Consider the following 125,586-nt stretch of genomic DNA (forward strand, 5'->3'; position numbering starts at 1 on the left):
ATATATATATATATATTAGAAGAAGAATAAATAAATAGTATAATTTCTTAAATGTGTGATTTGTTGAACAATAAATATATATGAACATTAACGTTATTTATTTGGAATAAATTAATAAAATAAATTTTATTTGGAATATTATTTTTTAAGAATCTTTAATATAATATTGAATCTTTAATATAATATTGAACAAGTAAAGTGGTAAGTAATACTTTTAGTCATATTCCTTCTGAAGTAATTACGATTTAATTTTAAAAATCTTATCAACTTATATATGCTTAGTTGTCAATAATTTTTATTTTAAAATGAGTTTTTATTTATGTTGTGTTTGCAACAAATAAAAACATATGTAATGTGTCATTGGCTGATTAAGTTTTCTAATTTTTCTTGTTATGAAAAATAAGGTACAAGCATTGATGAAAATAAAAAATAAAAAAACTTTTAGTTTACCGGAAAAAAGTAAAAACTATCATTTTGAATAGACTAAATATACGAGCATCATTATGGGTAAGTTGTGCTAAAAAATTGCAATAAGAAAAAAAGTTTTGAAATATCATAATAACTGTAGTAAATGACTTCTATATCGGAACCAAAATTTATGTTTCAGAATAATAAAAACTAATTTAAACAAGTAAAAAATAGGAATGACTTGTGAACCATTTTACCTAACTCAACTTCTTTCCCTCAATGTTTGCTGCATCTCCCTATTCGACCATTCCGTTTGCGTAAACACCCCTCTACGTTCCAATCCAGACATGTAATTCCACACTTCCACTCGTATCATATCTTGCATCACCTTCAACAACTCTTCGCTCAAAAACTGCTCCGAATCAACACTCCTGGGCTCCTCCTTTGCCACAGGCCCAGGCCCACGCCCAGGCCCATTGTTGGATCCTGGTAGAGACAGACTCAATGACGTCGCGATATCAGTTGCGGAAAAAGACGCAGATTTCGCAACCAGGATAGAGGGCACCAGGTTCACGCTTACGCTCCCTGCTACAGCTTCGTAAAGTGGGATCGGAGGCGTAGCGGGTAAACCCGAATCGCTCAAATCGGATCCGGATGGGCTATCCGAACCAGCGGCGACTCTTTTCAGAGGCCGAGGGTTGGAGGGAGGTTCGGAGCATTTCCTCTTTAGTGTGGAATTCCAATGGTTCTTGATGGCGTTGTCGGTGCGGCCGTTGAGGAGGCGAGCGATGGTGGCCCACTTGTTCCCGAACCTGGCGTGTGCCTTCATGATCATTTCGTCTTCCTCCGCCGTAAAAGGCCGGCGCTCAACCTCGGGCGAGAGCTGATTGCACCACCGCAACCGGCACGATTTCCCAGATCGACCCGGAATGGATTTGCTCACGAGGGACCAATTTCTGGGACCGTGAGTCTGAACCAACCTCCGCAGGGCTTCGTCCTCTTCGGGACTCCATGGCCCTTTTATCCGATCCATGTCCTTCGCCGAAGCCATGGAGTTAATAATTTTTGAGCTCTAACTATAATAATGAATAGGTACAAAAGTTATGGGAAGGGGACAAATGAGTTTGGTAGAGCGAGGGGAAGGGAATTTATATATAGAGAGAGACGGGGAAAAGAAAAAATTGCGAAAGTGATAAGGATGAGTTGTGGAACCGGTGGAGATAACCCGTTACAGCAGTTAGGAGCGGTGTGTTTATCCTGACGAGGTAGTTACTAGCATACAGCTGTCAAACTGACACCTGTCCAATGAGAAATTGTCGTTGTTACACGTATGTATGTGTCCCTCACTCACGCTCTGGGTGCGCCCATTGTGGCTGCGGTTGAGTCCCCCCAACAGATTTACAAATCAAACACTCCCATCTCTCTCTCGTTGCTTTGTGCCAACCCTAATTTTTTTGTGATGCGTGTTTGGGACCAAATCCTAGCCAACTCAACTAACGGATAACTTCCCTGCCTCCTAAATGTTAGCGGTTTTCAAGGTTTCACCTACCTGTCTACAATTCAAATAAATATCTAACTTGTTCCATGGAAATAAGTATGATTTATAAGTATGAAATGTTGTTTTTAAACGGGACTCATTAAATTATTAATTTCTTTTAGATAAGTTCTTCTATCAATTAGACTCTTAATATCCTCTTGGCAGATTAAGTTTCATATAAATACGTTTTTCATTCTTACATAACTCCTCTGAATATAAAATCTTCATTGTCATCGTATTCTAGACGTGATTCTACTACTTTGATCTTTAAATATTGTTAGAAAACTATAAATATCATAAAACTAGTTTAACAACAAAACTATATTTACTTCAAATCCACTAAAACCAAAGATATACCAAAATATAGGCATCATAAGATGAATTTAGAGGCAAAATAATCTTTCCTATATTATTGATGACAAAATAAGAAAATAAGAAATATTATCTTTTCCGAGTATTGACAAAAGCTTGTTTACCTTTCAAAATGTACCGTACTTCTACTACTAAAAAATACATATTTTTTGTTAATGTTGTTTTAAAAAAATTTTCATAAGAAAATATTTATAAATTTTTATTATGAAAAAAAAATGTAAGATATTGCTACAAATATTTGGTATAAAACAATTTTCACATAAAAATTAGTAAAAAATATTTACAAATTTTATAATTTTGTAAAAAATAATTATTCACGAAAAAATTATTTATCAATTAAAATTTTAAGAAAAAATGATAAAAAGAAAATTGTAAATTATTTTAACAAATTTGTAATAAAAATTTCCTAAAATATGATTCTTGTTTAGTAAACCTATCATTTTTATTACGAACACTAAACTTTTTTCCCCACCCTTTACTAAATCTTCTCAATCTGAATTCTTATTCCTCTTTCTTGCTCTAAAATCTTACACACACACACACACACACATATATATATATATATATATATATATATATATATATATATATAAATAAAAGACTATAATGATTTCATTAAATTCAATTAAATAAAAAACAAATATAAAAACCAAAAGAAATAAAAAACGTAAATTTAATAACCAAATTACTAATTAAACATTTAATCTTTTATTTCATCATTCACATCATTGTTTGAAACTTTGATTTTTGGTCTTTAAACTTTAAAAGTAAATAGACATAGTCATTTTAAACCAATCACGTTAAATTTTTTTATGTGTTAAATTTTTTCTTGCTATCATTTGATATGTTTATACTATTTAACACATTATTACTTCAATGTCAATTGTTTGACACGTAAGAAAAATCAAGATTATTAGATTAGAAGGATTACATCTCTTTATTTTTTAAATTTAGATATTAAAATATATCAAAACTTTTAACATAAATGAATTTCAATTTTACGTTAAAATTCAGAGATTAAAAATATATTTAATTATCTTTTTATATTTCGCCTTTTTCTTTTCTCATGTTTCTATTAAGGCAACCAGGCCTAGGTTTATTGATTTATGTTAGAGTTAAATATTTTTTTATTTTTTGAATTTCGACATGAAATTGGAATTCGTCTATTTTTGAAACTTTGATATATGTTGATTTACAAACTTTAAAAATAAATAAATATAGTTATTTTAAATTAATTATGTTAAATTTATTTAATGTGTCAAACGTGTTTCATATTAACACTTGAGTTATTTATACCATTTAAAATATTTTCACTTCGATATAAATTGAAAAACATATTTCACACATTAGTAATTTGATTAAAATATCTATTTACATTAATTTCACTTTAAAATTAGAAACTAAAATCATATAGTTCTTTCTTTTATATATATATATATATATATATATATATATATATATATATATATATATTTCATATTTCTAACGCGACTAAGGCCGCTGGGTCCCCTGGTCCTGGAAAAGAATTTTGCTAACCTCGTATAGTGATGATTAGATTCTTGTGTCTGCTAGAATTATAGCTAAACGCATAATCCATGTTTAAGGGGTGCGTTTCACGTGGTAATGAAAGTATCTATATAACTAATTAAATAGTGATAATATAAATTTTAAAAGAATAAGGAGTGACAAATGAGGTGTGAAGAGCAAGTGGGAAACATTCTAAATATATATTGTAAAGTTTGGAGAAAGAGTTCCTCCATCAGACAACATGCCTTCCTTGCCAATGTTGCTACTGTGGCTGTTCCTCATTCAACCACGCCCAGTGAAGCCACAAGCCTCCGATAGGAACATATTCATATTAGCGGGTCAAAGCAACATGGCGGGTCGCGGCGGCGTAGTCAACGACACGGCCACGGGGGTCACAACATGGGACGGCGTCGTTCCACCCCAGTCCCGACCCAACCCCTCCATTCTGAAGCTCGACGCGCACCTAACGTGGGTGGAGGCGCGTGAGCCGCTCCACGCGGACATCGATTATAAGAAGACCAACGGAGTGGGTCCAGGATTGGCATTCGCGAACTCGGTGTTGGAAAAACACCCAGAATTTGGTGTAATCGGTTTGGTTCCTTGCGCGATTGGAGGCACCAGCATAAGCGAGTGGGAGCGTGGAAAAGAGCTTTACAGTGAGATGATTAAGCGTGCGAAGGCGTCGGTGCGTGACGGTGGCACCATTCGTGCCTTGCTTTGGTACCAAGGGGAAACCGATACGGTGAACCTACACGATGCACAGTTGTACCAACGACGACTCCACAACTTCTTCTTGGGTGTTCGTGATGATCTGCAGTCTCCATTGCTTCCTATTATCCAGGTTTTTTTTTTTTCGATTATTTCCACAAAACCATTACTTATTCATTAATTTGTTTTGGTAGATTTGGTTTGGTTTCGCCTTCTGTTAGTTGATTACATGCTTTCAAGACAAAGTAGTTGCTTGCTGGTCATATAAATTTTTGTTCAACTCTTTTAATTCGGAGTGAAGTAATATCCAGCATCATTTACGTATGTCCGGACAAATACAAAAGACTGAGCCCGCCTCAGATAATATTATATTTTTATCTGCTGATTGCGATAGAGGAATCTCCCCTTTCTAGGTAACTTTGGATACCAACTGTATGCTCTATTAGATTTCAAATCTCGGATATCCCATATATAATTAAATTCTTTTCATATATTTTTTATTTTTATCTTCCTTGTTTTTAAAAAAGTTTTATAAATATTGATGTTTAATTATAGTCTTTGTAATCTATGCTGAACATTTATTTTGGCAATGTATAAATTTAGAAATCCAACCTTTTTAGGTATTTTAGTAGCTCAAATAAATTGGATTATAAATTGTTAGGCATATTAATCTTTTTTAATTATAGCAAATAAGAATCAATAATATGATTTTGCGTGGAGCAACCTATGGTCATTGGTGAAGCAAGTATACTTAAAATATGTAGACTTTGGGGTCATTGTAAGGGAAAATATAGGCATTCAGCATTAATGATGTGGACTTCCTCCGACCAAGATGACCAGTCAACTAACCCATTCACCAACCAAAATTTAGGTCTTTGGTTTTTGGTCTTGCTATTTTTAATCTTTACAATCATTTTTTAATGTGAAACATATATAAAATACGTTTTAATTACGTTTAACATTTGAAAATTAATCTTATAGAAATTAGTTTTTCCTGTTTTTGAAATAAACACACACTCACACACACTTGACTTTGCTAATATACGCCTATATTATGCGGTTACATTTTAGAAAAAATAATCATAACCCTTGACTGAGAAATTAAAAATTTAAATTTGAAGAATAACATAATTCATATATACAATCATAAATTTAATTCTTGACATCTTTTAAAGTACGAACTTTACTTTGAAAAATAAAATCATGTAAACACGTTGACCTTGTTCACCGTTTAATAGAGGGAGAGATGTGTGTCTCCCTTTTTAAGCCTTGAGCAATCGTAGAACATCCGCAAATTTCGTACAGTTTCATAATTTAATTTTATGCCTCTTTAGTATAAATTGTTTGAATAATTTTGTGCCAATACATCATTAAACTGTTTTACACATTAAAATTAAAATCCGATTTGATTCAAAATGTATTTATGGCTTTTCTATATTTAAAATTTCATCATCCCTGTTGAACCAGAATAAGGTTGTGTTTGCAATATAATAAATGGTTTCCTATTGGAAGATTGGTGTCAATTCAAAATGTAATTACTGCTCTATCAAAAACAGGTATCAGTCTCTATTTAAAATATTGTGTCCAAATTCAAGAAACACGTGAATGTGATAGTTCTTCCGTTTATGTTTGGTTCAAATTTTTTGTGTGATTTTGTAGGTAGCTTTGGCATCTGGATCAGGCCCTTACATAGAGATAGTAAGACAGGCTCAACTGGGCACTGACCTCCTCAACCTGAGGACTGTGGACGCTCATGGTTTGCCTCTTCAGCCCGATGGGCTACACCTCTCCACTCCGGCCCAGGCCCATCTCGGACACACGATGGCTGATGCGTTCCTTCAGTTCGTACCCTCTTCAAACATAAATTACAATCTGAGCCCAATCCGTAACGAGGCCATAAGGCTTTACAACTGTGCCTTTTGTGTTTACATGCTCCACCTGTTCATAACACTTCACACAATTTTGCACAAATCTTTCCTATAGCAGCATTCTTTTGGCATTACCATTTTCACCCATAATAGTCATAACACAATCATGTAATTAGACTTCAAACTCGGCAAGAAAATTGGAGCAGTGTACGAATCATTCAAATTCAAATTAAAGTATGAGTTCTTAGTTTACTCTATAAAATTGCCGTTACTATTATGACAAATCATCTATTCACAACGCAATTAATTACTAAAATTTTGATTTAAAGTATACTCGAACAACATCAATTTTATAGAAAACAAGCTAACAATTTTTGAATTAAGATACCACCAAACCCCTTAATCAACTCAAAATTTAAAATCTAACCAAGAAAGCTTACCCACTAATTCACTCTTAAAAAAAATTTGATAATTTATCCTGTATTATGTTGTCTATTTGTACTGTGCGGAGAATGGCCAACCTCAACATTCTCATTTTGATTCTGATTCGATAAATATTTATCATAACACGACGATTTGGGTCAAGCAAGAATTTGGTCAATCAGGATTTGGGCCAAACAGGAATTAGGTCGAGCAGGATTTTGGCAAAACAGTAACTGGGCCGAACAAGATTTGGGCCAAGTAGGAATTAGGTCAAGCAAGATTTGGGCCAAGTAGAAATTAGGCCGACCAGGATTTGGGCCGATGTGGTTAGTTGGTTGTTAAAAAGAAGAGATTTAATATCTAGCGAAAAATCGAATTCAGTTGCTTATATAAAGGAGAAGAGAGGAAGGGATGGACAGACTTTTTTGGAACCAGAACAACTAAATTCCAAAAAATAAAAAACGCATATCTATCAGTGTAAGAGCTAGAAAGGTAGTTTATTATTGATTTTCGTCTCCCTAAAATTCGAGACCGAAACACTATCATATATAGAAAACGAATAATGAAGACTTATTTAAATTAAGTGAATTAGCTTGATATAAAAAATGGTAGTATATGTGGCAGTTGAGTGGTGATGAAAGAAAAAGAAATCTCGGATGGCTTTGAAGCGATAACTATAAAAGGGAAAAGTGGGCAAAAAGCAACACGACATCAACGGTCAAAGATATTATATATTCATACATTTTGAATTTGAAATTGAATTTGAAGTTATGTGAAATAAAATATAGACAGCTGGATTTATTGTGAGGAGTACCCAAGTTTGGCTTTAGACATTGTGAAATCATGATAAACATTTGAAACATTATCTTTAATAGAAGATAATGCCGCTGCAAATTTATAATCTCACTGTAGTGTTAGCTTAGCTAAGGAGTCCGATTGGATATGGACCAATCAAATATTAAATTAAATTTAACATTTTAGACAACCACATTAGACCTACGAAATTCAATTATATTTGGTTGACAAATTTTTGTGATTCAAAACTTTATAATTTATTACTCCGTGGATCCACAAATAGAAAGACGTGTGTGAATATATAAACAATGCAACTTCATTTCAGTGAAAAAAATATTATTAGAATTCACCATTCGAGCCTTCTTTAAAAAAAATCGCATAAACTAAAAATTAACAAAACACAATTTTCTCCTGAAAAAAAAATTGTACTCGCCACATAGGATTTAGAACATTTTTTAACTTAACAATTTAATGTAAAAACATATAATTTTATTTTTAAAATATTTTATTCTGAATGTTGTCACTATATCCATTAATTCTACCTCTTAACATAATTTACCTGTGTTAGTTCTATTTAAAGTGAGACCAAAGTTCTTTAAAACTTGATATCAGAATAAATAATTATGAATAAAATTATTCGAAGAAAATGACATAATTAATTGCTGCCTGTATTTACCAAACTCCTCAGATACAAGATATTTATCATAAAAGTAAGGGTTGATTTTCACAAACTAAGAAGTCTAATCGAACCCATAAAAAAATAGTTAATGCAGTAAATTGTATCGAGAGAGTCTTCTGATAAAAGTACTGGTCAAAGAATTAATAATATTTGTTTATAGAAATTTAGGGGACGACACGGAAAATTATGGAGACTGCATTATTATTATGTATATCAATAATATCTTTTAATTTTCAATTAGTATCCTGAGATTGGTTAGTATTTACCTGGTTAATTCCTTCAAAAAATTACAATTGATTTAAAATTATACATAATATTAAATGATTTAAGTAATAACAATATAAGCATTTTTTTTCGAAGCAGTATTCACTTGGACATAATGAGTGGGCATTCCATATACAAATTAAGAATATAAAAGATAATTTATAATAATTGCATCCGAAATTTATTTAATGTTCCTCTAAGTGGTGAATAAACAAAATGACTCATTTATTTTTTATACCAAAAAACATTGTAGTGTTCACGATTTTTCTTAACATATCTTTAAACTTTGAATATAATTGGTCTCCTTTCATTCATATACCTTATTGTTTACTCTACAATAGTATTATAGAAAATGTATTACTTTAACGAAATGATATACATACTCTCTTTTGTTGTTGTATTTCACAAAGTCCTTGAAATAAACAAAAAAATTATTATGACCTGAATATGTTTTCATAATTATCTTTTCAATAACATTTTTTTTTCTCAGCAACGAATATTATATATATATATATATATATATATATATATATATAATTTAATTCATAATTATTATAATTCACACCTTGAAATAAAATACACATAAAAAAAATCCTTAGAGGTTTCAATTTGACAAATATTCTTAATTTTCAATGGCATGTTAATTTTTATTTGCTTGGTTTGTATTGGCTGACACGAACGGCACCAAATTAGCGGTTGTTGAATATGTGAACAAAAAATCAATCACGTACTAACATGGCATCTTTGTCACACCCAAATGAAATACAAAACAGTTAATTCTAATTTCTACCGGAAAGAGAACCAGAACATTGATTTAAAAGATAAAAAGAAACAAGAGTGTGGCAGTGACAAGTCCAACTGCAGAACCAAAATGAAGCAATTACTTTTACTATTTTCTAGTCCCAGATTCCGACCTCCATGAATCCGTCCTCGGTGGCGCAGCCCCTGAACATGGCGTTACAGTTGAAGCCATAAGCGACTTCACCGGTATTTGAGACGGCGATCAGCCCTGCTTTCCCTTCGTCCAGGCGCTGCTTGATGACAAAGTCCACAGCCTGCTGCAGTGGCAGTCCTTTGTATTCCATCACTGCCGCCACCTCACGTGCCAGCGTGCCACGTATGATAGCCTCCCCTTCCCCGGTGCACGAAACCCCACACACTCCACAAGCGTAAGTCCCTGCACCTATCAGAGGCGAGTCACCGATCCTTCCACTCATCTTGTTCATCAAACCCCCTGTTGACGTTGCAGCCGCACACCTCCCCTCCTTGTCCACCACCACACACCCCACCGTCTCCGGCGCATACACGCTTATTGGCAGTCCATTCATCTGCAACGGACTCTCAGCCCCCACACCGCAACTATCGTAACCACCAGTTGGAATCCGATAATCAAACTGCATGTAAATCAAACAAAACATTTCTTAATTTATTTATTTTTTATTCGATAAAACAAAAATGTGTTCGTTCGTACCAGGATTGTGTTTGCCTCCTTTGCTAGTTTCAACATTCCTACATTTTCAGGAGTGATGAAGTATTCATTCTCCACTACCTCCACACCCTATTAAACAGCCAACAATTTTTGTGTTATTTATTATATTACAATATATAATTTTTCTCCAAAATAGAATGAATAAGCGTGATAAACCATGGTGAGATGATGAGGTGGCGCCTGTGAGGCTGTCACCGTTTGCAGAAACAAAAAAGAGGAACAGTAAATAGAAGAACCTGTTGTCTGGCGAATTCTTCAGCGCCGTTAAAGGCGAGGTAGGAATGTGGAGACTTGTCCATGACAAGGCGAGCGAGTGAGATGGGGTTTTTGACGGTGGTGAGTCCCGAAACGGCGCCGCATCGTCTCTTGGAACCATCCATGATGCTTGCCTCCATTTCCACTGTTCCCTTTTCTGTCAGGGCAGATCCTCGACCTGAGTTAAACAGGGGATCTGTTTCCAGTTCCCGTACCTGCACCCACACCCCAAAATCACTCCCACGTCATTAAATAAACACCGATTCATAGAATAAATAAATATATTTATCATTATCAAGGTTTTGATATAAAAGGTTCCCAGAAAGCAACTTTGATTGAAACTTAAAAGTTTGGAGACTGCACAATGACAGTGACTGTGATCCCTACGACATTTCTTGAGTTTGATTATTACTGCTATTCATTCGACGGGTTCTGCATTTCTTGTACTCAGTTAAAAAATACATGCATGGAGAACTAGACATGCAGGAAGACATCTTCTGTTAAATTAAAATCTTTCGGCGTTTTCCATAGCAGGAATGGTTATAGTCTATAGATTCGTTTTGAAAATGGTAAGGGGAAATAAAGGACATGCAAGAGGGAGAGATAAAAGAATCACGTACCACAAGTTCAACCACGTCGACGGCAGAAGCATTAGAACGAAGGGCGGAGATTCCAAGATTGAGACAGCGAGTAAGGAGTTGTTTGGCTTGCTCCTGACGAAGCGGTGGGAGATTAGGATCCACACCAGCGCCGCCATGCACGGCTATTGCCCAAGCCCCCATGATATTATTTCTCTTTATTGTATGTAGGCAGTTGTTTATTGTTTTGTGGTGTGTGTAGTGGGAAGAAGTTGGTTGGTGTTTTTATAGGAAAGTTCGGACTTGAAAGTGATTATGTGGTGTAGCTAAATCTGGGTTAGGGTTGAGGGAGGGGAAGTGGTACGCGGTCGTTTCGGATGCATGAGAGTTGTTGTCCCTGACTTGGACAACTCAGATTCCTTATCAACTACTAAGGAAGGAAACAGGTGGGTGCACTATTCCAAATTTGCCCCTTTCCCTGTTTGTGCAGAATGAGTCAGACCTCGGTATCGGCTCTGATACCACTTGTTAGGTTTTACAGAGGGGGTTTCACTAGGGAGAACAAACACCAATGAGACTTGAGCCTAACCACATAAGATATTGACACCACTCTCAACCCAAAACCTTAAGGCAATGGGTTTATGGGTCTTTATTCTTATATAGTGCTCTACTTTCTCATTTCTAGCCAATGTGGGACTTAGAATCACACATTCCTAACACCAAGGCTGCTGCTCTCTTCTGTCTCTGATTTCCTCTCACCATTGGATACATGAGGGGGCAAGATTCAACTTATTCTTTTCATGCTTTAAATTTAACATTGTTTATTTAATACAACCACTTCGATTATACCTTTACCTTTATTATATTAAATAAATCACATTTTAGAGATAGTTTCATTAATATTTAAACTTTGAAGACATACAAAATATATATTTCATTTTATTCGACTTATATTAGTGTAAGCCATTTGTCAAGCAAATTGCATTTCACTGAGCAGATGCGATCAACCAAAATTAATAATTGTTTTAGAATTTAAATTCACTACACAAAAATCTCATTTGTTTGAAAAATTTACATAATTCATTTGGTGAAATATCTCTTGTGATAACCCATTGTAACCCTTGTATATCAAGTTTTAAACATAAATTTTAATTTATTTTATATTCTAATAGGCATGTATGTCAACTCAAACAATTTATGACTATTTTAAATTCGACAACTACACAAAAAGACTCTGAGATTATTTATATCAATCCATTTTTAAAAGTCAATGTTTTCCAACAAATTTAAGTTATCAAAGTTCAAATTTGTTCACATATAACATTTTCATCCAGTCATCCATTCTCAATTTGATTATTCAAAACCCAACTTTATATTTGAGATACAAAACATATTTTAAACAAAGTACAAGTCCAAAGACATCAAAATAAATCCTCAATAACTTGTGATTACCTATACTAGAAAAATCAATTAATCTGACAAATAATTTTAATTTCTCTTATCTGAAATGCTTTTGTTTTTTCAAACAAAAACAAAAATCTTAGAGTATGAAGGGAGTTAAAAATATACTAGAGACCTTGGTAATCTCAGAAAACCTTCAAACCACGAAGTCAAACCAATTGAGATGTGACAATAAAAAAAATCATGTAAAATTATAAACCATTATTGTAAAAGTTCAAAAAATACAAAATAAGAAAAAGTTATGAAATAAAAAAAGCTTACACTAAAAGTGATTTTATACTTATAAATGATTTTTTAAATAAAGTCATATATATATATATATATATATATATATTAGTATGAACTTTGACATATATTATACTCTATTTTTACAAAGTCATATTATCTTATTATTGTAATCTAATAAAAAAAAACTTTTTAAAACCATAGTAACAGAAGGATAAAACCTTAAATGAAGAAAAAAAAATTATGAAGTAACGAGATAATAATATTGTGAATTTATTTTTATAAATAACAAATATATTATTGTGACAGTTATCTGTGGTAGAGATTTATAAGTATATCTTAATAAAAAGATATTAAAATTGAATAATTTGTTCAATCTGTCACTGCATGAATACAGTATTTTGTCAGAAGAATCTTGCAGTACCGATGGTTTTATCTAAACGAGGGAATCTGGAATCCCGTGTTTCACCCAGAACAGTGGCACCTGAATCGTTATTTAATTTATTTTTTCAGTACATTTTAATTAATATTAAAAAAAATAATAGAATTAAAAGTTCAATAAAATGATTATTACAGTTTCACCTTAAAATTTGATATTACTTTTAGTAATGATTTTAATTTAAGTACTTTGAGAAAAAAATTTATATTTCAACGATTTAATGTAGATTATTATTGCGGATTAAAAATTTATACAACCAGGCTCTTTAAAAAAAGGACAAAAAAGCCGAGTAATATTTCCGCAGGGTCCTGAAAACTGTGAGGGACTGTTAATGTTTGACTTTTTCTGTCTAATTTTTAAGTTTTACTCATATATTTAATATATTTAGAAAAAGAAAATTAGTAATATTTTTTTTCATTTTTTTATAAGATATTCATAATTTTTTATTTTACTTTATATTTTATATATATGAAAACTAATTAAAAGTTAAATAAAATAATAATAATAATAATATCATCGTTGATTCACAAGTAATAATTTTAGCCAGTTTTTAAATTTTATAATATATACTTTAAGTCTTGTTTAATAATTAAATATGATATATTACTAAAAGAACATAAAGACACGAAAAATGATTTGATTGGTTCGGTACAAGGAATCAAATATTAATAAAATATTACTTAAATTATGTTTTAAATAAAAATTTAAATAGTATTTATAAGAATTGAAATGAATTTTATAAAAAATTACGATTTTATTGTTTTTCTAAATGAATACAGGTGAAATGGGTTCCAGTAGAAAGATGAGGCGGCGATAGAAAATCGGGTAAGATCGGTGACTAATTAACACGATAGGTCACAGGTTATGCATTATGCACGTGCTTACTTATTAACTGGCTCAACACTAAACTAAATAAACAAATCTCAATTTGGATTATGAAATTATTTAGAAATTTTATGATTATAATTTTGACTAATGGAAAAGATAAAGTTGTGATTGGCTGCATAAGATGACTAATGATCGTCACAGATATGAGATAATGCGATATACATGTGTGGACCCAACCAATCTACCTCTCACCAATACAAACCCAAACTAAGATATCTTATCTTCTTTACTTTTTAATCTCCAATTATAAAAAAAATACTCTATGCCATAAAATTATCAAATAATGGTTTTAGTTCACTTTATTTATAAAAAATTATAACGTTCATTCAATGGTAAATGTTTTAAAAATGCCAAATAATGTTAATTTGAATTGATTTCTTCCCTCAATATCTGTCAATTTGAAAAATACTCATAATCCTGTTTTCCTGCTAAAGGTTTTTATTACAGATTATATTTTTCATGATTGTTTGAGAAAATATAGTGACATAAAATTAGTAAATATTCCTAAAAAACTGATATAGGGTTGAATCTATAAAATAGCCCAAAGTGCTGGTAGGAAATTGACTACCACTTCCCAACTTTTGGGGTAGGCTACTTTTCTGGGTAGGCCATTAACACAAGGGTGACAGCGATTAACGATTTTTTTTTTTTTTTTCATGATTCATTTAGTGTATGTATCAAGTGAAGAAAGTTCAAAAATATATTTACTTGTTGGAAATATATATATTGAGTAGCGATAAGACAATTTCATAATATATAATCTCACATTTCAAATATATTATGTGGAGTTGAATTAAGCTTAAAGTTTATTTCTAACATGATATCAAAGCTATTATCTAAAAAAAATTTATCCTAACAAAATTTTTTGAACATTATGTTTCATCCGCTAACAAATCATCCGGAATGTATTGGTAGTTCCACTTAGAGATAATATATATATATATATATATATATATATATATATATATATATATATATATATATATATATATATATATATATGCAAGTTTGGTGAATAATAATCATACAATATTTTGAAGTGTTTGATGCTTAACTTCAACAAAAACTAGGATTTATATAAAAAAAATGAACTTCGTATCATATAAAAATTACCAATGTGCCTAACTATTGTATCAAAGGCACATTCTTTCCTCATTTCCAAAACTCCATTATGCCTTAATTAATTTAATGTTTTAATGAAGAAATCTCAATTCAGCCAGCCTCTAACACTCATTTTTTTGCTTTCATAATTACACAAATAATCATACTTCAAATAATTTTTAAAATAAAATCGGCACACTTTATTGAAAACTCAAATAATATTTAAAATACTTTCAGTTTTCCTTGAAAAAATTCTGCGGTGTTCAATCTCTAAACAAATAAAAAGCTATAGATTTTAGTTTTTTTTTATCACCATTCCAACTTATGATGAAACTTCTACCATGGAAATCAAGTTATTTCCCATAAAAATATTAACTAAAGAATCAATTTAGACATATTATATTCATAAAGTCTAATTCAATTTGTACATCTTATAAATACTTTATCTCTTAAATAATCAGATAATCCATTTAATACCTTTTTAATAGTCAACTTAAGAAACATTGCTTAGTAAAAAATATTAAGGTTCATAAGATTCTTTTATGAAAATAGAAAAAGAATAAATGAATTTATATATATATATATATATATATATATATATATATTAAATAATAATTTATTATCGTATTTTTTAAATTAAGATTGATTAATATTTTATTATGATTTATGTATGTTAAATTTATGATTCTTTTATAATTTATATGTTTTTTACGAATTAAGTTTTTTTCCAAATTAATATGATCTCTAATTGTAATTGTAAAGATTTTTTTTATGGTATTGATATGATTTTTAATTTTTTCTCCAAATTACTCTAATTTTAAATTATAAAATTTAAAGATTTTATATTTTGTGTAATAGTAAAATTTGTAAAATTTTACAAATACTGCTCGTATAATAAATTTGTTGAATAATTTTGAATTTGAATAAAAATTATAATAACCAACTGTTAGAAATAAAAGACTGTATACTCGAATTACGGTATGAAAATGGTTTAAGAAAGATAATAAAAAACTTTTTTATTTAATTAAAAATAATAATTTACATATAAAATTTCTAATTTACATCTCTTGTGTGAAGTTTCCCGATTGAAGGTAAATGTTATAATATGTGTTCACCTTCCCCACTTTACTTTTATTTTCTTGTTATATGAAAGAAGAGAAAAAAAAAGGTGAGTACAGAGAGAATAAACAGAAAGATAAAGCAAAAACATAAAAGATGTAAGATTTATGAGAATATAAATCTGGCAGAGCCGGTTAGATATTCTCTCATAAACTTTCATCTCAAGAACAAGAAAGATAAATAGAAAATATAAAATGTTTTTAAGCCTTTAAATGATTATCGCATCTTTTAATAAATATTACTCAAGGCATCCGTAGATGCCTAGAAAGAAACTACTCCATAAAAACTTACTTCGCTTCCAGAGGGAGGAGAGAGAGATCTGAAATTCCTCGTTTATTTATGTTTGCAAGTATACAGGAGAAGAAAGGTGTGAAGAGACAAGCGGGATACAAGTAGAGAGAAGGCAAAGGTAGAGAGAAAAGGGTTATTAGAGAGAGAGGGGTTCAAAGTTCTTGCCCAGCATAAGGGACTTAAAGACTCTTTTATAGAAAAATCTTGAAACCTGTAACTTGTTGAACCGGTTTTCAAGTGACCGGTTACCTAGAGTCCAAGTCATCTGGTGACGTGGTTTGTATTTGACCGTTGTGTGTTTTTACCCTTCAGTCTATTACCCAGTTATGAGTAAAATTACTGTGTCACAGGTAAGAACATTTTACTGTCCTCTTTTGGAGACTACCGTAGAAATCATGTCTTCTGGGTCTTCCTCAAGTATTTGGTCTGAGTCTTCATTGTCAGAAGGGAAAGAAGATCCAGGAGTTCCTTGTCCGTGGCTTCCTGTTTCTTCAAAAATTTCTCTGTATATTCTTTCTTTTTCAAATCTTTTAACCAATATGGGACTAGCTTCTGTAGGGAATGGATGAAATTTGTTTCCCATAAACTTCTTCCAATATATTTTGGTGTTTGTGGTTTCTTTTAAAAGGATATATTCTGTATTATCCTTTCTAGAGAAATTCCAATTTGACCCTTCAACATAAGCTTTCCAGAGTTGGTACTGGTATAGCTTTTCTTTGTTGAGTGACAACCCTTTCAAGAAGTCGTGTTCTAATCTGACATGGGCCTCTGGATTTGACTCTGTGAATAGTTTTATGACATGTGTTGCCACGCTATCAGGAGTAGAGGCGCTTTTTGGAAAAGAAGTGATTTGTAGGCAGATATTGATCATATATTCTGCTTGTATTTCATTTACTATTGAGTTTATTTCCTGGGTTAAGGAGTTGAATTTTTCAGTTGGTGGGATTAGAAGCGTTTGGAGGCAACCTGCTTCTAATAATAGTGATGGACATATGACTATGTCTCTATATAGTTGATTTTTGAAGGTTTTTAAATCAATTTGAGCCTTTCTAAAAATGAATTTTATTTGGCATGTACATTTTGTGGTAACCGTTTTGCAATAGTCTGAAGACTCTTGGCATGGTGTTTTTGTGTCGAAATAAGTCTGGGGTTTTACAAATAATCCGTTGTAATTTTGTGTTTCTGAATGGACTTCAAACAAGAATTCTTGTATGACTTCAAATTTTGCAAGGAAAATGTTTGGGTTTATTTGTGGTGAGAAGCTACAAGAGGCAACATACGTATGTGTTTGGGTTCTTGGTTCAAATGTTAACCCTGCTTTTATTTTCTCTTCATCTATAGTTTCCAGCTTTAGAGCCATTTGGGCTTCTTCTAAAGAATTAAAGCCTTTGTAAGTAGACCAGAATTGGTCTTGTTTTGCCTCAGAAAGGTCTTTGAAGGAAGTATAAACTCCTTTATTTGGCTCTGTAATTAGGGCATAATGTGTAAATCCTTTCCCAAAGGGAGAGGCTGGTGAAGTTAACAAAACTCCTTTGTTATCTGTATTGCAGAAATTGTATAGTACACTAATGATGCTTTGTTTCACCTTAGTGACTTGGTGTTCATTTTGAACTGTGTATTTTGGAATATTCCATATGTTTTCAATTAAAACATTTAATTTGACATTTGTATTTTCTCTACCAGGAATAGGTATTTGTGAGTATTGGCAATTCTTGTTTGTCATACTTTGTGTATTGTTCCACCACAAAAGGGGATTTGACTTGTTTAAGACCTAAAGATCCTTTCTTTGTATGTTGTATATATTCCATTTTGGAATATTTGTACCTGCAACATAGAAGTAAATGGGTTAAGCAACAAAATGTCTGAGCCTCTGTAGCTGATATTCCAAAACTCGAACGGTAGATTTATAGGCCATAAGCCTAGCATAATAGTGAGATGGACTGTGTTGGCATAATTCTGTTTTTTGTAATCTATGGCTTGATATCAGTCTTTTAATTATTTTTATTTGTTTAGTAATTCTAATAGCCGAATTGGGGCTATGAATCGGAGTTCTCCACATAGGCTGTATTTGTATTTTGACCAGAAATCCAGGAGGGATTTCAGGATCTTGAATTTGGTGATGCAAGTAATTCATGTATTATGACTGTATAGTATTACTTTTGTATAATGTACCTGGAAAGGATATCAGCAAACATATTGTCAGTTCCTTTGATATGTTCGAAATTTATCATTTTTCCAGAATTTATGTAGTCTCTAAAAAGTAACCATCGTCTATGAGGTTTTTTGTCATTATTTATTTGGTTTTTTCCGTAGGAAACGATTGCTTCACAATCAGTTCTAATGGTTATTTCTGGTTTATTTATCAAAAATAATTTAAATGCTTCTAAGGCGTGTATAATTGCATTGACCTCATAATCAGTGCTGGTCTGATAAACTTGTGGTTTCACAGTATATTTTCCAGAAGCATATCTGCATATTTGTTCATTATCTTTTGACAGATATTTATTTTTCTTCCTTTTTAGGATAGCTCCCCATCCTGATTCACATCCATCACATTGAAGTACTAAATAATCTGAATCTAATGGTAATTGTAGGGTAGGTAATTTATTTACCTTTTGTTTTATGTTTTGAACCAATTTTATATCTTCAGAATTAAACTTTCTTTCTCCTTTTAGAGAAGTTTTATTGTATAAAGGGGCAGTGTATTTTCCCAAATCTGGGATAAAATTCCTGGCATAATTTAAAAGTCCTAAAAAAGATCTTAGGGTTTTTATGTCTTCCATTTTATCAGGAAAGTCTTGAATTTTCTTAGAAATGTGAGGTTGGAGTTTTATGGTTCCATTACCTATTTCTGTTCCAAGGAATTCTATGAAATTTTTACAAATTTCCATTTTTCCTTTTGATATAATTAAGCCATATTTTTCAAGTTTGTATAATACTTGTTTCAGGTGGAGATAATGATCTTCTTTTGTTTTGGAAAAAACTAGTATATCGTCTATATAAACACATGTAAAAGTTTTTAAGTCATTGAAAATGTTATCCATTTTTCTTTGGAAAATTGCAGGAGCATTTTTAAGACCAAAAGGCATCACATGCCATTCGTATAATCCTTCAGAACAGGAGAAGGCTGTCCATTTTATAGATTCTGGTTTCATTTTTACTTGATGGAATCCACTTTTGAGATCAAATTTTGAAAACCATTTTGCATTTTGGATACGATTTATAAGAATTTCTTTAGATGGAATTGTATATCCATCTTCAACTGTATTATCGTTTAAACATTTATAATTGTAAACCATTCTAGATTTACCTCTTTTTTGTTCAGAAGATTTATTTACTATGAAAGCAGGACTCCTGTGAGGACTTTCACTTGGAGCTATTACTTTTAGTTTCAGAAGGTGGTCAATATGCATTCGACATTCTTCCTGTTCCCAATTATTGAACTGTATATCTTTAGTTTTTATAATTAAATCAGGGTTGATTATGTTTAGTTTACAAGTAACAGGATCACGATCCCAAAATTTGGTGGGATCTTCTCCTATTATGCTAGTTTTATTTAACCTATCCAGAATCTGTTGGATATTATCAAAAGTGATTTTTTTTAGATATTTTTATGGATGAAAAAGAGTCCATAATGTCATCTGGACAGTAATCTATGGATTCTAAATCTTCTTTCATACAATCACATTTTTCTGAGGATTTAGTGTTTGTACATGAACATTCATCAGAGGATGGTTTTGTATAGCTGTCTCCACTAATTATGGGTGACATTTGTGTTTTATCACTGATAATGACATAATCCTTGTTTATAGTGATAGTTCTATTATGGCCTAAAATAAAATCTAAACCAATAATCATGCTTTGTTTTGAAGGGACTAAATTTTCTACATGCATGGTTTTAAGATGTATTTTTTGACCAAATAGGTCACAATTTGTACTGAATTAAAGAGAAATATTGTTTATTTCTTCGTCGTTTATCATTACTACTCCAGACATAGTTCTTGTTTTTTGTATATGTTTACTTTTAGTAATCATATATGAAGGTACTTTTGTTTTGCAGACGACTGTCTCAGAACATCCTGTGTCTAAGAGGGCCTGTATAATTTCTTCTTTAGCAGGGTTTTTATTTTGTTTTGGAAAATTTAATTTTACTAACACTTTAACAGATATTAGTTGTTTTTCATTGCAAACTAATGGGATACATTCTGTGGTTCCCATCATGTTATTTTGTATGTTTTTTGAGATGATACTTGTTCCAGAATCTTGGATTATTTGTTCTAGACGAAGAATTTTTTCTTCAAGGTTATTTATTCTGGTTTCTAAGATTGAAGTCCTAGTATCAATTATGTTTTTATCTTTTATGTTTTCTTTTTGTTCTAAAAATTTTGGTATTTCTTGTATTTTTAGATGTGTTGTAATACATTTTATACAAAAAATTTTGTAGCATAAAGGACAATGAGCCCTTTGTGATTTATGAAAATATCTATCACAATACTGGCAGGGAATAGATGTTGATCCTGAAAAGTATTGTAATGTATGAGGACATATATTTGTTTCAGTTATATTCATTAGATAATATCCAGAATCATCTAATATTTCGCCCAATTCATTATATTTTTCATTTAATTCGAAATTGTATTCTTTAGGGTAGATTTGAATAAATTCATTATTTGTAAAATCATTTATTAAGTCATAATTTTTGGGTTGTTTTTCCAGATTAATTTCATCATTGAATTCTGTTATACTAACTACTGATAATATTTCAGAGTCAGTAGATACATCTTCATCGATTGGAAGAAGATTTATGTGGCAAGATTTGATGAGCTCCGCTTCTTTTGTATAAAGATTTGCTATGTTTGGACAATCTCTTGAGAAATGTCCAGTTTGGCTACAAGCATAACATTTTAGTGTTTGTTTGTAATTTTTATTTTCTCTAAATTTTCTAACGTGCCTGTCAGGATTTAGAGTTGGTTTCCTAGAATTTGAGGATCTTATAGTATAAGTTTTTTTAGAATTAGTTGGTCTTTGTACTGTCGATTGAGACTTATAACTATAAGGTTGGCTATGTCTAGGTTTTCTTCTGGACATATATTTTTTAGTTTGATTGTATTGTTGTGGAGTGTATATTTGTTTACAAATTCCAGAATCAGAATTTTTTAATTGTTTTTGTATTGCAATATGTGTACAAGTGTCTTCCATTACTTTCATAATATGTTGTATTCTTATTGAGAGGTTATTTAACATAGGAGTTACCTCATCATTTTTCCAAGATTCTCTGATTTTCTGGCCTAATTTTCCTAGAAGTTTAAGAAACATTTTTTCTCCAACACTTATATCATGAAAACATCCGGCTATGGAGGCATACATGAGATAATCTTGTAAAAATTCTTTAATTTTTCCAAAATATGTTATAGATAACCTTTCTAGATGTCCTAAATAAATTTGTTGTCTGAGTGTATTCCCGTCATTTGCAGATTGAGAAGTGAGTAGTCTTTGTATTAGGGAGCAAAAATTATAAATGTTAGGACCTGGTTCGATCACTAATGTATTTAATTCTGTTGGGTAATTTTTTTTAAAAGATTCCCAACATGCTCTGGCTATATCGCCTAAGTAGGTTTCTCCTTTGGCAATCATGTCTTGTGAGGACTGAACTTCTTTTTCGTAATGGATACCATAATCACGGATTACAGTAGCAGTCCATTGTTCAATGTATGTTGGTAATAATTGAGGGTCAATTCCTCCTATGTTTAATAAAAGATTTGGCAATGGGAAATTTGGTTCTATTGGGAGCCTCTTTCCCTGTGTTGTATATTGATTATCTGTAAAAGTAACATTTGTTGGGGATTCTCTGGGTATGAATCCAGTAGAATAGCTTTGTGTACCAACATGTTCTAACTGATAACTGTTGGGGTTTACTGATCCTACACTTGTATTGACGAAACCTATTGTAGATAAAGGTTCTGATATTACTGAAGAGTTGTCTTCTTTGTCTAAGTACAGGCTATCAAGGAAGATATTTATGATATTGTCTGTTTCATCATAAATATCTTCAATATTTGTGTTTGTAGAGAGATCTAAAGATCCTTGTCTATACATGGCTATAATTGTTTGATGATGATTCCATTCTTCATCAGTCATTTCATCATTTTCATCTTCTTCGTATTGTATGATATTCATCATGGAAATGTGTTCGTTATCAGGAATGGCTGAAGTGCTATGCCTATTTTCAGCTAACCTATCTTGTTCTAAGTCAAGTCGTGGTATATTTGTATAATCTACAAAACTTAGACTAAGTCCTCTAGACCTGTTATGTAAAATGGCAGATGAAGGGGCTGTAATTGGATTATTTTCTTCTCTGGGTAAATGTGTTTGCCATAAATGTCCTTCATTTCTTCTTGTGAAGGCTTGAGCTGGTAAGAATTGTGTACCATAAGAGCTAATGGCTTCTTCTAATGGTCTAGTGTTTATTCTATACATAGAAGAAATATGGTTACTTATTCTTCCTATGAAGGTTATGTCTAAATGTAGATTTTCACCCATCCAATTGGGTCCAAAACCTATCGTTTGTACTTCTAGGTTTATATGATTTATAAAATCTTGTAGAGTTAATGTGAAATTTGGAGCAAGATAAATAAGGGAAAAGGGTTGATTTAGATCTACTTCTAAAATCCCTATTACACTTTGTGAATCATTATTCTGAAATCTTGAATCGTGTAGAACTATCAAAGCTCTAGCTCCAATCATATGTCTGGCTAAGGATCTGACTCCAATGGTAATTAACCCCATATGAACATATCTTCCTTGTTGGTTTTGTAATTGTCTTCCTGTTTGTGGAGATATTAGAGGGATTATCTCATAGGTGTTGTCAGGGAGATGAAAATCTTCTATTCTTCTATATCGATAAAGGCTTGTTCGTTCAGAACTTAGCCACCCTATGTTGTATAATTGTCTAGGGTTTAGAGAATCTATCCTTGAGTTAGATCCTATATCTGTATTTTGTTGTATATCTACTAAATCTTCTAATCTTCTAATGTTAGTAGTTCTTTGCCTATTTAAGAATCTATCTAAGATTCCTGGATGTTGTATTAGATTTTGGCTTCTAGTATGATGTTCTCTTAATCTTCTGGGGGTTCCGGGGAACCTTTGTGTGCTACTATTCATATTAATATTATCAGTTTGTGTTTGTGTAGCCGTATTGGGTTGTGTCATCATTATAAACTATCATCATTGTTTGTGGGAGGTGCTGCGTTGGTACTTGCAGCTTTTGAATCTTTTTTAGTTGTGACTTTGATAAATTTCTGTGAATTTTTAGAAGTTGTTTTTGTATTAGTGTATGTTCCTAAAGATAGTTTAGATACTTGCTTTATAAGGCCATCTATGTCTTTGGACAAGTTCGTCCCTTTAGTAGAATCAATTAGATGATTCAATTTTCTAGAAACTTCTTCTAGAAGAGCTATTATAGTATTATTTTGTCCTATAATAACTGTGTGTACAGGGTCTACTTCTGAAGTAGGTTTTTTATAACCTACAGGAGGAGAGTTTGTGATTTTTTCAACCGCAGTTAGGGCTGATTTGTAGTCAGTGCGTAAGAATGGCTGTATGTTATCCATTAAAGAAAATTTTAAACAGATAAACAATAAGGCAGTGTAGTGGCAGGAAAACAATAGAAAGTAGGCAAAGTGGAAAAGCAGTAGTAGGAGATAAAAAGCAGGAATCTACGGAATACACTGTAGAGTAATACTTATAAAAGAATATAAATAATCATAAGGCTCAAAAACTCTTCTTCTTTTTTTTTTTAAAAAACATATTAACAAGAAAATATGTATGTAAAGAGTGTCGCAATATGCAAAGTATTCCTCAACCCTCAGAAGCAGATCAGATGGGACTTATGGCTCTGTTGGCTCTTCTGACTGTAATCTGCCCGATCTACAAAGGGTATCCTAGCGAATACAAGCCACTTCAATCACATAAATATTCAAAAGGTATCCAAGGATTTCTCGCTCTGATACCATATGAAAGAAGAGAAAAAAAAAGGTGAGTACAGAGAAAATAAACAGAAAGATAAAACAAAAACATAAAAATGTACACAATGATTCTTCTTGGATGAAAGTTTGTTTTGCTTTGGGCATACTTAGAAAGGAAGGTGAAGTTGGTTTGTGTAATATAAGAAATAACAAAATTCATATTTGAGTAGCGCAGTAAATGGAACATAGTCACTTTCCAAAGTTGGTTGGTGTGTGTGTGTCATGCTTGGTCCAAATAGCTCATGAAAACAAACTAGGAAAGTTACAGAGCTAAGCTACACTTATTTGTAAAACTAATCGATCAAATGAAAATACAAATCATCCCTAATTAATAAACTAAATAAAAAAGAAAATATGATCTAATATAATCTAACCCCACTCTATATTTCATCTACCTATTTTATGTGGTGTCAATTTGATGCTTCTTTCGTAAGAATGTGACCTTAGAATATAGTTCTCACTGCACATTTTCCACGTTATGTGAAGCCCATGTGAAACACCCCGAGTATTATTTTCCACTTACTATTATCATTATGAATAAATGAGTTGAAGGTTTTCACTTGCTGTTTATGGTATGGTTTTCACCTTCTTCTTTTCTTTTTCCCAACACGTATCGTAAGTTGAAAATTTTATTGAAGATACCAATAAGTATTATACGTAGAAATCTTTCCTTCTAGAAATTCAAATCTTAATTGGCTACATGATTGTAAGTATATATAGCATCATTTATTTGGTAATTCTTGGTGTTAACCAACCAACCAATTTGTAACTTTGGGAGCTCATAAATTGTACATAATTGTCTTCAAAAATGGTTTTATTATTGTATCAGCCCTAGCTAGCTAGAGTACGAATCCTCCACATTGCTTACATGAGCCTCATATTCAACTTAAATTTTGAGCAAATTACTTAGAATCTTGGTGCCTCCATCTTTCAAGTCTTTTGATAGAGATACAAATATACTAAATAATAGAATACTTACAACTTCACCTTCAAATTTTTTTTTCGAATTTAATATTTATTGTTAGATGTTCTGAAAAAAAAATTATAGATATAAGTGAAACTCATAAAAAATTGACAATATTTTTAATTAAAAATCTTTAGACAATGATTTTGTGAGTTTATTTCCTCTCATTAAACTTTTTCACTTTTATTTAATATATAACTTGAACTCACACTTAAATTCTTTTATATTATGAAATAATTTCTAACTTTTAGCATAAAGTTTTATTCTATTTTAAGTGAATATTATCATGTTATATGTTTTTAAGTTTTTAGGCAAATGAAAGAAATCTTGACTTTCTTCATTTTTGATTTAAAATTCAATTTTTTTTTATAACTTTAAAAAAATCAATTTATTACATTATATTTAAATTAAAAAATATTTTTTATTTAAAACTGATGGTGTATATTACATAACTCCGAAGATATTTTATATAAGATCAAGTTCTTAAACCTAAAAATTCTAGCGATAACCCCAATAGATATGTTTGCAGTAGTACAATGGAGAGTTTAATTTTTGTCTCAGAAACGTATGACATGTGTGGTTGTTGTAAATTCATGCTAAACGAAAATATTTTTGTTCTGTTAATTTTAAATTTGAAGGAAAAGTAGTTGAATAGGAATAGTGTGTAGTAAGCTAAGAAGAATAGGAATAAATTAGTAACGTGAAACTCGCACCTTAACAGAGTTAGGCAGTGTCAATTGATGGAACATTGACATTGAGTTATGCATTTCAACGAAAGCAACCATTGAAAACGAAGATGTTTTACGTTGAAGTTGACAAGGTACGAAAGGAAAAGAACGTGAACGGTAATGCAATTTCTATACGATCACATATTTTTTCTGAAACTTTATTACTTTGTTTTTTAAGTTCCATCAAAATATAAAAATTGATTCTATTTAATAATTTTGTCAAGAAATCATTTTTTATTTGCTTTGCACCTCTCAGACTTTTCTTGCCGTTTAATGCCCAATAAAACTGATTCTGAGGGGAACTTCCGCGTATGCTGAAATCTCTTTTCATGTTTCAATGTCGCATCACTTTAATTTGATAAGAACCAAGTGTTGTTGCTTTGTTTGGTATTCCTTTGAATTTCCCTTTAGATCATTATTTTAGATAAATAAGACTAACATTCAAAATGTTTTACATGTTCCTTGTTCAAAGAACACCTATTGTTTATTTTTATCAACATTTATCTCAATCTCAACTATATTTCAAATACATCATTATATGTGATATAATAATAGCACACTATAATAATAATAACTTTAAACAATTATCAATTTTGGTGACAAATACTAACTGACCAATTTATAAATCAAGAATTATTGATAATTAAAATAGTTTTAAAATATATATAATTAGTCTTTAAATTGGTCAATAACATTAATTACTAAAATTTTAACTATCAAATAAATTGATTTTTAAATTTGTCTCAAATTAGAAAATTAATCTCTAATTAAAAAATTAGTCTTAGATCTCTATATTTTTTTTTCTAAAATTGATTATTATTTAAAAAAAATTTGTAATAATATTTATTTATATACATTATTACATGAAAATGATTTACAAACTTGTGAAAAAAAAGTTACATTATTAACACAATTCAATTAGGATGGCAAAAGAGACCCGCCCCCATTTTTAAAAACATTATTAAACACATTTTATATTATTTTTAAATTTTATTTCTATTTAATAAAAATAAATTAATGAACCATTTATTCCGCTCCGTCTCCAACCCACCAATTTTACAGGATCAGTAAGATAAGTCAAAAGGATATTAAAAATGAGTTTAAAATGTGTTTAATGCTTATTGATTTTATAAAAGGAACTTCTTTTAAGGAATAATAAAAGTTTCTGAACTGTCCCTTATATAGGGATGGTGAATATTATGTCAATAAATCTAAGTCTCGGGAATAAATATGTCAATTTTCAAAGTGATTTAGTAGTTTTTAAGGTAAATAAATCAAACAAACAAATAGTATTTTGTAAACAAATTTAACTCAAATTTACTTGATTTGTTAGAGCTTAACCTAATTAATAGTTTATATATATATATATATATATATATATATATATATATTAGAACTTAAATTCATAACAAATAAATATTTTATTTTATATAAATTGAAATTTGGATTTACAATAAATAATTTAAATTATGATATGCTAATTTTAACAATCCATTTAGGAAGCTGTGAAGATAACGAGAGAAAGACAGCCAGTATTTAATTGAGAGAGTGAGAATCTTGCTTTTTAGACTGTATTCTTCATTAATAAATTATGTGAATTAAAGATGGTAAATTGCCTTTTCAATTCAATTAATTAAAATATAAACATTAATTTAGATAAAACCAATTTTACATCCATTTTATACTAACTTCAAGTACCCGTGCTTTGATAAATTAATAAAATAGAAACATATTTATTTTAAAAGTTAGCTTGTGTATTGTATGGAATAATTTGTTTATATAATTAATTCACAACAATCATGATAATTTATTTAAATATTTCGATTTGTATTTACAATGAAGAATTCAAATTTTTATGAGGATATTTATTTTAAATTATAATATAAGATTGTTAACAAATATTTTAAAAGCTATTGCAATATAATTTAAATGTGAATAGATTGAGATAAACATACAGTCAATAAGATCAAATATAAATATAAGAATAGTAATTAAAGGAGGATTTTTCACTCATTACAGGTAGTGTACATCTATTACACACACAAACTTATATTACATCTCTTTTATTTAGCCGCAACTAATTAAAACTATTATTATCTCATGTACCTGGCCAAAGCTTATATTATAATTTAAATTACTCTTTTTTAATTTAAAATAATGTATTATAAATGTAATTATTGTATAATTTAAATATTTAAACTTATTTAGGTCTTACGATTTGAATTATGTAAAAACATTTATAATAATGTGGACTAAAATACTGTTAATTATTAAAAGCATACATAACCACCACCTTGAAATTATTTTCCCAACTCCAATCCGAAGCAGACCATGTTTATTGGGCTACGGTGGGCCTCAGTCCAACTCAATTGCACAATGCAATGTCCAGAACCAACTCAGTAAGGATTCATGCAAACAAGGACAAAATACCTCGGGCCCAGGTAATTAGTAGCATTAACAACAAAAGGCTCAGTTTCATCTCTGTTACTCATTTCATTAACTTTATTTATATACTTAATAATGTTTTGTTCTTATAATCTATAAAAGATTTATTTTAGTCTCTTACACTTCAAATTTGAGTGTTTTTCCTTAAAATTAATATTTTCTTTTTCATTTTAAAACATGATTTTAAATCTTCTTTTTACTTATTCAAAGCATGAAATCATTTTATCAATTTAAACCAAAAAAAGTTACAAATAAAGCTGTAATAGTAAATCCTACCTGTCATACTATCTCCAAGATGTATATAGTCCTTTTATTTTCAAATGTTTATTGAATCTCATAATTTGATGTGTTGAATAGGTTAAAAGAGAGTTCAAAATTGTATCCCACAAATAAAAGCAGTCACTGTTTCAAGAGACAACATCGATCCAATTAAACAAAGACTAATAAATAAATTCTTTAAAGAAATCAAAGGTGAAAATGAAAATTTAAGAAAAAATAAAATAAAATATAGGAAGTATATGTTTTTAACATTTTAGTATTTCATATTAATTTATAAATAACATGTGTTTAAAGATGTATGGGATTGCTGATTTGGCATTGTCTGTAAGTGCAGATTTTGAAAAGGAGGTGGGGTTGGAATATTGTGTGATAAATGTATTGGGAAAAGTGTGTGAAGGTTGAGAATGGGGTGACGAGGAGTGATGAGTGTGGTTTGAGATAGAGCCAAAGAGCAATGAATATTGATTCACATTTCTTCATCTTTCTCTGCAGAAAGATGTATAGAGAGTATAGTTAGTTGCTGGCAAAGGCCAATTTTTCATGATTATGGTGACGGTGGCCAAATTCATGGCTACGCCTGTGACGTTTTCGTTTTCAACAAGACAAAACTTTGTTTAGGAAATAGACAATGTCACTGACCCAACCTTGTCCTTGATGTTAACTCTTTAACTAGCACTCTCTCTTCACTCCTGCATGGATCTTTCTTAAATTCAACTCAATTTTTTCAAATATTTCATTCTCAAAACACTTCATCTAATAACGTTTCAAGATGTCCATAAATGATTTCAAATTATTTAAGTACTGTATAATGAATTCCAAATCATTCTGAGAAATTTCTCAATACAGCCTATAAATTAGGGTTTGATTGCTCAAGTCCTTCAAAAAAATTTAATTGAACCACAATTTCCTGATATATATTATGCAACTGTCACGGATTTTTTTTGCATTTCTGACATATGAAAGTGGGAGTGTGTACTACTTCTTTCTTAGAAGGTTATGGAAATATATTTTTATGTATGTTTTATTCCAAAAAAGAGTTACATATTAATTTATTGTTATGCTATGGGGTGGATAAGTTATACTTGCATAAGAATGAATGAAGGATGTTACTTCAGAACCTTCTTTATAACTTTCATTTTTTTTTTATTTAATTAATTTAAAGTTTAAAAAATATTCACACAAAAAAAAAACTTTTAAACATATTTACAAATAATTTTCAATCATATGAACCACATTGAACAAATATAAAATCCTGACTTAACAAATGTACCTTAAGTATACTTACAATTAATCTATCAAATCACGTAATATAAGCAACAAATGAATTAATAAAACAAATATATCCTTAATGTGTAATGACCAATTTTTTTCTGTTTTGGTGTCAAATTTTCTTTTTATATTCTTCTGTTCATTGTTCATAGATGTATCTACCGCTCATTTTCTAGTTTTGTATTTAAAAAAGAAAATTGCAAAGACTTAAACAAAAGGAGGGATTTGTCCGTTTGTTGTATGCAATTTGAAGAAAAATACAAAATTTTCTCATCACCCTATTAATTATGTTTTAAGGAATAGATTTAAAAGGGGACCATGTCTATTTAAATTAGTTTGTGTAAAATGGAAAATGAATGGATAAGCAGAGTGAAGCAGTTATTCATTGTAACTATATTTTATAACTCTCGTATATAAATTTATTGGTAACTAGATAAGGTATTGGTAGAAGAGATAAAGACAATAGGAAAAGATGGGAGATGTAGTTAATGCAGAAGTGTACTGAGTAGCCTGGTTGAGACAGTGACAGGAGGATGCAGCCCAAGCCCAGAAGCCCATTCCATTCCTATCCCGTGCCCCATGTGAAGGGGTCCTTCCTTCACCATTATAACACTCACGCACGGAATGTGTAGCTTCTGCTACCTTCTCAATCCCAATTGTCTCGCCCTTTCAATTCTCCTCCAAAACCACATTCTACAACTCCTACTATAACTATACAGGGCCCCCTCCTCTCTCATTTATAATAATCATATTTCACACACTTCTCAATTAAAACCATCTTCTACGATTCCTCGGATAAGATCAATTATTTCTCCCCACTTCAATCATATACAATTTACATTCTGTGTTTTAATGCATTCACGCGGTGAAATCCCAAATCCCAAATCCCGCACTTTTGACTGCACCATCCTATTTAAAGTGTGGGTCCAAATTCTGTGGACCCCTCTTTATCTTTCAGACAACAAATTCAAACACAGAACAAAAAAAATTGTGTGTGGAAAACAGTTGAATAAGTAGCAGAGTAGAATAGAACCGGCTATTTGCGTTTAGGTGTATGCACACCCTGTTTTACTAATGTTTAGATTCAAATTCATTTGGTCCAGTTTATTTAATGTGTTACACGGAATAATTAAATTTTAAAATATTGTGTGTTGTTATTTAATCAATACTTATCTTTATATTTTTATAAAAATTGTTTTACCTTTTAATTGTTTTGAAAGCTATCTACTACTTTTTCAATACCTCTCAGCTCTTGCCTTGTCCCATTACCATTAGAAAACGTGAGATACTGTCTGACCCAAAGTCAAACGTAATTTTTTGGTAATACTAAAATTTGTTGATCTACTTAAGATGACATATTTTAGATAGGTAAAAAAATTGTCTCTCATTCTGTCACTTCACTTCTACTGTCTAGTCTTTGAGTGATCAGTTAATAGTATCTTTTAGATCTATCTTTCTATCGTTTAATTAATCCAATCATACCTAATTTTGTTTACATATGTTATGGTTTGTTAATTTTTAAAAAATGTCTTAAGTGATTTTTAAACAAAAGTTTTTGCGTTCATGATATTGATAACTTTTATTATTAAATTTTAATATAAATATTAATACTTAATTTTAAATTTTGTAAGTTATTTTAAATATTAATATCAGTTAATGGTGTTAATATTTTTTTAGAATAAATCTAAGATATATTTTTAATAATTGGGACTCAATTGACACATTTTTAGAAAATAGATATCAAACTAACACATTCAAACAAAAATGAATATCATTGGACCGATTAAACCTAGTTCATAAATATTTTATTCTATTATTATTATTATTTTGGATTTTTTTTGTTTTATTAATTCATTTTTATAACTTTTCTGACTTTTACTAGCAAATTTTTAATTTCTAGACTTCCAATGTTAAAAATTTTCTCAGCTCCCTCTGTAGATTAGATAGGCGGGTGTACCTGCTATTAGAAACCAGGTTCAGTTCTCAAAGTTTAAAGAAACAAAAATGTTTAATGTCATAATTTTATCTTAAATGTTAAAAAAAATCTGCTTGAACTCAACTCTTACATGAAGTAGCAGATTTAGACAAATTGAATTATTTATGAAAAAAAAACCTTAGGATAATTAGTTATCTACAGAGAATTAATCTTCAACATAAACTGATGAATTATTGACACTATATTAATAAAAAGAAAAGGCTTGTAATAGCACTCCATTCACAGTAGGAGTAAAGAACTGCACAGGTCAAATGGTGTCACTGCTCCCTACCATCTCTTTGCCTATTTCAAACATTGAAATATACAAAAATAATTGAGTAAAAAAAGGTGTACTTAAATAAATTATACCAAGAAAGAAGCAACATGTTCCTCTTTTCACCAATAGTGTATACTATTTTATAGTTGTCTTTTTCTTCCTTTTTCTTTTTAATTGATATACACTTTACATCATTACAAAATAATTTATACAATTTTTCTATTTGATCTAGATATGGACGATATATAAATTCTTTTATTTTACATCAATTTTAATTGAATTGATGCAGTCTTAGATAACAATCACATATTACAAACTGTCCTCATCCAGATTTGAGTGAAGGGTGGAAGAAAGTGCTTGAAAGGGGAAAAAAAATACATTTTCGTTTATAACCATTAGAAACACATATCATGATGCAGTATCTACACATTATATGACTTCATTATTAAAAAAAAAAAAAAAAGATGTTGTCTTGTTAGTGGTAACATAATATATGAAATGTGGAAGCATTGGCGTGTTTGTCTTGGTGGAATTGAAAAGTTTTTGTTTCTTCTCAATGTCATTTCATGAACAACAACACTCAATCTCCCTTAAAAAAACTGAAAGCAGCACGTATATAGAGAAAGGGAATAAAGTCAAGCAATGGTCCCCTTTAATAAGGTAGGGAAAGCACATGCAGGGGCTTTCATGGCTGTCTTTGGCGTGCTATGAACAAGACAGAAACAAGATCCACTTCAAAAGAAAATTGTTAAACTCAAATCATTTCTTAATTAATCACATTTCATTATCTACTTAAATATCATGCTACTGTATTATTATTATTTTTTTAATTCAAGATGCTGCTCTGCTGCAACTAGCATACGTTATCTTTTACCACTGAATTGTAAAGGAATGCTGCAAAAGCTCTGTAGAAGTTATTACGAGGAGTTAATGCAGTAAAAATATCACACTTTTGTTCTTGAAAATATGTCACAGGCATGAGGGCTGAGATCTGAGAAAACAACTGTTTGTTTTGCCCTCATTTTGACTTGGTCTTGTTTTATTTTATTCGATCTGCGCGGTGCTTCCGAGAAAGGATCGATATCGAAGACGAATTTTGCACTTCAGAGCTTCAAAAATCGAAAATCCACTGCCATACCTACCAACAAACGCTTTCTTTTTTACGTAGGGAAAGTAAAAGATTATTGGCACGCCTTTTTTTTTTCCCTCTGGTTTCTTTTGCTTGTCAAAAAAATAAATGCACAATGGTAATTGACCTTTTTTCAGTTCAAGAAAAAAATAGACAAACAATAATTCATGCAAGTGCAACACTTCCCGCGGATGTCACAAACGTCTCTATAGTATCTTTGAAATTGATGTCGTGATGTTTAACCTAACCTAACTGAAATCCTATTTAAAATGTGAAGATGATTTGATTTTAGTTTTCAAGAACACAATTAAAGAAGATCCACGTCTATATATACAAGAAATGTTTTTTTTATTTAATAATGAGATTTTGGTTTGAATTGGGGAGCAGAAGAAGCACGAAGATACTGAAATACTAGAACGGGGAAGACAAGGGTCCGCTTTGGCTTTTTGCGATGACAAAAAGACAGAAGAAAAGGAGAAAATTTTGAAAATTGAGAAGAAATGAAGAAGCATGAAAAAACTAAAAAAGAAAGTGACAGAAACATAAAAGGATGGTGTTACAGCTGGATGGCTCATTGTATGATTACTTTTTACCATAATTGCTATACAAACGGAAACTGAACTCAACCCAAAGAGGTCAACACAACACCCCAACAACAAATAAATAATAATCACTCACTCCCTCATATATGCCTCTGGCCGACACTGTGTTTCTCCCTTCACAAGCAAAAACAAAATTTCATTCACCTAAATCTTTCAACAACTGCTTTTTTATTGCCGATTCCAATTCCTGGATTGAACATGAAATTAATAATTGTAATATCTCATCGCATTGAAAGGAAAAGATAATAGAATACATACACTTGTGTTGTATTTGTTGACATATATATACTATTAGTATATTATTAATTATATAAAATTGTTCTTCATAAAATGCCAACAATATCTGGTTGCAGAGTCCTAGAGGAAGAGGAAGGTCTAAATCTAATTCCATTAATAAATGAGGGATGAATGGAAGTAGTGCGAGGCAGAGATGGTTGGCAATTTAACTTGGTGGTCAAAAAGAGAAAGAGAAAGATACGCAGTTATTAAAGCAGGGAAAGACTATATATGTTTCCATTAGGAGTGAGAGAGAGGGTGGTTGAAATTAATGCCTGCCCACAACATTTTCCTTTATCGCTTTACTTCACTTCTACTCTTCTTCCACAAACCTTCCGCCGAACAACACACTGAACCAGAAGCAGAAGCAGCAGCAGCAGCAGCAGCTACTCCCCACGCCTCGTTCGAGCTATCACAGCTAAACGACATTTCCATCACGCCGTTTGGACTTCCCGGAACGCTTCCAAGCTTTCGTTTCATGCATTGCTTCCCCTGCTTCTCGTACCCTGACCACAATTCCAACACCTTCCCACACTCGTTCACCTTCTCCTGTACGCATACATTCCACATTTTTATTTCTCATTACTACCAACGTATAAATCAAACACAACAACAAAATCAATAACAAACCTTGTCGAATCCCAGAATACCCAAGAGTTGTCTCTGGTATTCGCCTTCTAGACAAGGCTCCACGCTTTTCACAACGTGTATCATCGTAGCACTTGCCAATTCAGACGGTAGATAACCCATTAACCTCCAATCTGCAATGTTGGAAAATAAAACTTAATTATAAACATAATCGAGACAGACAACTCACGTTACAAGTCTCTTAATTATGAACTTTTAGACATGAAAATTGTCTTTCAGCTTGCTTGCTGATTCAATGTTTCTTCTAAACCACGAAATTACCTCCGAGGACAGAAACAAGAACGCCTTCGCACTTCCTGAGGAAGTCCCAGCAGTGATGATCCTTCAATCCAAGTCTTCTTGTGATGTAATCAAGAAAGGAGAGAGGGGTTGGCGGGTTCATCTTCCATCCAAGGGTGGAAAGGACCAAAATCTCCATCCTTTTAATCGTTTTGGCTTCGAACAAGTATCTACCCTCTTCCACCTGCACAATTCAGAGAACAATCACAATCAAGACATGTACGAATAGCTAGAAAATATAACAAGTAAATGGAGGCAAGAAAATGTTAGAGAAGAACAAAAGAGTTTGTATTGTGTTGGTAATGTGAGAGAGTGGAGAAAGAAAGATACCTGAAGGTCTAGGAGAAGGGGGACTTGTGTCTCCTCCACTTTGGCAGCGAGGGAGAGACAAGCGACGGCGGCGAGATGTGTCATCCATGGCTTGGCATCCTGAAAGTGGATGGTGGAGAGGAAGCGGTCAAAGTAGTTGACGGCAAGAAGGGATGTGAGAGCAGAGAAGGAGTAGTGAGCGTTCACTCTGAGCATCCACTCCACGGCTTCTCTGTGAGCACACTGGAGCGCAGGGTTGGTTTGGAGGCAAGTGGTTAGAGGGTTGTGTTGTTCTTTCCCCAGCAGCGATGTCAACTCCTGTTCGTCACAAAACATGTCGCTTTCGAACAACACATGAGGGTAGTGAAGGGAGTTTATTAGGGTGCTTCTGCTACTGGTAGCGTTATTATTAGTAGTATTATTATTCTCTGCTTCGTCTAATTCATCTTCCCCAACATCTTCCTCCCAATGCTCTTCGGAGCAGTATAGGGTGTCGAGAAGGGATTTGAGGTTGGTGTCGTGCGCATGATGATGGTGGTGGTGATTAGCCATGTTGGATGAGGGAAGTTCTATAAGATGCAGAGAAGTGGAAGAGAAAGGAGGATTTCCTCCATTGTGTTTGAGAAAGAAAGAAAGAGAAGAGAAGAGAAGTGTGTGTGCGTGAGCACTGGCAGTGAGCAGTGACAATAAAGAAGAGCGTGTTATTGTTATTTATTCCCCAAACGGAAGCAGTATTATTTTTTTTTTTTGTTGGGAGCGTCTGGCGGTAGCTCCAGAGGCGGATGAAAGATGGGCCATGCACCACAATTACTCGACACGTGACAAATGTACCCTACAAATTAATGGATCCCTCTTCTCCCTCTTTCATCCCTTCGTCCTAAACATCGTGTTGTGTTATGTTATGTTGTGTGTTACTATTACTGGTTACCAATTTATTTATAGAATGTTTAAACCGTAGTAGAGGTACACTGTACAATTCAATCAGAACTAACAGTACTTTTTTACTTCTAATGCCCATCCATAGCTGACACCCCCTCTTCTAAACATCCATCTTAGTCTCATATAAAAACAAAATAACCATAGTAAAAATAAAAAATAAAAACCCTAATTTACAACACAGTTTTCTGTTTCGCATATCAGAAACAAATCAGTTAAATAAAAAATTATCAATTCGTCTATTACTTCATAAAAAAAATTTAAGTAATTTATATATCATTTTCTCTTCCATCCTCTATGCCGCAGATGCAACTTGCATCAGAGAAATTTTTCCTTTCCGTGTTTTTCATCTCTAGGCAAGTGATTCAATTGGCGTTTGAACGTTATTTTAATCCTTTTTAATAAGATGAGAGATAATTGTTTTTTAATATATGATCAATTGAAAATGCAAAAACATATTGCTTAATTAATGGAACATGTTTTACATTAAAATATAAAAACATTTTTAATTGTTTAATTTTTAAAATAACTCAAGTTTTGGTTTGCTTGCATTGAAATTTTTTAATTAACCTGCTAATATCTCATTATATTTAGCGTTTACTTTCATGTAACTATACTTTTAAATTACTTAACATTTTATATTTTTTATAATAACATTGGTATGAAATAGTTATTATAAAAAATTTATATCACTAATGATTTCAAACTTTAAAGTACTTTGTCACAAGAAGACAACGACTGACGTTGATAAATTATATTTTACATTTATGTTGCTGATACAAAAATTTACATTTAATTTTATTATAATAATTCATTAAGTGTTAATTTAATATTAGAGAAAAAAGTAAATTGAAAGTTATCAGAAGAGGAACAACGAAAAACCAAATACATTACAGAGCAAAACTAAAGTTATGATATTGGATTTGGAAAATGATTTTAGACCGAACGATTGAATGTATTTGAGGTAACGAAGAAGAGATCGTGAAGTTATTTAGATTTTTAGATAAAAATGATTGTATTTTGAATGAATTTTAGATTAAAGTTTATATTTCATATGCGATGAGTATGATAAATTAAAAAAATATTTTGATAAATAAAATTAGTTAATTATCATTTCATTTTAGAAGATAAAAGTAATATAAATTTAAATATAAATAGTTCATTATTATAGATTTTCTTCAAAAAGTAGTTTTTTTTATCTAGGTTCAGGTTTTGTTTTCTCAACCCAAGGACATTTGTTTTTCCATTCAAGAGAGTTTATTTTCATTTGTGTCAAAGATGGATAATATCTTTTTACAAATTTTATGTATATATGTGATGTGAATTATATACCCATTTAAAAAATATTTACATACTATTTTTAAATTTGTAGTTATCTGTAAATACTCATATACTCGTAAATATTTAAGAGATACATGTTTTATAATTTTTTTAGATAAAATTATAAAAAAATAAAATTTTAATTAAATTTTAATTAAATTAAATATAATAAAATATAAATTAAATTAAAATTTTTTAATAAAATATAGATTTTATTTTATTTTATATTTTTTATAAATAATAAATACTTATGAATACAAATAATATAGTATCTGTATCTGATTAGTAAACGGATATTAAAATATTTAATAGCCTTCAATATTTATAATTATCCATATATACTAGTTATCCATCGTTAATATCATCACCTTCAAAACAGTACAAAAGTTCTGAAGCAAACCCTTAAAATTATTGACAAATTCACTCTCACATTGATCTTTCCATGGTCCATACCTAAAAACAAAGAATGCTTAAAGGATAAACACAAGGTATTCAAAATATTCAGGTAAATTGCATCAACTTAAACAAGTAGTACAAATTCTTATTGTATTAATTATTTTTGGTTCTTAAAATATAATTCATGTCTCTAACAGATGTATTAACAATATGTGGAGTCTTAAAATAAATTACACAAAAATCTTGTAAAGCCCATTTAAAATGTATTTATTAATGACCATAGATAAATTAGTTAATATAAATAACAAGAAACTTTATTTAATTAGAAGGAATCAACCCTGTATAAACTCAAAATTTATGTCAATTAAATATACTGAACATTAAACAAAAGAAGTATTAATATCAAAATTAAAAAATATTATATCAAGAAACATTCTTATCACTTGTACCCAAAACTCTCAATATATAATTTTTATGTAAAAAAAATAAGACTTAAACTTATTTAATCAAATTCCTTACCGATGAATTGAAATTGAAATTTTATGAACTATTTATCGTATAACTTTTGTAAACTGAATCATTCATTCTCACCATAATGCTTGAAAATTAAAAACACATTTATTTATATAACGCCTGTATATAAAAAGTTTAATTAGTTTGATGGTAACAATTTCGTTCGAATGTGTTAGTTTACTACTCGATTTTTAAAAGGTGTCAATTAAGTCTCAACTTTTAAAAATATACATCAATTAAGTCTCTTTCAGAATAAAGATTATTAATATAGTTAACGGTATTGATATCTAAAATGATTTACTAAATTAAGTATTGATTTTTATATTAAAGTTTAGTAGTAAAAGTCATGAATAAAGTCAACAACGTTAAAAAAATTTCTCTAAATCAGGACATTTTTTTTAGTAATAAAAATCATGACATAATTAGGACATTTTTTTAAAATTTAGAACTTGATTGATATATTTCTAAAAGTGAATATTAAAATTAGGTAACATCTGATTAATTAAAATTATATATGACATATTAAAGGAGTTGAATATAATATTGAAATAATAATATGCGATTTTATTGTAACGTGGTAAAAAAGAGAGAAATGAAAGAAGTGGCGCCCGCGGGAATTAAAAGAAACACAGTGGCCTACACGTGAAAAGAACATGTTCAAACATCTCTCTCCCTATCTCATATCTGATATCCTTTCATTTCACAATACATACATATACGTATACGTATACATACAAATATATAAACCTTGTATTCTTTTTTGACATTAATTAAAGTATGTTTGCAAAATGAGCTGTCATCTGTTTTTGTGGTGTATTTATTTGCTGAAACTCAACTCTTTCATGTGCTTATCGCTTCAGAAGTGACGGTTGGGAACAAGGTTGGGATAGATGCTCTTCATTCACACTCATACAAATCGTAATTAGTAATAAACTAATCAGATGTTAAACTAACTTTACCTAATTTCGTTGAAGCACTTGTTTATCCACCACTCACCTTGCCAATTACATAGTAAAGGGATTGAGTTATGTAACCCCACTCGTTTTAATTTTCTTATTTAATGTTCGTACTTTGATTTTAGAAAATAAAATAATGATATTTTAATTATTAAATTTTAACAACTTTTTTTTATAATTTAAAATGACATTTTTAAAGTGATTTTAAAATATTTAAAATAGAAAAATGAAAAAAATAAAAAAATATTAAAAAATATCACTTAAAATTATAAAAAAATTATCAAAATTTAATAATAAAGAAACGATTTTTCTATAAAATAATTGAATATGAGAAAGTTAGTTGCTCTTTTCAAAAAATGGGTTTGGTTGGGTGTCTTTTATTTGTTATGTGTCTTTTGTGATGTCTCTCAAAAATGTAAACAACACATTGGAATTATGAAAATGTGAGTTTCACTTAAGAAAAACGATAGGTTATGCTTCATTTCTTTAGATAAATATAATTAGAAACTTGAGTTTCAGTTGCAAAAGTATGTCTCAGCTTGAGTTGTTTTGTTTGTTTGTAATTTTTTTTCTTTGATCTCTTTAAAAGTAATCAATTTAACTGTTAATATTTAATAATTATATTCTAATAAAAAATGTGTATAAGATATGATAGGCGAGATCTTAAAATTTTAAAGTGCAATGTTTATAATCTATAACAATATACGAAGAAGATTCTCCTTTTTGTGTCCACTTTTCAAAATACCGATTTTACCCTTTAAATATAACAATTTATTAAATTTTTAAAAGTTGATCGTTACTTTTACAAACTTTTTATAAAATCAGATATCTCTGTTTCTACTTTTCTTCTTTATTTATCAATGGTTATTCTTTTATCTGTTCTGATATATTTCACCTTATTTTTAATAAATATAATTTTAATTTATATATTCAATTAATAACATTACAATATTATCACCTACTAATATAATATCACACATATTTAAAAAATGCATACACACAGGCGCGATAGCGCCTCTGTTTACGCTAGTATAAAGAAAATTTATATCTATATTTCATTTTTCTGTTTTATAACCTATATATAATAGTTTTTTTAATTAAATTAACCGTTTCACTATTTTTATCCTTTAACACAACTTTTAAAATTTAAATATTTTTCTTTTTCGATTTGAGTGTTTTTTAAAGATAATTATTTTTTAAATACTAAAATAAGTATGTATAACAAAAAATTATACAAAATAAATAAATTCATTTGTAATACAAATACACCTTTTTTACACTTATTTTAATAATTGTAGTAGTAATAATAATAATAATAATAATATATTTTTCATATGAATAATGCATTATTATGGTTATGCATTTTATATTCATTTTATTGATCATTTTAATTCTTTTTCAAATCATATTAACATACATTTTATAATATCATTATTTATTTTATATTATTGTATTTATATATATATATATATATATATATATATATATATGATAGATATTTTTAAATCGAAAATTCACTTGAGATGTTTGGTTCCATTTCCGATCTAAAATATTAAAACTATATTTATTATTATTTCCTTTTATAATGTGTTTAATGTTTTTATTTTTGTCCAATGTAGAAGTTAAATTCGTTGGATTCCTTGGTGCATTTGTCAAAAATAAATTATTTCATATAATAGGTTATTATAAGTGAAAAAAATAATTTTCTTAAACAATAGTAATAAAGTATCTGAAATTTTGGTTCATATAAAAAGTTCACATAATCATTGTCATTATAAAGTAATTAATATATCCTTGAAGGATATTTTAAAATATAAAAAAAAAAATAGTTGGTGAAGAAAAAGTGCTCTGATTATTTAACATCTAATCTCTGTACTAAATTATATTCAGTTGAAAAATAACATGAAATATATATATATATATATATATATATATATATATTATATTATAAAAAAATCATAAACAATAATCAATTTTAATAAAAAAAGAAAAGTTTTAGTCAAATTTTACAGAATTAAAATTATTGGTTATTATAATATTTACTATTTTGAATAAAATTTATAATTAATTTTTAAATTAATTTTTAAAATTAACTATTAATATTTTAACTACCAAAAAATTAATTTATAAATTATCACTAAAATTAATAGAAAGTTTCTTGTACTAATATAACATAAAATTTTGAAAAATAAAATATACACTAAAATTGAAGAAAAATAAAAAATTATTTAATTTTAAGGATCACAACAATACACAAAAAGACACATAAGATGGTTTAATTGAAAAATAGAGGAAAAAAAAAACAGCCCAAGCCCGGAATAACATTAACATTACACACATTAATATGTATATATTACATTAATCACATCAGATTATTAAAAACACATTAATCACTTTCAACTAAAATACAACAATTCTAAATTAAACTTAAGTGAAACAGTAGAATTTTCTACACTTAACATTTTTGTAAGAATTCACATGAAGTTTATTATACCTAAAATTAATATTTGATCAATCAAAAACACCATATCATATCAGTAAAAATCAAACTTAATCCCTTATATTAATGTAGCTATTTGCATTTACAGTCGACAAATGGTGATATAATAGTTTTAGAACTTCTCACTGAATGCAACACAATTTCATTACAATTTAAATAATTGAAACAAAAAATTTCATAATCACTTAGTATCGTGTTTAGACACAATTTTACTTTACGGACTGAAAATTTAGTTATTGCAACACTAAATCTTAAATAACAACGAAAATAATTCATTGTGTTTACTTACAATAATTTATATTTTAAGAAAATATAATATAATTAAATATTTAATAATAAAAGAATAGTTATTTTTTTAATATTCAGTATTTATTAAAAAATTATAATTATATAAATTTTAAATTAAAATATTAAATAAAATTTTATGAAAATAAAATTATTTATAAAATATATAAATTTTAATGAAACATAATTGATAAAATTTATAAATATTTTTAAAATTTTGTAAAAAAAAAATCAAATTAAAAAATATTTAATTGTATGTTTACTTTAACTTTTTAAATTATAATAAATTTTTTATTTATTTTATATTATTAAAAGTTATTATTTATCACTTAATTAAAATAAAAAAAAATTGTAAAAAAAATAATAATTAAATTTTAAGATAATTTTTTTTCTTTTGAACTTTAATATATATTAAGTGCTAATAAAAAGATTCATGATAATTATATTAAAATTATTATTTTATAATAAATAAATTTTATTTGTACGATTATAATAATAAAGTTATACGTAATAAAATTATATATATAATAACAAATTAGAAAATAAAATAATTATTTAAAATATATCCCCTAATAAAGATTATTGTCCATAAAGTCGGATTTTCTCATATACAAATTTTTAATACATTGGCCAAAGAAAATGAATATGTTTAATTTTGTGTTATTAGAATATGCATGTCTTGGACCTTATTAGTTTTGCTTCGCCAGCGTTCCTGTTTCCAATTTAAAATATCGAATTTGTCTATTGACCTTTGTGAAGAGATCTAGTGCAAATTAAGATGATACGACAACCATTAAGACTTTGGGATTCTATATCTTTTGGGAATATCAATTCAATTTGTATAATCATTTTAAATCCCAGTTTTCACGGCAAATTACTCTGTCTCACCGTGACAAAAGCTTTTCCCACATACATTTTTTTGAAAATAACGTAGTTTTGATATTCAAAATATTCTTAAAATTGACATTCAATTTGACATATATATAAAATTGAAATTATTTACATGTTAATGTTTGTTAGAATTTTCTTTATCATAATGATTGGTATTATTTTTCTATGAATGTTAAAGATATTTAGTTATTAGTTTTGATTTCTTTTGTTAGACAAGTGTTACTATGGTTTAGAACATGTTGATTTGACATCCATCAATATAGCCATCTTTATTATATATTTATTGTTTAAATTCCAATAATAAAATAACAACTCCAAGAATAAAATAACAACAACCATGTTAATGTTGATTTAATCGGAAAATTATGAATTATAAAAATAAATGAAAAAAACTATTTAATCATTATTACAAACATGTTTATAAAAATATTTTTTTTATTGATATGTTTCTTTCTATATTTCTGCATTGGGTAGTAATTGAAATATTGTATTCAAATAAAGAAATTAAAATTTAAAGAATTTATAATTTTCATCTAAGAGAATATTTAAAAAGTTAAACAACTTACAATAAAAGCAATTTAACTTTTCTTAAAATTTTAAATTTTTTATTCTTTAGACGTTGTTCGTATGCATGGATAGTACTGTATAGAGGAATGTGGTAGGATAGATTTAACATGCGTTCCTTTCAATTAATTTAAGGGAGAGAAAAACACAATTTGATAGATAGGCCGAGAAACCTATCTCACTAAGCATGAAAATATTTCGGTGGATGAAATACTATTTTACAATTTTGTCCGTAACATAAAACTTTGACACGAGAATGTTTTGGTGTATGTTGTGCAAAATGTGTGAGAGTAAGTGAACATTGTCTAGTTAACCAGTGTTGGTGTATGTTGTACGGAGTATGTGAGAGAACTAGCTAGCTAACCGATGTTGGTATATGCTGTGCAAAATGTGTCAAAGTGAGAAGCACTTGTTAGATAACCAGTGTTATATATATATATATATATATATATATATATATATATATATATATATATATATATATATATATATATATATATATATAACAATAAATAAAACAAATGCATATAATAATTAATAATAATAATAATAAATATTATTAATAATAATCTCAAATAATAGTAATTATTATTAAAATAATAATAATTTAATATAATTTATCTTTTTATTAATTTTTTTATTGAAATTTATTAAATAGTTTTTAAAATTTAATATTTTTAAATAATCCAAAAATCTTCATATATTTTTATCATCGAGAATATTCTAATAATCTTCAAATTTTATCTATTATAACTTTTTATTTTATCTATCACATCACTTAGTAACTTTCACAAAATTCATTTCAAAATCTACTCATCTTTCTCTCTAAAACTTTGTTCGCTTGAACCGATTGATTTGAATAATCAGCCGATTTGGAGCGATGCACTTTTAATTACATTCGTGTTCGATTATAGTAAAATACTATGACTTGAGACGATGGATTTTTCAAATGTAATAAAAACTTCATCTTCTCCTTGATGAACGGATTTGGGTGAATAAAACTACATTTTACCAATTTTCCCCTTACACATATTTCTTTTTACTCTCATTTATGTACTTGTCATTATGAATAGTTATTATTAATAATATATGTATATAATAATTAATAATTAAAATTAAAATTAAAATATTATTAAAATTTAATATTTTTTATTTATTTAAAAATTATTTAATTTTAATTTTATTAAAAGGGTAGTTTGGTAATTTTTAAATTTTATTTATTATCCATCTTTTTAATCTATCACATCTTCAAATCCATTCACTTTACCCTCTAAATTCACTAAAAAAACACACCTATTTATATACATAAATTAACATAAATCTATCTTTACACTCTCTTAAATTCATCTTTTCAAGTGAAGAGAGACTCTATCTACACAAAAAAAACCCACGTAATTATCCATTCCATATAAATTCATCTCCACCTTATTTTTTTCATGGAAACACGAGAAAAGGAAAGAGTTGAAAATCAAATAAAAAAAATACGAAAGTAATGATTTAATGATTTGTAAAAGTTAAAAGAATTGAAAAACAGAAAAGTAAATTTGACCAAGAATTGATGAAGAAAAAGGGTTTTGGTGGTGGGCAGCTTTTATAAGTAGTAAGTTGGGTAGATATAGAAGAGAAGTTTAGGTGTAGGAAGAGTGCAGAGTGGATCTATTGCAGAAATCGAAAGAAGATTTTAGAAAGAGACTTAAATACAAACCCTTTGGCCTAGGTGAAATTTCTGATTTCATTTGTGATTCCTGAGTATCATTCCCTGTGCTTCAGATACCCAAAACCATAACGCAATGTCACAAATACGGAAGGATACACTTCCCAACATAATTTACTACTAATATATAACACAACACAAGGACAACTCAGTTCTTCTTTTCGTCGTACGATAAAGAGATGTCTCTGCAATTGCCCCATCACAATAAATTGTTGGAACAGAGCAGCGAGCCGTAGGAGTAGGACTGATTCAGAGCTAGCTATACCCACTTAGCCATGCCATGCATGTCAAAATTATTAACGACTTTAGTTTAACTCAAACTTGATGAAGCCATAAAAACATGTCTTAAATGGTGCGACAACAGACACACAGAGAAGTAAATAAAATTAGTGGCATGCTTAAAGCTGTGATTAAAAACAGCCATGAGATGTTGCTTTCTTTTGAAATTGTTGTACAGTGTTGTTACATGGGTGTTTTGTAGGCTCGATGTCCGAGGAGAAAGAAGAAGAAAAAAAAAAGGGCTAGCTAGGTAAAGATAGTGGAAGGTGTGAGAGAAGAGACAGAATGAGTGAAAGGTGATGGTAGATATGGTGGTGGTTGTGGAATGTGGAAGCTAGTTGTGGTTTCCAGCACACCACTAACGCAACAAGTAACCTTTTTTCGCTCTGCTCTTTACTCTTGTGCACCAAACTATGGTACGAAATGTCACCACTTGGACACAGTAAATTAATTAAGAGTTTTTTCATTCATTGATTTGGGCCAATGTCTATTTTTTGCAATCAAGGGTTTGTAATGAGAAGATGATTATGAGTTTTGTTTTCTTTTGTTGGCTAACTTTCTCCCGAAAGTGGTGTGGTAGTGTATGTATGATTTCTTTGTAAGACAAAAACAGCGACACGCACTTTATACTGGTCAAAGTCAGACATGTCCACTCCACTCCCTCAACAAGGATGAGATGAGAGATGTTGATTTCTTCTTCCATTTAAAATCGCAGACCAGGAAAATAAAGGAACAAAACCCCTTTATTGGGACTCATCAACCCTTTCCACAGATCCTACTATTACACCTACATATCTAATAACTCAGGATCATCTTCATCTCACTCTTTTCCATCATTTTATGCTATTAAATATATAAGATTTAATTAATTGGATGGTAACTATTTTTGTTAATTTAGTATCTACTTTTAAAAATGTATTAATTTAGTTTTAATTTTTAAAAAAGTGTTTTTATTAGGTTTTTTTTAGACAAAAATGACTAAAACTGTTAACTTAATTCATTATTTTTACTACTAAATTTTAATATAAATATAAATATTTAATTTTGTAAATCATTTTAAATATCAATACAGTTAATAGTCTTAATAATTTTTTGCTGAAAAAAACCTAATTGAGATATCTTTTCAAAAGTTGAGAACACTTTTCTAAAAGTGGATACCTGACATATCTAAATTAAAATGAGTACCATCCTGTAATTAAATCAAAATGAGTACTAATTAAACTAACTTGTAAATTATTGTGGACCCTCCTTCTCCTACGATATTCTTACTCACCACATTGCTTTGTTTTTTCTTTCTACTGCTAGATATTGAATTTGTTAATGCTTGAGCACATTGTAGAAACATGTGAGGAATGATTAGAGATGATTTTTGAAAGTTGTGTGTATTTGAGTTGGATGATTTGTCAGTATCTGTGATCATTTGTAGAGAAGGTTTTGAAAGAGAGAATGGAGATTGGGATAAGGAGAATGTGGTGGATGGGTGGGTATTGTTTGGTTAATGTACTCATATATTTAATATTTAATATTTATTTTGATAAGTCATTTTAATTAAATTTCCTTTCTCTATCTTCTTTATTATTCCCTTCTTTCAAATAAAATCAACTCAAGGGATTGCCTCTTTCCTTTTCTTAAAAACCTTCCCCTTTCCTTTTTTTTTCCCTAAGTAAAAGCCCCGTTACTAATTAGTAATAAATAATAATGTTTATTTATTAATAAGAGCCCGATTAATTTGTATTGGATTTTTTTTTTCAAAAATTTTATTATAATCGTAAAGAGAAATACACAACGTGCTTGCATAAATTCGGTAATGTTATACTTTTAAGTATTAAAATTCACGAATCACTATGCATACAGGCTTGATTTATGAAGTCAACCTTTTCCATTTTGTTACGATGCTGAAGAAGGTACATTATTGCCCTGGACAATTAATCATATTATATAGCAAGTTATCATTTCACCATTTTCTCTAGGTACTTACATCTCTTGTATAATAATTAATTTAACAGAGAGAATAATGCCCTGCATTTAATTATTAAAAGGTACTCGCTCAATGATTTCAAGTGAAGGATTTTTAAAACATTTTCTAATATTTTAAAAGTCAAAGTAATATTAATGAATTTTTTTTACCAATGATGCCTTTAATTTTTACATAATTTATATAGCAATATAAAAATGAAACAAAACTTGTTCTCTTAGTTTTTGTGATACTTTGGTACCAAGTTAATGCAAATTTAAAGTTTTAGTATTCTGTCTTGATGATCAATAAATATGTATTTGGTTTTTTCAAAGAAAGATGGTTGAGTTGTTTTTTATATTTTAAACATTTTACAATGAAATTAAAAAATAATTCAAATTTTTTGTTCAAACTTTGTGGATTGATAATGGGTTATTGAGTATCTTTCTCATTTTTTTTTGTATTTTTATGATATTCTTCGTCAAATCTAATGTGTTTATAAATCTTAACAAAATAATTGAGCGCAAAAATAAGTATTTTGTTAAATTAACAAATTTCGATAGGATAAGTTCTAACTCTGACTTAGATATCATGTTAATAAGTGAAATTAAAGTTTAACTCAACTTTATAAAGTTGGTCTTGCAAGGTTGAGGTAGATTTAAAGTGTATTTTTACATGATAACCGAGTCACTATTAGAGTTTATCATAACAAAGTTTGTTGTTTGAGAGGTTTATTGTTTCACTCCTATAAGATCACCCATCAAATTATAGTTTTATTTAATGATATGAGGATGTGTAGTGGAAGTCCTACATGGACTAGAGACGAAACCAATTTATAGGATGTAGGTGAGGACAAATCTTATCCTACAAACAAATTTTGTATGGTTGAATTAACCTTAACGTTTATTTTCTAATGTTCTACTGCAAACTCAATTGTCCTACATTGCTTAGTAGTCGAGGCCTAAGGCGGTGTAAATATCATTTTCTATTTCCATCCTTTGAGGTGCTTTTCAAGGAAAGAATCATGACACAATACTCATGCCAAAAGTTGGACAATACCAAATATGTGATGGTTGATAGCGTAAATACACCACTACATGATGATCTGACAACAATTCTATTATCATATTTATGATCTAAACATCTCTCTTGTGTTTGATATCAACTTTAAACAAAAAGTAATTATTTATATAAGTAATTTCCACCAATTTCAAATAATTTTAAATTATACATGACACATATTTTATTTATTGATAACTGATTTATATTACAAGATGAGTTGCAATTTCGTAAATTGAACAAAAAATGTTATATATCTAGCTTTTTTTTAACTAAATGTTGAAATACATTAAAAAGTGGGCAACTATACAACATTTTTATATGTATTAATTTTATTTAACCAAACGCGTAAAATATAAGATATAAATTTCCCCATAATGAATTAAACCATGATGGTAAGGGGGAGTAGAGTTGTTGAAAGAAAAATATTATAATATTGAAGTTGAGGGAATGAAATGAAGACATGATAAAATGAAAAGGTTATTTTGAGGTACAATAATTCTTTGAATTTATTGATTTGTCCAAAACTGAGGATCCCTCTCTGGGAAGTTGTACTAAGAAAAAACAGAGCATGAGTGTGTGAGTTATGGAAGATATTGGGCCACAAAGATCTTCATCCAGCTGGGTCAAGAGTGAAGAAGAAGGGTCCGCAACGCAGAGTCAGAGCTTAATCATAATGTTTTCCCAGTAATCATAAAATACCACAACACTACATAATTGCTGCAAAGGGAACATAACATAACTCCCATGAATGAACTCAAATAATGTTCTGTTCCAGGGTTCCCCTCTCTCAGTTCACTTCCATCACCTCTTGCTTTTTACCTCTCTTTTCACTTTTCCACCAAACACAAATTCCATTATAAAATAATAAAAAAAATTGTTGATCATTGACGCAGAAGATTGTAAAGCTTTGTCCATGATCATCTCTTAAAATATTGACCATTGTATATATAATAAAAGGTAACAAACGACTAAGATAGATTGAAATTGACGTGTTATAGTGGTCAATGGTCATGTTAAAAGTGTGAAAATTTTTCTATTTATTTAGTCATGTCATGGCATAAGTCAATTGCACTGAGGATTCATATTGTTGCATTATTGTAGTAGAACTTACTCCACTTCATCCACAAACAGTAGTTGCCCAAGCATACGCTCAATTATTGTTCATGGCATGTTCAAGTACTTATAAGTAAATAAAATAAAAGAGAGTTATATTTTATAAATTAAAATTAATTTGTGTATAAATTAATTTCTTGTAAATATAAATTAGCTTGCACTTCAATTAAGTTTAGATTACAGAAAAATTCATTTTATATTTTTAACTTTTCTACTCTTTTTTTTTATAGAAATAGTTATCTAAACAAAACCTACGTATTTAACTGTATATAATAAAATAATTGACTCATTGGCAATCCATTTTAACTGCTTTAAAGGGGATAAAGATGTTTGGCAAATAAATATATCAAAAGGTTAAAAGTAAACTTAGACAGCAACTTTACCTAATGAATATATCACAGAATGGAAATGGATAAAGACTTTCGGCTTAAAAGGGGGAATTTTAACTGATTAGGTTTAACAAGAGTTAAAAAACGAACTTTGTTATGAGTAAAGAAGAACTTCATTTGAATATCATAATCTCAACCTGCTTGAGTAAAGAAGAACTTGACATAAGTCTGCAGCAGGTTAGAAAGCGAAGGGTTTTGGTAAAAAAAAAAAAAAACATCAGTTATAACAATATTGATTGTTTTAATGATGTCATGTTACTCTGTTAAGTTCTAAGAGCTTTTTAACTTTAAATGGATTTTTTCTTCTTGCTACAGCTTTTGCCATTCTTGCATGTACATAGGGAAAATTATCGAAATTTAATGCAAAGTAAGAAAGTATTTTCTCATGATACTATTGGTCAGGGATTGACGTAGTGTTTGGAGCTCGATTCCACATTCGCGACCTGTGTTTTGGAACTTAAATATTATTCACGTTAATTTGATTAAATTACTATTTTACTCTAAATAATGTGGTTTTACATTAGTCTCCCAAACAGTGAATTGCTGCTGGGAAATCCCTTTTACCCAAGGGAGAAAATAAAATACGATCATATATGCTGAAGTGCTGAACCACATGGTTTCTAAACTGAGATATTTAGCTTATTTTTTATTTTATTTTTAAATTTAGGCTTTGAAGATGAAAAAAAAAGTCACAACATTATAAATCCTTTTATATAATGTTTAGAAAATTTATTTTTAATTTATACATAAATCATTTTTAATTTACAAAGAATTTTTTTCCTAAGAAGTCAGTTCGCCCAAAAACATTCTTAATGAATAGGTAAATTGATGTTTAATTTTAAAATACTTGCCTTTGGGTCGTGAATTTCGTTGATGATTTGTCATTATTAGGCATTCTTTGCAACGAGATAGTTAGTTTAGGGGTATCCTTCACATTTGATTTGAATCCAATTATAAAAGTTCAGTCATTATTATTCTATCTGATCAATGCGTTAGAGATTTTACATCCATATCTAAGTATTGCGAAATTAATCTCACTGGTTCTTGAAATTATTCGTCTAAGTTTTTCAAATTTTTAAAGATTATTCACAATCAAACTTACCTCCCATCTTGAGTTGAAGTCACTTGGTTAACACCCACGGCCATATCAAACTTTCATACCTGAAGCAAAAAAGAATATCCATACTCATAATAGATCTAAAGCTCATTAAAATGTGAAAAGATATCTAAGCGAAACATATTATGTGTCAATTATTTTATAAAGTGAAAGAACATCCTTTTTCTGTCTCCACCATCTTAGCCTCCTATAGTGTAAACCCACCAAAAGACCGAGTCACATCTTCACTAGGCCCCACCACTCTGACCATAGTAGGTTAGTCGATCACGTTGTTTTCTATACTTGCTATCAATTTTTGGAGTATGGGAGGTATATGAGACAAAAGAAGTTAGTAACTTAATGGAGACTGTAGGGCTATGTTATTTCCTATTATTGATGCTAAAGTTTCAAATTCTTGTTAAGGGTTAGAATCAAATATCCTTTGAGTTTGTAGCCATGATTCTAAGCCCTTGGTGAAATTATAAACCATATTAGCCTGGGGAATATGTTACTAACGGTAATACTAACAGAAAGGAAATTTGTTGGAATGTTTGACTTATCATCAAGACTAACATGACTCAGTTAAAAATCTCAAAGCAGCCAGACATAGTTTCTCTTCGTTTTGACTTGTGCAGAGTTTCTTACTGAAGACCCTTGCCGAGTATCGACATGTACATGTCGGATCTCAACTACTACTAAATGTCCCGTGACTAATATAGCTGGATATAGGACACCTCAATCAAAACCCATAATCCAGAGTTGGTACGCAGTACAACCCTAGGCTTCCTTCTCACTTTCTAGACTTTTACGGGTTCCGGGTGTTTTTTACCTCGTTATGGTGATTGTCTGAATCTCTGGAATGAATCCAAATTCAGGTTGAAAGCATCCTCCAAAAATTACGGGGTTAAAATTCAAATGCCGAAGCCCATGCAACAATAAAAATATGCTCAGACTATAGAATGACATTGAATTTTTGTAAACTTATAATATTACAGGTCATTAAACAACAGAATTCCATTCCTTACTGCCAACCAGACAGTTACCCAACTACCAATTTGCGTGCCCAATAAAATGTTTTACAAAACTTACAAGTCAACAAAGTGAAGCCCACTTCAATAATTTTCTCTGTTTCTTTCATAATAAGCTTGATATCCCAGTCAATCAATGGCTATCTACTTCCATTGACAGTATAGGTAGGCCAGAGAGCAATTAGGGGGAAAAGCATATGTAAAAAGCTATGAGCAGACCAAAGTAACCAAATTCCAGTATATATACATCAACCACTCTCACGCTTAAAATGTCGTCGAATAAACCTTTCCGCATGAGTAGGGTACTTATCTCTAATGTATTCCCGAAGGCACTTCTGATAGGAGAAATCAATCCAGCCACCATCAGTTCTTACAACAAAAAGACACCTTGACTGTCGATATTGGGGATGGCGGTCAACCTACAATAAAAAAAGTCACATCCATATCATGCACTATTTGTCCGCTTTGGGGTGTACCCAGAGCAGATCAATGACAAGAAAATCCAAAAAATAATAATGGCTGAAGTTCCAATCTTATGTACGTGAAATACATAGGAGTTGATAGTTTAAAAATAAAATGAGATAAAGGATTTTACCCCTGTAAAGTATAAGGACATGGACATCTTACTAGATTAATGACCTTATTTACCAATTTTTAATTGGAAAGCAGGGGGTTTGGTCTTCAGAATTGATTATCATATCAATCACAAGAAAGTAAAAGGTTGAAGCGAAATCCAAATATGAAGTGCTTTATTCCACAACAATGCGTTTTGGAGGACATACTTTCAGGATCATTTAAACAAGAACCGATTAGCACAAACATCATTTGATCAAAATTAACATAACAAGCCGATAAAATAATAAAAGTATATCTATTTTGCTAAAATGTAAATGAGAATATCAGAAAATTCAGAAAGATCCACACATATATACCTAATGTATTATTTATGAGAGGTGCAACAGTAAGTACATTTGACATAACTGAGGAGGTAACATAGATAGTAAATTAGTAATAGAAGATGACAGCTCCTTCAAAAGGCAAAGAAAGTAAGAAAGAATGAAAAATCTTAACACCTTACAAAGCACAAACTAAAAGAAGTGCATAGTGTATAAAAGGTCCTTTTGCAATTTGATTTTTACTCTAGTTTAGATTCTACAATATTTTCCGCATAGTTATTATAGTAACTATAAATTACTCCGTGTCAGTGCAATGAGCTCCACAAAAACACATTCTTTTTCGCTGGCAAGAAATCAAATTCGTTTGAGGAACTCCTTTTCTCAATGGTTTTGCTTATAATAAAATGATATGCACAATGGCACCAATAATCAAAAGAGAATCTCTATAATAACAAAGTGATAAATGGAGTTACTCGAAACAATCTGAAAACTTCAAGGATAAAACTTTGCAATTGAATTGGGAAAATGTTTAAAGAGCTTCAAATACAATTAAACCTAATATTTTACTTGAGTAGATAAAGGGCCGAAGCTTTATGTCAACATGGTTCCGACATAACTTCTACATTAATTTGAAGATTTATCAAAAAGAAATCATTTACAATTTTAAATATACAGTATTGGTTCATGGAAACTACTATTCAACAGACTACTAATGAACTAGCATGCTGATAAAAAATCCTAATTAACTAGCATTTTTCATATTATAGTTTTGGCCTAGTGATGAAGAAATCCACTTGAATGGAAGGGCAAATCTAAATTATTTAAAAATTCTATTCATAATTTCAGCTTTTAGACATTTAGCCTAATCAAGGCTCGAACTAAATTTATAAAAAACAAAAGAGATGGGAACTATAACTCTAGCAGTCATGTAAAGAGTTCCTTAAATATATTATTGGCAATTACATGTATATTTTGCACTATCAGCTATTATCAGGAGACAGGTTTTCTTCTTCTTAGGTTATTGATAAATCTCAGAAACATGTTACGAGTAATTGAGGACAAATATTACTATTAAGAGTTTTACTAAATGTTTGTTTGGCTTTTATAGGCATATAACAAATTTATCTTAAATTTCCTTTACTCTTTAAGATCCCATTTTCCATCATGATTGCTAAGTGAAGACTTCTCAACATGTTGAAGCTTGTCATTTCCAGGTCTGTTTCTCTTTTAGTTGCCTAACACTTTTCTCCACAACAGTCTGATCTTTTGTGAAAAAATCAGTCGATGCTGAATGTTCTTTGCTAAGCAATTATACTTAAATATAACAATACCAAAACACAATTCAAACCTGAAATTTGACCTTTTTGGCGCAGGAGGTTACTCCAAATTACATACGCCATCTTCTAGTGAAGCCTCATCCTAGGACTAACCCCTACAGCTACCATGATCCTTTTCTCATCTCTATTTTCCTTGTTTTTGTTCATTTTATCATGTATTTCTAACTTCCCCTAGGTTAATTAAGGATGAATTCTACTTCACCTTGGTCTAATTGAGGTACTCTTCTAGAGTTTAGATCAATTTTATTCTGTCTGTTTCTTTATAATTTTGTTCTTAATGTTTTCCTTTGATTGACCACCACTACTTAGGTCTTGAATTACAACGGAATTTGTTCATTGGATAAAAGACTAAATTGATATCTGGGATTAGAATCTAATGTTTCTCTTTAATTGAGTTTCATTTAAGTAAATATGATTCTAATAAAAGAAAAAGTGTTTTCATGAAACTATTGGATTCGACATGTTCTAGTGCATTTAAATGATAATTGAAAGAATTGGTGGTAATCAAAGAATAACGAGTTAGAAAAAATTAATCCCTAACTGCTTAACTATTCACCTCATATTGTGTGTTTCCCACTGTCTTACTTTCCATTCATTGTACTACATTGTCACATTTTATTTCTTTTGGAATATCTAGATCAACACCTATCCTCACGGTTAGTTCAACTCGCAATAACTTGATAGTGAGTGGTAATGGAAACAACAATCTACATCTATATACTTGCCCTAATTGTTTGTTTAAGGCGGGTAGCCAGTCAACAATTATTACTAGCCTATGAAGCTTGGTCATGCCTCTCAATAGGTGTGTCCCCATATTTGACATGTATATGTGACTGTCCAATTCAAAGACATCTTTTTTGTCTAGAACATAATTTTGACAGTACTCCAACACAATGGTAACAAAGACAAATATAATGATTTTCTAAAAACCCACAAATTTGTAAACTTATTGCATAAATTTCTATTATGATTGTAAAAAGAAGAAATAAATCTTAAATGATCACGAATATTTAGATCATATATGTATTATTGATAATTCTTTTTATTCAATCTCTTGTCATATCTTCATGTAATGTGGAATTTATTGAAGTTGTTAATTCGTCTTTAAATGAATCTCGATTAAAATGTTTTTTCAATGATGATGGTCAAGAAGGGGATGAAATGTCCTAAATGAATTAAATCCTCTTTTCATTTTTTGAATGTTAGATAGATGGACTAGATTCATTTTTGTATTAGGTGATAATTAATTTAGAGAATTATATTTGACAAACCTTGTTTATAGATGATTTTGAATACATAAGTATTCGTTGCTAATTTAAATAATTCATAATGATCTAATAAACATATCCATGTGTTTATTCCTACATTTTGGAGACTATACGAGTCAAAGTGTTTGTGCCTTGTCTTGTCCCGTATTCGTGTCGGTATCCGTGCTACATAGGTAATAACCCAAGGTTGAAAAAAATCAAATGAAGGGCCAGAATATAAGTTTAAAACATTTAAGCATGTCTTATCATGTGATTAAATGTCTCTCATAAATAAGCTTATTTGTTAAGAGTAACAAAGTATCAAAGGCTACATTTGACATCAAGGCAAGGGGTTTGGGTTTAATGAGTCTGGATTAGGGGTGGATCAATGGACGAAAATACATAGATTATTAAGAATTCTAAATTCATTCTATCAGAAAAAGATAGATTTAAATAAAATAAATATAGATTATAAGCAAGTGGCGAGAATCAAACCCTCATCTTTAGCTTAGACGGTTAAGGGTTACAATAGTTGATTTCATCATTTTGATTTAACATCCCTAATTCAAAACTAAAACATTAGATAGATATATGTGAGGATATGGTGAACTTGGAAGCCATGGGATGGTTCAAAGAACTGATTAGTAGCTGTTTAAATGCCATGAACAGTAACATTGGGTAAATTGAAGGGAATAATAATACTTGGCTCTATTAAGTCCGGGTAACAACAGAGTAGGCAACCTATTCCAGCCAAACAAATTAAAAGTATATTTTGGATTCTCCACTCTCCTCTTTTGCTAACATAGCTTAACCCTGCTAACCCAAAGGACAACTTGCCTATCTCTTTCACTCACCACCAAAATTTACACCATCATTGGCAACATAGTGCAGAAAAAAAAGAGAGACTAAAACAGCCAAACAAAACAAAGGAACAATGTCATAAACCAACATGAAAGGAGCCAATATATAGGTTTTGTTTTTTGGCAGAAAAAAACGTTTGGGAGAAGAGGCCCTATTGTAAGGACAAGATAAGCCAGATGACTGAGCAAAGTCTTGCAGTAGTACTTACAACGACCTTTCATGGAAAGAAAACCAGAAAGGATGAACCCAGGACCTTCTAGTGGATTGTGGACATTGTTCAATCTTAGCAGTTGAGTGAAACCTTATTGGCAGTTGTGGAGAACGTTTAATGGATTTCAGTATCTTACAGAAGTAAACCACAAGTCTACCTGCCAGTTCAGGAACCATGGTTTTACCGTTTTACGCAGGTTCTAACAGCTCACAGAGCAACCACCACTGTGCTCAAACTAAGCTTGGACATCCTTGTTAAAGTGATGTCATGTGACTTGTCACAGATACACCCCCTCCAAAACGAAAAAAAAAAAAAATAGTCCAAGGGGTGTAGATGAAAACAAGCCACCAAACATGATGAAACGAAAGTCTTAGAAAGGCTTATCAATGATGTGTAAATTAAAATTCAGGTTAAAAGACGTTTACTTAAATATTAAAAGGGTGAGAAACATACAATCTTCACATTTGCCATAGTATGATATAAAAACAGAAAAAATTGCACGATTGGAATATTTTAAGTAGTTTTTAACCAGTCACAAATAACAAGCACTTAGAAACAACTACTACAGTCAGAAGTTGCAAACTGATAAGATAAGCAATAGTAAAGCACCACAGTAATGATACATTCGCATCACAAACAGCATTTCTATTATAAAACGACGACGTACGCAATTATTCAGACCGCGCGCTTACCATAATGGATTCAAGGCCACATCCAACCTTATCTTCAGACTGTGGATGGTACACAAGAAGCTTCTCAACAACCGCTTTCTCGTCCTCCATATTCAATCGCGCTCCGTCCACGTACCTGCAGTGTGAGACACATAATATAATAAACAACAAATAAAATCAACTTGAGATATTTGTAGAAATGAAATTCGGAAGCGACCTTTCGGAGTGGAGAATGTCCTTGGCGAGCATAATGATAGGCTCGATGTCCTTCAGAATCTCCTCTTTTTTGTCCTTCCACTTCCGGTAATCAGGGTCATCCTCCCACCGCGACTGACTTGTCGGGAACTGAGCTTTCCGCACAAAGGAGTGGTTGCTAATGCCGCCAGATTTTGTTTTCTCGTCGGCTTCGTCCGACGATAAGCTGGCGGTGACGCTGCACCACGGCCTGTGACGCGCCGCGACAGCTCCGGCAGTGAAGCGTTGGTCGTTATGGAAACAAACTCGAAGGAGGAGAGCCTGTCTGAGAAGAAGAGGAGCAGCCATGGGTTATGGGGTTTTGGTTTATGGTGACGTGGTGAGTGCTGATAATCTCGTAGTGGGAATTTCTTCCTGCACCCCATATTTTCTCCCTGTACCATACTTCCTAAAATTTCAATTGTAGCCCTGCTGAAATTGATAAAAAAAATTGTGTGTAGTTTTGATTGTGTTTTAGTTATAGTTTCGGACTATCCGTAAATATTTTCGTAAGTGTACAATTCAAAATGTAATTATATTTTGAATTATCCGATTCGTAATACAATTTTAAGATACAGATCAAAATCAAAGTTGATGATAAAAATTATAATTTAAATTTACATTTTAGATCGTAAATTTGAAAAATAATTTAAAATATAAATTACATTTTGAATTATAGAGTTTATAATACAAACTTTTGCTTTAGATTAATCCGTAATATAAATTTAAAAAATAATCTAAAATACAAAATACATTAAAAATTATATAATTCATAATATAAATTTGTATTTTGAATTATATAATTCATAATACAAATTTTTTAAATAATATAAATACAAAATATATATCAAATCAAACTATTCGTAATATAGATTTAAAATAGTATCAAATTTTTAATAAGGTCTAACCAAATTATTTCACTAAACACGTGAGGGGTACGAAGAAAACATGCATTTACGTAAAGAAATTTCTCTCATAATGGGTCAGTCAAGTCCATTATAGACTCCAATCCAACACAATTTATTGTCAGCCCACTTGTTAACGGAATCGGATATCCGTTTACGAAAATTAAATTAGTATACAATTAATAAGAAAAAAATTGTAAATGTTTATTTAGGTGCATGAACATAATGAGAAGTTGGTGCATAACAACTGAGTATATTTGATTATATCTTAATAAATTATGTGTCAAAACATATCATGCTTGTATCTATAATTGGTTATGTTAGTTTAATATACATCACTGCCTTGTTGATTCATTGATTATGCTTTTGGCATACAATAAGTGGTCATGCAAATTATTTTTTGCAAAATCATTCATTATGTTTTTGTTGATAGTTGTTACTATTCACACTTCTCTCATTACACATACTAATGTTGTTGGATTCATCACTTAATTTATTTTTTTTCTTCTTAAAAACGAAACTTGGTTATCTGGTTATTTAAATATAAATTTCGTCTAAAAGTATAATTCGTCTTTTATCATTGTAGAAAATATTAATTTTTTCTCCTTCCTTCCCAGCGTTTTTTATTTTTATCAAAACACTTTTCTACCCATCCATTACAAATTAAAACTTTATATTATTAAAACAAATTTGTTTATGAAATAAAAATTTATTATACAATCAACTATTATATTGTATTATAGAAATGATAACATAAAATTATATTATAAACATATTTACATAAAACCACTATTTTACATTATATTTTGCCATAATAATAAACAAATTATGCATAACTTCATAACTACTCGTATAATCATAAAGTTAAATACATATAACAAATCATTAGCGAATATTCTTTCCTATATCACATACTACTACCATCACCAATCATTTTTACACATATAATCATTCAACCCTTTCAAATTAAACCATCTTGGTGGATCATTAATATTAATAGATTATGGTTGTTATATATGTGTGATTTTGGGATTGGTTTGTTTTGAATATGAAGTTAAAGGAATTAGGATGATTGTTTGCTTTGTTGTTAGTGTGATAAGATGCATAGTGATAGTGTGAAATGGGGTTGGTGTAGATTAGGGTTCTATAGTAGTTGCTGAAATCCGAGACTACTGTGTGGATATCAGTGAGGTTAAGAGTGTAATGCGATGGAACAATGATGGTACGGGTGTTGGGTTGGGGTGGATGTGCTTGCCTTGCCAGAAGAAAATAATGCTTAGTGGATTTAGGAAGGTGGGAGAACGTTGCTGACGAATTGATGTTGGAATTCGACATGGACAGGAGAAATAATGTTACTGTTATAATTTGACATTTTATATAAAACTAATATTTTACCATTTTATAATAATAAGCATATGTCTAATTATAAACATATATAATTATATATATATATATATATATATATATATATATATATATAACATTCAATTGCTAATTGAATGTGTTAAAATATCGGTTATTAATGCTAAAATCAAGATGAGTGGCCAATCTTTACCTATTTAAAATAACATAATTTAACATATAAGTAAATTAAATATTCAAAAATTTCAAATATTATTTAAACATTATTTTAGTACTTATAAAGTTTTAAATATCGATTTACATGACTAGAAATATTTTTATCGACAGATTATAGTTTAATAATATCATTAATTGATAAATTATATTATATTTAATTATTGTTTATATATATATATATATATATATATATATATATATTATTGAATTTAATGAAATTCATTAATACTATAATTGTATTTACAATGAAAATAACATGTACATATTATTGAATATTATGAAAATAATTATGTTCATTTAATATTATTAAGGAATATATATTAAATAATTATAATAAAAATTTTAAGAAAAATAATAAAAAGTTGTTAATTATGCTTCAAACCGAATTAATTGTGACAAAATTAAATAAAAAACTTTTTTTTCAATATAACCCAAAAATCAAATTGACTCCCATCATAATTCATTTTGAAATCTCTAATATAAAATATATAAACATTAAAAAGATTCGGTTTAAAAAATAAAACACCATTATATTTTATTTATTTGTAATTATTTTCGTGACACATACGAAAAATTTTGTAATTATATGATGATTGGGTTATAAAATATTTTATTAAGTCTATAACAGTTTATTTGTTGAATAACTAATTGTCAAAATTAACACGAAGAACTAATTATAAAAAAGATTAAAAATGTTTTGAATATTTGAAAATAAATAAAAGCAAAACTTAATAGGATGGATGTTATAGGAGGGACTAGGAGTACATGGCCCTCCAAAAATTTTGATTTTTTTTTTTAATTTTTGTATAAAAAATTTTTAAATTGTATATAGTTGTGATTTATTTTTTAAATTGTATGTAGTCAAAAATTTTAAATATTTTTTAAATTATTTGTAATATATTAAAAATTGATGAGAATTATTTTTAAATATTTTGTATTTCTTTTATAAAATATAATATTTAACGTTAATAAATAAAAATACAAAATTAAATATAATAAAGAATAAAAATTATTAAGATATTTTTTATTTTATCTTTCATTATCTTTTGAGCTTTTTAAACAATGTTGTGGTCTTCTATCCTCAATGTTTTCTTTTTGTTTCTAAAGGAAAAAATGTTCATTATTTATACTCTCATTTCTTATATGTTCTTTCCCATTGTTGAAAAAAAAAACTCTATTGTCTCACCTAATAGTGAAATATTAGTTTAATAATTAATTTTAATTTTTATCTCATGAATCTTTATAAATTCATTTTTGATAAATATAAAAGAAAAAAATATTATACTATGTGTTCTTTCATAACCGATTATTAATTATATGTTGATTATTATAGATTTTTCTTTTAGTACTTATGTCTCTCAATCTTTGATTAGATTATGATAAATTATCTTGCGCTCTTTTTTTTTATAAATAAATATATTGATGAAGAATAAAAAAATATAATAATTTTTTTAAAGTAATAAAAGATAAGTTAGTCGTAAAGATGAATACGAGACAAATTTAACTTATTCACATATAATGAATCATTGAATCATGATACTAATGGTTCAATTCTTCAATTAAAAGAGTCTTTCAAGATTTTTACTAACAATATAATTATTTACATCAAAAGGGAAGTAGCAAAAAATTTTAGTCCTAATTATTAATGAGTTTAAAAATCTTAAGGAACAAAATATCATCCTTTTAAATCTGTGTGATTATTTTTTATTGTAATTATCATTATAGTAAATTATATTTTGACTCTTTCAACAATATAGATAAGATCTGTCAATGCTTGGAGAGAGACTTATATATTAGCTAAATGATTTTGTATCAACTGATAAAAACATAAAATAAATTAAAAACACATTTCGTTATAAGACAAATGAAGTTATAAGATATTCTGGATTACATGAATAAGTTTTGGAATATTTTATATAAAAATGCATTATGAATTTATTATTCTTAGAAGTTTGTAATTGTTATTTCAATGAGTAAGTTTTGGAATAGTTTATATGAAAATGCATTATGAATTTATTATTTTCAGAAGTTTGTAATTGTTATTTTAATAATGGTTTACTAATCAGGTAACTTGAATTGGGTTTTTAAATCTATATTCTGGTTTAGCAATTCAAAGTTAAATTTTAGAGTTCCGATTGAATGATCCATATTATAATTTTGAATTGTGGTTTCAAAATAAAAAATACAAATTTAGAGACTGTGTAGTACGAAACTATATTTTACGTAGTTCAGAGATCATATCACAAATTATGTAATTTAAACTAATATTTTAAAATTTATACCGAAAAGTCTATTCTAATTACATTAAGTAATTTTGATTTAGAATATAGTTTCAAATTGATTATGAATTTTTATATGAAGAATATATCAGTCATTTCTTATGGGATTGTGACAAGAAAATATGGGATTGTTTTAAAAAAAAAAATGTCCTGAAATAATTGAGGCAGTGGAGTGGGAGCTATATTGGATAAAGTTAGATCCACGATGGTAAGGAATTTGGATTCTGATTTTTGGTACTCTTCTGAAAATATATTGATATATTAAAATAATTTTTAATATTTTAAATATAAAAAATCAATGTTTATTAATATATTGAATGACTTAAATTAGCTTGTGGTTTTTGTCCAAGTACAACACTTAAGTCGTAGGTAATATTAAGTTAACAAGGGGTTATATGACCCCATGTTTAGAGGGTCCATGCCCCAAAAGAAAAGCCACTTTGTTACTACGTGCAACACAAGTGCTGAAATCAATTCTCATCCAACAACAGGACCACTCCCACCACAGACAACACAAGTAGACGCCTCCTATAGGTAATAGTGGGACACCCCGTCACTACATTTAACTCTAATTACCTTTTTCTGACGTATCAAAAGATTAAATTTATTCAAAATCTTATTAGTCGAGAGTGGAATTCAGTGATATTTTACATAAAAATGAGTTCACCGGTTCAATATTGATTACGCAGATGAAGGGGAAGTTGCAGTGGAAATATCAAACTCTAACCAATTCAGTCTCAGGATATAAATTTTGTTATAAATGCCTTGACCAATCATCGAAAGTGGAAAGGGAAATGTGAAGGTTAAGGTCCCACAGTAAAATTAGAAGAAGTTGAATTGTCTTTTACAAGGGTGTGTGTGTGTGAGTGTTTGGTGGCTGCAAGAGGCCAGCCAGATGGTACCATTCTCTCACTTTGTTTGCATTTTGGGTTTTAAATTTTAATGTTGTTGCCCCCATTCATTCCCCACTCTCTTTACTCCTTGTCCGTGGAAGATGGAAAGTGGATTACCTTTGCTTAACTGTCTCTTGCAGCAGACTCTCAGAACCATTTGCACTTCTCCCAACTCTTCCACTTCTTCTAAGTGGGTTTATGCTGTCTTCTGGAGGATACTGCCTCGAAACTTTCCTCCTCCAAGGTCATTACTAAATGCATGTGCTACACTACACACAACAATGTAAAACAGTATAACCAAATGCATGTGCTTGCCCATGAGTTTTCTTTTGTCTGCTTTCAGGTGGGAATTTGGAGGAACTGCGCTTGATCTCTCCAAAGGAAATAAAAGGAACTGGTAATAATTTTGTATGCAACTATGCACATGTTACCTTTTTCTAGAGTTCTTCTTTTATCAAGGTTTCCTTGGTTAGGATTCTTGTCTGGGAAGATGGGTTCTGCGATTTCAACGAATGCGAACAGAGGAAGAGTGGTAGTGGTGGTTACTTGAACGGTAGATTTGGAGCTGACGTATTCTTCAAAATGTCGCACGAGGTTTACAATTATGGAGAGGGGTGAGCGTTGACGTTACCTTTACATTTTCTTGCCATAACAAGATTCGTTATCTTTTCCTCTGTTTTCCAAAATTAGCATTGCGAATTTCAAGTGAAGCACGAGGGGCAAAATAATCTATATTTTGATCTCTATAATTCTGCAGACTAGTGGGAAAAGTTGCCGCAGATAATAGTCACAAATGGGTTTACAACGAGAGTCACAACAATGAGTGTGAAGCCAGTTATATTGCTACATGGAACACTTCAGTAGAGCCTGTAAGAAGTCATTGTTATAAACAGAAATAATTCAACTGTGTAATATATTTCTTAACCCCTTTCTTTCTGTTTTTAATATTCATTGTATTTACCTAACAGCAACCAAAGGCATGGGAGTCTCAGTTCAATTCAGGCATTCAGGTTGGTAAAAATCCGTTCACAAACTCTCACAGTACAAAAAGCTCATGATTTATAACGATTATAAAAATTCACTTTGGTAGAGTATAGTGATAATAGCAGTGAGAGAAGGCGTTGTGCAATTGGGTTCTTTTAACAAGGTGCATGCATCACTTTCTCACCCCTCCATTTTTGCAAAATCTCCAAATTATTAATCATCAGTTCACAAGTTCTTCAGATTGCAGAAGACCTGAATCTGGTGATCAGCATACAAAGACAATTCAGCTACCTTCAAAGCATACCGGGTGTGTTTGGTATTCAAAGATCATATCTACCCATCCAACATCCATACATTGTGAAGCCCAGTTTCATAGAAAGCAATGGAATGCCTCCATATGAAATGACCTGGAACAACAACCCTCAAATTGGAGCACCAGGACCATCTCTTTGTTCAGGTTCTCCACCTTTACCTTTACCATTACCGTTACCATTACCAACCATGCCTTGCAGTTTTGGAGCTTTGCTATCCAAGTTACCATCTGGAATCCCACTGCATAATCAAGTCCCTGATTCTGGGACGCAGAGCAGCACTATTGAGAGAGTGAAGATCGAGGACTGCGAATTTTATCCTACCCATGACGGTGATCACAAGGGAAAGGTTCCTTCCTTGAACAAGTAGCGTAATGACTCTTAATCAGAGTAGTTAGCATAGATTAAGAAAATGGTAAGCTATTTATTTTTCTGTCGTGACCACAATGTATTGTGGTATGTTTATTGGTGGCCGACAATCTATCAATCATAGCGATCACTGTTGCTGTTTCTTTCTGCGCGCATTTATGTAATGATGAATGCAAAGCAGACATTATCTAGAACAGAACTTGATTAAGCAGTGCAACTTTTTGTATCATGTCAAAAAGATATTGATGCTGCCTAACTCCCTGCTAGAAAGTTAATAGCACGCAATAATTGAAAATTAAAGAGGAAATAATGTGGTATTAAGATGAACAAATAAAGGAAGGGTGTGTGGTTAGAGATGAGAATAGCGTGGTGGGGTAGGGTTTGAAGTGTGGTGTTCCATCTGGTGGGGCTGTGTTGAAAAGGAGAGGGAAGAAGAGAGTGATAATTGAAGTGAGGAACTCAACGTCAAGCTGCTCTGGGCGACAATTGGTATTTGAGCCCTGGTCCCCAACACAGTACTGTTTCTTTGACAACTCGAGTGTGTGAAAGTTACGTGTGTGAATTCATGTGTACACAAACTCTCAGAGACACACTTTGTTAGATATTCTTGTCAGGAATTACTATCTCATCAGGTCGCATTTATACCGTGCCTTACGTTAAACTTCACTGCTTCTTCCTAGTTAGATACAGTGCCTCTATAGAATGGTTATCATTCTATTCTAGGCTTAATGTTTGGTTGAAAATAACTTATTTAATACATGTTAAGAATGAATTTACATATCAGGGTGGCATTTTAAAAATTCATTTTTTTTAAAAAAAGTTGGTGTGTTATCTATAACTATATATAAAGGGGATTCCCTCTTTTGTGTTCACATTTCATAATTCCAACTTTACCCTTTATAATTTAATTATTTATTAAATTTTTAAAAATTATACAAGTTTTTATAAAATTATTTACTTATCTCCTTTTTCTTTTTTCTCTTACTATTCATCAACAGTTATTTTTCTCTTATTTTCTCCGTACATTTTATTTTATTTTTTATAAATATACTTTTATTTTGTTTATTAAATTAATAACATTACAATATCATCAATTATTAATATAATTCAAAAAATGCGTATCGCGCCTGTGTTTACACTAGTCTATTTTATGATTATCAAGTCTTTCATCCTTGTCTCATTCAATGTTTGATGCGATTAACTAATATGACATCGCAGTGAATAAAAAGTGTCAATTAAAATCCTAATTTCTTAATCCCGTAAACTTTTAAACAACAATTGAGTTATACATGAATTATCCTATAAAGATAAGTTTTGCATTTATCTTTCTATAAATGATAAATGATTATCCTGATAATAATGTGGTTGTTGCAATTTTGCATACAGTTTTACGCAATAATAATGAAATTACTAACAAGCCTTTGAAGTAAAAGAAATTACTAACTTGTTTTTTCAACTTATTTGAAATATTGATTTGTATTTGGGTTTTGGAGTTAGACAACAAGTATTGAGATTATATGAGATTAAGATTTCTGAGATGCGAAGTTGAAATTTTTTGAAGTATATGAGGACTATCTTGTGGTTTTTGGTGTTATTATTGATCAATTTTATGTATGAAGTGGTTGTAGTTAGATATTATATTATGTGTGTGTTTAGAAGTTTATATGAAAATGCATTATGAATTTATTACTTTCAGAAGTTTGTAATTGTTATTTTTAATAATGATTTACGATTTAGGTAGCTTCAATTGGGTTTTAAAATCTATATTCTGGTTTAGCAATTCAAAGTATTTTTTTTTTTGAGTTCCGATTGAATGATCCATACTATAGTTTTGATTTGTGGTTTCAAATTATATAATAAAGAATACAATTTTAGAGATCGTGTAATATGAAACTAAATTTTACACTATATTATATAATCGTATAATCATATTTCAGATTTTAATTTAGAGTTACATTATAGTTCAGAAATTATATCACAAATTATGTAATTTAAAATAATATTTTAAATTTTATAGCCTAAAAGTCTATTCTAATTACATTAAGTAATTTTGATTTAGAATATAGTTTCATTTGATTATGAATTTTTATGTGAAGAATATATGAGTCATCTCTTATACTACAGATGTGAAAAGAAGATATGGGATTGTTTAAAAAAGTGCCCTGAAATTGAGACGGTGGACTGAGAGCGATTGGAATGGTGTATCAATTAAAAGGATAAAGTTAGGTAAGAAATTTCGATTTTTTATTAGATATTTTTATGTTATGCTGATTTTTTAAAATGCATTAATGTTGATGTATTAAAATCGTTTTTATTATATTCTAGAACATTAGAATTAGTAAATTAGTGTTTATCGATGTATTTTAGGAGATGATCAAAATATTAACATCAAAATATAAAATACTCAGTAAATATTTAAATTATAGTTCTTAGAATCTTGGATTCTTTTAAAAGGACGATTTCTGCAAATTATTATTATTATTATTTTTATTGTTGTTCATCATCTTATACAAATTAAAAAAAATAAAACACTATGAATTATATAATTTGTTATACAAATTTAGAAGACACTATGGAGGCGCAAACTTTTAAATATTATAGTGTGTAGGAAGAAAACAAAATGGTGCAGAAAGAAATATCCACTCGAATGGGTCAGTCAATTCATTATCGACCCAAACCCAATACACTGTGTTGTGAGCCCACTTGTTAACCACATCGTATATCCGTTCGCTTTTGTAAAATCACAAAATAAACATTAAGTAATACCGGTGCAGCGCGAAAGAATAACCATTGATAAATAAAAAAGAAGAAAAAAAAATAGTTATAGCCAATTTTATAAAAATTTTGTAAAATTAACAGTCAATTTTTAAAAGTTTAATAAATTATTATATTTAAAAAGTAAAATTGATATTTTAAAACTTGACATAAAAAGAAAATTCTCTTTATATATTGTTATAAATATATAGAATATGAAAATTAAATTAGTATATAAATAATAATAAAAAATTAAATTTTTTATTTAGGTGGTGCATTCAGTATATCTGATTATAGTCTTGTTCTTAATCAATTTTGTGGCTCAACATATATATATATATATATATATATATATATATATATATATATATATATATATATAAAACCTTCCATTACTAATTGAATATTTGAAATATCTGATGACAAACATTTTTTTTTCAAAGCTTCCTATTTATTAAATATATCTATATGAGAGTGAGATCTGTTACTTACTATGAAAACGGATTTTAGAAAATCTATATATTTTTCTGAAGGAGGGAGCAAATAGTGAAATAGTTAATTATTGGTTTCAACGGAATGGATTACGATTACCCTTCCAAAAAGCCTAAACGCTTACTTACCAATATTGATGACCTTAACGACGACTGTTTGGCTTCCGTTTTCCGGTTACTTGGCACCGTCGATCGCAACAGTTGTTCGCTTGTGTGTCGGCGGTGGTTGAAGGTGGACGGAGACAACCGTCACTCGCTCTCCCTCATCGCCGAATCAGATCTCTCTGGCTTCATCCCCTCTCTTTTCCTTCGCTTCAATACCGTCACCGAAGTCATTCTCAGATATGTCGGCTACGAAGAAGAAGAAGAGACCATCAACGCCCAAACCGTCATCCATATCTCCCAACTCTGCCCTAATCTCACGCGCCTCGAAGTCCACGCTCCCTGCTTTCTCACCGACCAATACCTTGAACTCCTCGCTAGGAATTGCAAGGCTTTGAAGAAGATTAAGTTAAGGTCCTACTTTTCGGAAGGCAGAGGCATGCACGCATTTATGCATCACTGCAAGGATCTGGAAGACCTCTCCATAGACGGTTTTCGTGGAACAGAAAACGAGTGGGCTGTTGCACCGCGAAAGCCGAAACTCAGAGCCATTTCTCTCAAGGACACAGTTTTATTCTATCCTTTTATCGGCGCCAAGAATCTGCGGGTATTGAAGCTTGTTCGGTGCGACGGGGACTGGGATAGGCTTTTTCATGTGTTGACGAATGAGGTTACTGGCATAGTGGAACTCCACCTCGTCTTGCTAGAAATCAGCGATATTGGTTTGGAAGCGATTGCAAAATGTTCGAATTTAGAAGTTCTCCATCTGATAAGATCACCTAAGTGCAGCGACGAAGGACTGGTTGCAGTGGCAAAAGGTTGCAACAAGAGTTTAAGAAAACTGCGTGTTGGGTGGGACATGCAGGAAATAGGTAGCATAGGTTTGATGGGTGTTGCTGAGTATTGTGTTAATCTTAAACAACTGGTTATGATTGGGTTGAATCCGAGCAAAGAGTGTTTTGAAATGTTGGTTTCAAATTGCGAGGGTTTGGAGCAATTAGGTGTGTGTGGAAGTGAGACGGTTGGTGACAGTGAGATGAATTGCATGGCGGAGAAATGTGAAGCTCTGAGAGAAGTGTACATGGAGGATTGCCCTATTTCTGATGAGGGGGTGTGGGCGTTGTTGTTGGGTGGGGGGTGTCCGAAGTTGGAGATAGTGGAGGTTTGGAAGTGTGAAGGGGTGAGAGACAGGGATTTGGAAGAGGTGGAGTGTGGGCAGAGAACAGTGCGTGTAAAATGCACCCTCCAATCCTTGCCGGAGATTCCCAGCCCTATAATACCAGATCCATTTGCAGAGGTCACCCAAACATCGGACTGGTGTATCAATTAAAAAGGATAAAATTAGGTTAGAGATTTAGATCTTTTTTTTTTGTTATTCATATGCTGAATTTTTTAAATTTTATATATTAATTTTTTTTAATATATCTTAGAATATTAAAATCTGTAAATTAGTTTCTATCTATATATTTTAAATTAAAAGATTAACAAAATATTAACATAAAAATATAAAATACTCGGTAAGAATTTAAGTGAAGCTAATATATTTTTATTATCAACGAAACGAGTGATCAGTGATGAGTATGCGTTTTGTTTCATGGAGAATATGGTACAATTAATTCTTAAAAGTCTCTGTTATCTGTTATCTTCAGGTGATCTGTGATGATAATTGAGTGCTGATTTGTGGGATACAACAATTATTTCACCTCACTGGAATGTGAAGATTTGAGGGTGATAGTTCCTATTTTACCACTTTAACCTTGACATGCGTCTCTGTGCTTGTTCGTATAAATTTTTTGAAAGTTTGGGTGCTGTACATTTGAAATGTAATTTTGTGTTGTGTGATTGAAGGTTTAGGTGAGTAGTGTTGTGTTATTGTGTATGAACAAGTGTTGATTATCATTGAGTGTGTAAATCAGTGTGTATGAAATAAGGTGATGAGTGTATGTACAGGTTGGTTACATAACTGATGTTGTGTGTGAGTGTGTGTATCTGGTACTTTTGGTGCGGTGTTGTTTAAGTTGTGCACCGGTGGTAACCGGTGTTGGTGCTGTGACACTAATTACGTAACTGATTTTGTGTGCGTGATTCATTTTGTTCGGATTCCTTGACCTGTTAGTTTGTAGAGGAGTTGGCCAGAGTTAAAAATGATTGTGGTGGGTGATATTTAATTTTACTAAATTTTTTAACAAATTTATTAAATTTATATTTTATATTTTTAATATTTTTATCACATCAAATTATCATTTCATTCTATGTTTACCATCAAGGGTATTTTGCTAAACTTCTAATTTTATTTATTTCTACAATTTTTTTTAATCTATCATATTAATCAAATTACTCATTTTCAAAAAATCATCTCCAAATTCATTTATTTTATTCTCTAAATCCACTCAAATAATACATATATTCACCCACTCAAATCAATCTTCGCAATCTCCTTGTCCTACCATCTTACCAAGAGAACACATCCTAAAACTCTCTTTTATTTGGTCTTCCTGCTATTTCATAGGTCTTCCTGCTATTTCATATAAGTATAAACAAAAGAGAAGTAAGAAACTAAATTAGAATTACAAGAAAAAAAAAGAGAATAAATCATGCAATATTTTTTATTTTAATATTGTAAAATATTTTTCCTTTAGAGGTTAAAACTCGCAAAAAGTGGTTCAAAATATCCTCAATTAATATAGAATTTATAATTATAGAAATTGACAATAACTATCAAGAGTTACTGTACAAAAAAAGTTAACATTCTTTGATTATTGAGTGCAAATTTATAACAAAAAAAGTTATTGAACCGATTGGTTAAAATCACTCAAAGTAATATGTCTTTTTTTCCTATTTTTCAGATTATGTCTTCTTTATGATTCTACCCTTTATCTTTTATGTATAACCATTTGAATGATTTGAGTCAATATTTTACTTATCATATCAATTGGTATTAGACTTATCGATCCAATCAGTACTGAACATAACATCACACAACCCCTTAATTTTAACATTGCATAAAGTAAGATTAAAAGTTTTTTAAACCAAATTCATTAATTAACCCAATCGACATTGAATTTATTTATTAAGTTGATATTCGACCTAACACCACACTAATAAATTAGTTTTTATGTTGTAAAAAATATATTAATCGCATAAGATTTACAACTAAAAAGAATTATGCAAAATCAATGATCATTATAAGTAAAGCCAACTGCCCTTAAGTTTTTTATATATAAACTTTTATTCATGACGGTCTACAAAACCCATGTTTGCTGGTTGAGATTTATACCACATATAAAGCATCATCCAACGGTAGAGTGAAATGGCATATCATTGATTCGCCCACAAACATTTGTGGTCTTTGTTTTTTTAACAGAAAGATATAAAAACCGAAAATGAGAACAAACTTTGTCATCATTTGCTTAAGTTAATCTTGTTCCTACCTGTAAATTCCCAGTGGGTTTCTGAAGTTGACGGGGTTTGAGAGATTTTGGCCACTCTTTATGGGATAAAATGACAGAATCGCAATTCCGCATTTCCCTGCACTGTCTTCTTTTATGTTGCGTTCAATTCTTACATAACCTTCCTCTCCCCATTTATTACCCCATGAATTCTTCACGATCCAATAATCAGTTCCATTTTCTGTACCGTAACCAACAGCTGCAACACCATGATCGATTAAAGTGCCACATGTTCCTGTGAATATACCCTAGTAAAATTCAGACAAATAAATTCATTATATGACTCCAGGAATCAAGAAGCAATGTAGGTTATATACTTTTCAGATAAAATTCATTAGAAACTTACAGATTCATATAACTGAAACTCTTTGCCATATGCTTCAATGGCAACGCTCACCGGTTGATTTGCCACAGCCTTTTTCAAGGCTAACTCATCATAGGGAAGAACACGTTCATAACCATCAATTGTAACGGCTCTAGCATTTTGCTAAAGATAAGAAAAAAAAAGTATATAAGCAATAGCAAGAAACTATTGGAATGGAAACATTACCAATTATGAAACAATAAAGTTAAAAACTAACCTTATTTTGATCGCATATACCATCAGCACCTTGAAAGGGGTAATCATCTTCGGTGTCAATGCCACCGTTGTTTATAATGAACTCAAAGGCGTAATCCACAAGTCCGCCACTACAACCTGCATTTACTGTTCTGTCACAGTCCAACAGTTCTTGTTCTGATAATGCAGTTAGATTTCCTGTTACTATCTTGTTAATCCCTTCCACTGCGGCAATTGCTGAGAATGCCCAGCAACCATCTGTATCAAAAAAACAATAACTTAGACATGAAGATAAAAACTAACGTTTTAAGTTTGTACACGGTTCCATTAACATCGAAAATAAGATAAAGAAAGCCATGATGAATACCATCCAAAACTTCTTTTAAAACTTTACCAAAGTTTTAGTCTCAAAGGCCTTTATCAGAAGTACACAAAAATATTACTACTAAATCCATTTTTTCATTTGAGTAGGACCAAGATAAAACATATATAAACCGTAATTAATTTTAACTGTAACTAGGAACATAAATGTCATATCACAAGAAAGGAGACATGTGTTTTATACCGATCTTATACACATTAAGTACTTACATTTAATTTGTATTCCTTTCAGAAACATACCTTTTTTTTTTTAATTTCAAATCTAGTTTGACGAACAACTAGTTTAAGAAAATGACTATTTTAAATCGTATTTACAAATATACTTGACATTTTAATTCCTTACAATTCAATTTATCATTTTCATCTTTATTTTTAAATTAACTTTACTATTATATTAAAAACATCAAATACGCATATATTTAATAAGAAACCGTTCTCAAGAAAAACATGGGAGAGAATAGAATACATAAATTATTATTCAAAGTATATAATATAATATAATATAGGGCAGTGGAAGAGAAACAGAGAATGAGAAGAAAGGAAAGTATGTAATAATAATATAATATTAGAGTACAGTACTTACCGCATTCTGCTTGGTTTTTGACTCTCACCACAGCACCTTCTTTCCTCCAATCAACAGATTCCGGCAAGTTGTCATCCACACGCCAGGCGTAACGGTTACTTGGCTTCGCCATCATCCTGAGGGGGTTAATCTTGGTTTTCAGGTACTTGGACCGGTATTCATCGTTGCTAAGATCTGCGAACCGGTTCAGTCCAACCTTGTATGTCCGGTTTTCAGCATTGTGCTCGTCGATAAACTTGAGGTTGTCTTTGAAAATCTGAAACCTCTTCTCTTTCTGGTCGAGGGAGGTATGCACCTTGCCATTCTTCACAAGCCATTCCTCGTATATGCTCCTCACCTCCTCGTCGCTCCTCTGTGCTGTCTTGTCGGCGTTGGTGGTTCTGGCGTACGAGACTATTGACATGTCCAACGCCGAAGACACTGCGAAAACTGTGAAGAACAAGATGAGGATCTTGGGCGAGGAAGATCTTTTCATCCCCATTTTCCTTTTTTGTTTCAATTGGTGATGCAGGAATGGGAGGAAATGGGCATTTATAAAGTCAGACGTCATCATGGTTTATATTATATGTTGATGACTGTGATTATTGGTATTAAACGAATAAAATAAAGGTTTGAATATCATGCTCATGAATGGCGAGGCGCAAGAAAAAACTAATTTATCTATCTGCCATTCTGGCTATGCTTCCAAACTAAATAAATCAATTTTAAATAAGCAAAAGTATTTTGCATCAGAAAACTTATATGTTACTGAATTTTTTTAATTGTAAAATTTTGAATATATGTGAATTGTTTTTCGGGTTTGAAATTTAATTCAAAGGTAAAATTTATTTTTGTCTGAAATTTTAACATATTTTAATCTTTAAACTTTAAAAATAAATAAATATAATTTTTTTTATCCTAATTACATTAATTTATTTTTAAATATTAAACATGTTTTATATTATTATTGAAATTATTTATCTTATTTAACACAATATCTGCTAAAAAATATGTATACACTTAACAAAAATTAATTTAATTAATTAAAAATAATATATTCATTTATTTTTAAAATTTAAAAATTAAAATATATCAAAATTTTAAACATAAATAAATTTAAATTTTGAATCAAAATTCATATTCTAAAAACGTACTTTATCCTTGTTTTTCTTATGAAAAACGTTGTAATATATACTCGGTTGTCTGCCCACCAGAGGTATGAATTTTGCCCTTCTTGTACAGCGCAATTAATTTTTGAGTTTATAATTTTACAGTGCCTTTTTCCTTGAGTATATGACCACACCGTACACAAAAAGTGTAAATTTGAATATTTTTATTAAAAAAATATTTTGCTTAGTATTTAAAATTTGAGTCTTTTTTATCTTTAATTAAGGTGACGTGATTGTTAACGTGTATAATCATTTAGATGTTTTTATATGAAAAATAAATAAAATAAGAGAGTTAAAACTAAGTTTTAATTTCTCATGAATTTAAGTGTTCAATGGAATCTATAACTACTTAAGTATTCAATTGAATATATAGAGATAATTTCTTCGTATGTATTCACATTTTATAATTTTAATTTTATTTTTTATAACATAATTATTTATTAAATTTTTAAAAATTAATAATTATTTATAATTATTTTTCATTAAATTATTTATATATTTTTTATTTATCAATAATTATTTTTTTATTTTATTTTATTTTATTTTAATATTATACATATTAAAAAAAAAGACATATATATAAGCTTTCTATAATATTATCATTTTAATGCATACACACGGCCCCGCGAGATTTTGTTATTAAAGAAAATTGTTTTATTGAGTTTTTTTTATCTTTCAATTGAATTTTTTTTTAGAAAATATAATCATTTGATTTTGTAGTTTTAATAAATAAAATATAAACTTAATGATATAAGAATAAAGTTTTTAAATCTGATTATTTTAAAAAAAAAGTTAAATATCAAATCAATCATGTAAAAACATAAAATAATAATGATATATTTTATAAAGATAATAATTAAAGTTTAATTTTTTTTTGGTTTTTATTTAAGCAAAGCTGAAAAAAAAAAACGAAACGAGATGATGAGGATGCAATATGATAAATCTCGCTCAAACATAATATTAATGGTAATGAAATTTTGTTTGATACTATATTCTTTAAAGTTTATAAAGGACAACATATTTATAAAGAATGGTACTCATAGAAAATAACATACTATTGAGATATTTCCCACAATATACAATGCTGGAAGAAATTTATGTCACTTAAGCAACCTTATCACCATTTACCAATCTTACTTATTGAAATCAAAGAAAACGATTTGTCTCTTCCTCACTTAATTGCTCATTCAATTTTTGAATAATCATTACTTGATCATTATTCGATATTATTTAGTATCATCGTTAAAAATATATTATTTAATATGATAAATATTTAAACTAATAAAAAAAATATAAACTAAAAGTTAATATTTGAAAAAATACAACGAACTAATAAAAAATTATATTCTAAAATTACGAATAAGACTGAAAAACACTGTCAATTGGTAAAAGAAAAGGAAAAATAAAATAAGTACAAACAATAAGTGAAAAACAATAAAAAAAAAAAACATTAAATATCTTCAATTAAAAAATACAAAACAAAAATAAAAAAGTGAGTAAAAAATAACTTCATTTCCTTTTTATTTATTTCCTCATTTTCAACCTACCAAACGAATTCATTTAATTTTACTGCTCTTGATTTTCTTTTCCATCAACTCTCCAACTAATCATAGCATTAATATTAACCTGAGATGATACACACAACAAAATTACAGGGAGATTTGAAAATATAAGACTATACCTTTCATCAGTTTTTAGTATTAGAATTTCTTCCATGGAAATTACTTTTCTATATCTCCTGCTTCTGCAATTATTCAGAAAAAGAAATCTAGTTCTTTCATCTCAAATCTATATGCTTTTAGTATTAAAAATAGAACAAAGATATGAAAAGAACAAAGATTTAGCAATTGATTATCCAACATCAATAATATCCAACTATCATATTTATATCTATCCAACTATCAGATTTATATCTGTCAAACCAGTGTCCCATTTATGAGACCAACCATGTGTACCTTATTATTTGGTTTCTGTACCCAAGATAATGCAAATTACTATTTCTATAAAGGTTTCTAATAAGTAAGCTAGTAGCTACACCAGGCAAAATGACACTATAAAAAGCAACGCACGGTCACGTGGAACAGTAACCACTCACGGGTATCAATTCACATTGAGCACTCTGTTACTTTTTTTACACTAAAAAATTCATTGGAATGAATATATATATATATATATATATATATATATATATATATATATAAACGTTTTCATTAAATTTATCAATTTAAAATGAATTTGATGTCAGGTTTCCATAGGAATTTATCGGAAAGAACAAATATGAATGAGATTTGAGATTTGAGTTCAATAACATAATATATTAATACTATTTTTAACTTAAAACTTTAAAATAATAATAAATTTATAAATATTTTATTTTTATACGGTAATCTACTTTTTCATTTTTCTACTTTTTCATTTTTCTCATTTTTGGATAGAAATGAAAAATTGAATTGGTTGAGCTGCACCGCGCACAGATGAATGAACTCACACGAAAAACTCACGTGCCCCTACCGTCGAACAATCAAAAGCACTAAGCCACTAAGCAATTTTTATTTAATTTAAACCCTTATAATCTATGAGATGTATTAGAGATGTATGATTTATAACTGAAAAACCTATTGATACAGAGACAGACTCAAGGTTTAGTTATTTGAATTTTTCGACTTAAATTATTGTTAACTTTGAATAGAATCAATTATTTTGTTTGTTTTATAGAAGCCCAGCTTTAGAACAGAACAAGTTTCAAAATCGCATTTTTTATAAGAAATGTTATTGTACTTTACCATTTAACAAGCGTTTCAATCACATTGAATTTTTTCGAAAAGAGTTCATGCGTAAAATTTTTTACAGTGTTAAAAGGTCAGAATTCAGAAATGAAAACTTATTATTAGTAATTTTTTACAACCATTATTATAAAAATTAATAAATTTGTTGAATAAGATAATCTTTTATTTTCGATCACTATCTAAAATTATTTTATATTGTCATTATAAAAAGTAACATTTTATTATTAATGTAATAAGTATATATAGCAGAGTTTCTAGTTTCGATAATGATATTGATGTTGAGATATGAAAGTTTTGGGTGTCTGTGAATGTTCTTCAGCACAAAGTATTGAGTCTGAAGCAAGTTTGCGCAAAGGGAATACGAAAGTTTTTTGGTGGTGTGTTTTATCACGAATACTGGGATATCATGGGAAGAGATGTCTGTTTTTCAGTTTATTCATTGTATCATGGATTTTCATGCTATTTTTGTGGGTAGAATAGAATGGTTTTCTATAATATCTGGAACATCCCGGCTGGTATATTACAGCGTTGACCAAGGTTTGAACGAAAATTTGAGAACATGATAATCTGGAACCAGGAAGATACGGTTGTTTGGCATCTGCGAATGATTCAGCTTGAGGAACATGTTGACTTATGAAGATTTTTGGTCATCCCTGCATTCCTGTTACGCCTTCTTTCCTTATTAGGCAGATTACTCATGATCAAATGCCCACTGACAGAAGCCTGCCAAAGCGTGAATTTACATCTTTTGGAAACAATATTCATATATTAACAACCAACCTTATTTATATAACTATTTATTTAATTATTTATCAAAATAGTATTGAAGAATTCAACTTGCTACTATTATTATAAATGAATTATCAATTCATTGTATGTAAAAAGGTGGTAAGATTATCGTTTTCCTGTGAGAAAAAAAAATGGCTATCACGACATCCTTTTTTTCTGAATGCATTGTTGTCCCTGTGCAAAGTCTCAGTGAGAAAGTTGCAGAAACCAGCTACCTTTCTTCACATGTGATACAACTGTTACATTTTAGAGTGGATGCACAAGTTTTGTTTAAGTTAACAATAAGACAAAACTAGGTTTTTGTATAGGTTTTATATACTATACCCTATAAAATTGAGGTCTGAATGGTAATCGTGTTCATGACCGCCACAGTTATTCAATAAATTTGTTATAAATGGTCCTTTGATTTTATAAAAAATTATTGTAAGTAAATAAATAAATAATATTAATTTTTGTCATCAATAATTTTATTACCTTATTATATTATTAATATTATTATTTTAATTGGATAGTTATTGGGGAGAAATATTTAAGAATAGAAAGGGCTTGTTTTTTAAAATTATTATGACGCTTAGATGATCAACGTCGTCTTCTTGAATAGATTGTATGTTTATATGGTGGTGAATATTTTCCTCTTCCCCGGTCTGTACCTCATTTTCACGTGATGTCTGACCTATGCGCTCAGACATCTGCATCCTCTTGTCACCTGTTCTCTCTCTTCTAAAACGCAAAAACCCCATTCCTAGTTTCCCACACCCTTGTAGCCCAACGGAGCGTATCAAATGGACATTTCCCCAATTGTTTTATCAACACTCCAAAATCCTCATTCAGCTTCGCCACCCTGATCTGAGGTTGCTCCAACAATGCCCAACACAAACCATCCCTTCTTCCCATTACTGTTCCTGATTCTGCTCCTGCTCCTCCACGCTTCTTCCTACGCACATTCCTCCCAACTCCAACGTCGTCATATTCCGCCGTTAGTGTTCACAGACGCCCACGCCCTCCTCGCCTTCAAACTTAAAGCCGACGTAAACGATCACCTTGACTTCTCCCCCCTCACGCGCGGCCTCCGCTTCTGCACGTGGCAGGGCGTCCAATGCAACGGCCCCAAAGTAGAGCGTCTCCTTCTCCAGGGCTTAGATCTCGGCGGCGTTTGGGCTCCAAACACACTCACGCGTCTCGACCAGCTCCGAGTCCTCAGTTTACAGAACAACTCACTCACGGGAACCATCCCGGACCTCACCGCTCTCTTCAATCTCAAAAGCATCTTCCTCGACAACAACCAATTCACCGGTTCTCTCCCTCCCTCGCTCTTCTCTCTCCACCGTCTACGCAACTTGGATTTCTCTCACAACAATCTCTCTGGACCTATCTCTGCTGCGTTCACTAACCTAGACCGTCTTCACACACTCCGTCTTAGTTATAATGCTTTTAGCGGTTCGATCCCTCCGTTTAACCAGTCCTCTCTTAGAATACTTGAAATCTCCCGCAACAACCTCTCCGGCGCGATTCCGGTGACGCCGACGCTATTTCGTTTTCCGCCGTCTTCCTTCGCGTTCAACCCTAACCTCTGCGGCGAAATCATCCGCGTGCAATGCCGCCCTGCGCAGCCTTTCTTCGGGCCCGCGGGGCCACCTAAGACGCCGCTCGGTCAGAGCGCGCAGGTGCACGGCGTCAGTGGCTTAATCCGACAGCCGTACGAGAAGAAGCGGCGCGACCGGCGGGCGGTGATAATCGGATTCTCCGCCGGCGTGTTCGTTCTAGTTTGTTCGCTGGTGTGCTTCGCGGCGGCGGTGAGGAAGCAGAGGAGCCGATGCAAGAAGGACCAGCGGTGCGGGATGATGGCGGCGGATGCGGAGGCAGCGGCGGTGATGCGGATGGAGATGGAAAGAGAGTTGGAAGAGAAGGTGAAGAGAGCGGAGGTGGCGAAGAGTGGAAGTTTGGTATTCTGTGCGGGTGAGGCGCAGGTGTATACGCTGGACCAGTTGATGAAGGGTTCCGCGGAGCTTTTAGGGAGAGGGTGTTTGGGAACCACTTACAAGGCGGCACTTGATAACCGTCTGATGGTGACGGTGAAGCGCCTTGATGCGGGGAAAATGGCTTCCCATGCAACGAAGGAAGTGTTCGAGCGACACATGGAATCCGTGGGTGCGCTTCGACACCCCAATTTGGTTCCTCTCAGGGCCTATTTCCAGGCCAAGCAAGAGAGGCTCATTATCTATGACTTTCAGCCCAACGGCAGTCTCTTCTCCCTCATACACGGTATGCTACCCTTCTCAAACTCACTGAGTTAGTGAACGAGTCACCTTCGCCACTTGACTCGTTTCACCCATTTTTAAATTTTACTAATAATAACAAAATTATTACATGTGTTTTTGCTTACTGCGTTTTATTGATGCGAGCAAAAGATTGTGCGTGGAAAGTTTTTGAAATTCTCTTTTGCATGTGATTGCATTTTTGGATTTGATAGCGGTTAAGCTGAGAATCTTGTTGACTAGTGAGTACGTGGGAATAGGAGTTGCTTTTGTTATATGTGAATCATTGGATTATTTTAAGATTGGACGGGGAATTTGAATTTTTAATTAAACAAAGCAAGGGTCTATTGGCTACTGAATAGTCTTTTTGAATTGTCTGGTCCGTGTCGTTTAGCCAGCTGTTTTCTAGCACCTTTCTTTTTTTCGGTTCTATCCCTGTGTAAGTGATGAGGACAGATGCTATCACTCCAGGAATGCTTTTTCTTTGTAACACCAGCTAATAGATAGCAATGGTATTTTTTTTTTTTCTTACTTGGTATTTGGACTTTGGCAGTTGGGGCGGGTAGCTTGTTAATTGTATTGGCAGATTCCTGTTGAATTGAGGACAGGTAGATTCCATTGAAAGGTAAAGATGGGCATCACTGTGTGGGGCTGATGATGGTACAAGCATTCATAAACCATTAAATCTTTATATCCGTTGGCCGTATGCAGGCGGTGGAACCCAAGGTGGTCGGTGATTTTAAATTGCTGACGTTTATCTAATCCTTGTCCTTCTGATGACCCTACTTCTGTTTTTTCTGCTTCTATCGCTCCTACTGTATTTCCTCGGTGAAAACTGTGAGATTGGTAAAGTGATCCCGGTGGGCTTCGGTGTTGAATCAAATTCCGCTAGATGCCCCACCAAACTGCATTCAATCAATCAACTACCAATATTTATACCTAATTTCATATTTCTTTTTATCTTTTCTATCAGCATAGGCTTGATTGTTACTTTATTTTCCTATTATGCTTTGCCAAAATGGGTAATCCAATAATACATACCTTAATGGGGTGATTCATGCTCAGACACATAATTAACTAACATAACATTAAAGGAGAAATAATGTGTTGATAATTGGTAAATTTTTGCGCAGGATCGAGATCAAGCAGGGCAAGGCCATTACACTGGACATCATGCTTGAAAATAGCAGAGGACGTAGCACAAGGTCTGGCCTTCATCCACCAGGCATGGAGACTGGTCCATGGCAATCTCAAGTCCTCCAATGTCCTTCTTGGACCTGATTTCGAGGCATGCATCACAGATTACTGCCTCTCCGTGTTGACACATCCATCCACATTTGATGAAGATGGCGATTCAGCAGCGTACAGAGCTCCAGAGACTCGCAACCCCAATCATCAGCCAACCCACAAATCCGATGTTTATGCGTATGGCGTTTTGTTGCTTGAGCTTCTGACTGGGAAATTTCCAGCGGAGCTTCCATTTATGGTTCCTGGTGACATGTCAAGTTGGGTGAGGTCCATCAGGGATGACAATGGGGGCGAAGATAGCAGAATGGACATGCTTCTTCAGGTGGCTACAACTTGTAGCTTGACCTCACCGGAGCAGAGACCAACTATGTGGCAGGTCTTGAAGATGTTGCAGGAAATCAAAGAGATTGTACTATTGGAGGATAGCAGTGAATTGGAACTGCGCATTGGTGATGATGCCATGCCTTAGTCGTATTCTATTTTATTTTTCCAAAAATTTTCGGTTTAATTATGTGATAAACGGTGGATAGAAGGACAAAAGATTAGTAAACTGGGGTAAAAGATTTAAGAAAGAAATCCATAAATTATACTTTGTTGTACTACTTAAATAGACTTTACCATCTTGGTAGATTGTGGAGGGTTCATAACGTCCCATTTTGGGCTTGTATATTGCTGCTGTGTTGTCCAAAGTCAAGTTTAGAGTAAATATTTTCATTCTTTTTTTTTTTCAGAGTTTTTGTTCTTTAGTGGTATTATCAGTTAAGGGATGATTTACCTAAAAGACCGGTTGTTGTAAGTTAATGGTCAATTGTTTGCTGGTTGTTGTAAGTCTTTGAAATTGCTTTTTTTTTATAAAATGTGATTCCTTAGAGTATGGTTTTTATATTTTAATCAATTAATTAGTTAGTATTTCAAAAATTGTACGGTTTGGAATTTAAATAGATTAAATTGAAAAAGAAAAGAGCATGTAGAATTAATAATTAAACCACAGGTATGATTTTTTTTAATTGTAGGAAAATATAAAAGAAAATTAAAATCAACATTACAAATAAAATGAAAAGACAACTTTTATTGCCTAATCTACATTATGCGAAAATGATAGAAGTTTGTAAATCTCCCTATAAATATCATGAATTTGCTTGAAATTGGTTAAATGTTGTGATACATCTTAATTGACGATGACAAAAGTTTATTAACAGCACGTTGACTTATCCCAGCCCAAAATGTAACCAGTCTCATACACAGTTCAAAAAATGCATACATTTTTTTAAATTAATACAATAGAAATCCAAATTATGAAATATCTATTTCAAAAATCTTTTAAGAAAACTTATTAGACTTCTCACTCATATGTAATCCTTAAAATTCACTGGTGAATTAATCTTTTAAAATCTCAATTCAATTCAATACGCGTAGTAGGAGGTTTACGATAAGATAGGACAGTAGCTTACGTTGTTATTATACAATCTGTATGGTAAAATATCTTTCAATATAGCAGCTAACGTTCTTTACACACACGACGCACTAGAGAACTAAAAAACTACACAGGAATTTCCTTATGTGACAAATGCTACAACATAGAACCTATCAACAAAAATCAATTTGCTTAAACACAATAGGACCGTAAGAGCCTGCAATAAAGAATAAAATACACAATAAGCTTCCCAAGACTTGACAAAAGAATCTTTCTTTTGTTTCTTGTACTGTTAGTATGAACAGACTATTTTCCAAGATAGTTTGTCTGTCCAGAATCTACGATTTCTTCAAGCAAGCGACATCTTCGTTTTTCATTATTTGGGTAATTCTGTCCGAACATTACATTGCAACATACCTCCAAGATGATCCATATGCACAAAATTATGGCAAAATTTCCAAGATCTGGACAGCATTATTCAAGACTGGCAGGTATATACATTTCTTCAGCAACCAATTATATTACACTGTTGCAAGAAACGACGAATGTCAGATCAGTACCATATTAGACTTTTTTGGATAATAGTGTTCGAGTAATATATAACTAATAATTAGCACAGAATATGGACAAAAATGAATTGAAAGGTCGGATGTGTATTCGTTTAAAGAATATTGGACTACATAATTTTTCGAGACCAGAAGTTTGGCAGTGGTTTGCACGAAGTTTTAACTAAAGACAAATTTAAAAAAGAATGGTTACCACTAATTACCTGCACCTAGTGCTCTGTTATTTCCAATGCCATGTGTCTAGGATAATTCTTGTGGTTCGAAAAATACCGAGCCACACGAACTGGGCTGATCGTAAAACAGATCACCTGATACGTGGCAAAACCTGTGAGCGTGGTTTTGTTCTCATGATCGTCTCATCACTATGTCGTATCCATTCTGAAAGTCTCCATGGTTTCTGCCATTTCCACTTGAACTGTAGCAGCCACTGATGATGACTTCTTTTCCACCTCCATAACTTTCCAGAAGCTTGTCCTACCATTGCTAGTTTTTTCATTGACAGGTGTCCGATGGGTATCATCTACATTAACAGTAAATTCACAACCGTATTCAATAAAATCCGTAAACCAGTTCAATGAAGATTAACTTTTAACTTACCCTTTTACCCTGATCAACAAATGCTGCCGATTCCCTCACCAACCCATTGGCAACCCCTGGCGTGTATTTTAGCTGTTTAGGCACTGGCATAGACATTGGAGATAAAGGTCCTTTCACGTCTTCAGCTTGTTGTTTCAATGGATTTGGGGAGTCACCCTGTTGAAGTTGAGTGATAAATTAAGTAGCTAACTACTTGCAAAGGAAGCAATAACTTGATAACCACTGCTATGATCTACAAAAGTAAAATAACGCAACCAAAAGTTTGCTGCACCCACCACAAAATATCAGCTGCAATTCATCACGACAATAATTAGCAGAATCCTAAGGGAGGATGGTTCTGACTCATGATAAACTATGAAGCTATTAGAATTATAGTTTAAGAAATGTAATGACAGGATAGAACCAACGAATAGCGTGATAGGGCAAAGAGAAGGGGAAAGGGAGCGCAGAGAAAGAGAGGAGAAAGCAACACAGAGAAGAGGAGAGAAGAAGCTACAGAAAACTGGAACCCAACAGTGGGAACCACATGTATTCAGATATGAGAAAAAGATTACAATGTTTGTCTTGATTATTTGTTATTACTTGCAATTCGTATTTATAGGAATTGGCAGCTAGGTTAAAAAAACAGAAAACAACTAAACTATCAGTGTTATAACATGCAACATGATTGTCCTTTGCTACTACTAATTACTATAAACTTTTATACTAAATAGATGTTAACCTTCAACTTGTGTTAATGAGGAATTGAAACTTTGGTCAAGCTTTGCACTTGTAAAACAACAAATAGGAAGTGGCTGATGGTGGAATACAACTTTTGTTTCACTCTAGCCAAATAATATTGTCTCTCCTGGTCACCAAGAGGTGTGATGAACTAACGACCTTTTATGTGATACCCAATAAATGAAGAACCTAAGGTACGCTAACAAAGTTAATACTACTATAAGCCTAATTTTTTTCTCTTCGACTTAGTCAGGTGCCTGGATCCGACACTTTGACAGATAACACTACAATTATTATTATTCTTTTAAATCCCAGTCGGTTTTGGCTTGAATCTACTCTAGAACCAATCAAATCCTAAATCCAAAACTTGCCGAGCACCACTCAAAATCAACAACTAGTTATAGGCTTAGTTAGCAGACGACTCAACAATTAGTTATATATTTATTTTCATATTTGATTCTCGCTTGAATCTATTATAGAATCCATCCAATCCTAAATCTAATTTTGCACTGTTCACATCCAGGGAGCAGCACTCATTCCATATTTAGGCACCAAAGTATATCTCCAGAATGTCTCCCAAAATCATAGGCTTCTTATTGGCATATAATGCCTGACCGAGTAGCAATAGTCTTACCAAAGGTGGTGTAGCCAATGTGCTTCCATTAGCTTGCTCTCTCACTTTTAGTTCCTTTTCAACTTCTTTTCTCTTCATCTCACTTTGCCGTAAGAGACCAACAAGTTCTTTTATTTGATCTTTCATTTCCCTGATCTCCATGTCCTTCTCCCAGAGTTGGCACCTATTGTCAACGCAGAAATTCATACTTCAAATTTTAACGGTATACAGTATCACAATTGTGCCTTGTTCAATTAGAAAACTGTTTGGTTATCTTATTTATAGAGAATTGAAAGAAAAAAATATATTAATGATCGAGAGAAACGGTATAGGTCAAAGCACCTAGCATCTGCAACAGAATTAAACATATATTGAAGCAAATTCTTGGCTTCTCCCATTGAACGCAATTGATTCCAGCGTCCACGATTAGAGAAGGCCCTTTCTCGTTCTTCTGCCTCAGAAAGTTGAGAAGCCATTGCCACAAGCGAATTAGATGATATACTCAGCATGTTCTCAAGTGAAGCTATTCTGGCCATTCTTGCATTTGGTGACATTGAGGATGCCCTGGGAGATACAATTTTAAAAGCAGCCAGGAAAACATATGTTATCCTTCATATATTCTATGCATCATTACCTCAAAGATCAAATATTTTTGAGAACTTAAGAGGAAGAATTGACAAATTAACTTAACTTTTTTTCAAAAGAAATAGTACCTGGCAAATCCATTCTTTCTTGGAGGACTGAGACCCTTTGCAGCAAACTCATTTACTTGCTTCAGCATAGCTAATTCTTCTGCAAGGGCAGCTCGCCTGAAGATTGCACCATAATATTATAGACTATCCAATATAGATAAACCAAAAAAAAAAAAAAAAACAAGTACTGGACGTGTGTTACATACACTTGGCTCTGTTTCTCATACTCAAAACGGACTTCGTGCTCCTTTACCATGACTTCTAGCTCATGATCAAGCCACCGTTGTAAAGACTTCTCATTGCTCTAAACATGAAGCTCAAAAACTTTGTTAAGACCACATGATATTAAAGCAAATCTAAGAGAAAGAAGGAGAGCTCATTACCTGACCATTTGTTCCACTTCCATTCGTTGTAACTGAAAGATGAAAAATAATTAGAAAAATAACAAAAGAGTAAATGCAATGATACTACCATGCAATTCATTAATAGACAGTTTTTTCTATTTAGACATTTTAAAAGCACATCACATTTAAGCCACACATGACTTTTTAATATCCCATACGGGTGAAAATATAAAAACTTAAAAATAAGCATCATCCGTCCATGCAAAAAAAAAAAAAAAAATCACACCTGAAGTCTCTCGGCCGGAAGTTTTACGTGCTTCTAACAACTCCTTTAACCTCTTGGTAGCCATCGCAGCTTCTTCAGTTTTTCTCTGAAGAACCTGAAAGATATACATACTTTGCATCAGTCTTGACAACCACAAAAGTCACAAAAATAGAAAGATGTTTTATTCAACTTAAAAACAAGCACTGACTTTCTGTATATTATTTTAAAATCGAGTAAACACTTATGAAATGCATGCATTCAACTTCCTTTTTGAACATGATTTATTTTGGGGAAAACCTTTTCGAAGATAGTGCATCAGTTTCCTAAATCTGCTTATGTTATCATTCTCACATGTAACCTACTTTGCAAATAACTCTGCATAATTGATTAAGTTAACTGACACGATACCATGCAACAGCAATTTGGTTACCTAGGCAATTCGTTCCATCTTGCAGTTCAAGAATAAAGACTTCAATGCATTATAGCATATTCTCTTTTCTTTCCATAACCTTTATTTGAATAAAAAGCTCAAACATAAAATAGAAAGGCAGACTTTAACAGTCTCTTGGTAATTAACACGTGCCACATGCAAAAAGTTCCCTAACTCCCTGCTAAATAAAGCCACTGGGTAGGACGGGGCGAACTGTCCCACCAGTTTCCTCAGTCTTGATATTTATCCATAATGTAAACAAAACCATCATTCTTGAAGATTAAAAATTATTAAGAATTTGAGTTAAGCAATTTTCTCAATATCAAAGTTCAAAGTGTATCTATTGCTAAAAAGTACGCATACATTTTAAATGCTTGCAGGAGTAAACGCTTAGGGGAGACCAGCCTTTAAATGCTTAAAACCAGTCCAATTTGCCAAAACATATCAAAACTCAATTTCATATCGCATATTAGATTAATTTTACATTGAAAAGCAAAACCACTATCTAAAAAATAGTAGCAATGAAACCACTTAGAAATACTTGCCAATTTTTGCCGCTGATTTAAAGCTTGCAGCTTGTGTCTTTCATACTCATTTCTTCTTCCCTCCTTCTTTAACTGTTTTGCAAAGAAAAAGTAATCAATTATCATGTTTACAGTAAATATATGAAGTGATCATGGCCTCTACATCTAACTTCTTTATTTGTTATTTGCAAACTTTTGAGTTGTCAGATCTGAAACTTTCAATTATGCATGAATTGATGTTTATTATTTTACAAAGAAACATCAAATTAGTAATGAAGTAAACATTTCAATTTGGGGAAAAAAAACTAAAGCATTTCAAGATGTCTATTCAGTTAATTGAAAAAATAAAAAGCTTGTCATACTTGCAACAACTCTTTCTCTCTTGAAGCCTTCCACTGCCGAAACTGTTCTGATTCTTGTTTTATCCTTTGCTGCAATTGAACCTGCAATATTATTCAGGTTATAACAGAGATAATATATTAAGAGATTTTTATAACCTTGATTTGAAGAAATACAACAGTCAACCTTTTGAGCCTTTATACACTGTATTTCATCTTGCAGTCTCTTTGCTGCTTCATCACTTTTTTGCTTTTGTTTCAGAAGCTGGACCTGACTCTCTTGCTTCTTCTTCAGATCCATAATCTTTTGGGCAGAATTTTGAAAAGAAAATTAGTAATTTAGAATATCTTTCAATTTAAATCTGAAGCTGAAAATAAATTTAAATATTAATGCGAAAATGGAGAATGAAGCACCTGTGCTTCAAGCGCTTTCAATTTTTGGGCATGAATATCCTCTAATTTCTGTGTTTGTCCATCAGAATTGGCAGCGAGATTTTCAACTTCTGCCAAAAGACAATCTCTCTCTCGCTGCATTCATAAATCAAGTGCATAAATGAATATTATTTTTTTTTGTAGCGTAAAATAAATTTGCAATAACTTTTATCGAACCTGCACTACTCTCTTCTCATCTTCCAATTCCGTTATCTTTCTACCAAAATGCTGCTTGAGTACTTCGGCATCAGATATTCCAAAAAGCTTCATCTCGGACTGCCCAGATATTAATACAAAAATGTAAATTAATAAAATACGAGACAGGAGAAGATATGGAAGAAATTTCTACGAGAGCCTAATTATAACGTTTGTAAAAGAAACATTTTACAGCTTTAGTGATATGTTTTTGCTTTTGTTTCTCTTGTTAAATTATTAAGCTCCCGTATGATAAGATAATCTGATAATTTTCAGTAGCATAACAACCTTAGAAGATATGTGCATTAGTTACAAAAAAATGGATTCAAGTATAACACAAGTGGGAACCGTATTAAGCATCAGAAATAAGTTTCTCACAATAAGGTTCACAAAATTATAGAAAAGAAGTTGCTCATGGTTCATAAAAATACACTATTGATTGATGCATAGTGTGTCACGGGTATGTATTCACATAGACTCTGCAACAACCTCTTTCTGCTGCAAGCGTTTATTCAATTCATGTAACTCTCTATCCATACTATTCTGCAGAAGTGTGTGCTCCCACTCTTTCGCTACTTCTTCAATTTCCCTAGAATCACCTGCTAAAATGGTACATAGCACCCTGAATCATTGCAGTTCAAACCACATTTGATTAAATAGCAGCAACAATATTTTAGAAATGCCAAAGAAGAGGCTTACCCACTGTTTCACTCATTGGATACTCAGCTTCTATGATTGGTAAGCTCCTCTTAATTGCATCAGTCTTCACAATGTATGTGTTACCATCCTGAAAAATAGTTTTAAACCACGCATGCATACATTATCAAGCCAATATCCTGAACTCACTTCATTAAGTGGACTGTAGATACCACGATGAGATGAAAGGACAAACATACGCATAAAAACAGAAACTGAGAAAAATATCCTTAGTTGAATATGAAAAGTAAGACATAGTAAGAGAGACATACATAAGCTTCCCTTTCACCTGGTTCTACAATAGAACATCTACTACGGTATTCATGAAGTTCACGGCAAAGATCTTCATTAGCGGCTTCAAGCCAAGCAATCCTTTCCTTAAGGACCTATATAATAAGTTATAAAATTATTATATTTATGATAATGCAAATCATCCATGGTACTATTAGCCCATTGTAGGAAGTATATTGAATAATCAGGACATCACTTAAGATTGAAGTTATTTGGATCCAACTACCTGAACTTCCTCAGAAGAGCCACCAGCTCGAGCACAAAGTTCTGCCTGCAAATACTCTAGCTGTTGTCGCATTTTTAGCATCTCATTGGACATGGGGTCTCTATTGATCTACAGAAGAATCAATAAGCAAACATAAATCGAAATAAAATTATCTCAATTTTTCCAAAAGAAAAGAACAGAACTTTTTTTGCAGATACTTACAACAGGCTTATTTTGGATATTGCGGGCACGATTTGCGTACTTCAAAGTGTTAAGGGTTTCCTCAGCATTAATATCAGCAGGACTTATGCAAGCTGACAGAAATATCGTTTTATGTAAGAAGTAAGAAGAAGAAGAAGAAGAAGAAGAGGCTAAAAAACAGATTGGCACCCTGAAGATTAGAAATTTTTCTTTGAAGCTAAATGTCACTTAAGATACCCAAGAAATGTAGAATTAATTGGAATACAAGAAACAAAGAGAAACAACTAACCAATCATGACAGTTCTGCTGTTACCTCCTAGTGAATCCTGCAGAATCATTTAACTTTCATCTTTAAATATAAAGTAATTAAACTAAAGATCAAAGAAAGAAAATGAAATACAAAATACTTACATACATATTTACTTTATATTAGCTTCTTTTATTAGCAATGATTATTTCTTTTCACCAAAGCAATTGTAATATTTCAGTTCAGAATCACCCAACATACCACTTGACCAACTTGTAGCCTCAAATCGAGATGTATAGGAGAAGGGACGGAAAAGGGACATAATTTGGAATACAAAATCTCAATTCTATTAGAGAGGAAGTGTAGGTATCAAACAAAATGGGCGCTGTCATAAGGACATTGGAGATGGACGATTTTTGAATCATGCAAGGGAACGATAATATGAAAATGAAGGAGTGCTAGGGGAAGGGGGCCTGATATTTTGGGGGAAGATTTGGGGTGTTGGCTGATGAGCCTTCTTTGATATATTGTATTCTTACAGAATTTCCTTTCTGCGGTATTTGTTTAAAGCTCATGCTGTGGAAGATATGGAATTATATGTTGTTGTTTTTGGAGAAATGACAAATAGAGGGCACAATGATTATTATCCAAACAAACTACCGTATACTTCATAATAAAGAAAAGTGAGTACAGAAAACAGAAAGGTGTGTATATAAAGATATCAAACCTGCAAAAGCCTAGTAAGTTTACTATCCCTATAAGGAACATGAACACCTTCCTTTCGCTTCTTTTCATCACCAAGTGCACTAATAACATTGCCAAGGGCTAGAAGGCCTCTGTTAATGTGAACTCCTGTTTGAAAGATTAAATGACTAGTGAATATGTTTTCTCAAAAGCATACTTAACTTATGGTGAAAAAATGTCCCTAACTAACCTTCCTTAAAACGCAGACCATCAGACCCTGTTCTTTTAGCTCGTTCTGATCCAGCAAGATCTACTAAGTGCAACTTGGCACAAAGATACTCTTCATTCATGGTATCATTTAAACCACTATCACCAGGAATATTCAGCTTTCGCATTTGTTCTAAGGTGATGGTGAAGATGGCATGAGATCGACTACACAAAAAGAAGAATAAGTAATAAAACTCCAGTAGAATAAACAGGAACAGCCGTTTGAGGCAAAACCTTTTTTTTATCATAGACCAGTACCAGGAAGTAAACTTTTTATGCTCTGATGTAAAAGTCTTTCACACTATCATTCAATCACATACTGCTGTGTATAATAAGTTTTTTGGCTTTTATAATAACTCTTTTTAAAGTTATAAAAACGATAATTTAGCGCATAGAAATAAAATATTCAGTTATTCACTAGTAACCAGAAATCCAAAAGTTAAAACATTTTTACATGGCTTATTATAAAGTCAGCCTTACTAAGATGCTTAAAAACAGCCGGAACACTTTAAAGGCGTATCCAATTTCATCATTTAGTTATAGGGTAGTTCAAAGAAGAGAAGAAAAATGAATTGTCAACCTGGATTGGTTGTTCATATTTGTGCTCCCAGTTGCCCTGCTCAATGATCCCTGTTCCAGGCAAGCAGCCATTTCCTTTAGTGTTGTTACACTGACTTCAGTGGATCCTGCAAGGGTGATGACACCATTCGATGTCTCACGAATTTGTATTGGTGGCTTCCCAGGAGTGGTCATTTTTCCTGAATGTCCATTTGCAGTTTCTGGTTTGCTCACGGAGGAGGGATCCAGCAAGTCTCTTACTTCTTCTTTAAGAATCTTTTCACAATTAAAAGTTATTGTCAGATACTTAATCTAAATGTTTTTTAACATATAATTTTTTTATTAGCTTCATTAAACTAAAGAACAATCAAATTATGAAACTCATGCTGCAAACAATAATGGACTGATCAACAAACCTCAATAAAAGACACATGCAACTGAAAATCAATCTGGTGCTTTAGGGTCCCAATTTTGCTAAACAAAACGTTCATAACTTGAGGTATTATTCCGGTTTGGAAACCATCTTTAAAGCCAGTTCCCATGGTGTACGTTTTCCCAGAACCTGTCTGCAGTAGACTGAAACTGTAAAATGCAAAAAGAGACCATTGTAGTGGCATGTAACTTCCGTTCACTTTCATAGTAACTATACCTGACCGTAAGCGAGAACAGTAGCGTTATATCCTTGAAACAAACCATCAACAAGGGGAGCAACACATTCTTCAAACATGGCACTTGAGGGAGAACCAGTGCTTCCATAAACATGATCAAATGTAAAGGAGTGAGCACCAATTTGTACCTGTATTATGGTGACAATTATTATTCCCCAGCCAAATTTTTAGCTACTTAAAAATATATTATTATTGGGTTCATTTTCCGATGACGGAGTCCCAGTGACTTGATATTTGGGTCTATGCAAATATGTAAGTTACATGAAAAATATACTGAACGCTAGCAGCTAGATTTCTTTGAAAATAAGAGAATGACTGACATATTCCACTGTAATAGTTTTATTAATAAGAAGAAGACGACGAAATTAGGACAAACTATTACAAAAAAAAAAATGAAGATGACAATATCGGAGAAAAAGGCAAAAAATAACGCAGCAAGCAATTGAACCGAGGTTCTGATGATACACAGAAACTAAAGAGCTATTTTTATTTCCTAAATCTCCCTGCCCTTGCTAATGAATCATCTTCAATTTGTGTGCCGTACCAAAGTTGTGAAGAATTAGTGAATTATTATCATAATACACACGCACACAAATATATATATATATATATATATATATATATATATATATATATATATATATATATATGTGTGTGTGTGTGTGTGTACTGTTCAAAACACTGTATCGTAGTAACTGCCGGGCTATGGATCGTACGAAAGAAAAGGTGAAACTGTAAAACTGGATAAAAGCCTTCTTCTCCTTCTCTCCTTCTCTCATTGAAAACACTAGATGAAATATAGCTACCAAAAACAAACCCTGTCTATTTCCCCAAAATAACGTTTCAGAAACTTACGAGTCAAGCCTATGCTAGAATGTCAGGAGTCAGAATAGACACAAGTCAAATATCTAAATTAGGTAAGTTTGTCAGATCACAAACAAAAGTAATTCCAAGCCCAAACTCTGTAACACATGTTTATAACGTAAGCAGTTTCGGATCCAGATCTCTCGCGGAAGAGGAAATTAATAGTAGCTAGACAGCGGAACTCAAACAGTGTCGACAGTCAACGACAATGCGCTTCGTTCATTTTCACATTCGCCAATGGCGAAGGTTAAACGACAGCATTGAGCTGAGAGTAAGTAAGTGCACCTGCGGCTTCCCAGAAACGACGGTGACGCAGTCTTTGCATCCTTGAAGCTTCTCATCGGCGATGAGTGGCCGAACATGGACCGCGACCTTGACGCAGCAATCTTCCCCTGCTTCCATGGGGAAGCAGCGTAGTAACAGAGAGACGCAGAGGGAGAGCGAATCGGAGACGAATTCGGTTGCTCGAGAAAGAAAGTGTGAGGAAGAGAGAGATTGACAGAGAGAGAGAGAGAGAACAAAAAAAAGAGAGTGTGTTCTCCGACAATGCTAGAGAGAGAAAGCAATATAATTAGAAGTGGAGAGAGAGGGCGTGTGGGAAAAAAGGGTAGTTGTGGAAACGAAAGGTTCTCATAAGCGAGCCGCGCCAGGCATCTGTAAGAACAACAACCACCATCATTTTCCCTTCACCTTCACTGCATTGTGGTCGCGTGCTTTCAACCTTTTCTCACCCTCTTTCCCAATTTACCCCTCCGCAACGACCCTGTCCAACTGTACTCCCGCATCAAAGTTTCTCTTCCCGCATTTACCATTTTACCCACACCCTCATTTTCTTAATCACCAAACAATCATTTTAATGTATGAAAGCGTATTTATTAAATTGTCCCATTAGTACGTCCAAAACTAAAAAGCTATTAAATAGATATCTCAAATATTCATTTCTTACATCGCTATTTTCTCATTCTACATTTTCCTTTCAACACACCATTAAGAAGCTAAAATAATGGAACTCTTTACTTAACACGTTTTTTTAGCGTTCTAGTTGTTCTACTTACATCTATAAAAATCTGTTTTTTTTTTCCGAAAAAGGTATTTCTTAACAGAAATTCAGGCATTAATTATACTGTTTTGACAGATACTGTTTCATATATACACATTCATTTGACAAAACTTACCTTTTTTTCTGTTTAATAAATGTTCTTTTGTTCACATAAATATAGCAATGAAATACCTAATTGTATATATATTTAAGAGAAATGGTTAGGCGCAAACTAAAGAAAGTCTTGATTTGTTATTAATAAACCAAACTCGGGGGTATTATTTTTTTTTCTACAGTTATTCTTTTACTTTTGCAAAAGCTGTACAAAAAAAAAAGGATATTGGATGTGGTCCAAAATTTAGAAAAATGGTGGATGAATGAATTCACCTAATATTTTTACATCGAAAAAAATGAAAAAGTAAATGAAAGGGGCAGGACTTGAAAAAGATGAAGGCAGAGAAAATGGAAGAAAGCTAACGTAATCTAGTTGGGATGTGGATTTGAGAACAAAGGTAGGAAAAGGAATAACGCAACGCACAAAGCCACGTGACGCGGAACCACATACAGACACCATTATGGAGAGAAAGGAGGGAGGTTTGCGTCTTTGCCGGTACCCAGTCATCGTCACTCACGTCCACATTTCACAGGTGCCATAGTATTTGTATATTGCTTCTCATTTTCTTTTCTCTTTTTTTTCTCTCTCTGTGTTTGTGTTTGCATGGTCAAAAACATTTTATGCTTTTAACTTCTCATCCTACTTCCACGCACTTATGTTATATATGCCTCCACATTTTTCTCTCTTATTATCTGGGTACATGCTGCTACATTTTTAATTTGTCTTTCTTTCATTAATGAACTCTGTTTCTGTTTCTATGTTACGGGTATATTTGCAACTTTATAAATGTGCTACATTGTTAAAGAAAATTCAATTTTTGTCATATTTTTTTTATTCAATTCAAACGATTGCATCTTATGAAAAAATACTATATCGATCGGTCTTCTTTTCATTATATCGTTTAATATTTTTTAGAAAATAAAAAACATGATATTTTTTTTACTATAGTAACATATTTATAAAATTTTCTATTTTACTTTTTTATTTCTGCATTACAATGAAGAGTAGTTACTTTAACCTTAACTCATAAACCTTCATAAATTATGAGCGAGAGAGGGTCATTGTAAAAAGAAAAGGACTAAAGATTCATACTAAAACGATAGTGGTTTTTTTATAATACCGATTACATGTAGCTTCTATGAGATACAATATAGTTTTACTTCAGTACTAAGATTACCATTAAAGATATATTTAATGTAATTATATATTAGAGTTAAAATTGTGTGGGTCAACTACTGCCAAATAATAAAATTGTTAAAATAAGGTTAGTCAAACATTCAGCTTAAAAATACGTAAATTAATTTGAGTTAAAAAATTATAACTTAAATTGAATCGAGTTATTTTTTTGTCTGATCTAAAATGGGCTTGTTTATAATATAAAATAAAAACAATGTTTTTTTTTAAGTACCTAATCTTGAGTGTACTGTTCTCAATATTTTAACCGTTTTTTTTCTAATTAAATTTTGAGATACTAAATTATTTATAATATTATAGAGTTTGATTTTAACTTATTCTAATATGATATAATCTTACATATGATTTTACCACATTCATTGGATCTAATGAGATGTTTTTACTTCCAATGAATCTTATACTGATTTTTTTTTTTTTAAAAAAAAAATTCATTCAAGACCGATCTGGACACAAAGATTTTATGATGGAAAAGGTTGTAATTTACCTACCATTTAAAAAATAGATTGAATTAGTTTATCTTTTTTTAAGTGACTTAATAAATAAAACTGAACCAAACTCGTCTTATTATTTTTCTTTTGACAATTTAAAGAAAAAAAACATTTCTAATGTTATTTAAACAAGGCATTTAGAATTTTCATGCGAAAAATATATACATACATATATTAAAATCATCAATATTATGAATCAATTAAGTAGATAAATTACAATTTTAGGATTGAGTGATTGCAATTATTAAAAAAAAATGTTTATACAACTTTCTTACTAATAAACTGTAACGTGGTATTTTGACCCAAAATTTTAGTCAATTACTGTCCAAACAGACACAGAATTTTAGTCAATTACTTTACCAAACAATGGTACGAGAAGTTTAATATTTTTTCTTGAGTAAATTTTTTTTTTTAATAAAATCTATCATAATTTGATTCCTATTTTATATTTCTTTATTTAATTTATAATATGGATCATTATTTTTTCTTTAAAAAATTTAATGTACAATACTGAATTACAGTCAGAAAATATCAAACGAAAGTGAAATTTTGAAAGTCATAATATAATATGAATTTTGTTTTTATTTGAAAACTTAGATTATTACTTGTATATGAGAAAATATATGTTAAACACTTAAAAAGTGACAGGTGGGTTAAAGATAATATGAAAATGCATTATAATAAATAGAAAAAGAATAAAGTTAGATCTAAAATCAGATTATAAGAGGAAATGTAAAAGTATTTTAGAAAAAGACTGTTGGTGAGTTATGATATATTTTGAAAATGTAATCTTAATTTTGATTTTGATTTTCCGGTCGAGGTAAAGCAAGAGTATGATGTAAAAGGTTTGGATCGGGATAACACATTGGGCAGATCCAGCTAGGTTAGTGTCCTGCATCACATGGCTCAAAGCCAAGGCTCAATAATATGGTGGGGTCCATTGGGGACACTGTGATGGACCCCACAATCTGTGGCAGTGGCAGCTCATAAATTCATCTTTGTAGTATGCCACTTTAAGCATGGTGTCACCCTCAACCTCGCTCCTCTGTGTGTATACCTGTAAAACCAGCTCATTTTCTCATCTTTATTATTTCACACGTAACCCTATATTATTCAACACCAATTAACATACCCAAAAAATACACTACAATCACCCTCGACATAAAAATCCCAACGGTTCTGTCCCAACACCGACCAATATCAAATTTAGTCATACAACGTCTACGTCGCTATTATTTCTACGTATCAACAAATAAAATCAAATAAAATTCAGTCTCATTTTTCTTCTAGTTTTGTTGCTGATTGGTGATTCCCTTTATATTCACACATCAAATTTTCCTCACAAGTGGAAAAACACATCATTTTCATTACACAACTGTCGTTGCTTATTGCTATGTCACACAGAAATTATTTCGGCACGTAATACGCTACTAACTCTTCTGATTAACGTTGTTGAATGTCTGGTACGCGATGTATAGAAGTAGAGGATACGCGATGTTTGACTTTTACAAAAACAATATTAGATGAAAGAATTGTCCTTGTTTAGTTTATATATTTTAAAAAATAATAATTTTCACTGTGTTTAGTCATCTGTTAATAAAAGTTTAAATGTCCATCTTTTAAGATGGAAGAATAAAAAGGTATGATCACAAACATAAATTTAATTCTTGAATACAAAAAACTGTCTTTTGGTCTTCAGTTTTTATTTTAATTTCTGCGAAAAAAGTGTGTAACATTATATTTTTTTCTCACTTTCAATTGATGATTACAGGAAAATTAGATGTAAGTTGAAAATCTGTATAAAACTTGTATCTCGATTGAATAATGGCTCCACTTGATCCCCTTTATCTCGTCTCCGACAGCACATATATGATATATACGATATATATTCCATTGAATTTTCTACTACAAATTAAATTGATAAGTTCACGGTGCACATCACAGTATGCATATATGCACCTCTACATGAATAACATGTGTCCTCGTTCTGTTAAGGGGGGGGGGGGGAGTTATTGGTTCGGATTTGTAGTAAGTATAACCTGCGGAACATTAAGAGCATTTGAAAAACAGATGAAGATAGTTGCATGGGGCACTGACAGGTTTTATCACTTAGCTTTGGATTGAGTACTAGATAGTTATTCACTGAAAAAACAAAAAATAGGAATGAAAAGGTGATAGATTCAAAGTGGATAATCCGAATAAAATGAAAACAAAATAAAAAATAATGAGAAATACTTAAAAGCTAAAATAAACAGTAAAAATTTTATGAACAATTTAATTGATATGATAAAATAAAAATGTATATACATTAATGGTTGAATTTACAAAATAATTAAATTATTTTTATATCAAAAATTATATTTCATTAAAAGTTAAAAGATGTTTAAAAGTACATTATTTATTATTGGAAACACAATTGTGATTTTTTATTAAATAAAAAATTCATAAATCTATTATCATAAAATTTTAGTTCAGATTTTAGTTCAGATTTTATAGATGTTGAATATCATCTCCCTCAAAAAACTCATAAGTATATAAGGTTTGTATTACATCAAATTAGATGTCAATTATTTTGTAGTCCTCTAATCATAACTTTATAAAGGAATATACTTAAAGAAATAAATTTTGAAAAATATAAATTAAAGTTAAAATACATTTAAAATGAAAATGAAAAATTATTGTGAAGTATTAGTATAGAAAATTATATTCGAAATAAATTAGTGAAAATTGTCATTACAAAAAATCATTCACAACACAGTTAATAAATATTAATAAAAAAATTATAACCGGACTAGTGAGTAAGTCTCAAATTACACCTTGAAAATTGTTTTTCATAACTATTAAATAATTAATGATTTATAAAAAATATAAATAAAGTATTGCAAGTCCTATTATAAATTAATTTAATAACATAAACATATATTAATATGGATTAAAATTGTTTATCTCCATTTTATGTTTTTTTCTTGATTCTCTTAGAATTCTTTCCTACGTCAATTGATATAACACATACTATTAAATGCAATTTAACAATGATTTGAATTGGCAAAAATATTATTGGAGGGAGAGAAGGAAACACAAAAATAAAGACTAATGGTTTTAATCCTGTTAATTACATATATTTAATTTAGTTCCATATGTGCTCGAAATTTATGAGACGAATTATCATTTATTATTACTATATATTGGTGCGTTTACTTTCATAAAACTTTGACATAAGAAAAAAAATTTTCTGTCTTCAATACAGATAAAAAAAAACTTATTAGTTATATAATGCACAATATACTTGTAAAAAAATTCTAATAAGTTTATTGTTGGGTGTTTTGAGACAGAATTATTGAGAAGACAACCAATAAAACATGAGTCAAACCCTTTTATAAGGGATTGACACCACTTTTAATCTAAAATTTTAAGGAGATAAATTTATGGGTCTTCATTTTTATAAATGTTTAATTTTTTTTTTAATCAATATAAAACTTACGCTCACACTTAAATTCTCAACGTAATGTTGTCTATAGTTATAGTTTTTTTTCTTTTTGCTTAAACTTAAATCTTTTAAATAAAAATATTATGATGCAGCTGTATTTTTTTAATGGTATTTTCTTAATCATATTATTTGGTGAATTTCTGTAATGGTATATAACATTAAGGTAACTTCGTTCAATGGTGTATTTCCTTATCTTTGGTTGTAGCACAATGTTAGTCAAATACAACTGTTGATCCACACAAATGAACAAAATTTTCTGACTTTGTTTTCGGGTGCATGAACCACTTCACTCAAACTGAATAAATTATGTGCCGTAACATAATCAATTATATCAAAATTTAATGATAATAAAACATTAACATTTTGCACAAGAAACAAGGCTAAATTTGATCAAATACTGTCTGCTGCTATAGTTACGTAATTCTAGATAGAGCATGCATGATGGACATGTGTGGATCCAACAACTTTCTTTACATTTATTTGCAGATCATCACCTGCAGACAACAAAAAAACCTATGTAAATCTTATCTTTTCTTTATCCATAAATAGAGGACATCTATAAGCAAATAAATAAATAGTGACTTTCATTTTAATAGTATTTGACATGTATGTGTTGCCTACACTACGTGCTTTAAATAGAAGATTCACACACGCTAAGCTTACTCTGTGATATAAATACATGCTTAATATGAAACTTATTTTTACCCAATCATTTAATTTAATTTAATTATTTTACCATTTCACCTATATTCACCTTTTTTGGACGCAATTACATGCATGTTGACCTATTGATATAATTTTGTTGCTTTAATAATGAGATGGTTGAAGGTAATTTGATGATGTAATATACATTGAATTATTCAGCAATGAAGTTGTATTCAATTTGAGTGGACAGAGACTAAAATAATGATTCTTATTACGAAGAGGTCTTACCAAAGTTTCCAATGAACGCATGATTGTGTTGGTGAGTGTGTTTTACATTTTTCAGCATATGATATGAGATAATCGAATTACTTCAAAGGGCAATAATTTTTGTCGAATACCGGAGTTTGGGAAGGAGAAATGTAGTTGTAGCTTAGTCCATGGTGATGTGAAAAAACGTTGTAACCGGGTAATGGATTCGAAGATTATTTTATTGTTGAAGGAGAAATGGGAGAAAATGACCTCTCCTCTGTTTGTGGCTTTAATTTTATGTTCATGTGGTGGTGGACTGCAAGGAAAGCAAAGGTATTTTTGTTTTGCAGCATATTTTTTTGTGCCTCATTTTTTTTAGAAGGAAGAGGAAAGTGAAGGAAAGAGTGAGTGGGTGGGTGCATAAAAACCCCAACCTCAAGCTATTCCCTTCAATCCAACCTAACTCTTCATTCATTGGATTTTGGCATCAGAAGCAATTAAGAAAGCAACCAGAGTGTGGTCCCCGTTAACTGTTTATCTCAGCTTCCCACGTCCTTTTTAGCTCTTCTAGTTAAATGGACACATGCAAGTAACATCAGGTGAAGTTTGTCACACTGTTTCTTCTTGGTATGTGATTCAAAATGGAAATCAAATTCCACACACCTATAATCACAATACACCTCTCAATTCATTTCTCATCAAAACCTTCACCAAACCAACCGTTTTGTCCTTAATGCTCTCACTAAACAACAAACCAAACGTCTCTCTCTCTCTGATCGGTTTTATATTAAGCCCAAATCACTCTTACACCAATGCTTCGCTAGTTAATTTAACTCAATATCAACTATTTTTATCCCTTAATATCTCCAATATATACACTACCTGCAACAAAATAAGTTTTCTGTAATCATTGTCAATTGGATGAGACAACTATCTCCATTTTAACTTCGTTGCCGACAATTTTTCATGAACAGTTCTTAACTTTGATATTTGTTGATCAGCGTAACTTCTGAGATTGCTAATTATACGAATTAATTTGGTTCCTATCATTACCAAATCAATCAAATTGGTTCGTGTATTGGATAATTATTACTATCAAATTTGGTCTCCAAAATTTAACTTCTATTGCCTATTTTCCGGTGCCTGGTAAGTTTAATTAGTAGGTAATAAAGTCAATGATTAGAATAATTACTACCTGTCAAAGTTATGCATTAAGATGACTTACTGAAGTTGGAGTTACTAATATACCCTTATTATCAACGATTAAAATGATCAAATAAATCATTAGAACGTCTCACGCTAACTTCACAGCTTTCTTCTATTACGTCGTTAAATATTTTTTATCTAGTAATTTTATCACGTAATCTATCATTGGGTATAAATTTTGAGAACTCATAAATACAAATTTACAACCATTTCATTACTATAATCAAAATTAAGTGAAACTTTTACTCGTATGTCTTTTTTCTTATTACATGTTAATTTGATATGCGTGGATGAATATCTGTATACATTCCAATTTATCCATCCAGTAGTTAGAAGCAATTTGTGATTATAATTCGTTATTGTCTGTTTCATTAACGATTATTGTGGTTATATTAATTACTTGAATATATAAATTCTCATCATTAAAGATTTTACTTTATCAATTTAATCTTAAAATATAGGGTTAAATATTTTTTTGGTCCCTCAAGTTTGAGCGAAATTTAGGTTTAGTCCCTCATCAAAACTTTTGACCAATTTAGTCCTTCATCTTCCAAAATGCGTGAATTTAGTCCTTTTAACCAAATTTTGTTAAGTTTATCTGACATTTCAAGCGCATTTCATGATAGTATTTAAATTATTTATACTGTTTGACACATTTTTGCTTCAATATTAACTTAAATACTATCATGAAATGCGCTTGAAACGTCAGATAAACTTAACAAAATTTGGTTAAAAGGACTAAATTCATGCATTTTGAAATATGAAGGACTAAATTGGTCAAAAATTTTGATGGAGGACTAATTCCAAATTTCGCTGAAACTTGAGGGACCAAAAACATATTTAACCCTAAAATATATAATATAGTCTTCGACTCTGTATAACTAAAATTAAACTATTTTTTATGTGATATTTTTCTTAAGGTTCTTTAATTTTTTGAATTCTTTTCATCTGACTATTTTTCAAAATATTTGTTTTCAAGTTGTGCTTTCATAATCTTCATGTCCAATTTGAGATGGGTGTTAAAGATATATTTGATATCTTCTTTCAGTTTTTTGTTATGATTTTTTATTTAAGTTTTGTATTATGATTTTCTATTGTTTGAATTTTTTTTATGTATTCAAGCATATTTCACTCTTGTAGAACAACTCGTTCACATACTTCAATCAAGTATTTCTTTTCAAATATTCTCTTATTTGTGTTTTATCGAACACTCATATGGTATCAGAGTCATTGTTAAAGTCTATCCTATTGAAATTTCTTGGGTCTGTTGTTTCACTTGCTATAGGACCACTCATTAATGTCCAGTCCTTAATTATAAGACCATTTTATATTATATTTGTAGATGTAAGTCTCACCTTACACCTTACAAGTTGGTTTTGAGGGATTGAGTTAGACTTAAAGTTAACTTCTTAACATGTATCCAATAAAAACACCTTCCGTCATTACTTTCTCTTTGTCTTTCGTCCATGACGAGTTTTGTTTCTCCTAACACTTTATTTCTTCATCTTGGAGAAAATGATGCAGCTTGGAGAAAATGATGCTTTTGTTCTTGTATATCTCTTTCTTGTTGATACCAATTTTCAGCAATGGAAATATAATTGTACAATTTTGTTATCATTACCTCCCAAATATAGGAGCATTTAAAAAAAAACATAAAGTTTATCAATTTCTCAAGATTTTCAACTTCTCAAGGTTCTAAACTTCCCAAGCAGTGGCGAATCTTCAACCAATATTTTGGGGTGCCAAAATTTTGGTTGAATTACTCTTTTGGTCCATTTTTTTGTCCAAAAATATCAAGTTAGTCTTCTAGATTCTTTTAGTCATAATTTGGTTTTGATTTTTTAAAAATTGATGTAATTTGGTCATTTTCGTTAAATATTTTTAAGCAAAGTAAGGATTTTTCATCAAAACTGACACTAAGATTATGTTAGTCATACCAGCAAAGCAAACCATCCTTATTCACAACTTCTATATCGATTAAAAAAAACCTTGATCTGATATAGGAAATTTAATGAAAAAAGGACCAAATTGCATAATTGTTTAAAATACTGGGACTAAATAAAAAATGGGAGGACTAGCTTCATATTTTTAAACGAGAATAGGAATCAAAAGAGTAATCCAAAATTTTTACATAAAATAGTAAAAACATTATATTTATTTTTTTATGATAATAAAAATAATAAAGTTATTATTGTTGTTATTATTATAATTATAAAATAAATATGAATAATTTTTATAATTTTATTATAATTAATTTTTATTTATAATGCTTAAGTTTTAAAATAATAGTTAGATAAAATAATGGTTAAATTAAATAAATAAGAGATAATATTAATAAAATAATTATTTTTATTTTTAAAAGTATTTAAAAGGTAAAATTGAATATGTGTAAAAAAATTTCCTTTATATATAGATAGAGGTGTATAATTTTTCTTTAAATATCTAATATATAAAATATATTTAAAATTTTAAAATTTTAAAATTTTAAAACAGATATTTAAAATTATATAGATATAAAAAAAAATTGGGGTAGCCATAGGCTCCTTTTATCCTTTCAAAGGTTCACTGTTGTTTTCAAAATGTTTAAGACTTTCTTTATACGACTTTTTGAGAAACTACTATTTTGAAGTTGGATCTTCATATCTCCCTGTCCACTTTGAGAGAGGTATTAGAGATATGTTTAATATCTTCTTTCGATCTTCTATTAAGTTTTCTATAATAATATTTTGTTAGGTTTTATGTTCTTTGAATTTTTTCTGTATATTCAAATATATTTCACTTATGTAGAATAATTCATTTTTATATTTTCAATAAATTATTTTTTTAAATATTTTCTTAATTGTGTTTTACCAAACATTCACAATTATTATATATATATATATATATATATATATTAAATTTCATTTCGTTCCTCTTTTATCAGGGCAGGTTTTATTTTGAATTTATGTTTAAAAATCGAAAAGCAAAAACTTAGAATAACTTCAAAACAGAATCTTAATAATGATATTCATTCCTAAATAGCACCCAGCATGGTGAGCAATTAATGAAAGAAATATTGCTGCAATAGAAATACAAACACGGGGATTTGCAATCATAAACTAACCAAAAACCTATAACTTTGAAACTGATGGGATTAATTCATACAAACCAGAGATTAGTAGAAAAAAGAAATAATCATTATCAGGCTGGGCCCACGTAGCAAAGTGTCTAATTCTAATTAATTTAGGGCTTAATTTAAAAAAAAAAAAGAAAATGCATGTATAAAGCATAGGTTTGCCATCAACCATAGTCAGGTAAATTAACTATAATACTCTCTAACGTAAATCGTTAATTATATTAACAGTACAATTTTATATTATTATTACTAGCGTAAACACAGACGTTATCGCGCTTGTATATATGTATTTTTTAAATATGCGTGTTGTTATATTAGTATGTGATAATATTGTAATGTTATTAAGTTGATATATAAATTAAAATTATATTTATTAAAAATGAAGTGAAATATATAATAACAGATGAAAAAATAATCATTAATAAATAAAGACGAAGAGAATGAGCAGAGACATCCGATTTTATAAAAATCTTGTAAAAGTAATAGTCAATTTTTAAAAATTTAATAAATTATTATATTTAAAGGTTAAAATAAGTATTTTGAAATGTGGACACAAAAAAGAGAATCTCCTTTATATATTATTACATATATAGAACTATATGAATATTGTATAGTATATATTATAAATATTACATTACGTAATAGAGTATCTAAACACTTTATACATTATATCTGAACCATAGCTAGTTAAATTGAGCATGTTTAGGTACAAAACATTAGCGATTTTTTTATGAAAAAAATGTAATGTAGAAACTAACTCCATAGGCAAACACATACTAGGAATGCATTTAAAATTTTGTTAAGGACTTATAGTATATACGTTTTTAATTAAATAATGTTTATTCATAACTTAACTGCTTAACTTATTGACGTGTAACTCATTAAAAGGGAAGGTTATAAATCATTTTGTTAAACTCAAACTAGTTTTCAAATGTTTCATGAATTCCTTTAGAAATGTAAAAGATAAAAAAAAAAAAAAATTAATGGCCATCAAAATGAGTTTTCTCTAACAAATTAAAACATTGTTATATGCACACTCAGAAATCATACACTAACAATCGACATTCTTAATGTAGCAGCATCTAATTACTGTAATCCAATAACTTATTTTGTAAGGTGACGTAGTCAATTAAATTTTTTTCTGAGAACCAGGTCTCTTAAATTTGTAATATTGGGCTAGCGTTATTCGAGTTTGGTTAATCCTTGTTACTGGACATTAAAGTTGTTTGGGCTATAAGAATTGTCAGAGATGACGCTGTTTATTTTTGCACCTCATTATTACTAAATGCAGCTTTATAATAATAAAAAACAATTAAAATACTCTCTTTCATTGCATTACAACACCGTTATATCTGTGGCTGTGTCATCACTGTGTCACTACACCTCAGTTCTCTTATGCATTCTGTGAGAGGAAGAAAAGGAGAAAAGAGACCTTGTTGCAGAAAAGAGCTCATCTCAGAACATAACTCGTTTTGGAAAACTTATTCTAAAATTATCATTTATGTTATAGAAAGTTTATTTTGAAAATTTTTCTCTGAAAAAATCATTATGGAACACATTTCAAAAATTTTAAAAAGTTCTTTATATGAAAAGTATCATATATGTTTTAGAAATTCTGTTCTGAAAAAACCCATTCTAAAATGCGTTACATGTATTCCAAAGATCATGTGGTAGATATTTTGTTCCAAAAATCATGTTCCACAACTTCCGAGAAAATTGTTCTGAAAATTTTTTATACGAGAAATCCATAATTAGCCTTTACTGAGGACAAAATGACCATTTTAAAATTTATAAACAGTTATAAATTCAGGGGGTGGAGGAAACAAAAAGCCCGTAGATGAATCTAGAGTCTGGCTTTCTGGTTTATTGATATGATCCAACAACTCTGTATTCTGGACCGACTTTTCAATACGTGGGTAACTATTACAAAACCCGGCCCACTATAATGTTAGAAAAAAAAAATTGGGTGCCAGTGCCACACGTGTTTAAAAGGTAAAAATATTTACTATATTCAATATTTAATATTTAATATTCATGTTCATATTATGATACACAAGGTATTTTTTTAAATTTTAATACATTAAAAAATACATAATGTTTGTATTTTTCAATTATACAAAAATTTGAAACGTTAATGCAAGAGTCCATAAAAAAAGTAATTAATATACAAAAATGCAAGTTTTTTTTTATGCAGACTTGTGGACTGACCCATGCGGACCAATCCGTGCAAGCCACGTACTTATGTGGGTCAGTTGTGACGGGCTTGTGAATTCAAATTCTAGACCCGATCCACATATTTTGTGCAAGCCTGTGGACCGATTAGGTCCTAATTGTCACCCCTACTTGTTTGGAGATCTACAAATAAAAGATGTTTATAATCATGAAAATAAAAGACCAAATTAATATTTAAATATTTTTTTCAATTTAAAGCACATTTACCCATTTCTTTTAAGAAACACATCTTTTTTTCTACTTTGTATCTATCAAGGGTTCGGGGTATAGCAGTGGCCCAACAATACAAACATTCCCATCTACGGAATAGGAAAAATCCTATTATTGCTTAAAATCAAAAGAGGCCTCGATGTCACATCTACCAAAATGAAAGGACCTTAAATGCTCTTATGCTTGATATTTCTCATAAATGACACTATCCAACAACTCCTACCATGTTTACAAAATTGAAAATCACATAAATTGAAAAGTGAACAAACCAAAAATCAATTTTTTATTGAAACAGAAATAACATTGAATATTATTTAAAAAATATATATTTAATTCAATCTAATCATAAATTTTACATATATAGAAAGATACATATTACTAATAAATCCATCTCATGCCACATGTTTACACATTTACAAATTAATAAGTACTTAGGAAAATATTAGAAATTCATCACATACTCTTTTGAACATATTTCCTTTACTAATTGAAATTCATTAAATATTACAAATAATTGGTGGATCCCACATTCTATTTAATGTTTTCCTTTTCTTATAACCAACTAGCACATTGTTCTAATTTAATAGTATTGTGTTTGGATCATGAGAAAGAAGCTGAGTTAGATATTAGGAGGGAGACAGTGAGAGTTCTAGTATCTATAATGATCCTATTCAACTTAAATAGAATTATCTTCAATAAAAAATATTTGTGGTTTGTAAGAAAATTATGAAAGCATACAGTTCTAGAAATCATTTAGATAAGTCATGTCAATGTAATTATCAAGCTGTGTAAATTTATTTTAAGCAGTATACATAAAGGTCAATAGCAAGATAAAAAGAGGAAGAGGGTATTCCTTACATATAGATCAGAATTTTGATATTTTGAATTAATTTTTATTATTTTACTATTTGTTTTATTTACACGACATGGTAATATTTATAATATTTCTACATTTTTAGCTACATGCTTCAAATTTATTTTACTTTCATATTTATTTAATTATATAATTTAACTATACACCTCATTAATAAGACAACGGAAGTTTTGAACCCTCTAATGTGCATTACACTGCACACGCATACCTTAAGAACATCGTTAACAGGAATTTCTACCATCGTTGAACAAACCTAGAATCTCGTAGATATGCAAAAGTTTTTTTAAATAACGGTCCAAATTAAACATAAAAAAGATTCTCAGATATGTATTTTTACTTTTATTTATTTATTTTTTATTTTTTGAAGAAGAAATTCACAAGAGAGAGGAGCAACCTACTTACCCAGTTGCCAAACATGAAAGGCAAAGGTAGAATTTATGAAATTCTTCTTAAGTGGCCATCAAAATCAAATCCTAAATCTAACAACAAAACTCAAGAAGAAATTTCATGACAAACCCTTACAAACATCCTTAAGAGAATGCAACATATGTTTAAATTAAGAGATTAATTAAATTTAATTGGGTGGGTTTATCAAAATAGATCTCATCAATTCACTTTAAAATTTGTCCTTCAAACTGTATCTTTCCATTTGTGTTGTGGAAGGTAAAATCTTAAAAAAAATAAAAATAAAGAAAGAAATTATCTTTCTTGAAAATACTTCTCCAATTTGAAAAGTAAACTGAACTAATATTCGAATAAATAGAAATTTCAACGACGGAATAATCAATCGTGAAAGAATCAATTCTTCATGATAGGTTTTTTCTCACGCAAAAATATTACAGCTATTATATTTTACTTTTTAAGTATTTTAAAACTATTTTATATATTTTAATTTCTTACCTCAGACTGTAATTATTAGTTTTGGATTCAAAGTTACACGATTTTTACCAAACATATGTATTATTACAATAGCACTAAAGAAAGAATATATGTTTGAGTAAGAACACCTTTTGCTATAATTATGAATATCCTAACCTTTTTCTATGCTAATGCTTCCTCAGCTTCTCCTTCAATGTTCTGCCAAATGAAAGTCATAGCCACAAATATCCGAGACCACCACATTTTTATCAGCTGAAGAAGAGGAAAAGAATCCTAAATCCTTCTTTTTGGAAAACTACTAATTTAATATTATGTATTAATTTAAAGTTTCTATTTAGTCTTTTGTTTGTTTGAAATTACTGTTTTGAAAAGTTCAATCATTAAGACTCAGCTATGAGTTTTCATCTGTTTTTTTAGAATACAGAATAGCAAATGTTAATCAGTTTAAGGGCACCGAAACTCGACAAATAGAATTAAGAATCATATGATATGAAATCAAATTTCTCTTTCGATTCTTGACTTACGGTAACTCTGAAGAAAATTGGAGAGAAATAAATTACACTAGACATAATTTTTAATAAATGTTAATATTTTCTTCTTGATTGTATTTTTTTTTTAAATAACTTTTGAATTATATTAGTCAAAAATTTATATCAAAATTGACGTAACATGCTTTTTAAAATATATTAAAACATTAATAATTTGATCGTCATTTTTAATTGTAATAATAAAGATTAACATAGGTAAATAGAATAATATAAAATTACAATTTAAGAGTCTGATCGATTTTTTTTTTTTATATAAAACTATTGATGGTCTAAAATTTGGTAAAAATAACAAAAGCAATAATTTAATCACTCTTCAAAAATATTTAGCATATTAAAATATTAACTTAAATATCATCCTCAAATCATCTTCCTTTTCACGTCTTCTTTTAATAATTGTAATTAGGAGTTTTGAGCTTTTAATAAATTCCTTAGATAATTTTACAAGTCAATTTTTTTAAAGCAGTTACAGATAGAGGTAAAAAAAATGTTAGTCTATCCCATTTTGGTTTATCTGTTATAAATGAAATGTGATAAACTGGCGTCAAAGTATAAACTAGCATATTGATAGATTGACCCCAGAACCTTTTTTTATTTATTTCAAAAGTAGTTATATATATAAAATATAAATATTTTATAAATTTTAATTAAGTAATTAATTAATGTTTTGAATAAAATAAATTAAAAAGTTATCATCTTAATATTAAATTATTCTACTAGAATTAATAATTAAACTTAACTGATAAGCGTTAATCATTCTTTTAACTTATAATATTATTCTATACTTATATGTTTTAAATAATATAATATATAAAAATTAATTTTTGCTTAGAAAAAATAGGCTGACGGCTCACTAATCTGACAAGACAAAACGAAGTGACAGAGTTGAAAATTGCACCCAATTGACTGACTAACCCACAAATCCTAACTAATTTTTTCATCTCTAATTATGGAACGTTTTTCTTAGGAGAGGATTAAGTCACACATGAAGAAACTTTGTTTCCCATGTCCTTTCTAGAAGCTTCAAAATTTCGTGAATTGAGTTATACCCATTCACTTCCTTTTTATTTCTAGATACTAATTTTAATAACCATTCACGCGACAAGTCAAAAATAATGTTTCTTTTCACAGACAATTGAAGCCTGGACATATAATTTTTTATTATATGAGAATACAATATTTACAGAAGGGGGGTGCTTATGTTCTCTTCCAAATGAAAAAAAAAAAAAATGAAATGCCTGGGCACTTAGAAAGAAGAAGAAAACGAAAGAAACTGTATCTGACTAGTTAGTCAATGTTAAGCCTCCACAATAAAGTAGTGTTTCATGTGTATGAATGTCTCTTTGTGTGTGTTCTCTATATCTCTATAACACTAACCATGCCGAACATCCCATTCAGATGCTGAAATACACATGCATACATCAAACATTCTTCTAAACAACCCATGCATGTGCAGCAAAGCCATGTCCCATCAGGATCAGACGATGTTACCGGTGTGCACTCTTTGCTGTAATCTATGATGCTGTGTTGGGATATTTTCCAGAACCATCTATGACGATTTCAAACAGATCAGCCTCAGACTCCTCGTCAAAATCCAATGTTCGATTATTGTTATGGTTGTTATTATTATTATTGTGGCTTCCTTTGGTTGTGGACCGGTTGAGCCACTGAGAATCGATCCTTCCCATTGAGAATAGCTCCTTGCTGTCATCGTAGCCCAAGGTAGCTGCAGGGGAATTTACAAGTGGGGCTATGAAGCATGGATTTGGCGTTCTCTGGGCATTCGCAGGTGCATATTTGAATGCACTTTGTCCAAAATTAACTAACACCATAATGTCTATATTTGCAGCCATGATCGGAAAAAGTGGTGTGCCAAACTCCTCTGTCTGGCAGTGAATTACATGCATTAGATCAGAGTCTATAGTGAAGAAAACCTTCTTCTGCCTTGGATCAAATCCACAACCAATCACTTTATCAGTTCCCACCCACTCTGCCTTCTCCGATTCGCGTACAAGTTTCGTTCCTGTAACCAATTTTCATACTTAGATGTCTCTAAAGATACATAGCGGAAATATAAATTGCGTGTTGTAAGTAACAGCATCTTTGATTCCCTTCATACTTTTCTATTTTGTTCTAAAAGCTCTTTTCTAAACAATCTCCCACCATTAAACAACCAATTTCTCATCCCAAAGTTCTTAATTTTTTAATTGTATTTAAAATAAGTTTTTTGAAAACAAAAAGCAAAAGCAGCTCATTTTGTTCTTGCATCCCTATCGGCTGTGTAAACAACCTTCTTTAGTTATTGCATTCTGAAAACCACAGACAGGTTTTGAAAGACACCCTGAGTATATGTATTGTTTTCGGGTCGCTGATTTAACCCCAATAGATAAAACAAAATAACAAAACGAAAAAAAGACATGGTTGTTGCAAACTACTACAACTTCACCTAATCTGGTCTACAAAACTGTACCTAATTTGGTCAAATGGTGGCTAAACAAACGAAGGTGAATCAGTAATCTAATATGAGGTTAATGATTTATGAGTTAATAGTTACCATCAAGATAGAGAGAACCGTTGGAGTTGAAGCCAATGCTCCCAGGATAGCTACCGGGAACTCTCAAAGGAACAGAACCCCCTGCTGTTAAACCCAAGGAGAACATCACAGATTCACCCTTCCCACTCTCTCCTTCAACATTGTTGATTTTATTACTTCCATTCCCACTGGTAACATGAACCAAAGCCTCGGAATTCCCTTTGCCATTGGAGTTTCCTTGAACCAAAAGCTTGGTCTTCTCACCTTCCCCACTCTTCCCAACAGATTCACTATCATCGCCACGTGAGTACAAAATGGTAATCTCAAAATATGCTTCTTGTGGGAACGCGCAATTCCCCAGGGGAGGCCCAGGCAAAGGCAAAGCCCCTCTAATGATAGAAGCAACGCCCAGAGAACCATTACTATTGTTGCTTTGATGAGATTTTTTAATACCAGGATTCAACCTCACCTTCTGCATAAACTCAGCAGATCCACGTGCCACTTCCCAGCTTATCTCAGCCTCTGATTCTCTCCCAAAATCACTCCCTGCCGGTGCAGCACACGCCCCCAAAAGCCCCGATCTTTTCGAAGGAGACGGCGTGTAACTCTTGTACCCCGTGAAGGCAAATCGTGACCATCCATTTTCAACAGCATCAGAGGCCATGGATGGATGATCACCCCAATTGAAGAAGCTTCTTTTCCCCGACACCCCACCGCCGCGAAAAACATAGTAATTGTAATTACCCTTGTTGCTGTTCTTGCTCCCCTGATCCACCTGAAAAGGTTGCTGATGGATCCTGGAAACAGAAATCCCTCCCTGCACACTCTCCACCCTGGTCAAACTAGCCGGTTCAACAAAATTCGTGCCATTTCTTTTCCGACACCAACGGAAGAGAAAGACCAACAAAAGGGTGGAGACGCATCCCACGGCGGCTGCGGCCACCGCCACGTGAATCCACTGCCTCATCTGTTTCTTCTAGTGTCGGATTTGAATTGGGTTTGTTTGGTTTGCGGGGTTGTATGCATAGATAGTTTGTTGCTGCGGTGAGAAAAAATAAAAAAATAAAATAAAAGAATAGGTGGAGTGATGGGTAAGGGAGAATGGAATGAGTGAAAGATGGGAAATTGAAATTATGAAACGGGTTGGGTGGCGTGGCGGGCGTGGACTAAGACCGGTTCAAATTCAATCAAAGAAAGCATGCAGGGAGGGGAAGAGAGAAGAGAGAAGAGGGAGAAGAGAAGAGATGTAGCGTTACTAGTAGAAGTACACACGACAAGGTAAGGGTAAGGTAGCGTTTTTGTTTGATTAAGAATTGTTTGGCAGTTCCCTATAATTTAATACTGTGGGAACCGACAAACTCTCCTCGTTAAGCAAACACCGCGTTTGACGATTTATTGTGTCTTCTCAATTCAAAGGAGAGAGAGAGAGAAGACTCATAAGAACTGTGATTGAGTTGTTTCTGCTTTCCGTTCCAGAAACTCAACTTATGATCTCACACACAGTAAAATAAGTATTCTTTTCCATTTTAATCTTATTTAGTACACAATATTTGGGTCTTTTTCTTGAAAACAATATACGGAATAAAAATCTAACATAGTTACACGTATCTTCAGCATGCCACTCTATCTCTATATTGGAGATCGAATCCCGTATTTTAATTTTAATTAAAGAAGTTAAGTGTCGATTAAACAAACTGGGATAATCCATGTGTCCAGTAATTTACTTCATTTTAAATTGATGTTCAGGGTTTTTCTCTGCACAGATTACAAATTTAACAAATTGTTTACTGTGTGGAATCATTTTGTTAAAAGGCTTTGATATTGTTTCTCTATAAATACCTTTTAAGTATTCTAAATAATAAATATTATTAAATTGGGGTTATAATCTAATATTTTTTTAAAGATTTAAAAAACTGATTGATATGACTTGAATGATAAAAGGCTGATAAATTAAAAATAGAAGAAGAAATAATGAAAATGGAAACATAAAAGATATAATAAATAAATGTAAAAATTAGAATGTGAGGAAGAACTAAAGTAAGCAGCAGGACTATCCTAATAATAGAATAGAGGGATAGAAAAATAGTGTTCATAATAATAAACCCGACTATTAAAGAAGAAAGGTGTAATAATAAAGAAGTAAAGGAGTAAAACTATAGAATGTAAGAAAATAATTATAATTATTAGCAGAGATAGCAGTTTGACCTGTTAAAAAAACAAAACTTATGAAAGAAAATGGTGATTCTCTTGTTATCTTGTGGATGGCAAAAGAATGTGACTTTTCAGAGGAGAGAACTAAAGGTCGAAATGTTAATGGTTGCTTTTTCTGAGTTCTGATTCATCTGGAAGGACATTTTGGTTGGGTTCTCTTGATCTTGTATGACCATTTATGATCAAATACTTCTGTTCTTTGGGTCTACTGGTCCTATTATCATGTACTACCATAATAATTTGAATAAAAAGAGAAAACAGATTTTCAAATAAAACTCGTGGTCCACTAGGATGCCAGAAAAAAGAGGCTCCTAAAAAGTGAAAAGAAAAAAATTTAAAAAAAGAAGAAAAAAGAAGAACGTTCATGGAAAGACACCATAACATGAAAGGATAATGATATAGGAGATTCATATATCACAAACACTTATCCATCCAACACACTTTTTTTCCTCTTTTTTTTTTTTCCTTTTCTTTCTTCATCAAATAACATGTGTTTTAACTTAATTATACAGATTAAGATATAATTATTATTAAAAAATTACAACAAAAATCAAGGACACCGTATATAAATGTATTAAAAAACTGTTTTCTTATTAATTATTAAAAACCAATTGTTATTATAGTTTTCCTATACTGTCATTAAGAAGGATAATATGTAGTTTAATCAATCTCTTGTTGGATACGATAATTGATTTGAAATATTAAAAAAAAAAAACAATCAACAATAAATATCGAATTTAAAATTTAGTTCTGAATAATATTAAATTCTTAATGATTCCGGACTTCCAACATTCCATATGAATATAGTGGGAGTTCTTTGCGAGTGGATGCACTCTGCCACTAATGCACCTGACATCATAATTCATAATTATATGTTTAATACTAACAAATTAAGGTTTGAGAGAAAAACACTTTCACATGTAGAATTTGTCTCATTCCATGAATAATGGTTCTCGCTTCCAGATGGCAAACTCATTGCTTGGGACTGTCCTTAAATTATGGCCATGCATGGACCGTGGTGGGCCCAATTTTGAAGCAGCCAAATAAATATAGCACCATGACTTTTAACGAAGGAAAATCATATTTTGAGCGAGATATTTTTTTAATGATAAAATTATATAATAATGGATTATGAGTAAAGAAAAAGTATCAATATTTTCTTTTTAAATTAAAAAATGGTTTTTATAAAGTAAGTTTTTAAAATAATAATATTTTAGCAAATTCTTTTTATAATCTGAAATTTGATATCGTTTAAAAAATTTAAAATATAAAAAAATTAAAAAAATATGTTATAAAAAAATTTATCAAAATCTAATTATTAAAAAATTATTTTTTTTCATTTCTTATGTCAACATATAAAATTATATATTTTCACTTTTTATCCTTTTGGAGAAAAGACGGAGAGATATGACTTCTGTATTATGAAGGTTGGACAGATAGGTATGATTACTGTGGTCGGTGAAAAATACATATTTTTTTAAGTTATATAATTTAATTAATTTGTTATTAAATAACGAAGAAGTAAATATGTTCTTAAATCAGGTAATAAGTAATAAAGTGCATTACATATTTTTTTTTTAATTTTTCTAAATCAGATAACTGATATTATTTTGTACTTCCATTTCCCCAAACTCTAACAAATAAGGGATTAGTGAAATTTTGGAATGTGAAAAATGGTGTGCCTGCATTTGTTGCCTTAGTTTTTTCATATACTTTGATGACGCTGTATAATAGTAAGTTACGTTTGATTATATGAATCATATTTTTGTGTTCCAATTTTAATGAATTTGACCTTTCAAAATAAAATTAGTTGGAGGAAATATTCAACATGGAACGCAATGTTTTACTGTTATATTAATAAAAAAAATGAGTATTCATCTTTTGACGTTGAAATCAAACTTAACCAAAGTTTATTAATGGCTACAGGTTGAAATTAGAGATGACAAATAAACCCGTCTCCGTGGGTATTGCCCGAATCCGTCCCCGTTTTGACGGGGAATCCCCGCATTGACTGGGTATGGGTATGGGTATGGGGAATCCCCGACTTTTTCAGTTGGGTATGGGAATGGGTATGGGGATGTACATATACCCGCCATAATACCCGTCCCCGCCATATCTCCATTCTCGTTTAAATTATTAAAATATTCACAATTAATCAAGTAACCCTTATATATATATATATATATTTTTTTTTTTTCTATTTTTTATTTCTTTTAATTATTTCATTTGTCATGAAACTCATTCTCATCTCCAATATATTTTTTATCTTATCATAACCTTTATGTAATTATGTTAAAATGATGTATGTTAATTAAAAAAAATTATGCCTCACATTTGAATATTTATATTATTTTTTAATATTTTTATTTATTATAAATTTTTCTTTCACATGAGAATGTTTATACTCTCAATTTAAGATAATATAAAAAAATTCTTTACTTATTATTATTATTAATTTTTGTTTAATTTGAAGAACTCTTTTGTTTCATTAAAATAATTTTCGTTATTTTTCAACCATTAATTATATGTTAATATTTGAAAAGTTTTCTTAATTCTCTAAGATATTTTTCGTCTTATCATACCTTAGTTATACATTTGATTTCCTTTGTGTGATTTTTTTCGATAGTCTCTCAAATTATTTCTAAAACACACATTTGTTAGTTTTTTAATATTTTTATTTATTTTTTTTATTTTCATCATGTAGAATAATATTTCGATATATTCTATCTAATTATTTTTTATTTTATAACTCATTATTAATCATAATGTAATTTTTTCACTTTAAATTTTGTTTGAAGTGGTTAAAATTTTATATATATATATATATATATATATATATATATATATATATATATATAATGATATTTAGGAATAGTATATGATAATTCACTACAAGAAAAACATGAAATGGTGACTGATTTAGTCAGTAACCCATATCAGTCACTATTTTTCGTCATTGGTGGTAGTAGTTGATTTATTGTCTGAATCAATGACTAAATTAGTGACCGATTCAATGATCGAATCTGTACTTGATTTAGTGACCAATTTAATTACTAATTTATATGTAATTTAATGACAAATTTTTTGGTCACTAATGATATTTCTATTTAATTTTAACCACTTCAAACATAATTTAATAATTAGTTCTGTAAGGTATTTTTCATTTTATCATACCTTAATTATACATTTGATTTCCTTTGTGCGATTTCTTTCGATAGTCTCTCAAATTATTTCTAAAACACACATTTGTTAGTCTTTTAATATTTTTATTTATTGTTTATTTTCATCATGTAGAATAATATTTCGATATATTCTATCTAATTATTTGTTATTTTATAACTCACTATTAATCATACTGTAATTTTTTCCACTTTAATTGTATAAATAACTTTTATTTACTACAATATAAAAATTTAATGTAATTGCTATGAATATTTTTTTGTCACTATCCAACATATATTGAAGTTCAAAAGATACAAAATCTATGTCAAAATTTTATTATTATGTTTATTATTTGTTCTTTGTGTCATTTTGATCAAGTGATGTATTATAACTTTTATTAGTGTATAAAAAAGAGATTCATTATAATTTAAAAAATTGAAGTAAACAAACATTTAAAATATATTTTAATTTGAATATTTGTTTTCCTTTTATTATTATGTTTATTATTTATTCTTTGTGTCATTTTGATCAAGTGATATATTATAACTTTTATTAGTGTATAAAAAAGATATTCATTAGAATTTAAAAAATTGAAGTAAACAAACATTTAAAATATATTTTAATTTAAATATTTGTTTTCCTTTTATATTTTTTTGAAATATTTTTTAATTTTATCAACTAAGTTCATCAATGTTGTAGTTTGCAAATTTAACAAATGTTTTGGTTCACATGAAATTTTATTTGGTATTCTAATATAAAATGTAAACAATTATAATTTATTTTAAGGTATTTGGCATCGAAGAAAATCCTCCTAATATTGAATATTTCATAATATTATGTTTTCTTTACCGTAATTTTTTTTCTTTTATAAAAATTAATATTGAAGTAGTTAGAACACGGGTACGGGTATGGGTACGAGATTATACCCGTTACCCGGTGGGGATGGGGATGGGAAAAAAGTTTGATACCCGTTGGGTTTGGGTATGGGGATGAGGATGAATTTTTTATGCGGGGATGGGTATGGGATAGCGAAACTCGTCCCCGCCCCGCCCCGTTGCCATCCCTAGTTGAAATATTCTCTTTTGTTTGATAATTTAAAAAAAAATGTTCGGGAAATTTTTTTAACAAGTATATAAAAAAATAATTAAATAAAAAAATATTGTAATCTATATATTAAAATTAAATCTCATACTTCATGGTTTAAAAAAGTTTCCCTAATATTTAACTTCTCATGTCAACTTGTAAACTATTATGTATTTTTGTATAGTTTAAGAATTAAGTGTTAATCCTAATTAAAAACACTTTCCAAGATTATAATTTAAATCAAACTTGGTCAAAATATATACCTTCGTTGGTTTTATTTATATATATATATATATATATATATATATATATATATATATATATATATATATATATATATATATATATATATATATAATGTAAAGCATGAAGGAGCAATGAACCAAATAATTGATAATCATTCTTACCAATTAATCTGATGATGATACATAATTTAATTTCTTTTTGTCAGATTGATGCAGCCGTGAAAAGTGCGCATCAATATAGGCTTAGGCTTAAATATGTTAGTCCTAAGCGTTTACTTACTTTTTTTTTTCTAAATACTTTTATGTTTTTAATCTTTTTAAAATTAAAAAATAGTATTAATTTTAATATTAGGTGATTTTTTATGTATTTTAACTAATATTTATAACTTAGTGTTAAAACTTTGGCAAGTGTACCAAGTCATGCAAGTAGTAACCGGTAAGACCGGAATATCGTTTCCCAAGAGACTCGTGTATACTAATTAATTGCGTAATTAGTGACTAATTTAAACTAATGAATAAATCCATATTTTGAGTTTCAACGTATGAAGTTAAACTTTGCATAAATAATTAAAATTGAACTTTGGAAGTTAAAGGCATTTAGTGAATGGAAAAGATTAGAAATGATATGACTTGATATTGTCGGGGTTAGAATTCACCAACTATGCTCTCATGCAACTACAATTTAACATCCTCTTCATTAATATGCTAATGCCAACCCACAATATTACTCAAACCCTAATTCCTTAATAGATTGAGCCTAAATTTCCTTATTAAAAGTCAATTCCTTGAACTCTTAATAAGCAAATTTGCTTTATGCACAAAGGTTTTAATGCAACCCATGGGTTAAGCCCCATTCCTAGGTACAAGCTCCATTGAGTTTTCTTATTTCAAATATAGGTTTCAAAAGATATTTCCACACCCAATGAACCAAAAATCATGCAAGAGATGGCTAAATCAATGCAAGCTTTAAGTGAAGAAATAAGAAGACTAGAAATTAATGAAAGAGTCATATATATAATCAAAACATTTGCATTTACACAAGAGTTTCGTGGCTACATCTAACCCCAACAAAAAATGGGTTTAGCTCTCCATTGCCATGGATAGCTCAAGCTTAAAAATGGAAGAGATGGAAGAGAAAGAGATACAAAGAGGAAGATGGAGCTGTTCCTACAAGCCCTAGCACTCCTCCAAGCTCTCCAAATGTGTTCTTCGTGCCTCCAAAATGCCAAAGATCCTTTTCCCCTCGCGAAAACAGAAGAAAAAGGGCAAACTTGACACATCAGCGAAAACTGCCGCCTGGCGAAAGCCTCTCACCGCCAGGCGCAAGCCACCAAACAGTGCTGAAATTTTGTGTGTACCGCCCGACGGTCTCCAGATGCCGCCAGGCGGTGAGCTGCTGAAAAGGCCATTTTCGCCTGGCTGGCGCCTGGCGCCTGGCACTGGAAGAAAGTGTCGCCTGGCAGTGTCTTTGTGGCGCCAGGCGATTACTGTTTCTTCCACATTTAGTGTCTTTTTGCCTTCTTCTTGCTACTCATGATCACTCACTTGTTTGGATTTTTGGAACAAAGCTTCCCTACTACAAAAAGGTCACAAAAATGGGGATTAGTGGTATATTTAGATCAATGTAACCAAAATGTATTTATTTACAAAAAGTGAGATAAATTTGAGGATTAAGTAGGTTAAAAGCTTTGGAAGAGATGATTTTGCAAATGAAATATAGCTTGGATAATGGTAAAATTTAACATTATCACTTAGGTACATAATACATTTTCTATAAGAATTAAAATTTATAAAATATATGTTATTGGTGTACTCTGGAATAGATGTCGGGCATAAAATCAATTATTTGAATTTAAAAGAAATGAAAATTATATCTTAGATAAGATAAAAATAAAATTCATATATTTTACGAAACTTAAAATTAACCACTTTTATTTTTAAACATTATTAAAAAAATGTAAATACAAGAATGAACGTACATTTCTTAATTTATTGAGAGTAAAAACCCATTTCAGTATTATTTAAATTATAACTAACAACTTGATGGTGTTATTACATTTCTTAATACATTAATTTATCTTAAAGGTTTGGACTATAAGAGTTATTTGTATGCTAATATGATTACTTTTTTAAATAAGATGACATGAGGAATTATTATAAATTTTGAAATTTCATTTCTACTGATACCATCAATATTTATTAAAATATTAAATTTTATATTATTTTTTATAAATCATAATTAAATTAGTTAATTTATCAGTACAATTTTAAAAGTATATATTTATAAAAAATACAAACATCACCGCTAATCTCTTCTAAAATTTTAAAAGATTACTCGTTAATCCAAAAAAATTATGATACTTTAAAAAGATCACTATTCAACCAAAATGTTTAATAATCATTATGCCAAACATGCTAATACATAAATTTTACATAAATAAAAATTTGAACTTCAGAAATGCATAAATAAGTTTAAGAGAAGTAATTTCTCTCTCTTATGATATTATTGACAGTCATATGTGATTGTTGTTTAAAAGAAAATTTACATGATGCAAAATATACCAGAATTTATGTGATACATATTTTTTAGTTTTTATATATAAAAAAAATGTAGCATATTTTTCATTTATATATATATATATATATATATTCACTTTTATTCAATGAGAATCAATGAGAATATATGTGTAAAGTGGATAAATATGAAATAGAAAAAAAAACCATGTTACATTATTTATTTCCTAAATATGGATACACATAAATTATTAAAATAAAATTCATTATTAATTCATATGACTTATATATATTAGGATTGATAAATTGGTAAGTTCGATCCGTTTTTGCCAGATCCATAAGTGACCCATCAAATATGGGTCAAATTTGACTGATATGTTAAATAGTAATGGACCAATAATATTAAGTCTCTTCGTACATATAAATGAATATTAAAATCATATTTAATCATATACAATATTTTATAAACTTTTAATTGGTTAGTTAATGTTTATAATTAGATAAATTAAAATAGTTATTATATTTACATGTTAAATTATTCTATTATAACTAATAATTGGAACTTAATTTGTAAGTGTTAATAATTTAAATTTACAATTATAAATTTACACCTTTAAAAAATATAATATAAAATATTATTATTTTTAATTATTTCTTATTTTTAAATGGGTGATTGGCCCCGGTTGGCTGACTCGTACTTTTGCTCGTTAAATTGACAGGCTGGATGGGCCGAGTTAGGACAGGCTGACGGATCGAAATCTTCAATCTAACTCGTCCCTTTTAATACAGACTGACAAACTAACCCGTCTGTTTCAGTCTGTTTTACTACCTCTAATATATATTAACAAAATAGTTAAATAATATTAATAGAAATATTTGTTGGCATAATTATCATATATTAACATAACTTATGATCAAATTTGGATAATTTTATTATATCATAAATATCCTTTTATACGATATATTAACAGAATATATAGTTAATTTGATTAAATGATATATTATTGTTATTATTATGTTAATTTATCATAAATATAGGATAATTTTTTATTATTTTTAAATTTATATCGAAAGTCCATAAATTCTATAAATACATGTAATTCTTATATGAATAAGAAACTCTCTCATATTCATTCATTATGAGAGTTTTTTGTAGATGAACTTTCTATGTGTTTCAATTTCCAAAAATATTCATCAGGCGTTTTCAAGCCCTCTAACTAACAGATAAAGAATGAAAAAAACAAATACAGATAAATGGAAAGAGTGCTGCAATCATTTTTAAGAAAATGAAAATTAATAATAAATAAAGAAGGTGAAGATAAGAACTTTTATGAGGCATTTTATAAAGGTAATGTGCCTTTGCAAACTTTCGAGATGCCAATGGCTAGTCATTAAGCCAAAAGCAGTTGTCATAAATGGTTAGGTGTTGGAATTTCTCAATTAGATTTAAAAGTTGAGATTTGATTTTTTATTAAAAAGTAAACTCATCATTATAATATCATTTTTCTTTAAACGAGTTGATTTCGAAAGATAAAAAACAATTACTTATGGAACAGAGAAAGGAAAGAAAGTAAACTTGTCACCTTATATACATAAAAAATTCATCGTAAATTTATCTTAAAAGACATCAAATGTACATAGAATTTTAATCCTTGAGTATAGTTACATTCGTTCTTCCTAATAATTGGGATTGAGGTCAGTTTCTACTATCACGGTGTGTTGAGTTTTTCTATAGTACTTTAGGGTATTGTTATTTAGAAAGGTAACTATGTGATTGTGCGAGTGTGAAGTCAAGATATTAATTTGATTGTATTACCCACTTTTAGTGTTCCTTCTGCATCTTTATTTATTGGAAGATACAATATGTAATTATATAGATGTAAAGACTCTTTTTACAAACTTATAGATAACTGCCAAAAGAAATAAACATCATAGGAGGGTGCGGTCTCCCAAATATTTGAAGACCAGATTCTGACTAATAAAAGTGTAAAGAAAGATGAATCGAAGTCACATGCAAAGAAAAACGATGAAAGTATGAAACAAAAGGCTCTTCTTTTTCGAATAAAGCAAAAGGGAAACTGATAATAATCATCAGAGCAGCATATGGAAAAAGGGCTATTCCTAACAGAATTAAAATGTTAGAAATCATCTTTGATAGGTATATATATATAACTTATAAACAAATTGGTAAAGGCAGAGGTTCATAATCGAACGTTCTCTGATAAAGGAAGAAAATGTTACATTTGAAGAGCTCATAATCTCCTTTGTCTCCCTTTGTTGCAGACCAAAAGTTTGTGCTGAAGTTGGTTGCAGAAAGGATGGGTTCCAATTCCAAAAACATTAATTAACCAAACAAAAGAATACGACATGTTAATCAATGTCACGTATGCGTCAGCACAAGGGTTAATTAACGAGCATGAGTAGCTGATGCACTCTCTGTCTGCATAAATATGTATAATGGGAGTGTAATTTTTGAACACCAAACAGCACTATATACAGTACAAGCTACTTGTGTATCTCAGCTACTTGATTCAACAATCTCTAATGAGTACACACAAAAGGTGTTATTTGATAATTATCTTATCTACTCTTTCTTTCATTTAGTTGCATATTTAAATATCATAGATATGTTTTTTTTTTTGAAATTTTGATAAATTAGGTTCTTAGAACTAATTAAAATTAAATATTTCTTCAAAATTCAGAATCCCTTAAAATTCAGAAATATTTCTTAAAATTAAATATTTCTTCAAAATAAATAGATTAGGACGAAGTTTATATTATATATTTCACCAACTTCACTAATTAGTTAATAGATTTATTCTCATTTTAGATGTACGATTGAACGTTTACTAAAATAATTTGTCAAACCTTGTCCGTCTATCAATCAGGTGTACCTGTGTAAAGGTATTCCGATGTGAAAGTTAGCAATAGTTCGATTGGGTGAAAACAATAAATGTTATAATAAATGCAAGAGAAAAATCCTAATAACAATATTTTTGATTTGTATTTATAATTTTCTATATGGGTCAGCGATTAGGATCAGTTTAATCACGAACCAAATGCTTTTTTAAATTTGATTACTAACATGTTAACACTAATAACGAGACTAATTAATTCGTCTTGATGTTGTTCGGTCAAACTTGTCGGACGATGTCACACCTAATATGCATAAGAGGACACTTGGGTGGAATCTTGGGATAGTCCAACTGCTGGGAGTGCAAGGGGATTTTGATCGTTGGTCGATCGATGTTGCACAAATGTAGACCCCAGTATGAAATCATGAGGGTAGTCCAACTTCAGGCATCAGGTGAAGTAATATATGAAATTTTTTTTAGGTGACCGGTGGCTAATTAACGTTGTACGTAATTTGCAAACCTTCTTTAAAATAATCTCAATGAGTGATGATTTGCCGATCGACATATACAATACGTTTTACATAAATAAATACCGATCGACCAATACATAATTCTCTGACAGGTTTACGATAAAACAAATATTGAAAAAAAAATGTATTAAGATAGGAAAACAAATATTTGGATAAGTTAGTGAGTAATTTTGTTTTAATTTTTAACTAAATTCTAAAGGATTCTTCAAAACTAAAAAAAAAATATCGAAAAGAAAAATAATAAGAATAAAGAACCGATGATGCAAAACGTATGAAATAGAATGCTGGCCTTCTTTGTTAAGAGGGCAATTGCATCCCAATAATTTTTTTTCTAACTTTATTCTTTTTAATTGGGTAATTTGTAAGTTATTTTTTACTTTTAGATTGTTTATCATTATCTAAAAATTAGAAATAAT

General features: G+C 30.4%; 11 protein-coding genes across 13 annotated transcripts; 4 read left to right on the plus strand and 7 right to left on the minus strand.

The window, feature by feature from the left end:
• Window positions 1-525: 525 nt before the first annotated feature.
• LOC114162754 (transcription factor MYB73-like) lies at window positions 526-1,602 on the minus strand. Its single transcript, XM_028046720.1, has one exon. It carries the CDS (start codon window positions 1,457-1,459, stop codon window positions 671-673), a length of 789 nt encoding a protein of 262 aa, XP_027902521.1. The 5' UTR covers window positions 1,460-1,602; the 3' UTR covers window positions 526-670.
• Window positions 1,603-4,009: 2,407 nt separating this feature from the next.
• On the plus strand, window positions 4,010-6,672 carry LOC114162301 (probable carbohydrate esterase At4g34215). The gene is made up of 2 exons (XM_028046138.1): window positions 4,010-4,685; window positions 6,212-6,672. The coding sequence occupies exons 1-2, from the start codon at window positions 4,086-4,088 to the stop codon at window positions 6,533-6,535; spliced, it is 924 nt and encodes a 307-aa protein (XP_027901939.1). The 5' UTR covers window positions 4,010-4,085; the 3' UTR covers window positions 6,536-6,672.
• Window positions 6,673-9,287: 2,615 nt separating this feature from the next.
• LOC114162638 (probable isoaspartyl peptidase/L-asparaginase 2) lies at window positions 9,288-11,180 on the minus strand. The gene is made up of 4 exons (XM_028046595.1): window positions 10,946-11,180; window positions 10,307-10,540; window positions 10,053-10,139; window positions 9,288-9,975 (listed from the first exon to the last, which is right to left on the minus strand). Exons 1-4 carry the CDS (start codon window positions 11,105-11,107, stop codon window positions 9,478-9,480), a joined length of 981 nt encoding a protein of 326 aa, XP_027902396.1. The 5' UTR covers window positions 11,108-11,180; the 3' UTR covers window positions 9,288-9,477.
• Window positions 11,181-34,327: 23,147 nt separating this feature from the next.
• Window positions 34,328-36,315, minus strand: LOC114196244 (cyclin-D3-3-like). The gene is made up of 4 exons (XM_028086827.1): window positions 35,653-36,315; window positions 35,305-35,506; window positions 35,026-35,156; window positions 34,328-34,944 (listed from the first exon to the last, which is right to left on the minus strand). Exons 1-4 carry the CDS (start codon window positions 36,181-36,183, stop codon window positions 34,690-34,692), a joined length of 1,119 nt encoding a protein of 372 aa, XP_027942628.1. The 5' UTR covers window positions 36,184-36,315; the 3' UTR covers window positions 34,328-34,689.
• Window positions 36,316-52,541: 16,226 nt separating this feature from the next.
• Window positions 52,542-58,532, minus strand: LOC114196078 (protein DCL homolog, chloroplastic). Its single transcript, XM_028086595.1, has 3 exons — window positions 58,068-58,532; window positions 57,872-57,986; window positions 52,542-53,046 (listed from the first exon to the last, which is right to left on the minus strand). Exons 1-3 carry the CDS (start codon window positions 58,391-58,393, stop codon window positions 52,876-52,878), a joined length of 612 nt encoding a protein of 203 aa, XP_027942396.1. The 5' UTR covers window positions 58,394-58,532; the 3' UTR covers window positions 52,542-52,875.
• A 5,110-nt stretch (window positions 58,533-63,642) lies between these two features.
• Window positions 63,643-66,045, plus strand: LOC114162706 (protein RICE SALT SENSITIVE 3-like). Its single transcript, XM_028046666.1, has 7 exons — window positions 63,643-63,983; window positions 64,083-64,136; window positions 64,213-64,353; window positions 64,497-64,608; window positions 64,708-64,749; window positions 64,830-64,886; window positions 64,964-66,045. Exons 1-7 carry the CDS (start codon window positions 63,841-63,843, stop codon window positions 65,402-65,404), a joined length of 990 nt encoding a protein of 329 aa, XP_027902467.1. The 5' UTR covers window positions 63,643-63,840; the 3' UTR covers window positions 65,405-66,045.
• A 2,633-nt stretch (window positions 66,046-68,678) lies between these two features.
• Window positions 68,679-70,798, plus strand: LOC114164504 (putative F-box/LRR-repeat protein 8). The gene is made up of 2 exons (XM_028049204.1): window positions 68,679-70,095; window positions 70,400-70,798. Exon 1 carries the CDS (start codon window positions 68,734-68,736, stop codon window positions 70,078-70,080), a length of 1,347 nt encoding a protein of 448 aa, XP_027905005.1. The 5' UTR covers window positions 68,679-68,733; the 3' UTR covers window positions 70,081-70,095; window positions 70,400-70,798.
• Window positions 70,799-71,102: 304 nt separating this feature from the next.
• On the minus strand, window positions 71,103-74,255 carry LOC114162120 (zingipain-2-like). Of its 2 annotated transcripts, none has more exons than XM_028045901.1 (5): window positions 73,723-74,255; window positions 72,781-73,016; window positions 72,546-72,686; window positions 72,182-72,447; window positions 71,103-71,265 (listed from the first exon to the last, which is right to left on the minus strand). In XM_028045901.1, exons 1-5 carry the CDS (start codon window positions 74,201-74,203, stop codon window positions 71,220-71,222), a joined length of 1,170 nt encoding a protein of 389 aa, XP_027901702.1. In that variant the 5' UTR covers window positions 74,204-74,255; the 3' UTR covers window positions 71,103-71,219. The 2 variants fall into 2 exon arrangements, with proteins under 2 accessions (XP_027901702.1, XP_027901701.1); XM_028045900.1 differs by having other exon boundaries at window positions 71,103-71,268.
• Window positions 74,256-79,014: 4,759 nt separating this feature from the next.
• LOC114164162 (probable inactive receptor kinase At5g67200) lies at window positions 79,015-82,822 on the plus strand. The gene is made up of 2 exons (XM_028048710.1): window positions 79,015-80,707; window positions 81,834-82,822. Exons 1-2 carry the CDS (start codon window positions 79,309-79,311, stop codon window positions 82,415-82,417), a joined length of 1,983 nt encoding a protein of 660 aa, XP_027904511.1. The 5' UTR covers window positions 79,015-79,308; the 3' UTR covers window positions 82,418-82,822.
• Window positions 82,823-83,380: 558 nt separating this feature from the next.
• LOC114163194 (kinesin-like protein KIN-4A) lies at window positions 83,381-94,425 on the minus strand. 2 transcript variants are annotated; one of them, XM_028047352.1, is made up of 26 exons: window positions 94,045-94,425; window positions 92,877-93,023; window positions 92,644-92,793; window positions 92,250-92,503; window positions 91,653-91,834; window positions 91,446-91,570; window positions 90,761-90,797; window positions 90,493-90,584; window positions 90,292-90,399; window positions 90,047-90,160; window positions 89,778-89,865; window positions 89,568-89,677; window positions 89,061-89,159; window positions 88,866-88,979; window positions 88,639-88,755; window positions 88,476-88,556; window positions 88,135-88,206; window positions 87,181-87,274; window positions 86,934-86,965; window positions 86,757-86,854; window positions 86,572-86,667; window positions 86,201-86,422; window positions 85,880-86,042; window positions 84,526-84,681; window positions 84,132-84,448; window positions 83,381-83,888 (listed from the first exon to the last, which is right to left on the minus strand). In XM_028047352.1, exons 1-25 carry the CDS (start codon window positions 94,159-94,161, stop codon window positions 84,233-84,235), a joined length of 3,084 nt encoding a protein of 1,027 aa, XP_027903153.1. In that variant the 5' UTR covers window positions 94,162-94,425; the 3' UTR covers window positions 83,381-83,888; window positions 84,132-84,232. The 2 variants fall into 2 exon arrangements, with proteins under 2 accessions (XP_027903153.1, XP_027903152.1); XM_028047351.1 differs by having other exon boundaries at window positions 89,568-89,680.
• Window positions 94,426-111,159: 16,734 nt separating this feature from the next.
• Window positions 111,160-114,022, minus strand: LOC114163748. The gene is made up of 2 exons (XM_028048042.1): window positions 112,592-114,022; window positions 111,160-112,060 (listed from the first exon to the last, which is right to left on the minus strand). The coding sequence occupies exons 1-2, from the start codon at window positions 113,535-113,537 to the stop codon at window positions 111,552-111,554; spliced, it is 1,455 nt and encodes a 484-aa protein (XP_027903843.1). The 5' UTR covers window positions 113,538-114,022; the 3' UTR covers window positions 111,160-111,551.
• Window positions 114,023-125,586: the final 11,564 nt, after the last annotated feature.

The sequence above is a fragment of the Vigna unguiculata genome, chromosome 9, assembly GCF_004118075.2.
Source record: "Vigna unguiculata cultivar IT97K-499-35 chromosome 9, ASM411807v1, whole genome shotgun sequence".
Taxonomy (NCBI): domain Eukaryota; kingdom Viridiplantae; phylum Streptophyta; class Magnoliopsida; order Fabales; family Fabaceae; genus Vigna; species Vigna unguiculata.

Bases quoted from the DNA above. Each gene is read 5' to 3' on its own strand.
- LOC114162754 (XM_028046720.1), bottom strand. From the start codon at position 1,459: ATGGCTTCGGCGAAGGACATGGATCGGATAAAAGGGCCATGGAGTCCC.
- LOC114162301 (XM_028046138.1), top strand. From the start codon at position 4,086: ATGCCTTCCTTGCCAATGTTGCTACTGTGGCTGTTCCTCATTCAACCA. The intron at 4,686-6,211 runs GTTTTTTTTTTT...GTGATTTTGTAG, and splicing joins CATTGCTTCCTATTATCCAG to GTAGCTTTGGCATCTGGATC.
- LOC114162638 (XM_028046595.1), bottom strand. From the start codon at position 11,107: ATGGGGGCTTGGGCAATAGCCGTGCATGGCGGCGCTGGTGTGGATCCT. The intron at 10,541-10,945 runs GTACGTGATTCT...GTGTGGGTGCAG, and splicing joins TCGACGTGGTTGAACTTGTG to GTACGGGAACTGGAAACAGA. The intron at 10,140-10,306 runs GTTCTTCTATTT...GCTGTTTAATAG, and splicing joins AAGAATTCGCCAGACAACAG to GGTGTGGAGGTAGTGGAGAA.
- LOC114196244 (XM_028086827.1), bottom strand. From the start codon at position 36,183: ATGGCTAATCACCACCACCATCATCATGCGCACGACACCAACCTCAAA. The intron at 35,507-35,652 runs GTATCTTTCTTT...TGAATTGTGCAG, and splicing joins CCCTTCTCCTAGACCTTCAG to GTGGAAGAGGGTAGATACTT. The intron at 34,945-35,025 runs GTTTGTTATTGA...GTATGCGTACAG, and splicing joins GTATTCTGGGATTCGACAAG to GAGAAGGTGAACGAGTGTGG.
- LOC114196078 (XM_028086595.1), bottom strand. From the start codon at position 58,393: ATGGCTGCTCCTCTTCTTCTCAGACAGGCTCTCCTCCTTCGAGTTTGT. The intron at 57,987-58,067 runs GTCGCTTCCGAA...CTCACACTGCAG, and splicing joins GACATTCTCCACTCCGAAAG to GTACGTGGACGGAGCGCGAT. The intron at 53,047-57,871 runs GTAAGCGCGCGG...TTTTTATTGTAG, and splicing joins GTGGCCTTGAATCCATTATG to GTTGACCGCCATCCCCAATA.
- LOC114162706 (XM_028046666.1), top strand. From the start codon at position 63,841: ATGGAAAGTGGATTACCTTTGCTTAACTGTCTCTTGCAGCAGACTCTC. The intron at 64,354-64,496 runs GTGAGCGTTGAC...ATAATTCTGCAG, and splicing joins GTTTACAATTATGGAGAGGG to ACTAGTGGGAAAAGTTGCCG. The intron at 64,750-64,829 runs GTTGGTAAAAAT...TCACTTTGGTAG, and splicing joins AGTTCAATTCAGGCATTCAG to AGTATAGTGATAATAGCAGT.
- LOC114164504 (XM_028049204.1), top strand. From the start codon at position 68,734: ATGGATTACGATTACCCTTCCAAAAAGCCTAAACGCTTACTTACCAAT.
- LOC114162120 (XM_028045900.1), bottom strand. From the start codon at position 74,203: ATGGGGATGAAAAGATCTTCCTCGCCCAAGATCCTCATCTTGTTCTTC. The intron at 73,017-73,722 runs GTAAGTACTGTA...TTTTTGATACAG, and splicing joins CAAAAACCAAGCAGAATGCG to ATGGTTGCTGGGCATTCTCA. The intron at 72,448-72,545 runs GTAAGTTTCTAA...GAATTTTACTAG, and splicing joins AGTTTCAGTTATATGAATCT to GGTATATTCACAGGAACATG.
- LOC114164162 (XM_028048710.1), top strand. From the start codon at position 79,309: ATGCCCAACACAAACCATCCCTTCTTCCCATTACTGTTCCTGATTCTG. The intron at 80,708-81,833 runs GTATGCTACCCT...ATTTTTGCGCAG, and splicing joins TCTCTTCTCCCTCATACACG to GATCGAGATCAAGCAGGGCA.
- LOC114163194 (XM_028047351.1), bottom strand. From the start codon at position 94,161: ATGGAAGCAGGGGAAGATTGCTGCGTCAAGGTCGCGGTCCATGTTCGG. The intron at 88,557-88,638 runs GTTGACTGTTGT...ATAATATTGCAG, and splicing joins AGTGTATAAAGGCTCAAAAG to GTTCAATTGCAGCAAAGGAT. The intron at 87,275-88,134 runs GCAAGTATTTCT...TATATCTTTCAG, and splicing joins TAAATCAGCGGCAAAAATTG to GTTCTTCAGAGAAAAACTGA.
- LOC114163748 (XM_028048042.1), bottom strand. From the start codon at position 113,537: ATGAGGCAGTGGATTCACGTGGCGGTGGCCGCAGCCGCCGTGGGATGC. The intron at 112,061-112,591 runs GTAACTATTAAC...AATTGGTTACAG, and splicing joins CGGTTCTCTCTATCTTGATG to GAACGAAACTTGTACGCGAA.